This window comes from Schistocerca americana, chromosome 7, assembly GCF_021461395.2.
Source record: "Schistocerca americana isolate TAMUIC-IGC-003095 chromosome 7, iqSchAmer2.1, whole genome shotgun sequence".
Lineage (NCBI taxonomy): Eukaryota > Metazoa > Arthropoda > Insecta > Orthoptera > Acrididae > Schistocerca > Schistocerca americana.
In genome coordinates, this window is record NC_060125.1 from 19,832,603 (window position 1) to 19,976,781 (window position 144,179).

Below are 144,179 nucleotides of genomic sequence, written 5' to 3' on the forward strand. Positions count from 1 at the left end.
ATTAGTTTCCGATACACCACTGCAGGTTCAATGTATTCCTTGGACCTTCACATTGACGATGAAACACAGAAATCGCATCGGAATTAAATACAAAAGGCACAATGCCGCCCTAAGTACAACAATAGAGACTGTTCTTACAGTCGGATCTTTGAGCATTCCCTGTGAGACCAGTATTAGTTTCCGATACACCACTGCAGGTTCAATGTATTCCTTGGAACTTCACATTGACGATGAAACACAGAAATCGCATCGGAATCAAATACAAAAGGCACAATGCCGCCTTAAGTACAAGAATAGAGACTCTTCTTACAGTCGGTGCTTTGAGCATTCCCTGTGAGACCAGTATTAGTTTCCGATACACCTCTGCAGGTTCAGTTTATTCCTTGGACCTTCACATTGACGATGAAATACAGAAATGGCATCGGAATTAAATACAAAACGCACAATGCCGCCTTAAGTACAAGAATAGAGCCTCTTCTTACATTCGGTGCTTTGAGCATTCCCTGTGAGACCAGTATTAGTTTCTGATACACCTCTGCAGGTTTATTTTATTCCTTGGACCTTCACATTGACGATGAAACACAGAAATCGCATCGGAATTAAATACAAAAGGCACAATGCCGCCTTAAGTACAAGAATAGAGACACTTCTTACAGTCGGTGCTTTGAGCATTCCCTGTGAGACCAGTATTAGTTTCCGATACACCACTGCAGGTTCAATGTATTCCTTGGACCTTCACATTGACGATGAAACACAGAAATCGCATCGGAATTAAATACAAAACGCACAATGCCGCCTTAAGTACAAGAATAGAGACTCTTCTTACAGTCGGTGATTTGAGCATTCCCTGTGAGTCCAGTATTAGTTTCCGCTACACCTCTGCAGGTTCAATGTATTCCTTGGACCTTCACATTGAAGATGATACACAGAAATCGCATCGGAATTAAATACAAAAGGCACAATGCCGCCTTAAGTACAAGAATAGAGACTCTTCTTACAGTCGGTGCTTTGAACCTTCCCTGTGAGACCAGTATTAGTTTCCGCTACACCTCTGCAGGTGCAGTTTATTCCTTGGACCTTCACATTGACGATGAAACACAGAAATCGCATCGGAATTAAATGCAAAAAGCACAATGCCGCCTTAAGTACAAGAATAGATACTCTTGTTACAGTCGGTGCTTTGAGCATACCCTGTGAGACCAGTATTAGTTTCTGATACACCACTGCAGGTTCAATGTATTCCTTGGAACTTCACATTGACGATGGAACACAGAAATCACATCGGAAACAAATACAAAAGGCACAATGCCGCCTTAAGTACAAGAATAGAGACTCTTCTTACAGTCGGTGCTTTGAGCATTCCCTGTGAGACCAGTATTTGTTTCCGATACACCTCTGCAGGTTCAGTTTATTCCTTGGACCTTCACATTGACGATGAAACACAGGAATGGCATCGGAATTAAATACAAATGGCACAATGCCGCCTTAAGTACAAGAATAGAGACTCTTCTTACAGTCGGTGCTTTGAGCATTGCCTGTGAGACCAGTATTAGTTTCCGATACACCTCTGCAGGTTCAGTTTATTCCTTGGACCTTCACATTGACGATGAAACACAGAAATGGCATCGGAATTAAATACAAACGCACAATGCGGCCTTAAGTACAAGAATAGAGCCTCTTCTTACAGTCGGTGCTTTGAGCATTTCCTGTGAGACCAGTATTAGTTTCCGCTACACCTCTGCAGGTTCAGATTATTCCTTGGACATTCACATTGACGATGAAACACAGAAATGGCATCGGAAGTAAATACAAAAGGCACAATGCCGCCTTAAGTACAAGAATAGAGACTCTTGTTACAGTCGGTGCTTTGAGCATTCCCTGTGAGACCAGTATTAGTTTCCGATACACCACTGCAGGTTCAATGTATTCCTTGGACCTTCACATTGACGATGAAACACAGGAATGGCATCGGAATTATATACAAATGGCACAATGCCGCCTTAAGTACTAGAATAGAGACTCTTCTTACAGTCGGTGCTTTGAGCATTCCCTGTGAGACCAGTATTAGTTTCCGATGCACCACTGCAGGTTCAATGTATTCCTTGGAACTTCACATTGACGATGAAAGACAGAAATCGCTTCGGAATCAAACACAAAAGGCACAATGCCGCCTTAAGTACAAGTATAGAGACTCTTCTTACAGTCGGTGCTTTGAGCATTCCCTGTGAGACCAGTATTAGTTTCCGATACACCTCTGCAGGTTCAGTTTATTCCTTGGACCTTCACATTGATGATGAAACACAGAAATGGCATCGGAATTAAATACAAACGCACAATGCCGCCTTAAGTACAAGAATAGAGCCTCTTCTTACAGTCAGTGCTTTGAGCATTCCCTGTGAGACCAGTATTAGTTTCCGATACACCAGTGCAGGTTCAATGTATTCCTTGCACCTTCACATTGATGATGAAACACAGAAATCGCATCGGAATTAAATCCAAAAGGCACAATGCCGCCTTAAGTACAAGAATAGAGACTCCTCTTACAGTCGGTGCTTTGAGCATTCCCTGTGAGACCAGTTTTAGTTTCCGATACACCACTGCAGGTTCAATGTATTCCTTGGACCTTCACATTGACGATGAAACACAGAAATCGCATCGGAATTAAATACAAAAGGCACAATGCCGCCTTAAGTACAAGAATAGGGACTCTTCTTACAGTCGGTGCTTTGAGCATTCCCTGTGAGACCAGTATTAGTTTCCGCTACACCTCTGCAGGTTCAGTTTATTCCTTGGACCTTCACATTGACGATGAAACACAGATATCGCATCGGAATTAAATACAAAAGGCACAATGCCGCCTTAAGTACAAGAATAGAGACTCTTCTTACAGTCGGTGCTTTGAGCATACCCTGTGAGACCAGTATTAGTTTCTGATACACCACTGCAGGTTCAATGTATTCCTTGGAACTTCACATTGACGATGGAACACAGAAATCGCATCGGAAACAAATACAAAAGGCACAATGCCGCCTTAAGTACAAGAATAGAGACTCTTCTTACAGTCGGTGCTTTGAGCATTCCCTGTGAGACCAGTATTTGTTTCCGATACACCTCTGCAGGTTCAGTTTATTCCTTGGACCTTCACATTGACGATGAAACACAGGAATGGCATCGGAATTAAATACAAATGGCACAATGCCGCCTTAAGTACAAGAATAGAGACTCTTCTTACAGTCGGTGCTTTGAGCATTCCCTGTGAGACCAGTATTAGTTTCCGATACACCACTGCAGGTTCAATGTATTCCTTGGACCTTCACATTGACGATGAAACACAGGAATGGCATCGGAATTAAATACAAATGGCACAATGCCGCCTTAAGTACAAGAATAGAGACTCTTCTTACAGTCGGTGCTTTGAGCATTGCCTGTGAGACCAGTATTAGTTTCCGATACACCTCTGCAGGTTCAGTTTATTCCTTGGACCTTCACATTGACGATGAAACACAGAAATGGCTTCGGAATTAAATACAAACGCACAATGCGGCCTTAAGTACAAGAATAGAGCCTCTTCTTACAGTCGGTGCTTTGAGCATTTCCTGTGAGACCAGTATTAGTTTCCGCTACACCTCTGCAGGTTCAGATTATTCCTTGGACATTCACATTGACGATGAAACACAGAAATGGCATCGGAAGTAAATACAAAAGGCACAATGCCGCCTTAAGTACAAGAATAGAGACTCTTCTTACAGTCGGTGCTTTGAGCATTCCCTGTGAGACCAGTATTTGTTTCCGATACACCACTGCAGGTTCAATGTATTCCTTGGACCTTCACATTGACGATGAAACACAGGAATGGCATCGGAATTAAATACAAATGGCACAATGCCGCCTTAAGTACTAGAATAGAGACTCTTCTTACAGTCGGTGCTTTGAGCATTCCCTGTGAGACCAGTATTTGTTTCCGATACACCACTGCAGGTTCAATGTATTCCTTGGACCGTCACATTGACGATGAAACACAGGAATGGCATCGGAATTATATACAAATGGCACAATGCCGCCTTAAGTACTAGAATAGAGACTCTTCTTACAGTCGGTGCTTTGAGCATTCCCTGTGAGGCCAGTATTAGTTTCCGATGCACCACTGCAGGTTCAATGTATTCCTTGGAACTTTACATTGACGATGAAAGACAGAAATCGCTTCGGAATCAAATACAAAAGGCACAATGCCGCCTTAAGTACAAGTATAGAGACTCTTCTTACAGTCGGTGCTTTGAGCATTCCCTGTGAGACCAGTATTAGTTTCCGATACACCTCTGCAGGTTCAGTTTATTCCTTGGACCTTCACATTGACGATGAAACACAGAAATGGCATCGGAATTAAACACAAACGCACAATGCCGCCTTAAGTACAAGAATAGAGACTCTTCTTACAGTCGGTGCTTTGAGCATACCCTGTGAGACCAGTATTAGTTTCCGATACACCTCTGCAGTTTCAGTTTATTCCTTGGACCTTCACATTGACGATGAAACACAGAAATGGCATCGGAATTAAATACAAAACGCACATTGCCGCCTTAAGTACAAGAATAGAGCCTCTTCTTTCAGTCGGTGCTTTGAGCATTCCCTGTGAGACCAGTATTAGTTTCCGATACTCCACTGCAGGTTCAATGTATTCCTTGGACCTTCACATTGACGATGGAACACAGAAATGGCATCGGAATTAAATACAAAAGGCACAATGCCGCCTAAAGTACAAGAATAGAGACTCTTCTTACAGTCGGTGCTTTGAGCATTCCCTGTGAGACCAGTATTAGTTTCCGATACACCTCTGCAGGTTCTGCTTATTCCTTGGACCTTCACATTCACGATGAAACACAGAATTCGCATCGGAATTAAATACTAAAGGCACAATGCCGCCTTAAGTACAAGAATAGAGACTCTTCTTACAGTCGGATCTTTCAGCATTCCCTGTGAGACCAGTATTAGTTTCCGATACACCACTGCAGGCTCAATGTATTCCTTGGAACTTCGCATTGACGATGAAACACAGAAATCGCATCGGAATTAAATACAAAAGGCACAATGCCGCCTTAATTACAAGAATAGAGACTCTTCTTACAGTCGGTGCTTTGAGCATTTGCTGTGAGACCAGTATTAGTTTCCGCTACACCTCTGCAGGTTCAGTTTTTTCCTTGGACCTTCACATTGAAGATGAAACACAGGAATGGCATCGGAATTGAATACAAAAGGCACAATGCCGCCTTAAGTACACGAATAGAGACTCTTCTTACAGTCGGTGCTTTGAGCATTCCCTGTGAGACCAGTATTAGCTTCCGATGCACCACTGCAGGTTCAATGTATTCCTTGGACCTTTACATTGACGATGAAACACAGAAATCGCATCGGAATTAAATACAAAAGTCACAATGCCGCCCTATGTACAACAATAGAGACTGTTCTTACAGTCGGATCTTTGAGTAGTCCCTGTGAGACCAGTATTAGTTTCCGATACACCTCTGCATGTTCAGTTTATTCCTTGGACCTTCACATTGACGATGAAACACAGGAATGGCATCGGAATTGAATACAAAAGGCACAATGCCGCCTTAAGTACAAGAATAGAGACTCTTCTTACAGTCGGTGCTTTGAGCATTCCCTGTGAGACCAGTATTAGTTTCCGCTACACCTCTGCAGTTTCAATGTATTCCTTGGACATTCCCATTGACGATGATACACAGAAATCGCATCGGAATTAAATACAAAAGGGACAATGCCGCCTTAAGTACAAGAATTGAGACTCTTCTTGCAGTCGGTGCTTTGAGCATTCCCTGTGAGACCAGTATTAGTTTCCGCTACACCTCTGCAGGTTCAGTTTATTCCTTGGACCTTCACATTGACGATGAAACACAGATATCGCATCGGAATTAAATACAAAAGGCACAATGCCGCCTTAAGTACAAGAATAGAGACTCTTCTTACAGTCGTTGCTTTGAGCATACCCTGTGAGACCAGTATTAGTTTCTGATACACCACTGCAGGTTCAATGTATTCCTTGGAACTTAACATTGACGATGGAACACAGAAATCGCATCGGAAACAAATACAAAAGGCACAATGCCGCCTTAAGTACAAGAATAGAGACTCTTCTTACAGTCGGTGCTTTGAGCATTCCCTGTGAGACCAGTATTTGTTTCCGATACACCTCTGCAGGTTCAGTTTATTCCTTGGACCTTCACATTGACGATGAAACACAGGAATGGCATCGGATATAAATACAAATGGCACAATGCCGCCTTAAGTACAAGAATAGAGACTCTTCTTACAGTCGGTGCTTTGAGCATTCCCTGTGAGACCAGTATTAGTTTCCGATGCACCACTGCAGGTTCAATGTATTCCTTGGACCTTCACATTGACGATGAAACACAGAAATGGCATCGGAATTAAATACAAAAGGCACAATGCCGCCTTAAGTACAAGAATAGATACTGTTCTTACAGTCGGATCTTTGAGCATTCCCTGTGAGACCAGTATTAGTTTCCGATACACCACTGCAGGTTCAATGTATTCCTTGGAACTTCACATTGACGATGAAACACAGAAATCGAATCGGAATCAAATACAAAAGGCACAATGCCGTCTTAAGTACAAGAATAGAGACTCTTCTTACAGTCGGTGCTTTGAGCATTCCCTGTGAGACCAGTATTAGTTTCCGATACACCTCTGCAGTTTCAGTTTATTCCTTGGACCTTCACATTGACGATGAAACACAGAAATGGCATCGGAATTAAATACAAAACGCACATTGCCGCCTTAAGTACAAGAATAGAGCCTCTTCTTTCAGTCGGTGCTTTGAGCATTCCCTGTGAGACCAGTATTAGTTTCCGATACTCCACTGCAGGTTCAATGTATTCCTTGGACCTTCACATTGACGATGGAACACAGAAATGGCATCGGAATTAAATACAAAAGGCACAATGCCGCCTTAAGTACAAGAATAGAGACTCTTCTTACAGTCGGTGCTTTGAGCATTCCCTGTGAGACCAGTATTAGTTTCCGATACACCTCTGCAGGTTCTGCTTATTCCTTGGACCTTCACATTCACGATGAAACACAGAATTCGCATCGGAATTAAATACTAAAGGCACAATGCAGCCTTAAGTACAAGAATAGAGACTCTTCTTACAATCGGATCTTTCAGCATTCCCTGTGAGACCAGTATTAGTTTCCGATACACCACTGCAGGCTCAATGTATTCCTTGGAACTTCGCATTGACGATGAAACACAGAAATCGCATCGGAATTAAATACAAAAGGCACAATGCCGCCTTAATTACAAGAATAGAGACTCTTCTTACAGTCGGTGCTTTGAGCATTTCCTGTGAGACCAGTATTAGTTTCCGCTACACCTCTGCAGGTTCAGTTTTTTCCTTGGACCTTCACATTGAAGATGAAACACAGGAATGGCATCGGAATTGAATACAAAAGGCACAATGCCGCCTTAAGTACACGAATAGAGACTCTTCTTACAGTCGGTGCTTTGAGCATTCCCTGTGAGACCAGTATTAGCTTCCGATGCACCACTGCAGGTTCAATGTATTCCTTGGACCTTCACATTGACGATGAAACACAGAAATCGCATCGGAATTAAATACAAAAGTCACAATGCCGCCCTATGTACAACAATAGAGACTGTTCTTACAGTCGGATCTTTGAGTAGTCCCTGTGAGACCAGTATTAGTTTCCGATACACCTCTGCATGTTCAGTTTATTCCTTGGACCTTCACATTGACGATGAAACACAGGAATGGCATCGGAATTGAATACAAAAGGCACAATGCCGCCTTAAGTACAAGAATAGAGACTCTTCTTACAGTCGGTGCTTTGAGCATTCCCTGTGAGACCAGTATTAGTTTCCGCTACACCTCTGCAGTTTCAATGTATTCCTTGGACATTCCCATTGACGATGATACACAGAAATCGCATCGGAATTAAATACAAAAGGGACAATGCCGCCTTAAGTACAAGAATTGAGACTCTTCTTACAGTCGGTGCTTTGAGCATTCCCTGTGAGACCAGTATTAGTTTCCGATACACCACTGCCGGTTCAATGTATTCCTTGGAACTTCACATTGACGATGAAACACGGAAATCGCATCGGAATCAAATACAAAAGGCACAATGCCGCCTTAAGTACAACAATAGAGACTCTTCTTACAGTCGGTGCTTTGAGCATTCCCTGTGAGACCAGTATTAGTTTCCGATACACCTCTGCATGTTCAGTTTATTCCTTGGTCCTTCACATTGACGATGAAACACAGGAATGGCATCGGAATTGAATACAAAAGGCACAATGCCGCCTTAAGTACAAGAATAGAGACTCTTCTTACAGTCGGTGCTTTGAGCATTCCCTGTGAGACCAGTATTAGTTTCCGATGCACCACTGCAGGTTCAATGTATTCCTTGGACCTTCACATTGACGATGAAACACAGAAATGGCATCGGAATTAAATACAAAAGGCACAATGCCGCCCTAAGTACAAGAATAGAGACTGTTCTTACAGTCGGATCTTTCAGCATTCCCTGTGAGACCAGTATTAGTTTCCGATACACCACTGCAGGCTCAATGTATTCCTTGGAACTTCACATTGACGATGAAACACAGAAATCGCATCGGAATTAAATACAAAAGGCACAATGCCGCCTTAAGTACAAGAATAGAGACTCTTCTTACAGTCGGTGCTTTGAGCATTCCCTGTGAGACCAGTATTAGTTTCCGCTACACCTCTGCAGTTTCAATGTATTCCTTGGACATTCCCATTGACGATGATACACAGAAATCGCATCGGAATTAAATACAAAAGGGACAATGCCGCCTTAAGTACAAGAATTGAGACTCTTCTTACAGTCGGTGCTTTGAGCATTCCCTGTGAGACCAGTATTAGTTTCCGCTACACCTCTGCAGGTTCAGTTTATTCCTTGGACCTTCACATTGACGATGAAACACAGATATCGCATCGGAATTAAATACAAAAGGCACAATGCCGCCTTAAGTACAAGAATAGAGACTCTTCTTACAGTCGGTGCTTTGAGCATACCCTGTGAGACCAGTATTAGTTTCTGATACACCACTGCAGGTTCAATGTATTCCTTGGAACTTCACATTGTCGATGGAACACAGAAATCGCATCGGAAACAAATACAAAAGGCACAATGCCGCCTTAAGTACAAGAATAGAGACTCTTCTTACAGTCGGTGCTTTGAGCATTCCCTGTGAGACCAGTATTTGTTTCCGATACACCTCTGCAGGTTCAGTTTATTCCTTGGACCCTCACATTGACGATGAAACACAGGAATGGCATCGGAATTAAATACAAATGGCACAATGCCGCCTTAAGTACAAGAATAGAGACTCTTCTTACAGTCGGTGCTTTGAGCATTTCCTGTGAGACCAGTATTAGTTTCCGATGCACCACTGCAGGTTCAATGTATTCCATGGACCTTCACATTGACGATGAAACACAGAAATGGCATCGGAATTAAATACAAAAGGCACAATGCCGCCTTAAGTACAAGAATAGATACTGTTCTTACAGTCGGATCTTTGAGCATTCCCTGTGAGACCAGTATTAGTTTCCGATACACCACTGCAGGTTCAATGTATTCCTTGGAACTTCACATTGACGATGAAACACAGAAATCGAATCGGAATCAAATACAAAAGGCACAATGCCGTCTTAAGTACAAGAATAGAGACTCTTCTTACGGTCGGTGCTTTGAGCATTCCCTGTGAGACCAGTATTAGTTTCCGATACACCTCTGCAGTTTCAGTTTATTCCTTGGACCTTCACATTGACGATGAAACACAGAAATGGCATCGGAATTAAATACAAAACGCACATTGCCGCCTTAAGTACAAGAATAGAGCCTCTTCTTTCAGTCGGTGCTTTGAGCATTCCCTGTGAGACCAGTATTAGTTTCCGATACTCCACTGCAGGTTCAATGTATTCCTTGGACCTTCACATTGACGATGGAACACAGAAATGGCATCGGAATTAAATACAAAAGGCACAATGCCGCCTTAAGTACAAGAATAGAGACTCTTCTTACAGTCGGTGCTTTGAGCATTCCCTGTGAGACCAGTATTAGTTTCCGATACACCTCTGCAGGTTCTGCTTATTCCTTGGACCTTCACATTCACGATGAAACACAGAATTCGCATCGGAATTAAATACTAAAAGCACAATGCCGCCTTAAGTACAAGAATAGAGACTCTTCTTACAGTCGGATCTTTCAGCATTCCCTGTGAGACCAGTATTAGTTTCCGATACACCACTGCAGGCTCAATGTATTCCTTGGAACTTCTCATTGACGATGAAACACAGAAATCGCATCGGAATTAAATACAAAAGGCACAATGCCGCCTTAATTACAAGAATAGAGACTCTTCTTACAGTCGGTGCTTTGAGCATTTCCTGTGAGACCAGTATTAGTTTCCGCTACACCTCTGCAGGTTCAGTTTTTTCCTTGGACCTTCACATTGAAGATGAAACACAGGAATGGCATCGGAATTGAATACAAAAGGCACAATGCCGCCTTAAGTACACGAATAGAGACTCTTCTTACAGTCGGTGCTTTGAGCATTCCCTGTGAGACCAGTATTAGCTTCCGATGCACCACTGCAGGTTCAATGTATTCCTTGGACCTTCACATTGACGATGAAACACAGAAATCGCATCGGAATTAAATACAAAAGTCACAATGCCGCCCTATGTACAACAATAGAGACTGTTCTTACAGTCGGATCTTTGAGTAGTCCCTGTGAGACCAGTATTAGTTTCCGATACACCTCTGCATGTTCAGTTTATTCCTTGGACCTTCACATTGACGATGAAACACAGGAATGGCATCGGAATTGAATACAAAAGGCACAATGCCGCCTTAAGTACAAGAATAGAGACTCTTCTTACAGTCGGTGCTTTGAGCATTCCCTGTGAGACCAGTATTAGTTTCCGCTACACCTCTGCAGTTTCAATGTATTCCTTGGACATTCCCATTGACGATGATACACAGAAATCGCATCGGAATTAAATACAAAAGGGACAATGCCGCCTTAAGTACAAGAATTGAGACTCTTCTTACAGTCGGTGCTTTGAGCATTCCCTGTGAGACCAGTATTAGTTTCCGATACACCACTGCAGGTTCAATGTATTCCTTGGAACTTCACATTGACGATGAAACACGGAAATCGCATCGGAATCAAATACAAAAGGCACAATGCCGCCTTAAGTACAACAATAGAGACTCTTCTTACAGTCGGTGCTTTGAGCATTCCCTGTGAGACCAGTATTAGTTTCCGATACACCTCTGCATGTGCAGTTTATTCCTTGGTCCTTCACATTGACGATGAAACACAGGAATGGCATCGGAATTGAATACAAAAGGCACAATGCCGCCTTAAGTACAAGAATAGAGACTCTTCTTACAGTCGGTGCTTTGAGCATTCCCTGTGAGACCAGTATTAGTTTCCGATGCACCACTGCAGGTTCAATGTATTCCTTGGACCTTCACATTGACGATGAAACACAGAAATGGCATCGGAATTAAATACAAAAGGCACAATGCCGCCCTAAGTACAAGAATAGAGACTGTTCTTACAGTCGGATCTTTCAGCATTCCCTGTGAGACCAGTATTAGTTTCCGATACACCACTGCAGGCTCAATGTATTCCTTGGAACTTCACATTGACGATGAAACACAGAAATCGCATCGGAATTAAATACAAAAGGCACAATGCCGCCTTAAGTACAAGAATAGAGACTCTTCTTACAGTCGGTGCTTTGAGCATTCCCTGTGAGACCAGTATTAGTTTCCGCTACACCTCTGCAGGTTCAGTTTTTTCCTTGGACCTTCACATTGACGATGAAACACAGAAATCGCATCGGAATTAAATACAAAGGCACAATGCCACCTTAAGTACAAGAATAGAGACTCTTCTCACAGTCGGTGCTTTGAACATTCCCTGTGAGACCAGTATTAGTTTCCGATACACCACTGCAGGTTCAATGTATTCCTTGGACCTTCACATTGACGATGAAACACAGAAATCGCATCGGAATTAAATACGAAAAGCACAATGCCGCCTTAAGTAAAAGAATAGAGGCTCTTCTTACAGTCAGTGCTTTGAGCATACCCTTTGAGACCAGTATTAGTTTCTGATACACCACTGCAGGTTCAATGTATTCCTTGGAACTTCACATTGACGATGAAACACAGAAATCGCATCGGAATCAAATACAAAAGGCACAATGCCGCCTTAAGTACAAGAATAGAGACTCTTCTTACAGTCGGTGCTTTGAGCATTCCCTGTGAGACCAGTATTAGTTTCCGATACACCTCTGCAGGTTCAGTTTATTCCTTGGACCTTCACATTGACGATGAAATACAAAAATGGCATCGGAATTAAATACAAAACGCACAATGCCGCCTTAAGTACAAGAATAGAGCCTCTTCTTACAGTCGGTGCTTTGAGCATTCCCTGTGTGACCAGTATTAGTTTCCGATACTCCACTGCAGGTTCAATGTATTCCTTGGACCTTCACATTGACGATGAAACCTAGAAATCGCATCGGAATTAAATACAAAAAGCACAATGTCGCCTTAAGTACAAGAATAGAGACTCTTCTTACAGTCGGTGCTTTGAGCATTCCATGTGAGACCAGATTTAGTTTCCGCTACACCTCTGCAGGTTCAGATTATTCCTTGGACCTTCACATTGACGATGAAACACAGAAATGGCGTCGGAAGTAAATACAAAAGGCACAATGCCGCCTTAAATACAAGAATAGAGACACTTATTACAGTCGGTGCTTTTAGCATTCCCTGTGAGACCAGTATTAGTTTCCGATACACCACTGCAGGTTCAATGTATTCCTTGGAACTTCACATTGACGATGAAACACGGAAATCGCATCGGAATCAAATACAAAAAGCACAATGCCGCCTTAAGTACATCAATAGAGACTCTTCTTACAGTCGGTGCTTTGAGCATTCCCTGTGAGACCAGTATTAGTTTCCGATACACCTCTGCATGTTCAGTTTATTCCTTGGTCCTTCACATTGACGATTAAACACAGGAATGGCATCGGAATTGAATACAAAAGGCACAATGCCGCCTTAAGTACAAGAATAGAGACTCTTCTTACAGTCGGTGCTTTGAGCATTCCCTGTGAGACCAGTATTAGTTTCCGATGCACCACTGCAGGTTCAATGTATTCCTTGGACCTTCACATTGACGATGAAACACAGAAATGGCATCGGAATTAAATACAAAAGGCACAATGCCGCCCTAAGTACAAGAATAGAGACTGTTCTTACAGTCGGATCTTTCAGCATTCCCTGTGAGACCAGTATTAGTTTCCGATACACCACTGGAGGCTCAATGTATTCCTTGGAACTTCACATTGACGATGAAACACAGAAATCGCATCGGAATTAAATACAAAAGGCACAATGCCGCCTTAAGTACAAGAATAGAGACTCTTCTTACAGTCGGTGCTTTGAGCATTCCCTGTGAGCCCAGTATTAGTTTCCGATGCACCACTGCAGGTTCAATGTATTCCTTGGACCTTCACATTGACGATGAAACACAGAAATGGCATCGGAATTAAATACAAAAGGCACAATGCCGCCCTAAGTACAAGAATAGAGACTGTTCTTACAGTCGGATCTTTCTGCATTCCCTGTGAGACCAGTATTAGTTTCCGATACACCACTGCAGGCTCAATGTATTCCTTGGAACTTCACATTGACGATGAAACACAGAAATCGCATCGGCATTAAATACAAAAGGCACAATGCCGCCTTAAGTACAAGAATATAGGCTCTTCTTACAGTCGGTGCTTTGAGCATTCCCAGTGAGACCAGTATTAGTTTCCGCTACACCTCTGCAGGTTCAGTTTTTTCCTTGGACCTTCACATTGACGATGAAACACAGAAATCGCATCGGAATTAAATACAAAGGCACAATGCCGCCTTAAGTACAAGAATAGAGACTCTTCTTACAGTCGGTGCTTTGAGCATTCCCTGTGAGACCAGTATTAGCTTCCGATGCACCACTGCAGGTTCAATGTATTCCTTGGACCTTCACATTGACGATGAAACACAGAAATCGCATCGGAATTAAATACAAAAGTCACAATGCCGCCCTATGTACAACAATAGAGACTGTTCTTACAGTCGGATCTTTGAGTAGTCCCTGTGAGACCAGTATTAGTTTCCGATACACCTCTGCATGTTCAGTTTATTCCTTGGACCTTCACATTGACGATGAAACACAGGAATGGCATCGGAATTGAATACAAAAGGCACAATGCCGCCTTAAGTACAAGAATAGAGACTCTTCTTACAGTCGGTGCTTTGAGCATTCCCTGTGAGACCAGTATTAGTTTCCGCTACACCTCTGCAGTTTCAATGTATTCCTTGGACATTCCCATTGACGATGATACACAGAAATCGCATCGGAATTAAATACAAAAGGGACAATGCCGCCTTAAGTACAAGAATTGAGACTCTTCTTACAGTCGGTGCTTTGAGCATTCCCTGTGAGACCAGTATTAGTTTCCGATACACCACTGCAGGTTCAATGTATTCCTTGGAACTTCACATTGACGATGAAACACGGAAATCACATCGGAATCAAATACAAAAGGCACAATGCCGCCTTAAGTACAACAATAGAGACTCTTCTTACAGTCGGTGCTTTGAGCATTCCCTGTGAGACCAGTATTAGTTTCCGATACACCTCTGCATGTGCAGTTTATTCCTTGGTCCTTCACATTGACGATGAAACACAGGAATGGCATCGGAATTGAATACAAAAGGCACAATGCCGCCTTAAGTACAAGAATAGAGACTCTTCTTACAGTCGGTGCTTTGAGCATTCCCTGTGAGACCAGTATTAGTTTCCGATGCACCACTGCAGGTTCAATGTATTCCTTGGACCTTCACATTGACGATGAAACACAGAAATGGCATCGGAATTAAATACAAAAGGCACAATGCCGCCCTAAGTACAAGAATAGAGACTGTTCTTACAGTCGGATCTTTCAGCATTCCCTGTGAGACCAGTATTAGTTTCCGATACACCACTGCAGGCTCAATGTATTCCTTGGAACTTCACATTGACGATGAAACACAGAAATCGCATCGGAATTAAATACAAAAGGCACAATGCCGCCTTAAGTACAAGAATAGAGACTCTTCTTACAGTCGGTGCTTTGAGCATTCCCTGTGAGACCAGTATTAGTTTCCGCTACACCTCTGCAGGTTCAGTTTTTTCCTTGGACCTTCACATTAACGATGAAACACAGAAATCGCATCGGAATTAAATACAAAGGCACAATGCCACCTTAAGTACAAGAATAGAGACTCTTCTCACAGTCGGTGCTTTGAACATTCCCTGTGAGACCAGTATTAGTTTCCGATACACCACTGCAGGTTCAATGTATTCCTTGGACCTTCACATTGACGATGAAACACAGAAATCGCATCGGAATTAAATACGAAAAGCACAATGCCGCCTTAAGTACAAGAATAGAGACTCTTCTTACTGTCGGTGCTTTGAGCATTCCCTGTGAGACCAGTATTAGATTCCGCTACACCTCTGCCGGTTCAGTTTATTCCTTGGACCTTCACATTGACGATGAAACACAGAAATCGCATCGGAATTAAATACAAAAGGCACAATGCCGCATTAAGTAAAAGAATAGAGGCTCTTCTTACAGTCAGTGCTTTGAGCATACCCTTTGAGACCAGTATTAGTTTCTGATACACCACTGCAGGTTCAATGTATTCCTTGGAACTTCACATTGACGATGAAACACAGAAATCGCATCGGAATCAAATACAAAAGGCACAATGCCGCCTTAAGTACAAGAATAGAGACTCTTCTTACAGTCGGTGCTTTGAGCATTCCCTGTGAGACCAGTATTAGTTTCCGATACACCTCTGCAGGTTCAGTTTATTCCTTGGACCTTCACATTGACGATGAAATACAAAAATGGCATCGGAATTAAATACAAAACGCACAATGCCGCCTTAAGTACAAGAATAGAGCCTCTTCTTACAGACGGTGCTTTGAGCATTCCCTGTGTGACCAGTATTAGTTTCCGATACTCCACTGCAGGTTCAATGTATTCCTTGGACCTTCACATTGACGATGAAACCTAGAAATCGCATCGGAATTAAATACAAAAAGCACAATGTCGCCTTAAGTACAAGAATAGAGACTCTTCTTACAGTCGGTGCTTTGAGCATTCCATGTGAGACCAGATTTAGTTTCCGCTACACCTCTGCAGGTTCAGATTATTCCTTGGACCTTCACATTGACGATGAAACACAGAAATGGCGTCGGAAGTAAATACAAAAGGCACAATGCCGCCTTAAATACAAGAATAGAGACACTTCTTACAGTCGGTGCTTTTAGCATTCCCTGTGAGACCAGTATTAGTTTCCGATACACCACTGCAGGTTCAATGTATTCCTTGGAACTTCACATTGACGATGAAACACGGAAATCGCATCGGAATCAAATACAAAAAGCACAATGCCGCCTTAAGTACATCAATAGAGACTCTTCTTACAGTCGGTGCTTTGAGCATTCCCTGTGAGACCAGTATTAGTTTCCGATACACCTCTGCATGTTCAGTTTATTCCTTGGTCCTTCACATTGACGATTAAACACAGGAATGGCATCGGAATTGAATACAAAAGGCACAATGCCGCCTTAAGTACAAGAATAGAGACTCTTCTTACAGTCGGTGCTTTGAGCATTCCCTGTGAGACCAGTATTAGTTTCCGATGCACCACTGCAGGTTCAATGTATTCCTTGGACCTTCACATTGACGATGAAACACAGAAATGGCATCGGAATTAAATACAAAAGGCACAATGCCGCCCTAAGTACAAGAATAGAGACTGTTCTTACAGTCGGATCTTTCAGCATTCCCTGTGAGACCAGTATTAGTTTCCGATACACCACTGGAGGCTCAATGTATTCCTTGGAACTTCACATTGACGATGAAACACAGAAATCGCATCGGAATTAAATACAAAAGGCACAATGCCGCCTTAAGTACAAGAATAGAGACTCTTCTTACAGTCGGTGCTTTGAGCATTCCCTGTGAGCCCAGTATTAGTTTCCGATGCACCACTGCAGGTTCAATGTATTCCTTGGACCTTCACATTGACGATGAAACACAGAAATGGCATCGGAATTAAATACAAAAGGCACAATGCCGCCCTAAGTACAAGAATAGAGACTGTTCTTACAGTCGGATCTTTCTGCATTCCCTGTGAGACCAGTATTAGTTTCCGATACACCACTGCAGGCTCAATGTATTCCTTGGAACTTCACATTGACGATGAAACACAGAAATCGCATCGGCATTAAATACAAAAGGCACAATGCCGCCTTAAGTACAAGAATATAGGCTCTTCTTACAGTCGGTGCTTTGAGCATTCCCAGTGAGACCAGTATTAGTTTCCGCTACACCTCTGCAGGTTCAGTTTTTTCCTTGGACCTTCACATTGACGATGAAACACAGAAATCGCATCGGAATTAAATACAAAGGCACAATGCCGCCTTAAGTACAAGAATAGAGACTCTTCTCACAGTCGGTGCTTTGAACATTCCCTGTGAGACCAGTATTAGTTTCCGATACACCACTGCAGGTTCAATGTATTCCTTGGACCTTCACATTGACGATGAAACACAGAAATCGCATCGGAATTAAATACAAAAGGCACAATGCCGCCTTAAGTACAAGAATAGAGACTCTTCTTACAGTCGGTGCTTTGAGCATTCCCTGTGAGACCAGTATTAGTTTCCGCTACACCTCTGCCGGTTCAGTTTATTCCTTGGACCTTCACATTGACGATGAAACACAGAAATCGCATCGGAATTAAATACAAAAGGCACAATGCCGCATTAAGTAAAAGAATAGAGACTCTTCTTACAGTCGGTGCTTTGAGCATACCCTTTGAGACCAGTATTAGTTTCTGATACACCACTGCAGGTTCAATGTATTCCTTGGAACTTCACATTGACGATGAAACACAGAAATCGCATCGGAATCAAATACAAAAGGCACAACGCCGCCTTAAGTACAAGAATAGAGACTCTTCTTACAGTCGGTGCTTTGAGCATTCCCTGTGAGACCTGTATTAGTTTCCGCCACACCTCTGCAGTTTCCATGTATTCCTTGGACCTTCCCATTGACGATGATACACAGAAATCGCATCGGAATTAAATACAAAAGGCACAATGCCGCCTTAAGTACAAGAATAGAGACTCTTCTTACAGTCGGTGCTTTGAGCATTCCCTGTGAGACAGAGTATTAGTTTCCGATACACCACTGCAGGTTCAATGTATTCCTTGGAACTTCACATTGATGATGAAGCACGGAAATCGCATCGGAATCAAATACAAAAGGCACAATGCCGCCTTAAGTACAACAATAGAGACTCTTCTTACAGTCGGTGCTTTGAGCATTCCCTGTGAGACCAGTATTTGTTTCCGATACACCTCTGCATGTTCAGTTTATTCCTTGGACCTTCACATTGACGATGAAACACAGGAATGGCATCGGAATTGAATACAAAAGGCACAATGCCGCCATAAGTACAATAATAGAGACTCTTCTTACAGTCGGTGCTTTGAGCATTCCCTGTGAGACCAGTATTAGTTTCCGATGCACCACTGCAGGTTCAATGTATTCCTTGGACCTTCACATTGACGATGAAACATAGAAATCGCATCGGAATTAAATACAAAAGGCACAATGCCGCCCTAAGTACAACAATAGAGACTGTTCTTACAGTCGGATATTTGAGCATTCCCTGTGAGACCAGTAATAGTTTCCGATACACCACTGCAGGTTCAATGTATTCCTTGGAACTTCACATTGACGATGAAACACAGAAATCGCATCGGAATCAAATACAAAAGGCACAATGCCGCCTTAAGTACAAGAATAGAGACTCTTCTTACAGTCGGTGCTTTGAGCATTCCCTGTGAGACCAGTATTAGTTTCCGATACACCTCTGCAGGTTCAGTTTATTCCTTTTACCTTCACATTGACGATGAAATACAGAAATGGCATCGGAATTAAATACAAAACGCACAATGCCGCCTTAAGTACAAGAATAGAGCCTCTTCTTACAGTCGGCGCTTTGAGCATTCCCTGTGTGACCAGTATTAGTTTCCGATACTCCACTGCAGGTTCAATGTATTCCTTGGACCTTCACATTGACGATGAAACCTAGAAATCGCATCGGAATTAAATACAAAAAGCACAATGCCGCCTTAAGTACAAGAATAGAGACTCTTCTTACAGTCGGTGCTTTGAGCATTCCATGTGAGACCAGATTTAGTTTCCGCTACACCTCTGCAGGTTCAGATTATTCCTTGGACCTTCACATTGACGATGAAACACAGAGATGGCGTCGGAAGTAAATACAAAAGGCACAATGCCGCCTTAAATACAAGAATAGAGACACTTCTTACAGTCGGTGCTTTTAGCATTCCCTGTGAGACCAGTATTAGTTTCCGATACACCACTGCAGGTTCAATGTATTCCTTGAAACCTCACATTGACGATGAAACACGGAAATCGCATCGGAATCAAATACAAAAAGCACAATGCCGCCTTAAGTACAACAATAGAGACTCTTCTTACAGTCATTGCTTTGAGCATTCCCTGTGAGACCAGTATTTGTTTCCGATACACCTCTGCATGTTCAGTTTATTCATTGGACCTTCACATTGACGATGAAACACAGGAATGGCATCGGAATTGAATACAAAAGGCACAATGCCGCCTTAAGTACAAGAATAGAGACTCTTCTTACAGTCGGTGCTTTGAGCATTCCCTGTGAGACCAGTATTAGTTTCCGATGCACCACTGCAGGTTCAATGTATTCCTTGGACCTTCAAATTGTCGATGAAACACAGAAATCGCATCGGAATTAAATACAAAAGGCACAATGCCGCCCTAAGTACAAGAATAGAGACTGTTCTTACAGTCGGATCTTTGAGCATTCCCTGTGAGACCAGTATTAGTTTACGATACACCACTGCAGAATCAATGTATTCGTTGGAACTTCACATTGACGATGAAACACAGAAATCGCATCGGAATCAAATACAAAAGGCACAATGCCGCCTTAAGTACAAGAATAGAGACTCTTCTTACTGTCGTTGCTTTGAGCATTCCCTGTGAGACCAGTATTAGTTTCCGATACACCTCTGCAGGTTCAGTCTATTCCTTGGACCTTCACATTGACGATGAAATACAGAAATGGCATCGGAATTAAATACAAAACGCACAATGCCGCCTTAAGTACAAGAATAGAGCCTCTTCTTACAGTCGGTGCTTCGAGCATTCCCTGTGAGACCAGTATTAGTTTCTGATACACCTCTGCAGGTTTATTTTATTCCTTGGACCTTCACATTGACGATGAAACACAGAAATCGCATCGGAATTAAATACAAAAGGCACAATGCCGCCTTAAGTACAAGAATAGAGACTCTTGTTACAGTCGGTGCTTTGAGCATTCCCTGTGAGACCAGTATTAGTTTCCGATACACCACTGCAGGTTCAATGTATTCCTTGGACCTTCACATTGACGATGAAACACAGAAATCGCATCGGAATTAAATACAAAAGGTACAATGCCGCCTTAAGTACATGAATAGAGACTCTTCCTACAGTCGGTGCTTTGAGCATTCCCTGTGAGACCAGTATTAGTTTCCGCTACACCTCTGCAGGTTCAATATATACCTCGGACCTTCACATTGACGATGATACACAGAAATCGCATCGGAATTAAATACAAAAGGCACAATGCCGCCTTAAGTACAGGAATAGAGACTCTTGTTACAGTCGGTGCTTTGAGCACACCCTGTGAGACCAGTATCAGTTTCTGATACACCACTGCAGGTTCAATGAATTCCTTGGAACTTCACATTGACGATGAAACACAGAAATCGCATCGGAATCAAATACAAAAGGCACAATGCCGCCTTAAGTACAAGAATAGAGACTTTTCTTACGGTCGGTGCTTTGAGCATTCCCTGTGAGACCACTATTACTTTCCGAAACACCTCTGCAGGTTCAGTTTATTCCTTGGACCTTCACATTGACGATGAAATACAGAAATGGCATCGGAATTAAATACAAAACGCACAATGCCGCCTTAAGTACAAGAATAGAGACTCTTCTTACAGTCGGTGCTTTGAGCATTCCCTGTGAGACCAGTATTAGTTTCCGATACTCCACTGCAGGTTCAATGTATTCCTTGGACCTTCACATTGACGATGAAACACAGAAATCGCATCGGAATTAAACACAAAAGGCACAATGCCGCCTTAAGTACAAGAATAGAGACTCTTCTTACAGTCGGTGCTTTGAACATTCCCTGTGAGACCAGTATTAGTTTCCGCTACACCTCTGCAGGTGCAGATTATTCCTTGGACCTTCACATTGACGATGAAACACCGAAATCGCATCGGAATTAAATACAAAAGGCACAATGCCGCCTTAAGTACAAGAATAGAGACTCTTCTTACAGTCGGAGCTTTGAGCATTCCTTGTGAGACCAGTAATAGTTTCCGCTACACCTCTGCAGATTCAATGTATTCCTTGGACCTTCACATTGACGATGAAACACAGAAATGTCATCGGAATTAAATACAAAAGGCACAATGCCGCCTTAAGTACAAGAACAGAGACTCTTCTTACAGTCGGTGCTTTGAGCATTCCCTGTGAGACCAGTATTAGTTTCCGCTACACCTCTGCAGGTTCAAATTATTCCTTGGACCTTCACATTGACGATGAAACACAGAAATGGCATCGGAAGTAAATACAAAAGGCACAATGCCGCCTTAAGTACAAGAATAGAGACTCTTCCTACAGTCGGTGCTTTGAACATTTCCTGTGAGACCAGTATTAGTTTCCGCTAGACCTCTGCAGGTGCAGTTTATTCCTTGGACCTTCACATTGACGATGAAACACAGAAATCGCATCGGAATTAAATACAAAAGGCACAATGCCGCCTTAAGTACATGAATAGAGACTCTTCTTACAGTCGGTGCTTTGAGCATTCCCTGTGAGACCAGTAATAGTTCCGCTACACCTCTGCAGGTTCAATGTATTCCTTGGACCTTCACATTGACGATGAAACACAGAAATGGCATCGGAATTAAATACAAAAGGCACAATGCCGCCTTAAGTACAAGAATAGAGACTCTTGTTACAGTCGGTGCTTTGAGCATTCCCTGTGAGACCAGTATTAGTTTCCGATACACCACTGCAGGTTCAATGTATTCCTTGGACCTTCACATTGACGATGAAACACAGAAATCGCATCGGAATTAAATACAAAAGGCACAATGCCGCCTTAAGTACATGAATAGAGACTCTTCCTACAGTCGGTGCTTTGAGCATTCCCTGTGAGATCAGTATTAGTTTCCGCTATACCTCTGCAGGTTCAATATATTCCTCGGACCTTCACATTGACGATGATACACAAAAATCGCATCGGAATTAAATACAAAAGGCACAATGCCGCCTTAAGTACAAGAATAGAGACTCTTCTTACAGTCGGTGCTTTGAGCATACCCTGTGAGACCAGTATTAGTTTCTGATACACCACTGCAGGTTCAATGTATTCCTTGGAACTTCACATTGACGAAGAACCACAGAAATCGCATCGGAATCAAATACAAAAGGCACAATGCCGCCTTAAGTACAAGAATAGAGACTCTTCTTACAGTCGGTGCTTTGAGCATTCCCTGTGAGACCAGTATTAGTTTCCGCTACACCTCTGCAGTTTCAATGTATTCCTTGGACCTTCCCGCTGACGATGATACACAGAAATCGCATCGGAATTAAATACAAAAGGCACAATGCCGCCTTAAGTACAAGAATAGAGACTCTTCTTACAGTCGGTGCTCTGAGCATTCCCTGTGAGACCAGTATTAGTTTCCGATACACCTCTGCAGGTTTAGTTTATTCCTTGGACCTTCACATTGACGATGAAACACAGAAATCGCATCGGAATAAAATACAAAAGGCACAATGCCGCCTTAAGTATAAGAATAGAGACTCTTCTTACAGTCGGTGCTTTGAGCATTCCCTGTGAGACCAGTATTAGTTTCCGATACACCTCTGCAGGTTCAGTTTATTCCTTGGACCTTCACATTGACGATGAAGTACAGAAATGGCATCGGAATTAAATACAAAACGCACAATGCCGCCTTAAGTACAAGAATAGAGCCTCTTCTTACAGTCGGTGCTTTGAGCATTCCCTGTGAGACCAGTATTAGTTTCTGATACACCTCTGCGGGCTTATTTTATTCCTTGGACCTTCACATTGACGATGAAACACAGAAATCGCATCGGAATTAAATACAAAAGGCACAATGCCGCCTTAAGTACAAGAATAGAGACTCTTCTTACAGTCGGTGCTTTGAGCATTCCCTGTGAGACCAGTATTAGTTTCCGATACACCACTGCAGGTTCAATGTATTCCTTGGACCTTCACATTGACGATGAAACACAGAAATCGCATCGGAATTAAATACAAAACGCACAATGCCGCCTTAAGTACAAGAATAGAGACTCTTCTTACAGTCGGTGATTTGAGCATTCCCTGTGAGTCCAGTATTAGTTTCCGCTACACCTCTGCAGGTTCAATGTATTCCTTGGCCCTTCACATTGAAGATGATACACAGAAGTCGCATCGGAATTAAATACAAAAAGCACAATGCCGCCTTAAGTACAAGAATAGAGACTCTTCTTACAGTCGGTGCTTTGAACATTTCCTGTGAGACCAGTATTAGTTTCCGCTACACCTCTGCAGGTGCAGTTTATTCCTTGGACCTTCACATTGACGATGAAACACAGAAATCGCATCGGAATTAAATACAAAAGGCACAATGCCGCCTTAAGTACAAGAATAGAGACTCTTGTTACAGTCGGTGCTTTGAGCATTCCCTGTGAGACCAGTATTAGTTTCCGATACACCACTGCAGGTTCAATGTATTCCTTGGACCTTCACATTGACGATGAAACACAGAAATCGCATCGGAATTAAATACAAAAGGTACAATGCCGCCTTATGTACATGAATAGAGACTCTTCCTACAGTCGGTGCTTTGAGCATTCCCTGTGAGACCAGTATTAGTTTCCGCTACACCTCTGCAGGTTCAATATATACCTCGGACCTTCACATTGACGATGATACACAGAAATCGCATCGGAATTAAATACAAAAGGCACAATGCCGCCTTAAGTACAGGAATAGAGACTCTTCTTACAGTCGGTGCTTTGAGCATACCCTGTGAGACCAGTATTAGTTTCTGATACACCACTGCAGGTTAAATGTATTCCTTGGAACTTCATATTGACGAAGAACCACAGAAATCGCATCGGAATCAAATACAAAAGGCACAATGCCGCCTTAAGTACAAGAATAGAGACTCTTCTTACAGTCGGTGCTTTGAGCATTCCCTGTGAGACCAGTATTAGTTTCCGTTACACCTCTGCAGGTTCAGTTTATTCCTTGGACCTTCACATTGACGATGAAATCAGAAATGGCATCGGAATTAAATACAAAAGGCACAATGCCGCCCTAAGTACAACTATAGAGACTGTTCTTACAGTCGGATCTTTGACCATTCCCTGTGAGACCAGTATTTGTTTCCGATACGCCTCTGCAGGTTCAGTTTATTCCTTGGACCTTCACATTGACGATGAAACACAGGAATGGCATCGGAATTGAATACAAAAGGCACAATGCAGCCTTAAGTACAAGAATAGAGACTCTTCTTACAGTCGGTGCTTTGAGCATTCCCTGTGAGACCAGTATTAGTTTCCGTTACACCTCTGCAGGTTCAGTTTATTCCTTGGACCTTCACATTGACGATGAAATCAGAAATGGCATCGGAATTAAATACAAAACGCACAATGCCGCCTTAAGTACAAGAATAGAGCCTCTTCTTACAGTCGGTGCTTTGAGCATTCCCTGTGAGACCAGTATTAGTTTCCGATACTCCACTGCAGGTTCAATGTATTCCTTGGACATTCACATTGACGATGAAACACAGAAATCGCATCGGAATTAAATACAAAAGGCACAATGCCGCCTTAAGTACAAGAATAGAGACACTTCTTACAGTCGGTGCTTTGAGCATTCCCTGTGAGACCAGTATTAGTTTCCGCTACACCTCTGCAGGTTCAGTTTATTCCTTGGACCTTCACATTGACGATGAAACACAGAAATAGCATCGGAATTAAATACAAGAGGCACAATGCCGCCTTAAGTAGAAGAATAGAGACTCTTGTTACAGTCGGTGCTTTGAGCACACCCTGTGAGACCAGTATCAGTTTCTGATACACCACTGCAGGTTCAATGAATTCCTTGGAACTTCACATTGAAGATGAAACACAGAAATCGCATCGGAATCAAATACAAAAGGCACAATGCCGCCTTAAGTACAAGAATAGAGACTTTTCTTACGGTCGGTGCTTTGAGCATTCCCTGTGAGACCAGTATTAGTTTCCGCTACACCTCTGCAGTTTCAATGTATTCCTTGGACCTTCCCATTGACGATGATACACAGAAATCGCATCGGAATTAAATACAAAAGGCACAATGCCGCCTTAAGTACAAGAATAGAGACTCTTCTTACAGTCGGTGCTTTGAGCATTCCCTGTGAGACCTGTATTAGTTTCCGATACACCACTGCAGGTTCAATGTAATCCTTGGAACTTCACATTGACGATGAAACACGGAAATCGCATCGGAATCAAATACAAAAGGCACAATGCCGCCTTAAGTACAACAATAGAGACTCTTCTTACAGTCGGTGCTTTGAGCATTCCCTGTGTGACCAGTGATTGTTTCCGATACACCTCTGCACGTTCAGTTTATTCCTTGGACCTTCACATTGACGATGAAACACAGGAATGGCATCGGAATTGATTACAAAAGGCACAATGCCGCCTTAAGTACAAGAATAGAGACTCTTCTTACAGTCGGTGCTTTGAGCGTTCCCTGTGAGACCAGTATTAGTTTCCGATGCACCACTGCAGGTTCAAAGTATTCCTTGGACCTTCACATTGACGATGAAACACAGAAATCGCATCGGAATTAAATACAAAAGGCACAATGCCGCCCTAAGTACAAGAATAGAGACTGTTCTTACAGTCGGATCTTTGAGCATTCCCTGTGGGACCAGTATTAGTTTCCGATACACCACTGCAGTTTCAATGTATTCCTTGGAACTTCACATTGACGATGAAACACAGAAATCGCATCGGAATCAAATACAAAAGGCACAATGCGGCCTTAAGTACAAGAATAGAGACTCTTCTTACAGTCGGTGCTTTGAGAATTCCCTGTGAGACCAGTATTACTTTCCGATACACCTCTGCAGGTTCAGTTTATTCCTTGGACCTTCACATTGACGATGAAATACAGAAATGGCATCGGAATTAAATACAAAACGCACAATGCCGCCTTAAGTACAAGAATAGAGACTCTTCTTACAGTCGGTGCTTTGAGCATTCCCTGTGAGACCAGTATTAGTTTCCGATACTCCACTGCAGGTTCAATGTATTCCTTGGACCTTCACATTGACGATGAAACACAGAAATCGCATCGGAATTAAATACAAAAGGCACAATGCCGCCTTAAGTACAAGAATAGAGACTCTTCTTACAGTCGGTGCTTTGAACATTCCCTGTGAGACCAGTATTAGTTTCCGCTACACCTCTGCAGGTGCAGATTATTAATTGGACCTTCACATTGACGATGAAACACCGAAATCGCATCGGAATTAAATACAAAAGGCACAATGCCGCCTTAAGTACAAGAATAGAGACGCTTCTTACAGTCGGTGCTTTGAGCATTCCTTGTGAGACCAGTAATAGTTTCCGCTACACCTCTGCAGATTCAATGTATTCCTTGGACCTTCACATTGACGATGAAACACAGAAATGGCATCGGAATTAAATACAAAAGGCACAATGCCGCCTTAAGTACAAGAATAGAGACTCTTCTTACAGTCGGTGCTTTGAGCATTCCCTGTGAGACCAGTATTAGTTTCCGCTACACCTCTGCAGGTTCAAATTATTCCTTGGACCTTCACATTGACGATGAAACACAGAAATGGCATCGGAAGTAAATACAAAAGGCACAATGCCGCCTTAAGTACAAGAATAGAGACTCTTCCTACAGTCGGTGCTTTGAACATTTCCTGTGAGACCAGTATTAGTTTCCGCTACACCTCTGCAGGTGCAGTTTATTCCTTGGACCTTCACATTGACGATGAAACACAGAAATCGCATCGGAATTAAATACAAAAGGCACAATGCCGCCTTAAGTACATGAATAGAGACTCTTCTTACAGTCGGTGCTTTGAGCATTCCCTGTGAGACCAGTAATAGTTCCGCTACACCTCTGCAGGTTCAATGTATTCCTTGGACCTTCACATTGACGATGATACACAAAAATCGCATCGGAATTAAATACAAAAGGCACAATGCCGCCTTAAGTACAAGAATAGAGACTCTTCTTACAGTCGGTGCTCTGAGCATACCCTGTGAGACCAGTATTAGTTTCTGATACACCACTGCAGGTTCAATGTATTCCTTGGATCTTCACATTGACGAAGAACCACAGAAATCGCATCGGAATCAAATACAAAAGGCACAATGCCGCCTTAAGTACAAGAATAGAGACTCTTCTTACAGCCGGTGCTTTTAACATTCCCTGTGAGACCAGTATTAGTTTCCGCTACACCTCTGCAGTTTCAATGTATTCCTTGGACCTTCCCGCTGACGATGATACACAGAAATCGCATCGGAATTAAATACAAAAGGCACAATGCCGCCTTAAGTACAAGAATAGAGACTCTTCTTACAGTCGGTGATTTGAGCATTCCCTGTGAGACCAGTATTAGTTTCCGATACACCACTGCAGGTTCAAGGCATTCCTTGGAACTTCACATTGACGATGAAACACAGAAATCGCATCGGAATCAAATACAAAAGGCACAATGCCACCTTAAGTACAAGAATCAAGACTCTTCTTGCAGTCGGTGCTTTGAGCATTCCCTGTGAGACCAGTATTTGTTTCCGATACACCTCTGCAGGTTCAGTTTATTCCTTGGACCTTCACATTGACGATGAAACACAGGAATGGCATCGGAATTGAATACAAAAGGCACAATGCCGCCTTAAGTACAAGAATAGAGACTCTTCTTACAGTCGGTGCTTTGAGCATTCCCTGTGAGACCAGTATTAGTTTCTGATACACCTCTGCAGGTTTATTTTATTCCTTGGACCTTCACATTGACGATGAAACACAGAAATCGCATCGGAATTAAATACAAAACGCACAATGCCGCCTTAAGTACAAGAATAGAGACTCTTCTTACAGTCGGTGCTTTGAGCATTCCCTGTGAGACCAGTATTAGTTTCTGATACACCACTGCAGGTTCAATGTATTCCTTGGACCTTCACATTGAAGATGATACACAGAAATCGCATCGGAATTAAATACAAAAGGCACAATACCGCCTTAAGTACAAGAATAGAGACTCTTCTTACAGTCGGTGCTTTGAACATTCCCTGTGAGACCAGTATTAGTTTCCGCTACACCTCTGCAGGTGCAGTGTATTCCTTGGACCTTCACATTGACGATGAAACACAGAAATCGCATCGGAATTAAATACAAAAGGCACAATGCCGCCTTAAGTACAAGAATAGAGACTCTTCTTACAGTCGGTGCTTTGAGCATTCCCTGTGAGACCAATAATAGTTTCCGCTACACCTCTGCAGGTTCAATGTATTCCTTGGACATTCACATTGACGATGAAACACAGAAATGGCATCGGAATTAAATACAAAAGGCACAATGCCGCCTTAAGTACAAGAATAGAGACTCTTGTTACAGTAGGTGCTTTGAGCATTCCCTGTGAGACCAGTATTAGTTTCCGATACACCACTGCAGGTTCAATGTATTCCTTGGACCTTCACATTGACGATGAAACACAGATATCGCATCGGAATTAAATACAAAAGGCACAATGCCGCCTTAAGTACATGAATAGAGACTCTTCCTACAGTCGGTGCTTTGAGCATACCCTGTGAGACCAGTATTAGTTTCTGATACACCACTGCAGGTTCAATGTATTCCTTGGAACTTCACATTGACGAAGAACCACAGAAATCGCATCGGAATCAAATACAAAAGGCACAATGCCGCCTTAAGTACAAGAATAGAGGCTCTTCCTACAGTCGGTGCTTTGAGCATTCCCTGTGAGACCAGTATTAGTTTCCGATACACCTCTGCAGGTTCAGTTTATTCCTTGGACCTTCACATTGACGATGAAACACAGGAATGGCATCGGAATTGAATACAAAAGGCACAATGCCGCCTTAAGTACAAGAATAGAGACTCTTCTTACAGTCGGTGCTTTGAGCATTCCCTGTGAGACCAGTATTAGTTTCCGATACACCTCTGCAGGTTCAGTTTATTCCTTGGACCTTCACATTGACGATGAAATACAGAAAAGGCATCGGAATTAAATACAAAACGCACAATGCCGCCTTAAGTACAAGAATAGAGCCTCTACTTACAGTCGGTACTTTGAGCATTCCCTGTGAGACAAGTATTAGTTTCCGATACTCCACTGCAGGTTCAATGTATTCCATGGACCCTCACACTGACGATGAAACACAGAAATCGCATCGGAATTAAATACAAAAGGCACAATGCCGCCTTAAGTACAAGAATAGAGACTCTTCTTACAGTCGGTGCTTTGAGCATTCCCTTTGAGACCAGTATTAGTTTCCGCTACATCTCTGCAAGTTCAGATTATTCCTTGGACCTTCACATTGACGATGAAACATAGAGATGGCATCGGAAGTAAATACAAAAGGCACAATGCCGCCTTAAGTACAAGAATAGAGACTCTTCTTACAGTCGGTGCTTTGAGCATTCCCTGTGAGACCAGTATTAGTTTCCGATACACCTCTGCAGGTTCAGTTTATTCCTTGGACCTTCACATTGACGATGAAACACAGAAATAGCATCGGAATTAAATACAAAAGGCACAATGCCGCCTTAAGTAGAAGAATAGAGACTCTTGTTACAGTCGGTGCTTTGAGCATACCCTGTGAGACCAGTTTTAGTATCTGATACACCACTGCAGGTTCAATGTATTCCTTGGAACTTCACATTGACGATGAAACACAGAAATCGCATCGGAATCAAATACAAAAGGCACAATGCCGCCTTAACTACAAGAATAGAGACTCTTCTTACAGTCGGTGCTTTGAGCATTCCCTGTGAGACCAGTATTAGTTTCCGCTACACCTCTGCAGTTTCAATGTATTCCTTGGACCTTCCCATTGACGATGATACACAGAAATCGCATCGGAATTAAATACAAAAGGCACAATGCCGCCTTAAGTACAAGAATAGAGACTCTTATTACAGTCGGTGCTTTGAGCATTCCCTGTGAGACCAGTATTAGTTTCCGATACACCACTGCAGGTTCAATGTAATCCTTGGAACATCACATTGACGATGAAACACGGAAATCGCATCAGAATCAAATACAAAAGGCACAATGCCGCCTTAGGTACAACAATAGAGACTCTTCTTACAGTCGGTGCTTTGAGCATTCCCTGTGAGACCAGTATTTGTTTCCGATACACCTCTGCATGTTCAGTTTATTCCTTGGACCTTCACATTGACGATGAAACACAGGAATGGCATCGGAATTGATTACAAAAGGCACAATGCCGCCTTAAGTACAAGAATAGAGACTCTTCTTACAGTCGGTGCTTTGAGCGTTCCCTGTGAGACCAGTATTAGTTTCCGATGCACCACTGCAGGTTCAATGTATTCCTTGGACCTTCACATTGACGATGAAACACAGAAATCGCATCGGAATTAAATACAAAAGGCACAATGCCGTCCTAAGTACAAGAATAGAGACTGTTGTTACAGTCGGATCTTTGAGCATTCCCTGTGCGACCAGTATTAGTTTCCGATACACCACTGCAGGTTCAATGTATTCCTTGGAACTTCACATTGACGATGAAACACAGAAATCGCATCGGAATCAAATACAAAAGGCACAATGCCGCCTTAAGTACAAGAATAGAGACTCTTCTTACAGTCGGTGCTTTGAGCATTCCCTGTGAGACCAGTATTAGTTTCCGATACACCTCTGCAGGTTCAGTTTATTCCTTGGACCTTCACATTGACGATGAAATACAGAAATGGCATCGGAATTAAATACAAAACGCACAATGCCGCCTTAAGTACAAGAATAGAGCCTCTTCTTACAGTCGGTGCTTTGAGCATTCCCTGTGAGACCAGTATTAGTTTCCGATACTCCACTGCAGGTTCAATGTATTCCTTGGACCTTCACATTGACGATGAAACACAGAAATCGCATCGGAATTAAGTACAATAGGCACAATGCCGCCTTAAGTACAAGAATAGAGACTCTTCTTACAGTCGGTGCTTTGAACATTCCCTGTGAGACCAGTATTAGTTTCCGCTACACCTCTGCAGGTGCAGTTTATTCCTTGGACCTTCACATTGACGATGAAACACAGAAATCGCATCGGAATTAAATACAAAAGGCACAATGCCGCCTTAAGTACAGGAATAGAGACTCTTCTTACAGTCGGTGCTTTGAGCATTCCCTGTGAGACCAGTAATAGTTTCCGCTACACCTCTGCAGATTCCATGTATTCCTTGGACCTTCACATTGACGATGAAACACAGAAATGGCATCGGAATTAAATACAAAAGGCACAATGCCGACTTAAGTACAAGAATAGAGACTCTTCTTACAGTCGGTGCTTTGAGCATTCCCTGTGAGACCAGTATTAGTTTCCGATATACCACTGCAGGTTCAATTTATTCCTTGGACCTTCACATTGACGATGAAACACAGAAATCGCATCGGAATTAAATACAAAAGGCACAATGCCGCCTTAAGTACATGAATAGAGACTCTTCCTACAGTCGGTGCTTTGAGCATTCCCTGTGAGACCAGTATTACTTTCCGCAACACCTCTGCAGGTTCAATGTATTCCTCGGACCTTCACATTGACGATGATACACAGAAATCGCATCGGAATTAAACACAAAAGGCACAATGCCACCTTAAGTACAAGAATAGAGACTCTTCTTACAGTCGGTGATTTGAGCATTCCCTGTGAGACCAGTATTAGTTTCCGCTACACCTCTGCAGGTTCAGTTTATTCCTTGGACCTTCACAATGACGATGAAACACAGAAATGGCATCGGAATTAAATACAAAAGGCACAATGCCGCCTTAAGTACAAGAATAGAGACTCTTCTTACAGTCGGTGCTTTGAGCAATCCCTGTGAGACCAGTATTGGTTTCCGATACCCCAGTGCAGGTTCAATGTATTCCTTAGACCTTCACATTGACGATGAAACACAGAAATCGCATCGGAATTAAATACAAAAGTCGCAATGCCGCCTTAAGTACAAGAATAGACTCTTTTTACAGTCGGTGCTTTGAGCATTCCCTGTGAGACCAGTATTAGTTTCCGCTACACCTCTGCAGGTTCAGTTTATTCCTTGGACCTTCACATTGACGATGAAACACAGAAATCGCATCGGAATTAAATACAAAAGGCACAATGCCGCCTTAAGTACAAGAATAGAGACTCTTCTTACAGTCGGTGCTTTGAGCACACCCTGTGAGACCAGTATTAGTTTCTGATACACCACTGCAGGTTCGATGTATTCCTTGGAACTTCACATTGACGAAGAAACACAGAAATCGCATCGGAATCAAATACAAAAGGCACAATGCCGCCTTAAGTAAAAGAACAGAGACTCTTCTTACAGTCGGTGCTTTGAGCATTCCCTGTGAGACCAGTATTAGTTTCCGCTACACCTCTGCTGTTTCAATGTATTCCTTGGACCTTCCCATTGACGATGATACACAGAAATCGCATCGGAATTAAATACAAAAGGCACAATGCCGCCTTAAGTACAAGAATAGAGACTCTTCTTACAGTCGGTGCTTTGAGCATTCCCTGTGAGACCAGTATTAGTTTCCGATACTCCACTGCAGGTTCAATGTATTCCTTGGACCTTCACATTGACGATGAAAAACAGAAATCGCATTGGAATTAAATACAAAAGGCACAATGCCGCCTTAAGTACAAGAATAGAGACTCTTCTTACAGTCGGTGCTTTGAGCATTCCCTGTGAGACCAGTATTAGTTTCCACTACACCTCTGCAGGTTCAGATTATTCCTTGGACCTTCACATTGACGATGAAACACAGGAATGGCATCGGAATTGATTTCAAAAGGCACAATGCCGCCTTAAGTACAAGAATAGAGACTCTTCTTACAGTCGGTGCTTTGAGCGTTCCCTGTGAGACCAGTATTAGTTTCCGATGCACTACTGCAGGTTCAATGTATTCCTTGGACCTTCACATTGACGATGAAACACAGAAATCGCATCGGAATTAAATACAAAAGGCACAATGCCGTCCTAAGTACAAGAATAGAGACTGTTGTTACAGTCGGATCTTTGAGCATTCCCTGTGCGACCAGTATTAGTTTCCGATACACCACTGCAGGTTCAATGTATTCCTTGGAACTTCACATTGACGATGAAACACAGAAATCGCATCGGAATCAAATACAAAAGGCACAATGCCGCCTTAAGTTCAAGATTAGAGACTCTTCTTACAGTCGGTGCTTTGAGCATTCCCTGTGAGACCAGTATTAGTTTACGATACACCTCTGCAGGTTCAGTTTATTCCTTGGACCTTCACAATGACGATGAAATACAGAAATGGCATCGGAATTAAATACAAAACGCACAATGCCGCCTTAAGTACAAGAATAGAGCCTCTTCTTACAGTCGGTGATTTGAGCATTCCCTGTGAGACCAGTATTAGTTTCCGATACTCCACTGCAGGTTCAATGTATTCCTTGGACCTTCACATTGACGATGAAAGACAGAAATCGCATCGGAATTAAATACAAAAGGCACAATGCCGCCTTAAGTACAAGAATAGAGACTCTTCTTACAGTCGGTGCTTTGAACATTCCCTGTGAGACCAGTATTAGTTTCCGCTACACCTCTGCAGGTGCAGTTTATTCCTTGGACCTTCACATTGACGATGAAACACAGAAATCGCATCGGAATTAAATACAAAAGGCACAATGCCGCCTTAAGTACAAGAATAGAGACTCTTCTTACAGTCGGTGCTTTGAGCAATCCCTGTGAGACCAGTATTGGTTTCCGATACACCAGTGCAGGTTCAATGTATTCCTTAGACCTTCACATTGACGATGAAACACAGAAATCGCATCGGATTTGAATACAAAAGTCACAATGCCGCCTTAAGTACAAGAATAGAGACTCTTTTTGCAGTCGGTGCTTTGAGCATTCCCTGTGAGACCAGTATTAGTTTCCGCTACACCTCTGCAGGTTCAGTTTATTCCTTGGACCATCACATTGACGATGAAACACAGAAATCGCATCGGAATTAAATACAAAAGGCACAATGCCGCCTTAAGTACAAGAATAGAGACTCTTCTTACAGTCGGTGCATTGAGCACACCCTGTGAGACCAGTATTAGTTTCTGATACACCACTGCAGGTTCAATGTATTCCTTGGAACTTCACATTGACGAAGAAACACAGAAATCGCATCCGAATCAAATACAAAAGGCACAATGCCGCCTTAAGTACAAGAACAGAGACTCTTCTTACAGTCGGTGCTTTGAGCATTCCCTGTGAGACCAGTATTAGTTTCCGCTACACCTCTGCTGTTTCAATGTATTCCTTGGACCTTCCCATTGACGATGATACACAGAAATCGCATCGGAATTAAATACAAAAGGCACAATGCCGCCTTAAGTACAAGAATAGAGACTCTTCTTACAGTCGGTGCTTTGAGCATTCCCTGTGAGACCAGTATTAGTTTCCGATACTCCACTGCTGGTTCAATGTATTCCTTGGACCTTCACATTGACGATGAAAGACAGAAATCGCATTGGAATTAAATACAAAAGGCACAATTCCGCCTTAAGTACAAGAATAGAGACTCTTCTTACAGTCGGTGCTTTGAGCATTCCCTGTGAGACCAGTATTAGTTTCCGCTACACCTCTGCAGGTTCAGATTATTCCTTGGACTTTCACATTGACGATGAAACACAGAAATGGCATCGGCAGTAAATACAAAAGGCACAATGCCGCCTTAAGTACAAGAATAGAGACTCTTCTTACAGTCGGTGCTTTGAGCATTCCCTGTGAGACCAGTATTAGTTTCCGATACACCTCTGCAGGTTCAGTTTATTCCTTGGACCTTCACATTGACGATGAAACACAGAAATCGCATCGGAATTAAATACAAGAGGCACAATGCCGCCTTAAGTACAAGAATAGAGACTCTTCTTACAGTCGGTGATTTGAGCATTCCCTGTGAAACCAGTATTACTTTCCGATACACCACTGCAGGTTCAATGTATTCCTTGGACCTTCACATTGACGATGAAAAACAGAAATCGCATCGGAATTAAATACAAAACGCACAATGCCGCCATAAGTACAAGAATAGAGACTCTTCTTACAGTCGGTGATTTGAGCATTCCCTGTGAGACCAGTATTAGTTTCCGCTACACCTCTGCAGGTTCAATGTATTCCTTGGACCTTCACAACGACGATGATACACAGAAATCGCATCGGAAGTAAATACAAAAGGCACAATGCCGCCTTAAGTACAAAAATAGACACTCTTCTTACAGTCGGTGCTTTGAACATTCCCTGTGAGACCAGTATTAGTTTCCGCTACACCTCTGCAGGTGCAGTTTATTCCTTTGACCTTCAGATTGACGATGAAACACAGAAATCGCATCGGAATTAAATACAAAAGGCACAATGCCGCCTTAAGTACAAGAATAGAGACTCTTCTTACAGTCGGTGCTTTGAGCACCCCCTGTGAGACCAGTTTTAGTTTCCGCTACACCTCTGCAGGTTCAATGTAATCCTTGGACCTTCACATTGACGTTGAAACTCAGAAATGGCATCGGACTTAAATACAAAAGGCACAATGCCGCCTTAAGCACACGAATAGAGCCTCTTCTTACAGTCGGTGCTTTGAGCATTCCCTGTGAGACTAGTATTAGTTTCCGATACACCCCTGCAGGTTCATTATATTCCTTGGACCTTCACATTGACGATGAAACACAGAAATGGCATCGGAATTAAATACAAAAGGCACAATGCCGCCTTAAGTACAAGAATAGAAACTCCTCTTACCGTCGGTGCTTTGAGCAATTCCTGTGAGACCAGTATTAGTTTCCGATACACCACTGGAGGTTCAATGAATTCCTTGGACATTGACATAGACGATGAAACACTGAAATTACATCGGAATTAAATACAAAAGGTACAATACCGCCTCAAGTTCAAGAATAGAGACTCTTCTTACCGACGGTGCTTTGAGCATTCCCTGCGAGACCAGTATTAGTTTCCGCTACACCTCTGCAGGTTCAGTTTATTCCGTGGACCTTCACATTGACGATGAAACACAGAAATGGCATCGGAATTAAATACAAAAGGCACAATGCCGCCTTAAGTTCAAGAATAGAGACTCTTCTTACAGTCGGTGCTTTGAGCATTCCCTGTGAGACAAGTATTAGTTTCCGATACACCCCTGCAGGTTCATTGTATTCCTTGGACCTTCACATTGACGAAGAAACACAGAAATGGCATCGGAATTAAATACAAAAGGCACAATGCCGCCTTAAGTACAAGAATAGAGACGTTTCTTACAGTCGGTGCTTTGAGCATTCCCTGTGAGACCAGCATTAGTTTCCGCTACACCTCTGCAGATTCAATGTATTCCTTGGACCTTCACATTGACGATGAAACGCAGAAATCGCATCGGAATTAAATACAAAAGGCACAATGCTGCCTTAAGTACAAGAATAGAGAATCTTCCTACAGTCGGTGCTTTAAACATTCCCTGTGAGACCAGTATTATTTTCCGATACGCCACTGCAGGTTCAATGTATTCCTTGGACCTTCAAATTGACGATGATACACTGAAATCGCATAAGAATTAAATATAAAAGGCACAATGCCGCCTTAAGTACAAGAATAGAGACTCTTCTCACAGTCGGTGCTTTGAGCATCCCTGTGAGACAAGTATTAGTTTCCGATACACCACCGCAGGTTCAATGTATTCCTTGGACCTTCACATTGACGATGAAACACAGAAATGGCATCGCAATTATATACAAAAAGCACAATGCCGCCTTAAGTACAAGAATAGAGACTCTTTTTACGGTCAGTGCTTTGAGGATTCCCTGTGAGACAAGTATTCCTTTCCGATACACCACTGCAGGTTCAATGTATTACTTGGACCTTCACATTGACGATGAAACACAGAAATCGCATCGGAATTAAATCCAAAACGCACAATGCCGCCATAAGTACAAGAATAATGACTCTACTTACAGTCGGTGATTTGAGCATTCCCTGTGAGACCAGTATTAGTTTCCGATACACCACTGCAGGTTCAATGTATTCCTTGGACCTTCCCATTGACGATAAAACGCAGAAATCGCATCGGAATTAAGTACAAAAGGCACAATGCCGCCTTAAGTACAAGAATACAGACTCTACTTACAGTCGGTGATTTGAGCATTCCCTGTGGGATCAGTATTAGTTTCCGATACACCACTGCAGGTTCAATGTATTCCTTGGACCTTCACATTGACGATGAAATACAGAAATCGCATCGGAATCAAATACAAAAGGCACAATGCCGCCTTAAGTACAAGAATAGAGACTCTTCTTACCGTCGGTGCTTTGAGCATTCCCTGTGAGTCCAGTATTAGTTTCCGATACACCACTGGAGGTTGAACGAATTCCTTGGACATTCTCATTGACGATGAAACACTGAAATTACATCGTAATTAAATACAAAAGTTACAATGCCGCCTTAAGTACAAGAATAGAGACTCTTCTTACCGTCGGTGCTTTGAGCATTCCCTGTGAGACTAGTATTAGTTTCCACTACACCTCTGCAGGTTCAGTTTATTCCTTGGACCTTCACATTGACGATGAAACACAGAAATGGCATCGGAATTAAATACAACAGGCACAATGCCGCCATAAGTACAAGAATAGAGACTCTTCTTACAGTCGGTGCTTTGAGCATTCCCTGTGAGACCAGTATTAGTTTCCGATACACCACTGCAGGTTCAATGTATTTTTTGGACCTTCACATTGACGATGAAACACAGGAATCGCATCGGAATTAAATACAAAAGGTACAATGCCGCCTTAAGTACAAGAATACAGACTCTACTTACAGTCGGTGATTTGAGCATTCCCTGTGAGACCAGTATTAGTTTCCGATACACCACTGCAGGTTCAATGTATTCCTTGGACCTTCCCATTGACGATAAAACGCAGAAATCGCATCGGAATTAAGTACAAAAGGCACAATGCCGCCTAAGAATAGAGAATCTTCTTACAGTCGGTGCTTTAAACATTCCCTGTGAGACCAGTATTAGTTTCCGATACGCCACTGCAGGTTCAATGTATTCCTTTGACCTTAAACTTGACGATGATACACAGAAATCGCATCGGAATTAAATACAAAAGGCACAATGCCGCCTTAAGTATAAGAATAGAGACTCATCTTACAGTCGGTGCTTTGAGCATTCCCTGTGAGACCAGCATTAGTTTCCGATACACCACTGCAGGTTCAATGTATTCCATGGACCTTCACATTGACGATGAAACACAGAAATCGCATCGGAATTAAATACAAAAGGCACAATGCCGCCTTAAGTACTAGAATAGAGACTCTTCTTACAGTCGGTGTTTTGAGCATTCCCTGTGGGACCAGTATTCGTTTCCGATACACCAGTGCAGGTTCAATGTATTCCTTGGACCTTAAAATTGACGATGATACACCGAAATCGCATCGCAATTAAATACAGACGGCACAATGCCGCCTTAAGTACAAGAATAGAGACTCTTCTTACAGTCGGTGCTTTGAGCATTTCCAGTGAGACCAGTATTAGTTTCCAAAACACCACTGCAGGTTCAATGTTTCCTTGGACCTTCACATTGACGATGAAACACAGAAATGGCATCGGAATTAAATCCAAAACGCACAATGCCGCCTTAAGTACAAGAATACAGACTCTACTTACAGTCGGTGCTTTGAGCATTTCCTGTGACACCAGTATTAGTGTCCGATACACCACTTCAGGTTCAATGTATTCCTTGGACCTTCACATTGACGATGAAACACAGAAATCGTATCGGAATCAAATACAAAAGGCACAATGCCGCCTTAAGTACAAGAATAGAGACTCTTCATACAGTCGGTGATTTGAGCATTCCCTGTGAGACCAGTAATAGTATCCGATACACCACTGCAGATTCAATCTATTCCTTGGACATACACATTGATAATGAAACACTGAAATTACATCGGAATTAAATACAAAAGGCACAATGCCGCCTTAAGTACAAGAATAGAGACTCTTCTTACCGTCGGTTCTATGAGTATTCCCTGTGAGACCAGTATTAGTTTCCGCTACACCTCTGCAGGTTCAGTTTTTTCCTTGGACCTTCACATTGACGATGAAACACAGAAATGGCATCGGAATTAAATACAAAAGGCACAATGCCGCCTTAAGTACAAGAATAGAGACTCTTCTTACAGTCGGTGCTTTGAGTATTCCCTGTGAGACCAGTAATAGTAACCGATCCACCACAGCAGTTTCAATGTATTCCTTGGACCTTCACATTGACGATGAAACACAGAAATGGCATCGGAATTAAATACAAAAGGCACAATGCCGCCTTACGTACAAGAATAGAGTCTCTTCTTACAGTCGGTGATTTGAGAATTCCCTGTGAGACCAGTATTACTTTCCGCTACACCCCTGCAGGATCAGTTTATTCCTAGGACATTCACATTGACGATGAAACACTGAAATTACATCGGAATTAAATACAAAAGGCACAATGCCGCCTTAAGTACAAGAATAGAGACTCTTCTTACCGTCGGTGCTTTGAGCATTCCCTGTGAGACCAGTATTAGTCTCCGCTACACCTCTGCAGGTTCTGTTTATTCCTTGGACCTTCACATTGACGATGAAACACAGAAATGGCCTCGGAATTAAATACAAAACGCACAATGCCGCCCTAAGTACAAGAATAGAGACTCTTCTTACAGTCGGTGCTTTGAGCATTCCCTGTGAGACCAGTATTAGTTTCCGATACACCACTGCAGGTTCAATGTATTCCTTGGACCTTCACATTGACGATGAAACACAGAAATGGCATCGGAATTAAATCCAAAACGCACAATGCCGCCTTAAGTACAAGAATAGAGACTCTTCTTACAGTCGGTGCTTTGAGCATTCCCTGTGAGACCCGTAATAGTATCCAATACACAACTGCAGGTTCAATCTATTCTTTGGACATACACATTGACGATGAAACACAGAAATTACATCGGAATTAAATACAAAAGGAACAATGCCGCCTTAAGTACAAGAATAGAGACTCTTCCTACAGTCGGTGCTTTGAGCATTCCCTGTGAGACCAGTAATAGTTTCCGCTACACCTCTGCAGGTTCAGGTTATTCCTTGGACCTTCACATTGACGATGAAACACAGAAATGGCATCGGAATTAAATACAAAAGGCACAATGCCGCCTTAAGTACAAGAATAGAGACTCTTCTTACAGTCGGTGCTTTGAGCATTCCCTGTGAGACTAGTAATAGTATCCGATACACCACTGCAGGTTCAATCTATTCCTTGGACATTCCCATAGACGATGAAACACAGAGATTACATCGGAATTAAATACAAAAGGAACAATGCCGCCTTAAGTACAAGAAAGAGACTCTTCTTACAGTCGGTGCTTTGCGCATTCCCTGTGAGACCAGTATGAGTTTCCGCTACACCTCTGCAGGTTCAGTTTATTCCTTGGACCTTCATAATGACGATGAAACACAGAAATGGCACCGGAATTAAATACAAAAGGCACAATGCCGCCTTAAGTACAAGAATAGAGACTCTTCTTACAGTCGGTGCTTTGAGCATTCCCTGTGAGACCAGTATTAGTTTCCGATACACCACTGCAGGTTCAATGTATTCCTTGGACCTTCACATTGACGATGAAACACAGAAATGGCATCGGAATTAAATACAAAAGGCACAATGCCGCCTTAAGTACAAGAATAGAAACTCCTCTTACCGTCGGTGCTTTGAGCATTCCCTGTGAGACCAGTATTAGTTACCGATACACCACTGGAGGTTCAATGAATTCCTTGGACATTGACATAGACGATGAAACACTGAAATTACATCGGAATTAAATACAAAAGGTACAATGCCGCCTTAAGTTCAAGAATAGAGACACTTCTTACCGACGGTGCTTTGAGCATTCCCTGCGAGACCAGTATTAGTTTCCGCTACACCTCTGCAGGTTCAGTTTATTCCGTGGACCTTCACATTGACGATGAAACACAGAAATGGCATCGGAATTAAATACAAAAGGCACAATGCCGCCTTAAGTTCAAGAATAGAGACTCTTCTTACAGTCGGTGCTTTGAGCATTCCCTGTGAGACAAGTATTAGTTTCCGATACACCCCTGCAGGTTCATTGTATTCCTTGGACCTTCACATTGACGATGAAACACAGAAATGGCATCGGAATTAAATACAAAAGGCACAATGCCGCCTTAAGTACAAGAATAGAGACGTTTTTTACAGTCGGTGCTTTGAGCATTCCCTGTGAGACCAGCATTAGTTTCCGCTACACCTCTGCAGATTCAATGTATTCCTTGGACCTTCACATTGACGATGAAACGCAGAAATCGCATCGGAATTAAATACAAAAGGCACAATGCTGCCTTAAGTACAAGAATAGAGAATCTTCCTACAGTCGGTGCTTTAAACATTCCCTGTGAGACCAGTATTAGTTTCCGATACACCACTGCAGGTTCAATGTATTTTTTGGACCTTCACATTGACGATGAAACACAGAAATCGCATCGGAATTAAATACAAAAGGTACAATGCCGCCTTAAGTACAAGAATACAGACTCTACTTACAGTCGGTGATTTGAGCATTCCCTGTGAGACCAGTATTAGTTTCCGCTACACCTCTGCAGGTTCAGTTTATTCCGTGGACCTTCACATTGACGATGAAACACAGAAATGGCATCGGAATTAAATACAAAAGGCACAATGCCGCCTTAAGTTCAAGAATAGAGACTCTTCTCACAGTCGGTGCTTTGAGCATCCCTGTGAGACAAGTATTAGTTTCCGATACACCACCGCAGGTTCAATGTATTCCTTGGACCTTCACATTGACCATGAAACACAGAAATCGCATCGGAATTAAATACAAAAGGCACAATGCCGCCTTAAGTACAAGAATGGAGACTCTTCTTACAGTCGGTGCTTTGAGCCTTCCCTGTGAGACCAGTATTAGTTTCCGCTACACCTCTGCAGGTTCAGGTTATTCCTTGGACCTTCACATTGACGATGAAATACAGAAATGGCATCGCAATTATATACAAAAAGCACAATGCCGCCTTAAGTACAAGAATAGAGACTCTTTTTACGGTCAGTGCTTTGAGGATTCCCTGTGAGACAAGTATTACTTTCCGATACACCACTGCAGGTTCAATGTATTACTTGGACCGTCACATTGACGATGAAACACAGAAATCGCATCGGAATTAAATCCAAAACGCACAATGCCGCCATAAGTACAAGAATACAGACTCTACTTACAGTCGGTGCTTTGAGCATACTCTGTGAGACCAGTGTTAGTTTCCGATACACCTCTGCAGGTTCAGTTTATTCCTTGGACCTTCACATTGACGATGAAACACAGAAATCGCATCGTAATTAAATACAAAAGGCACAATGCCGCCTTAAGTACATGAATAGAGACTCTTCCTACAGTCGGTGCTTTGAGCATTCCCTGTGAGACCAGTATTAGTTTCCGCTACACCTCTGCAGGGTCAATGTATTCCTTGGACCTTCACATTGAAATTGCAACGCAGAAATCGCATCAGAATTAAATTCAAAACGCACAATGCCACCTTAAGTACAAGAATAGAAACTCTTCTTACAGTGGGTGCTTTAAACATTCCCTTGAGACCAGTATTAGTTTCCGATACGCCACTGCAGGTTCAATGTATTCCTTGGTCCTTCAAATTGACGATGATACACAGAAATCGAATAGGAATTAAATACAAAAGGCACAATGCCGCCTTAAGTACAAGAATACAGACTCTACTTACAGTCGGTGATTTGAGCATTCCCTGTGGGATCAGTATTACTTTCCGATACACCACTGCAGGTTCAATGTATTCCTTGGACCTTCACATTGACGATGAAATACAGATATCGCATCGGAATCAAATACAAAAGGCACAATGCCGCCTTAAGTACAAGAATAGAGACTCTTCTTACCGTCGGTGCTTTGAGCATTCCCTGTGAGTCCAGTATTAGTTTCCGATACACCACTGGAGGTTCAACGAATTCCTTGGACATTCTCATTGACGATGAAACACTGAAATTACATCGTAATTAAATACAAAAGGTATAATGCCGCCTTAAGTACAAGAATAGAGACTCTTCTTACTGTCGGTGCTTTGAGCATTCCCTGTGAGACCAGTATTAGTTTCCACTACACCTCTGCAGGTTCAGTTTATTCCTTGGACCTTCACATTGACGATGAAACACAGAAATGGCATCGGAATTAAATACAACAGGCACAATGCCGCCATAAGTACAAGAATAGAGACTCTTCTTACAGTCGGTGCTTTGAGCATTCCCTGTGAGACCAGTATTAGTTTCCGATACACCACTGCAGGTTCAATGTATTTTTTGGACCTTCACATTGACGATGAAACACAGAAATCGCATCGGAATTAAATACAAAAGGTACAATGCCGCCTTAAGTACAAGAATACAGACTCTACTTACAGTCGGTGATTTGAGCATTCCCTGTGAGACCAGTATTAGTTTCCGATACACCACTGCAGGTTCAATGTATTCCTTGGACCTTCCCATTGACGATAAAACGCAGAAATCGCTTCGGAATTAAGTACAAAAGGCACAATGCCGCCTAAGAATAGAGAATCTTCTTACAGTCGGTGCTTTAAACATTCCCTGTGAGACCAGTATTAGTTTCCGATACGCCACTGCAGGTTCAATGTATTCCTTGGACCTTAAACTTGACGATGATACACAGAAATCGCATCGGAATTAAATACAAAAGGCACAATGCCGCCTTAAGTATAAGAATAGAGACTCGTCTTACAGTCGGTGCTTTGAGCATTCCCTGTGAGACCAGTATTAGTTTCCGATACACCACTGCAGGTTCAATGTATTCCATGGACCTTCACATTGACGATGAAACACAGAAATCGCATCGGAATTAAATACAAAAGGCACAATGCCGCCTTAAGTACTAGAATAGAGACTCTTCTTACAGTCGGTGTTTTGAGCATTCCCTGTGGGACCAGTATTAGTTTCCGATACACCAGTGCAGGTTCAATGTATTCCTTGGACCTTAAAATTGACGTTGATACACCGAAATCGCATCGCAATTAAATACAGACGGCACAATGCCGCCTTAAGTACAAGAATAGAGACTCTTCTTACAGTCGGTGCTTTGAGCATTTCCAGTGAGACCAGTATTAGTTTCCAAAACACCACTGCAGGTTCAATGTTTCCTTGGACCTTCACATTGACGATGAAACACAGAAATGGCATCGGAATTAAATCCAAAACGCACAATGCCGCCTTAAGTACAAGAATACAGACTCTACTTACAGTCGGTGCTTTGAGCATTTCCTGTGACACCAGTATTAGTGTCCGATACACCACTTCAGGTTCAATGTATTCCTTGGACCTTCACATTGACGATGAAACACAGAAATCGTATCGGAATCAAATACAAAAGGCACAATGCCGCCTTAAGTACAAGAATAGAGACTCTTCATACAGTCGGTGATTTGAGCATTCCCTGTGAGACCAGTAATAGTATCCGATACACCACTGCAGATTCAATCTATTCCTTGGACATACACATTGATAATGAAACACTGAAATTACATCGGAATTAAATACAAAAGGCACAATGCCGCCTTAAGTACAAGAATAGAGACTCTTCTTACAGTCGGTGCTTTGAGTATTCCCTGTGAGACCAGTAATAGTAACCGATCCACCACAGCAGTTTCAATGTACTCCTTGGACCTTCACATTGACGATGAAACACAGAAATGGCATCGGAATTAAATACAAAAGGCACAATGCCGCCTTACGTACAAGAATAGAGTCTCTTCTTACAGTCGGTGCTTTGAGAATTCCCTGTGAGACCAGTATTACTTTCCGCTACACCCCTGCAGGATCAGTTTATTCCTAGGACATTCACATTGACGATGAAACACTGAAATTACATCGGAATTAAATACAAAAGGCACAATGCCGCCTTAAGTACAAGAATAGAGACTCTTCTTACCGTCGGTGCTTTGAGCATTCCCTGTGAGACCAGTATTAGTCTCCGCTACACCTCTGCAGGTTCTGTTTATTCCTTGGACCTTCACATTGACGATGAAACACAGAAATGGCCTCGGAATTAAATACAAAACGCACAATGCCGCCCTAAGTACAAGAATAGAGACTCTTCTTACAGTCGGTGCTTTGAGCATTCCCTGTGAGACCAGTATTAGCTTCCGATACACCACTGCAGGTTCAATGTATTCCTTGGACCTTCACATTGACGATGAAACACAGAAATGGCATCGGAATTAAATCCAAAACGCACAATGCCGCCTTAAGTACAAGAATGGAGACTCTTCTTACAGTCGGTGCTTTGAGCATTCCCTGTGAGACCAGTAATAGTATCCAATACACAACTGCAGGTTCAATCTATTCCTTGGACATACACATTGACGATGAAACACAGAAATTACATCGGAATTAAATACAAAAGGAACAATGCCGCCTTAAGTACAAGAATAGAGACTCTTCCTACAGTCGGTGCTTTGAGCATTCCCTGTGAGACCAGTATTAGTTTCCGCTACACCTCTGCAGGTTCAGGTTATTCCTTGGACCTTCACATTGACGATGAAACACAGAAATGGCATCGGAATTAAATACAAAAGCACAATGCCGCCTTAAGTACAAGAATAGAGACTCTTCTTACAGTCGGTGCTTTGAGCATTCCCTGTGAGACTAGTAATAGTATCCGATACACCACTGCAGGTTCAATCTATTCCTTGGACATTCCCATAGACGATGAAACACAGAGATTACATCGGAATTAAATACAAAAGGAACAATGCCGCCTTAAGTACAAGAAAGAGACTCTTCTTACAGTCGGTGCTTTGCGCATTCCCTGTGAGACCAGTATCAGTTTCCGCTACACCTCTGCAGGTTCAATGTAATCCTTGGACCTTCACATTGACGATGAAACACTGAAATGGCATCGGAATTAAATACAAAAGGCACAATGCCGCCTTAAGTACAAGAATAGAGACTCTTCTTACAGTTGGTGCTTTGAGCATTCCCTGTGAGACCAGTAATAGTATCCGATAGACCACTGCAGGTTCAATGTATTTCTTGGACCTTCACATTGACGATGAAACACAGAAATCGCATCGGAATTAAATACAGACGGCCGGTGATTTGAGCATTCCCTGTGAGTCCAGTAATAGTATCCGATTCACCACTGCATATTCAATCTATTCCTTCGACATACACATTGACAATGAAACACTGAAATTACATCGGAAATAAATACAAAAGGAACAATGCCGCCTTAGGTACAAGAATAGAGACTCTTCTTACCATCGGTGCTTTGAGCATTCCCTGTGAGACCAGTATTAGTTTCCGATACACCACTGGAGGTTCAATGAATTCCTCGGATATTCACATTGACGATGAAACACTGAAATTATATCGGAATTAAATACAAAAGGCACAATGACGCCTTAAGTACTAGAATAGAGACTCTTCTTACAGTCGGTGCTTTGAGCTTTCCTTGTGAGACCAGTATTAGTTTCCGCTACACCTCTGCAGGTTCAGTTTATTCCTTGGACATTCACATTGATGATGAAACACAGAAATGGCATCGGAATTAAATACAAAAGGCACAATGCCGCCTTATGTACAAGAATAGAGACTCTTCTTACAGTCGGTGCCTTGAGTATTCCCTGTGAGAGCAGTAATAGTAACCGATACACCACTGCAGGTTCAATTTATTCCTTGGACCTTCACATTGACGATGAAGCACAGAAATGGCATCGGAATTAAATACAAAAGGCACAATGCCGTCTTTAGTACAAGTAAAGAGACTCTTCTTACAGTCGGTGCTTTGAGAATTCCCTGTGAGACCAGTATTAGTTTCCGCTACACCCCTGCAGGATCAGTTCGTTCCTTGGACATTCACATTGACGATGAAACACTGAAATTACATCGGAATTAAATACAAAAGGCACAATGCCGCCTTAAGTACAAGAATAGAGACTCTTCTTACCGTCGGTGCTTTGAGCATTCCCTGTTAGACCAGTATTAGTTTCCGATACACCACTAAGCTTCAATGTATTCCTTGGACCTTCACATTGACGATGAAACACAAAACTGGCATAGGAATTAGATACAAAAGGCACAATGCCGCCTTAAGTACAAGAATAGAGTCTCTTCTTACAGTCGGTGCTTTGAGCATTCCCTGTGAGACCAGTATTAGTTTCCGCTACACCTCTGCAGGTTCAGTTTATTCCGTGGACCTTCACATTGACGATGAAACACAGAAATGGGATCGGAATTAAATACAAAAGGCAATGTGCCGCCTTAAGTACAAGAATAGAGACTCTTCTTACAGTCGGTGCTTTGAGCATTCCCTGTGAGACCAGTAATAGTATCCGATACACCACTGCGGGTTCAGTGTATTCCTTGGACCTTCACATTGACGATGAAACACAGAAATCGCATCGGAAATAAATACAAAAGGCACAATGCCGCCTTAAGTACAAGAATAGAGACTCTTCTTGCAGTCGGTGCTTTGAGCATTCCCTGTGAGACCAGTAATAGTAACCGATACACCACTGCAGGTTCAATGTATTCCTTGGACCTTCACATTGACGATGAAACACAGAAATGGCATCGGCATTAAATACAAAAGGCACAATGCCGCCTTAAGTACAAGTATAGAGACTCTTCTTACAGTCGGTGTTTTGGGAATTCCCTGTGAGACCAGTATTAGTTTCCGCTACACCCCTGCAGGATCAGTTTATTCCTTGGACATTCACATTGACGATGAAACACTGAAATTACATCGGAATTAAATACAAAAGGCACAATGCCGCCTTAAGTACAAGAATAGAGACTCTTCTTACCGTCGGTGCTTTGAGCATTCCCTGTGAGACCAGTATTAGTCTCCGCTACACCTCTGCAGGGTCACTTTATTCCTTGGACCTTCACATTGACGACGAAACACAGAAATGGCCTCGGAATTAAATACAAAAGGCACAATACCGCCTTAAGTACAAGAATACAGACTCTTCTTACAGTCGGTGCTTTGAGCATTCCCTGTGAGACCAGTATTAGTTTCCGATACACCACTGCAGGTTCAATGTCTTCCTTGGACCTTCACATTGACGAAGAAACACAGAAATGGCATCGGAATTAAATCCAAAACTGCACAATGCCGCCTTAAGTACAAGAATAGAGACTCTTCTTACAGTCGGTGCTTTGAGCATTCCCTGTGAGACCAGTAATAGTATCCGATACACAACTGCAGGTTCAATCTATTCCTTGGACATACACATTGACGATGAAACACAGAAATTACATCGGAATTAAATACAAAAGGAACAATGCCGCCTTAAGTACAAGAATAGAGACTCTTCTTACAGTCGGTGCTTTGAGCATTCCCTGTGAGACCAGTATTAGTTTCCGCTACACCTCTGCAGGTTCAGTTTATTCCTTGGACCTTCACATTGACGATGAAACACAGAATTGGCATCGGATTTAAATACAAAAGGCACAATGCCGCCTTAAGTACAAGAATAGAGACTCTTCTTACAGTCGGTGCTTTGAGCATTCCCTGTGAGACTAGTAATAGTATCCGATACACCACTGCAGGTTCAATCTATTCCTTGGACATACACATTGACGATGAAACACAGATATTACATCGGAATTAAATACAAACGGAACAATGCCGCCTTAAGTACAAGAAAGAGACTCTTCTTACAGTCGGTGCTTTGAGCATTCCCTGTGAGACCAGTATTAGTTTCCGATACACCACTGGACGTTTAATGAATTCCTTGGACCTTCACATTGACGATGAAACACTGAAATTACATCGGAATTAAATACAAAAGGCACAATGCCGCCTTAAGTACAGGAACAGAGACTCTTCTCACAATCGGTGCTTTGAGCATTCCCTGTGAGACCAGTATTAGTTTCCGATACACCACTGCAGGTTCAATGTATTCCTTGGACCTTCACATTGACGATGAAACACTGAAATTACATCGAAATTAAATACAAAAGGCACAATGCCGCCTTAAGTACAAGAATAGAGACTCTTCTTACAGTCGGTGCTTTGAGCATTCCCTCTGAGACCAGTATTAGTTTCCGCTACACCCCTGCAGGATCAGTTTATTCCTTGGACATTCACATTGACGATGAAACACTGAAATTACATCGGAATTAAATACAATAGGCACAATGCCGCCTTAAGTACAAGAATAGAGACTCTTCTTACCGTCGGTGCTTTGAGCATTCCCTGTGAGACCAGTATTAGTCTCCGCTACACCTCTGCAGGGTCAGTTTATTCCTTGGACCTTCACATTGACGACGAAACACAGAAATGGCCTCGGAATTAAATACAAAATGCACAATGCCGCCTTAAGTACAAGAATACAGACTCTTCTTACAGTCGGTGCTTTGAGCATTCCCTGTGACACCAGTATTAGTTTCCGATACACCACTGCAGGTTCAATGTCTTCCTTGGACCTTCACATTGACGAAGAAACACAGAAATGGCATCGGAATTAAATCCAAAACTGCACAATGCCGCCTTAAGTACAAGAATAGAGACTCTTCTTACAGTCGGTGCTTTGAGCATTCCCTGTGAGACCAGTAATAGTATCCGATACACAACTGCAGGTTCAATCTATTCCTTGGACATACCCATTGACGATGAAACACAGAAATTACATCGGAATTAAATACAAAAGGAACAATGCCGCCTTAAGTACAAGAATAGAGACTCTTCTTACAGTCGGTGCTTTGAGCATTCCCTGTGAGACCAGTATTAGTTTCCGCTACACCTCTGCAGGTTCAGTTTATTCCTTGGACCTTCACATTGACGATGAAACACAGAATTGGCATCGGAATTAAATACAAAAGGCACAATGCCGCCTTAAGTACAAGAATAGAGACTCTTCTTACAGTCGGTGCTTTGAGCATTCCCTGTGAGACTAGTAATAGTATCCGATACACCACTGCAGGTTCAATCTATTCCTTGGACATACACATTGACGATGAAACACAGATATTACATCGGAATTAAATACAAACGGAACAATGCCGCCTTAAGTACAAGAAAGAGACTCTTCTTACAGTCGGTGCTTTGAGCATTCCCTGTGAGACCAGTATTAGTTTCCGATACACCACTGGACGTTTAATGAATTCCTTGGACCTTCACATTGACGATGAAACACTGAAATTACATCGGAATTAAATACAAAAGGCACAATGCCGCCTTAAGTACAGGAACAGAGACTCTTCTCACAGTCGGTGCTTTGAGCATTCCCTGTGAGACCAGTATTAGTTTCCGATACACCACTGCAGGTTCAATGTATTCCTTGGACCTTCACATTGACGATGAAACACAGAAATCGCATCGGAATTAAATACAAAAGGCACAATGCCGCCATAAGTACAAGAATAGAGACTCTTCTTAAAGTCGGTGCTTTGAACATTCCCTGTGAGACCAGTATTAGTTTCAGATACAACACTGCAGGTTCACTGTATTCCTTGGACCTTCACATTGACCATGAAACACAGAAATGGCATCGGAATTAAATCCAAAACGCACAATGCCGCCTTAAGTACAAGAATAGAGACTCTTCTTACCGTCGGTGCTTTGAGCATTCCCTGTGAGACCAGTATTAGTTTCCGATACACCACTGGAGGTTCAATGAATTCCTTGGACATTCACATTGACGATGAAACACTGAAATTACATCGAAATTAAATACAAAAGGCACAATGCCGCCTTAAGTACAAGAATAGAGACTCTTCTTACAGTCGGTGCTTTGAGCATTCCCTGTGAGACCAGTATTAGTTTCCGCTACACCTCTGCAAGTTCAGTTTATTACTTGGACCTTCACATTGACGATGAAACACAGAAATCGCAACGGAATTAAATACAAAAGCCACAATGCCGCCTTAAGTACAAGAATAGAGACTCTTCTTACAGTCGGTGCTTTGAGCATTCCCTCTGAGACCAGTATTAGTTTCCGCTACACCTCTGCAGGTTCAGTTAATTCCTTGGACCTTCACATTGACGATGAAACACAGAAATGGCATCGAAATTAAATACAAAACGCACAATGCCGCTTTAGTACAAGAATAGAGACTCTTCTTACAGTCGGTGCTTTGAGCATTCCCTGTGAGGCCAGTATTAGTTTCCTATACGCCACTGCCGGTTCAATGTATTCCTTGGACCTTCACATTGACGATGAAAGATAGATATCGCATCGGAATTAAATACAAAAGGCACAATGCCGCCTTAAGTTCAAGAATAGAGACTCTTCTTACAGTCGGTGCTTTGAGCATTCCCTGTGAGACCAGTATTAGTTTCAGATACACCACTGCAGGTTCAATGTATTCCTTGGACCTTCACATTGACGATGAATCACTGAAATCGCATCGGAATTAAATACAAAAGGCACAATGCCGCCTTAAGTACAAGAATAGAGACTCTTCTTACAGTCGGTGCTTTGCGCATTCTCTGTGAGACCAGTAATAGTTTGCGCTACACCTCTGCAGGTTCGGTTTATTCCTTGGACCTTCACATTGACGGTGAAACATAGAAATGGCATCGGAATTAAATACAAAAGGCACAATGCCGCCTTAAGTACAAGAATAGAGACTCTTCTTACAGTCGGTGCTTTGAGCATTCCCGGTGAGACCAGTATTAGTTTCCGATGCACCACTGCAGGTTCAATGTATTCCTTGTACCTTCACATTGTCGATGAAACACAGAAATCGCATCGGAATTAAATCCAAAACGCACAATGCCGCCTTAAGTACAAGAATAGAGACTCTTCTTACCGTCGGTGCGTTAAGCATTCCCTGTGAGACCAGTTTTAGTTTCCGATACACCACTGGAGGTTCAATGAATTCCTTGGACATTCACATTGACGATGAAACACTGAAATTACATCGGAATTAAATACAAAAGGTACAATGCCGCCTTAAGTACAAGTACTCTTCATACCTTCGGTGCTTTGAGCATTCCCTGTGAGACCAGTATTAGTTTCCGCTACACCTCTTCAGGTTCAGTTTATTCCTTGGACCTTCACATTGACGGTGAAACATAGAAATGGCATCGGAATTAAATACAAAAGGCACAATGCCGCCTTAAGTACAAGAATAGAGACTCTTCTTACAGTCGGTGCTTTGAGCATTCCCGGTGAGACCAGTATTAGTTTCCGATGCACCACTGCAGGTTCAATGTATTCCATGGACCTTCACATTGACGATGAAACACAGAAATCGCATCGGAATTAAATACAAAAGGCACAATGCCGCCTTAAGTACTAGAATAGAGACTCTTCTTACAGTCGGTGTTTTGAGCATTCCCTGTGGGACCAGTATTAGTTTCCGATACACCAGTGCAGGTTCAATGTATTCCTTGGACCTTAAAATTGACGATGATACACCGAAATCGCATCGCAATTAAATACAGACGGCACAATGCCGCCTTAAGTACAAGAATAGAGACTCTTCTTACAGTCGGTGCTTTGAGCATTTCCAGTGAGACCAGTATTAGTTTCCAAAACACCACTGCAGGTTAAATGTTTCCTTGGACCTTCACATTGACGATGAAACACAGAAATGGCATCGGAATTAAATCCAAAACGCACAATGCCGCCTTAAGTACAAGAATACAGACTCTACTTACAGTCGGTGCTTTGAGCATTTCCTGTGACACCAGTATTAGTGTCCGATACACCACTTCAGGTTCAATGTATTCCTTGGACCTTCACATTGACGATGAAACACAGAAATCGTACCGGAATCAAATACAAAAGGCACAATGCCGCCTTAAGTACAAGAATAGAGACTCTTCATACAGTCGGTGATTTGAGCATTCCCTGTGAGACCAGTATTAGTTTCCGATACACCACTGCATGTTCAATGTATTCCTTGGACCTTCACATTAACGATGAAACACAGAAATCGCATCGGAATTTAATACAAAAGGCACAATGCCGCCATAAGTACAAGAACAGAGACTTTTCTTACAGTCGGTGCTTTGAGCATTCCCTGTGAGACCAGTATTAGTTTCAGATACAACACTGCAGGTTCAATGTATTCCTTGGACCTTCACATTGACGATGAAACACAGAAATGGCATCGGAATTAAATCCAAAACGCACAATGCCGCCTTAAGTACAAAAATAGAGACTCTTCTTACCGTCAGTGCTTTGAGCATTTCCTGTGAGACCAGTATTAGTTTCCGATACACCACTGGAGGTTCAATGAATTCCTTGGACATTCACATTGACGATGAAACACTGAAATTACATCGAAATTAAATACAAAAGGCACAATGCCGCCTTAAGTACAAGAATAGAGACTCTTCTTACACTCGGTGCTTTGAGCATTCCCTGTGAGACCAGTATTAGTTTCCGCTACACCTCTGCAAGTTCCGTTTATTCCTTGGACCTTCACATTGACGATGAAACACAGAAATCGCATCGGAATTAAATACAAAAGGCACAATGCCGCCTTAAGTACAAGAATAGAGACTCTTCTTACAGTCGGTGCTTTGAGCATTCCTTGTGATACCAGTATTAGTTTCCGATACGCCACTGCAGGTTCAATGTATTCCTAGGACCTTCAAAGTGACGATGATACACAGAAATCGTATCGGAATTAAATACAGACGGCCGGTGATTTGAGCATTCCCTGTGAGTCCAGTAATAGTATCCGATTCACCACTGCATATTCAATCTATTCCTTCGACATACACATTGACAATGAAACACTGAAATTACATCGGAAATAAATACAAAAGGAACAATGCCGCCTTAGGTACAAGAATAGAGACTCTTCTTACCATCGGTGCTTTGAGCATTCCCTGTGAGACCAGTATTAGTTTCCGATACACCACTGGAGGTTCAATGAATTCCTTGGACATTCACATTGACGATGAAACACTGAAATTATATCGGAATTAAATACAAAAGGCACAATGACGCCTTAAGTACTAGAATAGAGACTCTTCTTACAGTCGGTGCTTTGAGCTTTCCTTGTGAGACCAGTATTAGTTTCTGCTACACCTCTGCAGGTTCAGTTTATTCCTTGGACATTCACATTGACGATGAAACACAGAAATGGCATCGGAATTAAATACAAAAGGCACAATGCCGCCTTAAGTACAAGAATAGAGACTCTTCTTACAGTCGGTGCTTTGAGTATTCCCTGTGAGAGCAGTAATAGTAACCGATACACCACTGCAGGTTCCATTTATTCCTTGGACCTTCACATTGACGATGAAGCACAGAAATGGCATCGGAATTAAATACAAAAGGCACAATGCCGCCTTTAGTACAAGTAAAGAGACTCTTCTTACAGTCGGTGCTTTGAGAATTCCCTGTGAGACCAGTATTAGTTTCCGCTACACCCCTGCAGGATCAGTTTATTCCTTGGACATTCACATTGACGATGAAACACTGAAATTACATCGGAATTAAATACAAAAGGCACAATGCCGCCTTAAGTACAAGAATAGAGACTCTTCTTACCGTCGGTGCTTTGAGCATTCCCTGTGAGACCAGTATTAGTCTCCGCTACACCTCTGCAGGTTCAGGTTATTCCTTGGACCTTTACGTTGACGATGAAACACAGAAATGGCCTCGGAATTAAATACAAAACGCACAATGCCGCCCTAAGTACAAGAATAGAGACTCTTCTTACAGTCGGTGCTTTGAGCATTCCCTGTGAGACCACTATTAGTTTCCGCTACACCTCTGCAAGTTCAGTTTATTCCTTGGACCTTCACATTGACGATGAAACACAGAAATCGCATCAGAATTAAATACAAAAGGCACAATGCCGCCTTAAGTACAAGAATAGAGACTCTTCTTACAGTCGGTGCTTTGAGCATTCCTTGTGATACCAGTATTAGTTTCCCATACGCCACTGCAGGTTCAATGTATTCCTAGGACCTTCAAAGTGACGATGATACACAGAAATCGCATCGGAATTAAATACAGACGGCACAATGCCGCCTTAAGTACAAGAATAGAGACTCTTCTTACAGTCGGTGCTTTGAGCATTCCCTGTGAGACCAGTATTAGTTTCCGCTACACCACTGGAGGTTCAATGAATTCCTTGGACATTCACATTGACGATGAAACACAGAAATCGCATCAGAATTAAATACAAAAGGCACAATGCCGCCTTAAGTACAAGAATAGAGACTCTTCTTACCGTCAGTGCTTTGAGCATTTCCTGTGAGACCAGTATTAGTTTCCGATACACCACTGGAGGTTCAATGAATTCCTTGGACCTTTACATTGACGATGAAACACAGAAATGGCCTCGGAATTAAATACAAAACGCACAATGCCGCCCTAAGTACAAGAATAGAGACTCTTCTTACAGTCGGTGCTTTGAGCATTCCCTGTGAGACCAGTATTAGTTTCCGCTACACCTCTGCAAGTTCAGTTTATTCCTTGGACCTTCACATTGACGATGAAACACAGAAATCGCATCGGAATTAAATACAAAAGGCAGAATGCCGCCTTAAGTACAAGAGTAGAGACTCTTCTTACAGTCGGTGCTTTGAGCATTCCTTGTGATACCAGTATTAGTTTCCCATACGCCACTGCAGGTTCAATGTATTCCTAGGACCTTCAAAGTGACGATGATACACAGAAATCGTATCGGAATTAAATACAGACGGCCGGTGATTTGAGCATTCCCTGTGAGTCCAGTAATAGTATCCGATTCACCACTGCATATTCAATCTATTCCTTCGACATACACATTGACAATGAAACACTGAAATTACATCGGAAATAAATACAAAAGGAACAATGCCGCCTTAGGTACAAGAATAGAGACTCTTCTTACCATCGGTGCTTTGAGCATTCCCTGTGAGACCAGTATTAGTTTCCGATACACCACTGGAGGTTCAATGAATTCCTTGGACATTCACATTGACGATGAAACACTGAAATTATATCGGAATCAAATACAAAAGGCACAATGACGCCTTAAGTACTAGAATAGAGACTCTTCTTACAGTCGGTGCTTTGAGCTTTCCTTGTGAGACCAAGATTAGTTTCCGCTACACCTCTGCAGGTTCAGTTTATTCCTTGGACATTCACATTGACGATGAAACACAGAAATGGCATCGGAATTAAATACAAAAGGCACAATGCCGCCTTAAGTACAAGAATAGAGACTCTTCTTACAGTCGGTGCTTTGAGTATTCCCTGTGAGAGCAGTAATAGTAACCGATACACCACTGCAGGTTCAATTTATTCCTTGGACCTTCACATTGACGATGAAGCACAGAAATGGCATCGGAATTAAATACAAAAGGTACAATGCCGCCTTTAGTACAAGTAAAGAGACTCTTCTTACAGTCGGTGCTTTGAGAATTCCCTGTGAGACCAGTATTAGTTTCCGCTACACCCCTGCAGGATCGGTTTATTCCTTGGACATTCACATTGACGATGAAACACTGAAATTACATCGGAATTAAATACAAAAGGCACAATGCCGCCTTAAGTACAAGAATAGAGACTCTTCTTACCGTCGGTGCTTTGAGCATTCCCTGTGAGACCAGTATTAGTCTCCGCTACACCTCTGCAGGTTCAGGTTATTCCTTGGACCTTTACATTGACGATGAAACACAGAAATGGCCTCGGAATTAAATACAAAACGCACAATGCCGCCCTAAGTACAAGAATAGAGACTCTTCTTACAGTCGGTGCTTTGAGCATTCCCTGTGAGACCAGTATTAGTTTCCGCTACACCTCTGCAAGTTCAGTTTATTCCTTGGACCTTCACATTGACTATGAAACACAGAAATCGCATCAGAATTAAATACAAAAGGCACAATGTCGCCTTAAGTACAAGAATAGAGACTCTTCTTACAGTCGGTGCTTTGAGCATTCCTTGTGATACCAGTATTAGTTTCCCATACGCCACTGCAGGTTCAATGTATTCCTAGGACCTTCAAAGTGACGATGATACACAGAAATCGCATCGGAATTAAATACAGACGGCACAATGCCGCCTTAAGTACAAGAATAGGGACTCTTCTTACAGTCGGTGGTTTGAGCATTTCCAGTGAGACCAGTATTAGTTTCCAAAACACCACTGCAGGTTCAATGTTTCCTTGGACCTTCACATTGACGATGAAACACAGAAATCGCATCGGAATTAAATCCAAAACGCACAATGCCGCCTTAAGTACAAGAATACAGACTCTACTTACAGTCGGTGCTTTGAGCATTTCCTGTGACACCAGTATTAGTGTCCGATACACCACTCCAGGTTCAATGTATTCCTTGGACCTTCACATTGACGATGAAACACAGAACTGGCATAGGAATTAGATACAAAAGGCACTGTGCCGCCTTAAGTACAAGAATAGAGTCTCTTCTTACAGTCGGTGCTTTGAGCATTCCCTGTGAGACCAGTATTAGTTTCCGCTACACCTCTGCAGGTTCAGTTTATTCCGTGGACCTTCACATTGACGATGAAACACAGAAATGGGATCGGAATTAAATACAAAAGGCAATGTGCCGCCTTAAGTACAAGAATAGAGACTCTTCTTACAGTCGGTGCTTTGAGCATTCCCTGTGAGACCAGTAATAGTATCCGATACACCACTGCAGGTTCAATGTATTCCGTGGACCTTCACATTGACGATGAAACACAGAAATCGCATCGGAAATAAATACAAAAGGCACAATGCCGCCTTAAGTACAAGAATTGAGACTCTTCTTGCAGTCGGTGCTTTGAGCATTCCCTGTGAGACCAGTAATAGTAACCGATACACCACTGCAGGTTCAATGTATTCCTTGGACCTTCACATTGACGATGAAACACAGAAATGGCATCGGCATTAAATACAAAAGGCACAATGCCGCCTTAAGTACAAGTATAGAGACTCTTCTTACAGTCGGTGCTTTGAGAATTCCCTGTGAGACCAGTATTAGTTTCCGCTACACCCCTGCAGGATCAGTTTATTCCTTGGACATTCACATTGACGATGAAACACTGAAATTACATCGGAATTAAATACAAAAGGCACAATGCCGCCTTAAGTACAAGAATAGAGACTCTTCTTACCGTCGGTGCTTTGAGCATTCCCTGTGAGACCAGTATTAGTCTCCGCTACACCTCTGCAGGGTCAGTTTATTCCTAGGACCTTCACATTGACGACGAAACACAGAAATGGCCTCGGAATTAAATACAAAAGGCATAATGCCGCCTTGAGTACAAGAATAGAGACTCTTCTTACAGTCGGTGCTTTTAGCATTCCCTGTGAGAACAGTATTAGTTTCCGATACACCACTGCAGGTTCAATGTCTTCCTTGGACCTTCACATTGTTGAAGAAACACAGAAATGGCATCGGAATTAAATCCAAAACTGCACAATGCCGCCTTAAGTACAGGAATAGAGACTCTTCTTACAGTCGGTGCTTTGAGCATTCCCTGTGAGACCAGTAATAGTATCCGATACACAACTGCAGGTTCAATCTATTCCTTGGACATACGCATTGACGATGAAACACAGAAATTACATCGGAATTAAATACAAAAGGAACAATGCCGCCTTAAGTACAAGAATAGAGACTCTTCTTACAGTCGGTGCTTTGAGCATTCCCTGTGAGACCAGTATTAGTTTCCGCTACACCTCTGCAGGTTCAGTTTATTCCTTGGACCTTCACATTGACGATGAAACACAGAATTGGCATCGGAATTAAATACAAAAGGCACAATGCCGCCTTAAGTACAAGAATAGAGAGTCTTCTTACAGTCGGTGCTTTGAGCATTCCCAGTGAGACTAGTAATAGTATCCGATACACCACTGCAGGTTCAATCTATTCCTTGGACATACACATTGACGATGAAACACAGATATTACATCGGAATTAAATACAAACGGAACAATGCCGCCTTAAGTACAAGAAAGAGACTCTTCTTACAGTCGGTGCTTTGAGCATTCCCTGTGAGACCAGTATTAGTTTCCGATACACCACTGGACGTTTAATGAATTCCTTGGACCTTCACATTGACGATGAAACACTGAAATTACATCGGAATTAAATACAAAAGGCACAATGCCGCCTTAAGTACAGGAACAGAGACTCTTCTCACAGTCGGTGCTTTGAGCATTCCCTGTGAGACCAGTATTAGTTTCCGATACACCACTGCAGGTTCAATGTATTCCTTGGACCTTCACATTAACGATGAAACACAGAAATCGCATCGGAATTAAATACAAAAGGCACAATGCCGCCATAAGTACAAGAATAGAGACTCTTCTTAAAGTCGGTACTTTGAACATTCCCTGTGAGACCAGTATTAGTTTCAGATACAACACTGCAGGTTCAATGTATTCCTTGGACCTTCACATTGACCATGAAACACAGAAATGGCATCGGAATTAAATCCAAAAGGCACAATGCCGCCTTAAGTACAAGAATAGAGACTCTTCTTACAGTCGGTGCTTTGAGCTTTCCCTCTGAGACCAGTATTAGTTTCCGCTACACCTCTGCAGGTTCAGTTAATTCCTTGGACCTTCACATTGACGATGAAACACAGAAATGGCATCGAAACTAAATACAAAACGCACAATGCCGCCTTTAGTACAAGAATAGAGACTCTTCTTACAGTCGGTGCTTTGAGCATTCCCTGTGAGGCCAGTATTAGATTCCGATACGCCACTGCCGGTTCAATGTATTCCTTGGACCTTCACATTGACGATGAAAGATAGAAATCGCATCGGAATTAAATACAAAAGGCACAATGCCGCCTTAAGTTCAAGAACAGAGACTCTTCTTACAGTCGGTGCTTTGAGCATTCCCTGTGAGACCAGTATTAGTTTCCGATACACCACTGCAGGTTCAATGTATTCCTTGGACCTTCACATTGACGATGAATCACAGAAATCGCATCGGAATTAAATACAAAAGGCACAATGCCGCCTTAAGTACAAGAATAGAGACTCTTCTTACAGTCGGTGCTTTGAGCATTCTCTGTGAGACCAGTTATAGTTTGCGCTACACCTCTGCAGGTTCGGTTTATTCCTTGGACCTTCACATTGACGGTGAAACATAGAAATGGCATCGGAATTAAATACAAAAGGCACAATGCCGCCTTAAGTACAAGAATAGAGACTCTTCTTACAGTCGGTGCTTTGAGCATTCCCGGTGAGACCAGTATTAGTTTCCGATGCACCACTGCAGGTTCAATGTATTCCTTGTACCTTCACATTGTCGATGAAACACAGAAATCGCATCGGAATTAAATCCAAAACGCACAATGCCGCCTTAAGTACAAGAATAGAGACTCTTCTTACCGTCGGTGCGTTAAGCATTCCCTGTGAGACCAGTATTAGTTTCCGATACACCACTGGAGGTTCAATGAATTCCTTGGACATTCACATTGACGATGAAACACTGAAATTAAATCGGAATTAAATACAAAAGGTACAATGCCGCCTTAAGTACAAGTACTGTTCATACCGTCGGTGCTTTGAGCATTCCCTGTGAGACCAGTATTAGTTTCCGCTACACCTCTTCAGGTTCAGTTTATTCCTTGGACCTTCACATTGACGATGAAACGCAGAAATCGCATCGGAATTAAATACAAAAGGCACAATGCCGCCTTAAGGACAAGAATAGAGACTCTTCTTACAGTCGGTGCTTTGAGCATTCCATGTGAGACCAGTATTAGTTTCCGATACGCCACTGCAGGTTCAATGTATCCCTTGGACCTTCAAATTGACGATGATACTCAGAAATCGCATCGGAATTAAATACAAAAGCACAATGCCGCCTTAAGTACAAGAATAGAGACTCAACTTACAGTCGGTGCTTTGAGCATTCCCTGTGAGACCAGTATTAGTTTCCGATACACCACTGCAAGTTCAATGTATACCTTTGACCTTCACATTGACGATGAAACACAGAAATCGCATCGGAATTAAATACAAAGGGCACAATGCCGCCCTAAGTACAAGAATAGAGACTCTTCTTACAGTCGGTGCTTTGAGCATTCCCTGTGAGACTAATAATAGTATCCGATACACCACTGCAGGTTCAATCTATTCCTTGGACACACACATTGACGATGAAACACAGATATTACATCGGAATTAAATACAAAAGGAACAATGCCGCCTTAAGTACAAGAAAGAGACTCTTCTTACAGTCGGTGCTTTGAGCAATCCCTGTGAGACCAGTATTAGTTTCCGATACACCACTGGACGTTCAATGAATTCCTTGGACCTTCACATTGACGATGAAACACTAAAATTACATCGGAATTAAATACAAAAGGCACAATGCCGCCTTAAGTACAAGAATAGAGACTCTTCTTACAGTCGGTGCTTTGAGCATTCCCTGTGAGACCAGAAATAGTAACCGATAGACCACTGCAGGTTCAATGTATTTCTTGGACCTTCACATTGACGATGAAACACAGAAATCGCATCGGATTTAAATACAAAAGGCACAATGCCGCCTTAAGTACAAGAATAGAGACTCTTCTTACAGTCGGTGCTTTGAGCATTACCTGTGAGACCAGTATTAGTTTCCGATACACCACTGCAGGTTCAATGTATTCCTTGGACCTTCACATTGACGATGAAACACAAAAATCGCATCGGAATTAAATACAAAAGGCACAATGCCGCCATAAGTACAAGAATAGAGACTCTTCTTACAGTCGGTGCTTTGAGCATTCCCTGTGAGACCAGTATTAGTTTCAGATACAACACTGCAGGTTCAATGTATTCCTTGGACCTTCACATTGACGATGAAACACAGAAATGGCATCGGAATTAAATCCAAAACGCACAATGCCGCCTTAAGTACAAGAATAGAGCCTCTTCTTACCGTCGGTGCTTTGAGCATTCCCTGTGAGACCAGTAATAGTATCCGATACACCACTTCAGGTTCAATCAATTCCTTGGACATAAACATTGGTGATGAAACACTGAAATTACATCGGAATTTAATACAAAAGGAACAATGCCGCCTTAAGTACAAGAATAGAGACTCTTCTTACCGTCGGTGCTTTACGCATTCCCTGTGAGACCAGTATTAGTTTCCGATACACCACTGGAAGTCCAATGAATTCCTTGGACATTCACATTGACGATGAAACACTGAAATTACATCGGAATTAAATAGAAAAGGTACAATGCCGCCTTAAGTACAAGAATATAGACTCTTCATACCGTCGGTGCTTTGAAAATTCCCTGTGAGGCCAGTATTAGTTTCCGCTACACCTCTGCAGGTTCAGTTTATTCCTTGGACCTTCACATTGACGATAAAACGCAGAAATCGCATCGGAATTAAATACAAAAGGCACAATGCCGCCTTAAGTACAAGAATAGAGACTCTTCTTACAGTCGGTGCTTTGAGCATTCCCTGTGAGACCAGTATTAGTTTCCGATACGCCACTGCAGGTTCAGTGTATCCCTTGGACCTTCAAATTGACGATGATACACAGAAATTGCATCGAAATTAAATACAAAAGCACAATGCCGCCTTAAGTACAAGAATAGAGACTCAACTTACAGTCGGTGCTTTGAGCATTCCCTGTGAGACCAGTATTAGTTTCCGATACACCACTGCAGGTTCAATGTATACCTTGGACCTTCACATTGACGATGAAACACAGAAGTCGCATCGGAATTAAATACAAAAGGCACAATGCCGCCTTAAGTACAAGAATAGAGTCTCTTCTTACAGTCGGTGCATTGAGCATTCCCTGTGAGACCAGTATTAGTTTCCGCTACACCTCTGCAGGTTCAGTTTATTCCTTGGACCTTCACATTGACGATGATACACAGAAGTGGCATCGGAATTAAATACCAAAAGCACAATGCCGCCTTAAGTACAAGAATAGAGACTCTTCTTACAGTCGGTGCTTTGAGCATTCATTGTGAGACCAGTATTAGTTTCCGATACACCACTGCAGGTTCAATGTATTCCTTGGACCTTCAAATTGACGATGATACACGGAAATCGCATGGGAATAAATACAAAAGGCACAATGCCGCCTTAAGTACAAGAATAGAGACTCTTCTTACAGTCGGTGCTTTGAGCATTCCCTGTGAGACCAGTATTAGTATCCGATACGCCACTGCAGGTTCAATGTTTTCCTTGGACCTTCAAATTGACGATCATACACAGAAATCGCATCGGAATTAAATACAAAAGGCACAATGCCGCCTTAAGTACAAGAATAGAGACTCTTCTTACAGTCGGTGCCTTGAGCATTCCCTGTGAGTCCAGTATTAGTTTCCGATACACCACTGCAGGTTCAATGTATCCCTTGGACCTTCACGTTGACGATAAAAAACACGGAAATCGCATCGCAATTAAATACAAAAGGCACAATGCCGCCTTAAGTACAAGAATAGAGACTCTTCTTACAGTCGGTGCTTTGAGCATTTCTTGTGAGACCAGTATTAGTTTCCGCTACACCTCTGCAGGTTCAGATTATTCCTTGGACCTTCACATTGACGATGAAACACAGAAATCGCATCGGAATTAAATACAAAAGGCACAATGCCGCCTTAAGTACAAGAATAGAGACTCTTCTTACAGTCGGTGCTTTGAGCATTCCCTGTGAGACCAGTATTAGTTTCCGCCACACCTCTGCAGGTTCAATGTATTCCTTGGACCTTCTCATTGTCGATGAAACGGAGAAATCGCATCAGAATTAAATACAAAATGCACAATGCCCCCTTAAGTACAAGAATAGAGACTCTTCTTACAGTGGGTGCTTTAAACATTCCCTGTGAGACCAGTGTTAGTTTCCGATACGCCACTGCAGGTTCAATGTATTCCTTGGACCTTCAAATTGACGATGATACACCGAAATCGAATAGGAATTAAATACAAAAGGCACAATGCCGCCTTAAGTACAAGAATAGAGACTCTTCTTACAGTCGGTGCTTTAAGCATTCCCTGTGAGACCAGTATTAGTTTCCGCTACACCTCTGCAGGTTCAGTTTATTCCTTGGACCTTCACATTGACGATGAAACACAGAAATGGCATCGGAATTAAATACAAAAAGTACAATGCCGCCTTAAGTACAAGAATAGAGACTCCTCTTACAGTCGGTGCTTTGAGCATTCCCTGTGGGACCAGTATTAGTTTCCGATACACCACTGGAGGTTCAACGAATTCCTTGGACATTCTCATTGACGATAAAACACTGAAATTTCATCGGAATTAAATACAAAAGGTACAATGCCGCCTTACGTACAAGAATAGAGACTCCTCTTACCGTCGGTGCTTTGAGCATTCCCTGTGAGACCAGTATTAGTTTCCGCTACACCTCTGCAGGTCCAGTTTATTCCTTGGACCTTCACATTGACGATGAAACACAGAAATGGCATCGGAATTAAGTACAAAAGGCACAATGCCGCCTTAAGTACAAGAATAGAGACTCTTCTTACAGTCGGTGCTTTGAGCATTCCCTGTGAGACCAGTATTAGTTTCCGATACACCACTGCAGGTTCAATGTATTCCTTGGACCTTCACATTGACGATGAAACACAGAAATCGCATCGGAATTAAATACAAAAGGCACAGTGCCGCCTTAAGTACAAGAATAGAAACTCTTCTTACAGTCGGTGCTTTGAGCATTCTCTGTGAGACCAGTATTAGTTTGCGCTACACCTCTGCAGGTTCGGTTTATTCCTTGGACCTTCACATTCACAATGAAACATAGAAATGGCATCGGAATTAAATACAAAAGGCACAATGCCGCCTTAAGTACAAGAATAGAGACTCTTCTTACAGTCGGTGCTTTGAGCATTATCGGTGAGACCAGTATTTGTTTCCGATACACCACAGCAGGTTCAATGTATTCCTTGTACCATCACATTGACGATGAAACACAGAAATCGCATCGGAATTAAATCCAAAACGCACAATGCCGCCTTAAGTACAAGAATACAGACTCTACTTACAGTCGGTGCTTTGAGCATTCCCTGTGAGACCAGTAATAGTATCCGATACACCACTGCAGGTTCACTCAATTCTTGGACATAAACATTGATCATGAAACACTGAAATTACATCGGAATTAAATACAAAAGGAACAACGCCGCCTTAAGTACAAGAATAGAGTCTCTTCTTACCGTCGGTGCGTTAAGCATTCCCTGTGAGACCAGTATTAGTTTCCGATACACCACTGGAGGTTCAATGAATTCCTTGGACCTTCACATTGACGATGAAACACAGAAAACGCATCGGAATTAAATACAAAAGGCACAATGCCGCCATAAGTACAAGAATAGAGACTCTTCTTAAAGTCGGTACTTTGAACATTCCCTGTGAGACCAGTATTAGTTTCAGATACAACACTGCAGGTTCAATGTATTCCTTGGACCTTCACATTGTCCATGAAACACAGAAATGGCATCGGAATTAAATCCAAAACGCACAATGCCGCCTTAAGTACAAGAATAGAGACTCTTCTTACCGTCGGTGCTTTGAGCATTCCCTGTGAGACCAGTATTAGTTTCCGATACACCACTGGAGGTTCAATGAATTCCTTGGACATTCACATTGACGATGAAACACTGAAATTACATCGAAATTAAATACAAAAGGCACAATGCCGCCTTAAGTACAAGAATAGAGACTCTTCTTACAGTCGGTGCTTTGAGCATTCCCTGTGAGACCAGTATTAGTTTCCGCTACACCTCTGCAAGTTCAGTTTATTACTTGGACCTTCACATTGACGATGAAACACAGAAATCGCATCGGAATTAAATACAAAAGGCACAATGCCGCCTTAAGTACAAGAATAGAGACTCTTCTTACGGTCGGTGCTTTGAGCTTTCCCTCTGAGACCAGTATTAGTTTCCGCTACACCTCTGCAAGTTCAGTTTATTACTTGGACCTTCACATTGACGATGAAACACAGAAATCGCATCGGAATTAAACCCAAAACGCACAATGCCGCCTTAAGTACAAGAATAGAGACTCTTCTTACCGTCGGTGCGTTAAGCATTCCCTGTGAGACCAGTATTAGTTTCCGATACACCACTGGAGGTTCAATGAATTCCTTGGACATTCACATTGACGATGAAACACTGAAATTACATCGGAATTAAATACAAAAGGTACAATGCCGCCTTAAGTACAAGTACTGTTCATACCGTCGGTGCTTTGAGCATTCCCTGTGAGACCAGTATTAGTTTCCGCTACACCTCTTCAGGTTCATTTTATTCCTTGGACCTTCACATTGACGATGAAACGCAGAAATCGCATCGGAATTAAATACAAAAGGCACAATGCCGCCTTAAGAACAAGAATAGAGACTCTTCTTACAGTCGGTGCTTTGAGCATTCCATGTGAGACCAGTATTAGTTTCCGATACGCCACTGCACGTTCAATGTATCCCTTGGACCTTCAAATTGACGATGATACTCAGAAATCGCATCGGAATTAAATACAAAAGCACAATGCCGCCTTAAGTACAAGAATAGAGACTCAACTTACAGTCGGTGCTTTGAGCATTCCCTGTGAGACCAGTATTAGTTTCCGATACACCACTGGAAGTTCAATGTATACCTTTGACCTTCACATTGACGATGAAACACAGAAATCGCATCGGAATTAAATACAAAGGGCACAATGCCGCCCTAAGTACAAGAATAGAGACTCTTCTTACAGTCGGTGCTTTGAGCATTCCCTGTGAGACTAATAATAGTATCCGATACACCACTGCAGGTTCAATCTATTCCTTGGACACACACATTGACGATGAAACACAGATATTACATCGGAATTAAATACAAAAGGAACAATGCCGCCTTAAGTACAAGAAAGAGACTCTTCTTACAGTCGGTGCTTTGAGCAATCCCTGTGAGACCAGTATTAGTTTCCGATACACCACTGGACGTTCAATGAATTCCTTGGACCTTCACATTGACGATGAAACACTAAAATTACATCGGAATTAAATACAAAAGGCACAATGCCGCCTTAAGTACAAGAATAGAGACTCTTCTTACAGTCGGTGCTTTGAGCATTCCCTGTGAGACCAGAAATAGTAACCGATAGACCACTGCAGGTTCAATGTATTTCTTGGACCTTCACATTGACGATGAAACACAGAAATCGCATCGGATTTAAATACAAAAGGCACAATGCCGCCTTAAGTACAAGAATAGAGACTCTTCTTACAGTCGGTGCTTTGAGCATTACCTGTGAGACCAGTATTAGTTTCCGATACACCACTGCAGGTTCAATGTATTCCTTGGACCTTCACATTGACGATGAAACACAAAAATCGCATCGGAATTAAATACAAAAGGCACAATGCCGCCATAAGTACAAGAATAGAGACTCTTCTTACAGTCGGTGCTTTGAGCATTCCCTGTGAGACCAGTATTAGTTTCAGATACAACACTGCAGGTTCAATGTATTCCTTGGACCTTCACATTGACGATGAAACACAGAAATGTCATCGGAATTAAATCCAAAACGCACAATGCCGCCTTAAGTACAAGAATAGAGCCTCTTCTTACCGTCGGTGCTTTGAGCATTCCCTGTGAGACCAGTAATAGTATCCGATACACCACTTCAGGTTCAATCAATTCCTTGGACATAAACATTGGTGATGAAACACTGAAATTACATCGGAATTTAATACAAAAGGAACAATGCCGCCTTAAGTACAAGAATAGAGACTCTTCTTACCGTCGGTGCTTTACGCATTCCCTGTGAGACCAGTATTAGTTTCCGATACACCACTGGAAGTCCAATGAATTCCTTGGACATTCACATTGACGATGAAACACTGAAATTACATCGGAATTAAATACAAAAGGTACAATGCCGCCTTAAGTACAAGAATATAGACTCTTCATACCGTCGGTGCTTTGAAAATTCCCTGTGAGACCAGTATTAGTTTCCGCTACACCTCTGCAGGTTCAGTTTATTCCTTGGACCTTCACATTGACGATAAAACGCAGAAATCGCATCGGAATTAAATACAAAAGGCACAATGCCGCCTTAAGAACAAGAATAGAGACTCTTCTTACAGTCGGTGCTTTGAGCATTCCCTGTGAGACCAGTATTAGTTTCCGATACGCCACTGCAGGTTCAGTGTATCCCTTGGACCTTCAAATTGACGATGATACACAGAAATTGCATCGAAATTAAATACAAAAGCACAATGCCGCCTTAAGTACAAGAATAGAGACTCAACTTACAGTCGGTGCTTTGAGCATTCCCTGTGAGACCAGCATTAGTTTCCGATACACCACTGCAGGTTCAATGTATACCTTGGACCTTGACATTGACGATGAAACACAGAAGTCGCATCGGAATTAAATACAAAAGGCACAATGCCGCCTTAAAAACAAGAATAGAGTCTCTTCTTACAGTCGGTGCATTGAGCATTCCCTGTGAGACCAGTATTAGTTTCCGCTACACCTCTGCAGGTTCAGTTTATTCCTTGGACCTTCACATTGACGATGATACACAGAAGTGGCATCGGAATTAAATACCAAAAGCACAATGCCGCCTTAAGTACAAGAATAGAGACTCTTCTTACAGTCGGTGCTTTGAGCATTCCCTGTGAGACCAGTATTAGTTTCCGATACACCACTGCAGGTTCAATGTATTCCTTGGACCTTCAAATTGACGATGATACACGGAAATCGCATGGGAATGAATACAAAAGGCACAATGCCGCCTTAAGTACAAGAATAGAGACTCTTCTTACAGTCGGTGCTTTGAGCATTCCCTGTGAGACCAGTATTAGTATCCGATACGCCACTGCAGGTTCAATGTTTTCCTTGGACCTTCAAATTGACGATCATACACAGAAATCGCATCGGAATTAAATACAAAAGGCACAATGCCGCCTTAAGTACAAGAATAGAGACTCTTCTTACAGTCGGTGCCTTGAGCATTCCCTGTGAGTCCAGTATTAGTTTCCGATACACCACTGCAGGTTCAATGTATCCCTTGGACCTTCACGTTGACGATAAAAAACACGGAAATCGCATCGCAATTAAATACAAAAGGCACAATGCCGCCTTAAGTACAAGAATAGAGACTCTTCTTACAGTCGGTGCTTTGAGCATTCCTTGTGAGACCAGTATTAGTTTCCGCTACACCTCTGCAGGTTCAGATTATTCCTTGGACCTTCACATTGACGATGAAACACAGAAATCGCATCGGAATTAAATACAAAAGGCACAATGCCGCCTTAAGTACAAGAATAGAGACTCTTCTTACAGTCGGTGCTTTGAGCATTCCCTGTGAGACCAGTATTAGTTTCCGCCACACCTCTGCAGGTTCAATGTATTCCTTGGACCTTCTCATTGTCGATGAAACGCAGAAATCGCATCAGAATTAAATACAAAATGCACAATGCCCCCTTAAGTACAAGAATAGAGACTCTTCTTACAGTGGGTGCTTTAAACATTCCCTGTGAGACCAGTGTTAGTTTCCGATACGCCACTGCAGGTTCAATGTATTCCTTGGACCTTCAAATTGACGATGATACACCGAAATCGAATAGGAATTAAATACAAAAGGCACAATGCCGCCTTAAGTACAAGAATAGAGACTCTTCTTACAGTCGGTGCTTTGAGCATTCCCTGTGAGACCAGTATTAGTTTCCGCTACACCTCTGCAGGTTCAGTTTATTCCTTGGACCTTCACATTGACGATGAAACACAGAAATGGCATCGGAATTAAATACAAAAGGTACAATGCCGCCTTAAGTACAAGAATAGAGACTCCTCTTACAGTCGGTGCTTTGAGCATTCCCTGTGGGACCAGTATTAGTTTCCGATACACCACTGGAGGTTCAACGAATTCCTTGGACATTCTCATTGACGATAAAACACTGAAATTACATCGGAATTAAATACAAAAGGTACAATGCCGCCTTAAGTACAAGAATAGAGACTCCTCTTACCGTCGGTGCTTTGAGCATTCCCTGTGAGACCAGTATTAGTTTCCGCTACACCTCTGCAGGTCCAGTTTATTCCTTGGACCTTCACATTGACGATGAAACACAGAAATGGCATCGGAATTAAATACAAAAGGCACAATGCCGCCTTAAGTACAAGAATAGAGACTCTTCTTACAGTCGGTGCTTTGAGCATTCCCTGTGAGACCAGTATTAGTTTCCGATACACCACTGCAGGTTCAATGTATTCCTTGGACCTTCACATTGACGATGAAACACAGAAATCGCATCGGAATTAAATACAAAAGGCACAGTGCCGCCTTAAGTACAAGAATAGAAACTCTTCTTACAGTCGGTGCTTTGAGCATTCTCTGTGAGACCAGTATTAGTTTGCGCTACACCTCTGCAGGTTCGGTTTATTCCTTGGACCTTCACATTCACAATGAAACATAGAAATGGCATCGGAATTAAATACAAAAGGCACAATGCCGCCTTAAGTACAAGAATAGAGACTTTTCTTACAGTCGGTGCTTTGAGCATTATCGGTGAGACCAGTATTTGTTTCCGATACACCACAGCAGGTTCAATGTATTCCTTGTACCATCACATTGACGATGAAACACAGAAATCGCATCGGAATTAAATCCAAAACGCACAATGCCGCCTTAAGTACAAGAATACAGACTCTACTTACAGTCGGTGCTTTGAGCATTCCCTGTGAGACCAGTAATAGTATCCGATACACCACTGCAGGTTCACTCAATTCCTTGGACATAAACATTGATCATGAAACACTGAAATTACATCGGAATTAAATACAAAAGGAACAACGCCGCCTTAAGTACAAGAATAGAGTCTCTTCTTACCGTCGGTGCTTTAAGCATTCCCTGTGCGACCAGTATTAGTTTCCGATACACCACTGGAGGTTCAATGAATTCCTTGGACATTCACATTGACGATGAAACACTGAAATTACATCGGAATTAAATACAAAATGTACAATGCCGCCTTAAGTACAAGAATAGAGACTCATCATACCGCTGGTGCTTTGAGCATTCCCTGTGACACCAGTATTATTTTCCGATACACCACTGCAGGTTCAATGTATACCTTGGACCTTCACATTGACGATGAAACACAGAAATCGCATCGGAATTAAATACAAAATGCACAATGCCGCCTTAAGTACAAGAATAGAGACTCTTCTTACAGTCGGTGCTTTGAGCATTCCCTGTGAGGCCAGTTTTAGTTTCCGATACACCACTGCAGGTTCAATGCATTCCTTGGACCTTCAAATTGACGATGATACACAGAAGTGGCATCGGAATTAAATACCAAAAGCACAATGCCGCGTTAAGTACAAGAATAGAGACTCTTCTTACAGTCGGTGCTTTGAGCGTTCCCTGTGAGACCAGTATTAGTTTCCGATACACCACTGCAGGTTCAATGTATTCCTTGGACCTTCAAATTGACGATGATACACGGAAATCGCATGGGAATAAATACAAAAGGCACAATGCCGCCTTAAGTACAAGAATAGAGACTCTTCTTACAGTCGGTGCTTTGAGCATTCCCTGTGAGACCAGTATTTGTATCCGATACGCCACTGCAGGTTCAATGTTTTCCTTGGACCTTCAAATTGACGATCATACACAGAAATCGCATCGGAATTAAATACAAAAGGCACAATGCCGCCTTAAGTACAAGAATAGAGACTCTTCTTACAGTCGGTGCTTTGAGCATTCCCTGTGAGTCCAGTATTAGTTTCCGATACACCACTGCAGGTTCAATGTATCCCTTGGACCTTCAAATTGACGATGAAACACAGAAATCGCATCGCAATTAAATACAAAAGGCACAATGCCGCCTTAAGTACAAGAATAGAGACTCTTCTTACAGTCGGTGCTTTGAGCATTCCTTGTGAGACCAGTATTAGTTTCCGCTACACCTCTGCAGGTTCAGTTTATTCCTTGGACCTTCACATTGACGATGAAACACAGAAATCGCATCGGAATTAAATACAAAAGGCACAATGCCGCCTTAAGTACAAGAATAGAGACTCTTCTTACAGTCGGTGCTTTGAGCATTCCCTGTGGGACCAGTATTAGTTTCCGATACACCACTGCAGGTTCAATGTATTCCTTGGACCTTCACATTGACGATGAAACACAGAAATCGCATCTGAATTAAATATAAAAGGCACAATGCCGCCTTCAGTACAAGAATAGAGACTCTTCTTACAGTCGCTGCTTTCAACATTCCCTGTGAGACCAGTATTAGTTTCCGCTACACCTCGGCAGGTTCAGTTTATTCCTTGGACCTTCACATTGACGATGAAACACAGAAATGGAATCGGAATTAAATACAAAAGGTACAATGCCGCCTTAAGTACAAGAATAGAGACTCTTCTTACAGTCGGTGCTTTGAGCATTCCCTGTGAGACCAGTATTAGTTTCCGATACACCACTGCAGGTTCAATGTATTCCTTGGTCCTTCACATTGACGATGAAACACAGAAATCGCATCGGAATTAAATCCAAAACGCACAATGCCGCCTTAAGTACAAGAATACAGACTCTACTTACAGTCGGTGATTTGAGCATTCACTGTGAGACCAGTATTAGTTTCCGATACACCACTGCAGGTTCAATGAATTCCTTGGACCTTCACATTGACGATGAAATACAGAAATCGCATCGGAATCAAATACAAAAGGCACAATGCCGCCTTAAGTACAAGAATAGAGACTCTTCCATACAGTCGGTGCTTTGAGCATTCCCTGTGAAAACAGTAATAGTATCCGATACACCACTTCAGGTTCAATCTATTCCTTGGACAGACACATTGACGATGAAACACTGAAATTACATGGGAATTAAATACAAAAGGAACAATGCCGCCTTAAGTACAAGAATAGAGACTCTTCTTACCGTCGGTGCATTGAGCATTCCCTGTGAGACCAGTATTAGTTTCCGATACACCACTGGAGGTTCAACGAATTCCTTGGACATTCTCATTGACGATAAAACACTGATATTACATCGGAATTAAATACAAAAGGTACAATGCCGCCTTAAGTACAAGAATAGAGACTCTTCTTACCGTCGGTGCTTTGAGCATTCCCTGTGAGACCAGTATTAGTTTCCGCTACACGTCTGCAGGTTCAGATTATTCCTTGGACCTTCACATTGACGATGAAACACAGAAATGGCATCGGAATTAAATACAAAAGGCACAATGCCGCCTTAAGTACAAGAATAGAGACTCTTCTTACAGTCGGTGCTATGAGCATTCCCTGTGAGACCAGTATTAGTTTCTGGTACACCACTGCAGGTTCAATGTATTCCTTGGACCTTCAAATTGACGATGATACACAGAAATCGCATCGGAATTAAATACAAAAGGCACAATGCCGCCTTAAATACAAGAATAGAGACTCTTCTTACAGTCGGTGCTTTGAGCATTCCCTGTGAGACCTGTATTAGTTTCCGATACACCACTGCCGGTTCGATATATTCCTTGGACCTTCAAATTGACGATGATACACAGAAATCGCTTCGGAATTAAATACAAAAGGCACAATGCCGCCTTAAGTACAAGAATAGGGCCTCTTCTTACAGTCGGTGCTTTGAGCATTCCCTGTGAGACCAGTATTAGTTTCCGATACGCCACTGCAGGTTCAATCTATTCCTTGGACATACACATTGACGATGAAACACTGAAATTACATCGGAATTAAATACAAAAGGAAAAATGACGCCTTAAGTACAAGAATAGAGACTCTTCTTACCGTCGGTGCTTTGAGCATTCCCTGTGAGACCAGTATTAGTTTCCGATACACCACTGGAGGTTCAATGAATTCCTTGGACAGTCACATTGACGATGAAACACTGAAATTTCATCGGAATTAAATACAAAAGGTACAATCCCGCCTTAAGTACAAGAATAGAGACTCTTCTTACCGTCGGTGCTTTGAGCATTCCCTGTGAGACCAGTATTAGTTTCCGATACACCACTGCAGGTTCAATGTATTCCTTGGACCTTCCATTGACGATGAAACACAGAAATGGCTTCGGAATTAAATACAAAAGGCCCAATGCTGCCTTAAGTACAACAATAGAAACTCTTCTTACAGTCGGTGCTTTGAGCATTCCCTGTGAGACCAGTATTAGTTTCCGATACACCACTGCAGGTTCAATGGATCCCTTGGACCTTCACATTGACGATGAAACACAGAAATCGCATCGGAACTAAATACAAAAGGCACAATGCCGTCTTAAGTACGAGATACAGACTCTACTTACAGTCGGTGCGTTGAGCATTCCCTGTGAGACCAGTATTAGTTTCCGATACACCACTGCAGGTTCAATGTATTCCTTGGACCTTCACATTGACGATGAAACGCAGAAATCGCATCGTAATTAAATACAAACGGCACAATGCCGCCTTAAGTACAAGAATAGAGACTCTTCTTTTAGTCGGTGCTTTGAGTATTCCCTGTGAGACCAGTATTAGTTTCCGATACGCCACTGCAGGTTCAATGCATTCCTTGGACCTTCAACTTGACGATGATACACAGAAATCGCATCGGAATTAAATACAAAATTCACAATGCCGCCTTAAGTACAAGAATAGAGCCTCATCTTACAGTCGGTGCTTTGAGCATTCCCTGTGAGACCAGTATTAGTTTCTGACACACCACTGCACGTTCAATGAATTCCTTGGACCTTCACATTGACGATGAAACACAGAAATGGCATCGGAATTAAATGCAAAAGGCACAATTCCACCTTAAGTACAAGAATAGAGACTCTTCTTACAGTCGGTGCTTTGAGCATTCCCTGTGAGACCAGTATTAGTTTCCGATACACCACTGCAGGTTCAATGTCTTCCTTGGACCTTCGAAATGACGATGAAACACAGAAATGGCATCGGAATTAAATACAAAAGGCACAATACCGCCTTAATTACAAGAATAGAGACTCTACTTACAGTCGGTGCTTTGAGCATTCCTGTGAGACCAGTAATAGTATCCGATACATCACTGCAGATTCAATCTATTCCTTGGACATACACATTGACCATGAAACACAGAAATTACATCGGAATTAAATACAAAAGGAAAAATGCCGCCTTAAGTACAAGAATAGAGACTCTTCTTACAGTCGGTGCTTTGAGCATTCCCTGTGAGACCAGAATAATTTTCCGCTACACCTCTGCAGGTTCAGTTTATTCCTTGCACCTTCACCTTGACGATGAAACACAGAAATGGCATCGGAATTAAAAACAATAGGCACAATGCCGCCTTAAGTACAAGAATAGAAACTCTTCTTACAGTCGGTGCTTTGAGCATTCCCTGTGAGACCAGTAATAGTATCCGATACACCACTGCAGGTTCAATGTATTCCTTAGACCTTCACATTGACGATGAAACACAGAAATCGCATCGGAATTAAATACAAAAGCCACAACGCCGCCTTGAGTGCAAAAAGAGTGAGATTTCTTAGAGTCTGGGCTATGATCCTTTCCTGTGAGACCAGTATTAGTTTCCGATGCACCACTGCAGGTTCAATGTATTCCTAGGACATACGCATTGACGATGAAACACAGAAATCGTAACGGAATTAAATACAAAAGGCACAATGCCGTCTTAAGTACAGGAATAGAGACTCTTCCTACAGTCGGTGCTTAGAGCATTCCCTGTGAGACCAATAGTAGCTTCCGATACACCACTGCAGGTTCAATGTTTTCCTTGGACATACACATTGACGATGAAACACAGAAATCGCATCGGAATTAAATACAATACGCTCAATGCCGCATTATGTGTAAGGAGAGTGAGACTTCTTAGAGTCTGTGCTTTGATCCTTTCCTGTGAGACCAGTATTAGTTTCCGATACACCACTGCAGGTTCAATGTATTCCTTGGAACTTCGCATTGACGATGAAACACAGAAATCGCATCGGAATTAAAAACAAATGGCACAATGCCGCCTTAAGTACAAGAATAGAGACTCTCCTTACGGTCGGTGCTTTGAGCATTACCTGTGAGACCAGTATTAGTTTCCGATACACAACTGCAGCTTCAATGTATTCCTTGGACCTTCAGATTGACGATGATACACAGAAATCGCATCGGAATTAAATACAAAATGCACGATGCCGCCTTAAGGACAAGAATAGATACTCATCTTACAGTCGGTGATTTGAGCATTCCCTGTGAGACCAGTACTAGTTTCCGATACACCACTGCAGGTTCAATGTATTCCTTGGACATACACATTGACGATGAAACACAGAAGTCGCATCGGAATTAAATACAAAAGGCACAATGCCGCCTTAAGTACAAGAATAGAGATTCTTCTTACAGTCGGTGCTTTGAGCATTCCCTGTGAGACCAGTATTAGTTTCCGATACGCCACTGCAGGTCCAATGTATTCCTTTGACCTTCAAATTGACGATGATACACAGAAATCGCATCGGAATTAAATACAAAGGCACAATGCAGCCTTAAGTACAAGAATAGAGACTCTTCTTACAGTCGGTGCTTTGAGCATTCCCTGTAAGACCAGTATTAGTTTCCGATACACCACTGCAGGTTCAATGTATTCCTTGGACCTTCACATTGACGATGAAACACAGAAATCGCATCGGAATTAAATCCAAAACGCACAATGCGCCTTAAGTACAAGAATACAGACTCTACTTACAGTCGGTGATTTGAGCATTCACTGTGAGACCAGTATTAGTTTCCGATACACCACTGCAGGTTCAATGAATTCCTTGGACCTTCACATTGACGATGAAATACAGAAATCGCATCGGAATCAAATACAAAAGGCACAATGCCGCCTTAAGTACAAGAATAGAGACTCTTCATACAGTCGGTGATTTGAGCATTCCCTGTGAAAACAGTAATAGTATCCGATACACCACTGCAGGTTCAATCTATTCCTTGGACATACACATTGACGATGAAACACTGAAATTACATCGGAATTAAATACAAAAGGAACAATGCCGCCTTAGGTACAAGAATAGAGACCCTTCTTACCGTCGGTGCTTTGAGCATTCCCTGTGAGACCAGTATTAGTTTCCGATACACCACTGGAGGTTCAACGAATTCCTTGGACATTCTCATTGACGATAAAACACTGAAATTACATCGGAATTAAATACAAAAGGAACAATGCCGCCTTAGGTACAAGAATAGAGACTCTTCCATACAGTCGGTGATTTGAGCATTCCCTGTGAAAACAGTAATAGTATCCGATACACCACTGCAGGTTCAATCTATTCCTTGTACCTTCAAATTGACGATGATACACAGAAATCGCATCGGAATTAAATACAAAGGCACAATGCAGCCTTAAGTACAAGAATAGAGACTCTTCTTACATTCGGTGCTTTGAGCATTCCCTGTGAGACCAGTATTAGTTTCCGATACGCCACTGCAGGTCCAATGTATTCCTTGGACCTTCAAATTGACGATGATACACAGAAGTGGCATCGGAATTAAATACCAAAAGCACAATGCCGCCTCAAGTACAAGAATAGAGACTCTTCTTACAGTCGGTGCTTTGAGCATTCCCTGTGAGACCAGTATTAGTTTCCGATACACCACTGCAGGTTCAATGTATTCCTTGGACCTTCAAATTGGCGATGATACACGGAAATCGCATGGGAATAAATACAAAAGGCACAATGCCGCCTTAAGTACAAGAATAGAGACTCTTCTTACAGTCGGTGTTTGAGCATTCCCTGTGAGACCAGTATTAGTATCCGATACGCCACTGCAGGTTCAATGTTTTCCTTGGACCTTCAAATTGACGATCATACACAGAAATCACATCGGAATTAAATACAAAAGGCACAATGCCGCCTTAAGTACAAGAATTGAGACTCTTCTTACAGTCGGTGCTTTGAGCATTCCCTGTGAGTCCAGTATTAGTTTCCGATACACCACTGCAGGTTCAATGTATCCCTTGGACCTTCACATTGACGATAAAAAACACAGAAATCGCATCGCAATTAAATACAAAAGGCACAATGCCGCCTTAAGTACAAGAATAGAGACTCTTCTTACGGTCGGTGCTTTGAGCATTCTTTGTGAGACCAGTATTAGTTTCCGCTACACCTCTGCAGGTTCAGTTTATTCCTTGGACCTTCACCTTGACGATGAAACACAGAAATCGCATCAGAATTAAATACAAAATGCACAATGCCCCCTTAAGTACAAGAATAGAGACTCTTCTTACAGTGGGTGCTTTAAACATTCCCTGTGAGACCAGTATTAGTTTCCGATACGCCACTGCAGGTTCAATGTATTCCTTGGACCTTCAAATTGACGATGATACACCGAAATCGAATAGGAATTAAATACAAAAGGCACAATGCCGCCTTAAGTACAAGAATAGTGACTCTTCTTACAGTCGGTGCTTTGAGCATTCCCTGTGAGACCAGTATTAGTTTCCGATACACCACTGCAGGTTCAATGTATTCCTTGGACCTTCACATTGACGATGAAACACAGAAATCGCATCTGAATTAAATATAAAAGGCACAATGCCGCCTTCAGTACAAGAATAGAGACTCTTCTTACAGTCGCTGCTTTCAACATTCCCTGTGAGACCAGTATTAGTTTCCGCTACACCTCTGCAGGTTCCTTTTTATTCCTTGGACCTTCACATTGACGATAAAACACAGAAATGGCATCGGAATTAAATACAAAAGGTACAATGCCGCCTTAAGTACAAGAATAGAGACTCCTCTTACAACGGTGCTTTGAGCATTCCCTGTGAGACCAGTATTAGTTTCCGATACACCACTGCAGGTTCAATGTATTCCTTGGTCCTTCACATTGACGATGAGACACAGAAATCGCATCGGAATTAAATCCAAAACGCACAATGCCGCCTTAAGTACAAGAATACAGACTCTACTTACAGTCGTTGATTTGAGCATTCACTGTGAGACCAGTATTAGTTTCCGATACACCACTGCAGGTTCAATGAATTCCTTGGATATTCACATTGACGATGAAATACAGAAATCGCATCGGAATCAAATACAAAAGGCACAATGCCGCCTGAAGTACAAGAATAGGGACTCTTCCATACAGTCGGTGCTTTGAGCATTCCCTGTGAGAACAGTAATAGTATCCGATACACCACTGTAGGTTCAATCTATTCCTTGGACATACACATTGACGATGAAACACTGAAATTACATCGGAATTAAATACAAAAGGAACAATGCCGCCTTAAGTACTAGAATAGAGACTCTTCTTACCGTCGGTGCATTGAGCATTCCCTGTGAGACCAGTATTAGTTTCCGATACACCACTGGAGGTTCAACGAATTCCTTGGACATTCTCATTGACGATAAAACACTGAAATTACATCGGAATTAAATACAAAAGGTACAATGCCGCCTTAAGTACAAGAATAGAGACTCCTCTTACCGTCGGTGCTTTGAGCATTCCCTGTGAGACCAGTATTAGTTTCCGCTACACCTCTGCAGGTTCAGTTTATTCCTTGGACCTTCACATTGACGATGAAACACAGAAATCGCATCGGAATTAAATCCAAAACGCACAATGCCGCCTTAAGTACAAGAATACAGACTCTACTTACAGTCGGTGCTTTGAGCATTCCCTGTGGGACCAGTAATAGTATCCGTTACACCACTGCAGGTTCACTCAATTCCTTGGACATAAACATTGATGATGAAACACTGGATTACATCGGAATTAAATACAAAAGGAACAACGCCGCCTTAAGTACAAGAATAGAGACTCTTCTTACGGTCGGTGCTTTAAGCATTCCCTGTGAGACCAGTATTAGTTTCCGATACACCACTGGAGGTTCAATGAATTCCTTGGACATTCACATTGACGATGAAACACTGAAATTACATCGGAATTAAATACAAAAGGTACAATGCCGCCTTAAGTACAAGAATAGAGACTCATCATACCGCTGGTGCTTTGAGCATTCCCTGTGAGACCAGTATTATTTTCCTATACACCACTGCAGGTTCAATGTATACCTTGGACCTTCACATTGACGATGAAACACAGAAATCGCATCGTAATTAAATACAAAATGCACAATGCCGCCTTAAGTACAAGAATAGAGACTCTTCTTACAGTCGGTGCTTTGAGCATTCCCTGTGAGACCAGTTTTAGTTTCCGATACACCACTGCAGGTTCAATGTATTCCTTGGACCTTCAAATTGACGATGATACACAGAAGTGGCATCGGAATTAAATACCAAAAGCACAATGCCGCCTTAAGTACAAGAATAGAGACTCTTCTTACAGTCGGTGCTTTGAGCATTCCCTGTGAGACCAGTATTAGTTTCCGATACACCACTGCAGGTTCAATGTATTCCTTGGACCTTCAAATTGACGATGATACACGGAAATCGCATGGGAATAAATACAAAAGGCACAATGCCGCCTTAAGTACAAGAATAGAGACTCTTCTTACAGTCGGTGCTTTGAGCATTCCCTGTGAGACCAGTATTAGTTTCCGATACACCACTGCAGGTTCAATGTATACCTTGGACCTTCACATTGACGATGAAACACAGAAGTCGCATCGGAATTAAATACAAAAGGCACAATGCCGCCTTAAGTACAAGAATAGAGACTCTTCTTACAGTCGGTGCTTTGAGCATTCCCTGTGAGACCAGTATTAGTATCCGATACGCCACTGCAGGTCCAATGTTTTCCTTGGACCTTCAACTTGACGATCATACACAGAAATCGCATCGGAATTAAATACAAAAGGCACAATGCCGTCTTAAGTACAAGAATAGAGACTCTTCTTACAGTCGGTGCTTTGAGCATTCCCTGTGAGTCCAGTATTAGTTTCCGATACACCACTGCAGGTTCAATGTGTCCCTTGGACCTTCACATTGACGATGAAACACAGAAATCGCATCGCAATTAAATACAAAAGGCACAGTGCCGCCTTAAGTACAAGAATAGAGACTCTTCTTACAGTCGGTGCTTTGAGCATTCCTTGTGAGACCAGTATTAGTTTCCGCTACACCTCTGCAGGTTCAATTTATTCCTTGGACCTTCACATTGACGATGAAACACAGAAATCGCATCGGAATTAAATACAAAAGGCACAATGCCGCCTTAAGTACAAGAATGGAGACTCTTCTTACAGTTGGTGCTTTGAGCATTCCCTGTGAGACCAGTATTAGTTTCCGATACACCACTGCAGGTTCAATGTATTCCTTGGTCCTTCACATTGACGATGAAACACAGAAATCGCATCGGAATTAAATCCAAAACGCACAATGCCGCCTTAAGTACAAGAATACAGACTCTACTTACAGTCGGTGATTTGAGCATTCACTGTGAGACCAGTATTAGTTTCCGATACACCACTGCAGGTTCAATGAATTCCTTGGACCTTCACATTGACGATGAAATAAAGAAATCGCATCGGAATCAAGTACAAACGGCACAATGCCGCCTTAAGTACAAGAATAGAGACTCTTCCATACAGTCGGTGCTTTGAGCATTCCCTGTGAAAACAGTAATAGTATCCGATACACCACTGCAGGTTCAATCTATTCCTTGGACATACACATTGACGATGAAACACTGAAATTACATCGGAATTAAATACAAAAGGAACAATGCCGCCTTAAGTACAAGAATAGAGACTCTTCTTACCGTCGGTGCATTGAGCATTCCCTGTGAGACCAGTATTAGTTTCCGATACACCACTGGAGGTTCAACGAATTCCTTGGACATTCTCATTGACGATAAAACACTGAAATTACATCGGAATTAAATACAAAAGGTACAATGCCGCCTTAAGTACAAGAATAGAGACTCTTCTTACCGTCGGTGCTTTGAGCATTCCCTGTGAGACCAGTATTAGTTTCCGCTACACGTCTGCAGGTTCAGTTTATTCCTTGGACCCTCACATTGACGATGAAACACAGAAATGGCATCGGAATTAAATACAAAAGGCACAATGCCGCCTTAAGTACAAGAATAGAGACTCTTCTTACAGTCGGTGCTTTGAGCATTCCCTGTGAGACCAGTATTAGTTTCTGGTACACCACTGCAGGTTCAATGCATTCCTTGGACCTTCAAATTGACGATGATACGCAGAAATCGCATCGGAATTAAATACAAAAGGCACAATGCCGCCTTAAATACAAGAATAGAGACTCTTCTTACAGTCGGTGCTTTGAGCATTCCCTGTGAGATCTGTATTAGTTTCCGATACACCACTGCAGGTTCAATGTATTCCTTGGACCTTCAAATTGACGATGATACACAGAAATCGCTTCGGAATTAAATACAAAAGGCACAATGCCGCCTTAAGTACAAGAATAGGGCCTCTTCTTACAGTCGGTGCTTTGAGCATTCCCTGTGAGACCAGTATTAGTTTCCGATACGCCACTGCAGGTTCAATGTATTCCTAGGACCTCCAAAGTGACGATGATACACAGAAATCGCATCGGAAACAAATACAGAAGGCACAATGCCGCCTTAAGTACAAGAATAGAGATTCTGCTTACAGTCGGTGCTTTGAGCATTCCCAGTGAGAGCAGTATTAGCTTCCAAAACACCACTGCAGGTTCAATGTTTCCTTGGACCTTCACATTGACGATGAAACACAGAAATCGCATCGGAATTAAATCCAAAACACACAATGCCGCCTTAAGCACAAAAATAGAGACTCTTATTACAGTCGGTGCTTTGAGCATTCCCTGTGAGACCAGTAATAGTATCCGATACCCCACTGCAGCTTCAATCTATTCCTTGGACATACACATTGACGATGAAACACTGAAATTACATCGGAATTAAATACAAAAGGAAAAATGCCGCCTTAAGTACAAGAATAGAGACTCTTCTTACCGTCGGTGCTTTGAGCATTCCCTGTGAGACCAGTATTAGTTTCCGATACACCACTGCAGGTTCAATGTATTCCTTGGACCTTCAAATTGGCGATGATACACGGAAATCGCATGGGAATAAATACAAAAGGCACAATGCCGCCTTAAGTAAAAGAATAGAGACTCTTCTTACAGTCGGTGTTTGAGCATTCCCTGTGAGACCAGTATTAGTATCCGATACGCCACTGCAGGTTCAATGTTTTCCTTGGACCTTCAAATTGACGATCATACACAGAAATCACATCGGAATTAAATACAAAAGGCACAATGCCGCCTTAAGTACAAGAAATGAGACTCTTCTTACAGACGGTGCTTTGAGCATTCCCTGTGAGTCCAGTATTAGTTTCCGATACACCACTGCAGGTTCAATGTATCCCTTGGACCTTCACATTGACGATAAAAAACACAGAAATCGCATCGAAATTAAATACAAAAGGCACAATGCCGCCTTAAGTACAAGAATAGAGACTCTTCTTACAGTCGGTGCTTTGAGCATTCTTTGTGAGACCAGTATTAGTTTCCGCTACACCTCTGCAGGTTCAGTTTATTCCTTGGACCTTCACCTTGACGATGAAACACAGAAATCGCATCAGAATTAAATACAAAATGCACAATGCCCCCTTAAGTACAAGAATAGAGACTCTTCTTACAGTGGGTGCTTTAAACATTCCCTGTGAGACCAGTATTAGTTTCCGATACGCCACTGCAGGTTCAATGTATTCCTTGGACCTTCAAATTGACGATGATACACCGAAATCGAATAGGAATTAAATACAAAAGGCACAATGCCGCCTTAAGTACAAGAATAGTGACTCTTCTTACAGTCGGTGCTTTGAGCATTCCCTGTGAGACCAGTATTAGTTTCCGATACACCACTGCAGGTTCAATGTATTCCTTGGACCTTCACATTGACGATGAAACACAGAAATCGCATCTGAATTAAATATAAAAGGCACAATGCCGCCTTCAGTACAAGAATAGAGACTCTTCTTACAGTCGCTGCTTTCAACATTCCCTGTGAGACCAGTATTAGTTTCCGCTACACCTCTGCAGGTTCAGTTTATTCCTTGGACCTTCACATTGACGATAAAACACAGAAATGGCATCGGAATTAAATACAAAAGGTACAATGCCGCCTTAAGTACAAGAATAGAGACTCCTCTTACAGTCGGTGCTTTGAGCATTCCCTGTGAGACCAGTATTAGTTTCCGATACACCACTGCAGGTTCAATGTATTCCTTGGTCCTTCACATTGACGATGAAACACAGAAATCGCATCGGAATTAAATCCAAAACGCACAATGCCGCCTTAAGTACAAGAATACAGACTCTACTTACAGTCGTTGATTTGAGCATTCACTGTGAGACCAGTATTAGTTTCCGATACACCACTGCAGGTTCAATGAATTCCTTGGATATTCACATTGACGATGAAATACAGAAATCGCATCGGAATCAAATACAAAAGGCACAATGCCGCCTGAAGTACAAGAATAGGGACTCTTCCATACAGTCGGTGCTTTGAGCATTCCCTGTGAGAACAGTAATAGTATCCGATACACCACTGCAGGTTCAATCTATTCCTTGGACATACACATTGACGATGAAACACTGAAATCACATCGGAATTAAATACAAAAGGAACAATGCCGCCTTAAGTACTAGAATAGAGACTCTTCTTACCGTCGGTGCATTGAGCATTCCCTGTGAGACCAGTATTAGTTTCCGATACACCACTGGAGGTTCAACGAATTCCTTGGACATTCTCATTGACGATAAAACACTGAAATTACATCGGAATTAAATACAAAAGGTACAATGCCGCCTTAAGTACAAGAATAGAGACTCTTCTTACCGTCGGTGCTTTGAGCATTCCCTGTGAGACCAGTATTAGTTTCCGCTACACGTCTGCAGGTTCAGTTTATTCCTTGGACCTTCACATTGACGATGAAACACAGAAATGGCATCGGAATTAAATACAAAAGGCACAATGCCGCCTTAAGTACAAGAATAGAGACTCTTCTTACAGTCGGTGCTTTGAGCATTCCCTGTGAGACCAGTATTAGTTTCTGGTACACCACTGCAGGTTCAATGCATTCCTTGGACCTTCAAATTGACGATGATACACAGAAATCGCATCGGAATTAAATACAAAAGGCACAACGCCGCCTTAAATACAAGAATAGAGACTCTTCTTACAGTCGGTGCTTTGAGCATTCCCTGTGAGACCTGTATTAGTTTCCGATACACCACTGCAGGTTCAATGTATTCCTTGGACCTTCAAATTGACGATGATACACAGAAATCGCTTCGGAATTAAATACAAAAGGCACAATGCCGCCTTAAGTACAAGAATAGGGCCTCTTCTTACAGTCGGTGCTTTGAGCATTCCCTGTGAGACCAGTATTAGTTTCCGATACGCCACTGCAGGTTCAATGTATTCCTAGGACCTCCAAAGTGACGATGATACACAGAAATCGCATCGGAAACAAATACAGAAGGCACAATGCCGCCTTAAGTACAAGAATAGAGATTCTGCTTACAGTCGGTGCTTTGAGCATTCCCAGTGAGAGCAGTATTAGCTTCCAAAACACCACTGCAGGTTCAATGTTTCCTTGGACCTTCACATTGACGATGAAACACAGAAATCGCATCGGAATTAAATCCAAAACACACAATGCCGCCTTAAGCACAAAAATAGAGACTCTTATTACAGTCGGTGCTTTGAGCATTCCCTGTGAGACCAGTAATAGTATCCGATACCCCACTGCAGCTTCAATCTATTCCTTGGACATACACATTGACGATGAAACACTGAAATTACATCGGAATTAAATACAAAAGGAAAAATGCCGCCTTAAGTACAAGAATAGAGACTCTTCTTACCGTCGGTGCTTTGAGCATTCCCTGTGAGACCAGTATTAGTTTCCGATACACCACTGCAGGTTCAATGTATTCCTTGGACCTTCAAATTGGCGATGATACACGGAAATCGCATGGGAATAAATACAAAAGGCACAATGCCGCCTTAAGTACAAGAATAGAGACTCTTCTTACAGTCGGTGTTTGAGCATTCCCTGTGAGACCAGTATTAGTATCCGATACGCCACTGCAGGTTCAATGTTTTCCTTGGACCTTCAAATTGACGATCATACACAGAAATCACATCGGAATTAAATACAAAAGGCACAATGCCGCCTTAAGTACAAGAATTGAGACTCTTCTTACAGTCGGTGCTTTGAGCATTCCCTGTGAGTCCAGTATTAGTTTCCGATACACCACTGCAGGTTCAATGTATCCCTTGGACCTTCACATTGACGATAAAAAACACAGAAATCGCATCGCAATTAAATACAAAAGGCACAATGCCGCCTTAAGTACAAGAATAGAGACTCTTCTTACAGTCGGTGCTTTGAGCATTCTTTGAGAGACCAGTATTAGTTTCCGCTACACCTCTGCAGGTTCAGTTTATTCCTTGGACCTTCACCTTGACGATGAAACACAGAAATCGCATCAGAATTAAATACAAAATGCACAATGCCCCCTTAAGTACAAGAATAGAGACTTTTCTTACAGTGGGTGCTTTAAACATTCCCTGTGAGACCAGTATTAGTTTCCGATACGCCACTGCAGGTTCAATGTATTCCTTGGACCTTCAAATTGACGATGATACACCGAAATCGAATAGGAATTAAATACAAAAGGCACAATGCCGCCTTAAGTACAAGAATAGTGACTCTTCTTACAGTCGGTGCTTTGAGCATTCCCTGTGAGACCAGTATTAGTTTCCGATACACCACTGCAGGTTCAATGTATTCCTTGGACCTTCACATTGACGATGAAACACAGAAATCGCATCTGACTTAAATATAAAAGGCACAATGCCGCCTTCAGTACAAGAATAGAGACTCTTCTTACAGTCGCTGCTTTCAACATTCCCTGTGAGACCAGTATTAGTTTCCGCTACACCTCTGCAGGTTCAATGTATTCCTTGGTCCTTCACATTGACGATGAAACACAGAGATCGCATCGGAATTAAATCCAAAACGCACAATGCCGCCTTAAGTACAAGAATACAGACTCTACTTACAGTCGTTGATTTGAGCATTCACTGTGAGACCAGTATTAGTTTCCGATACACCACTGCAGGTTCAATGAATTCCTTGGATATTCACATTGACGATGAAATACAGAAATCGCATCGGAATCAAATACAAAAGGCACAATGCCGCCTGAAGTACAAGAATAGGGACTCTTCCATACAGTCGGTGCTTTGAGCATTCCCTGTGAGAACAGTAATAGTATCCGATACACCACTGCAGGTTCAATCTATTCCTTGGACATACACATTGACGATGAAACACTGAAATTACATCGGAATTAAATACAAAAGGAACAATGCCGCCTTAAGTACTAGAATAGAGACTCTTCTTACCGTCGGTGCATTGAGCATTCCCTGTGAGACCAGTATTAGTTTCCGATACACCACTGGAGGTTCAACGAATTCCTTGGACATTCTCATTGACGATAAAACACTGAAATTACATCGGAATTAAATACAAAAGGTACAATGCCGAAATAGTACAAGAATAGAGACTCTTCTTACCGTCGGTGCTTTGAGCATTCCCTGTGAGACCAGTATTAGTTTCCGCTACACGTCTGCAGGTTCAGTTTATTCCTTGGACCTTCACATTGACGATGAAACACAGAAATGGCATCGGAATTAAATACAAAAGGCACAATGCCGCCTTAAGTACAAGAATAGAGACTCTTCTTACAGTCGGTGCTTTGAGCATTCCCTGTGAGACCAGTATTAGTTTCTGGTACACCACTGCAGGTTCAATGCATTCCTTGGACCTTCAAATTGACGATGATACACAGAAATCGCATCGGAATTAAATACAAAAGGCACAATGCCGCCTTAAATACAAGAATAGAGACTCTTCTTACAGTCGGTGCTTTGAGCATTCCCTGTGAGACCTGTATTAGTTTCCGATACACCACTGCAGGTTCAATGTATTCCTTGGACCTTCAAATTGACGATGATACACAGAAATCGCTTCGGAATTAAATACAAAAGGCACAATGCCGCCTTAAGTACAAGAATAGGGCCTCTTCTTACAGTCGGTGCTTTGAGCATTCCCTGTGAGACCAGTATTAGTTTCCGATACGCCACTGCAGGTTCAATGTATTCCTAGGACCTCCAAAGTGACGATGATACACAGAAATCGCATCGGAAACAAATACAGAAGGCACAATGCCGCCTTAAGTACAAGAATAGAGATTCTGCTTACAGTCGGTGCTTTGAGCATTCCCAGTGAGAGCAGTATTAGTTTCCGATTCACCACTGCAGGTTCAATGTATTCCTTGGACCTTCACATTGACGATGAAACACAGAAATCGCATCGGAGTTAAATACAAAATTCACAATGCCGCCATAAGTACAAGAATTGAGACTCCTCTTACTGTCGGTGCTTTGAGCATTCCCTGTGAGACCAGTAATAGTATCCGATACCCCACTGCAGCTTCAATCCATTCCTTGGACATACACATTGACGATGAAACACTGAAATTACATCGGAATTAAATACAAAAGGAAAAATGCCGCCTTAAGTACAAGAATAGAGACTCTTCTTACCGTCGGTGCTTTGAGCATTCCCTGTGAGACCAGTATTAGTTTCCGATACACCACTGGAGGTTCAATGTATTCCTTGGACCTTCACCTTGACGATGAAACACAGAAATCACATCGGAATTAAATACAAAAGGCACAATGCCGCCTTAAGTACAAGAATTGAGACTCTTCTTACAGTCGGTGCTTTGAGCATTCCCTGTGAGTCCAGTATTAGTTTCCGATACACCACTGCAGGTTCAATGTATCCCTTGGACCTTCACATTGACGATAAAAAACACAGAAATCGCATCGCAATTAAATACAAAAGGCACAATGCCGCCTTAAGTACAAGAATAGAGACTCTTCTTACAGTCGGTGCTTTGAGCATTCTTTGTGAGACCAGTATTAGTTTCCGCTACACCTCTGCAGGTTCAGTTTATTCCTTGGACCTTCACCTTGACGATGAAACACAGAAATCGCATCAGAATTAAATACAAAATGCACAATGCCCCCTTAAGTACAAGAATAGAGACTTTTCTTACAGTGGGTGCTTTAAACATTCCCTGTGAGACCAGTATTAGTTTCCGATACGCCACTGCAGGTTCAATGTATTCCTTGGACCTTCAAATTGACGATGATACACCGAAATCGAATAGGAATTAAATACAAAAGGCACAATGCCGCCTTAAGTACAAGAATAGTGACTCTTCTTACAGTCGGTGCTTTGAGCATTCCCTGTGAGACCAGTATTAGTTTCCGATACACCACTGCAGGTTCAATGTATTCCTTGGACCTTCACATTGACGATGAAACACAGAAATCGCATCTGACTTAAATATAAAAGGCACAATGCCGCCTTCAGTACAAGAATAGAGACTCTTCTTACAGTCGCTGCTTTCAACATTCCCTGTGCGACCAGTATTAGTTTCCGCTACACCTCTGCAGGTTCAGTTTATTCCTTGGACCTTCACATTGACGATAAAACACAGAAATGGCATCGGAATTAAATACAAAAGGTACAATGCCGCCTTAAGTACAAGAATAGAGACTCCTCTTACAGTCGGTGCTTTGAGCATTCCCTGTGAGACCAGTATTAGTTTCCGATACACCACTGCAGGTTCAATGTATTCCTTGGTCCTTCACATTGACGATGAAACACAGAAATCGCATCGGAATTAAATCCAAAACGCACAATGCCGCCTTAAGTACAAGAATACAGACTCTACTTACAGTCGTTGATTTGAGCATTCACTGTGAGACCAGTATTAGTTTCCGATACACCACTGCAGGTTCAATGAATTCCTTGGATATTCACATTGACGATGAATTACAGAAATCGCACCGGAATCAAATACAAAAGGCACAATGCCGCCTGAAGTACAAGAATAGGGACTCTTCCATACAGTCGGTGCTTTGAGCATTCCCTGTGAGAACAGTAATAGTATCCGATACACCACTGCAGGTTCAATCTATTCCTTGGACATACACATTGACGATGAAACACTGAAATTACATCGGAATTAAATACAAAAGGAACAATGCCGCCTTAAGTACAAGAATAGAGACTCTTCTTACCGTCGGTGCATTGAGCATTCCCTGTGAGACCAGTATTAGTTTCCGATACACCACTGGAGGTTCAACGAATTCCTTGGACATTCTCATTGACGATAAAACACTGAAATTACATCGGAATTAAATACAAAAGGTACAATGCCGCCTTAAGTACAAGAATAGAGACTCCTCTTACCGTCGGTGCTTTGAGCATTCCCTGTGAGACCAGTATTAGTTTCCGCTACACCTCTGCAGGTTCAGTTTATTCCTTGGACCTTCACATTGACGATGAAACACAGAAATGGCATCGGAATTAAATACAAAAGGCACAATGCCGCCTTAAGTACAAGAATAGAGACTCTTCTTACAGTCGGTGCTTTGAGCATTCCCTGTGAGACCAGTATTTGTTTCCGATACACCACTGCAAGTTCAATGTATTCCTTGTACCATCACATTGACGATGAAACACAGAAATCGCATCGGAATTAAATCCAAAACGCACAATGCCGCCTTAAGTACAAGAATACAGACTCTACTTACAGTCGGTGCTTTGAGCATTCCCTGTGGGACCAGTAATAGTATCCGATACACCACTGCAGGTTCACTCAATTCCTTGGACATAAACATTGATGATGAAACACTGGATTACATCGGAATTAAATACAAAAGGAACTACGCCGCCTTAAGTACACGAATAGAGACTCTTCTTACGGTCGGTGCTTTAAGCATTCCCTGTGAGACCAGTATTAATTTCCGATACACCACTGGAGGTTCAATGAATTCCTTAGACATTCACATTGACGATGAAACACTGAAATTACATCGGAATTAAATACAAAAGGTACAATGCCGCCTTAAGTACAAGAATAGAGACTCATCATACCGCTGGTGCTTTGAGCATTCCCTGTGAGACCAGTATTATTTTCCTATACACCACTGCAGGTTCAATGTATACCTTGGACCTTCACATTGACGGTGAAACACAGAAATCGCATCGTAATAAAATACAAAATGCACAATGCCGCCTTAAGTACAAGAATAGAGACTCTTCTTACAGTCGGTGCTTTGAACATTCCCTGTGAGACCAGTTTTAGTTTCCGATACACCACTGCAGGTTCAATGTATTCCTTGGACCTTCAAATTGACGATGATACACAGAAGTGGCATCGGAATTAAATACCAAAAGCACAATGCCGCCTTAAGTACAAGAATAGAGACTCTTCTTACAGTCGGTGCTTTGAGCATTCCCTGTGAGACCAGTATTAGTTTCCGATACACCACTGCAGGTTCAATGTATTCCTTGGACCTTCAAATTGACGATGATACACGGAAATCGCATGGGAATAAATACAATAGGCACAATGCCGCCTTAAGTACAAGAATAGAGACTCTTCTTACAGTCGGTGCTTTGAGCATTCCCTGTGAGACCAGTATTAGTTTCCGATACACCACTGCAGGTTCAATGAATTCCTTGGACCTTCACATTGACGATGAAACACAGAAGTCGCATCGGAATTAAATACAAAAGGCACAATGCCGCCTTAAGTACAAGAATAGAGACTCTTCTTACAGTCGGTGCTTTGAGCATTCCCTGTGAGACCAGTATTAGTATCCGATACGCCACTGCAGGTTCAATGTTTTCCTTGGACCTTCAACTTGACGATCATACACAGAAATCGCATCGGAATTAAATACAAAAGGCACAATGCCGCCTTAAGTACAAGAATAGAGACTCTTCTTACAGTCGGTGCTTTGAGCATTCCCTGTGAGTCCAGTATTAGTTTCCGATACACCACTGCAGGTTCAATGTATCCCTTGGACCTTCACATTGACGATGAAACACAGAAATCGCATCGCAATTAAATACAAAAGGCACAGTGCCGCCTTAAGTACAAGAATAGAGACTCTTCTTACAGTCGGTGCTTTGAGCATTCCTTGTGAGACCAGTATTAGTTTCCGCTACACCTCTGCAGGTTCAATTTATTCCTTGGACCTTCACATTGACGATGAAACACAGAAATCGCATCGGAATTAAATACAAAAGGCACAATGCCGCCTTAAGTACAAGAATGGAGACTCTTCTTACAGTCGGTGCTTTGAGCATTCCCTGTGAGACCAGTATTAGTTTCCGATACACCACTGCAGGTTCAATGTATTCCTTGGTCCTTCACATTGACGATGAAACACAGAAATCGCATCGGAATTAAATCCAAAACGCACAATGCCGCCTTAAGTACAAGAATACAGACTCTACTTACAATCGGTGATTTGAGCATTCACTGTGAGACCAGTATTAGTTTCCGATACATCACTGCAGGTTCAATGAATTCCTTGGACCTTCACATTGACGATGAAATAAAGAAATCGCATCGGAATCAAATACAAACGGCACAATGCCGCCTTAAGTACAAGAATAGAGACTCTTCCATACAGTCGGTGCTTTGAGCATTCCCTGTGAAAACAGTAATAGTATCCGATACACCACTGCAGGTTCAATCTATTCCTTTGACATACACATTGACGATGAAACACTGAAATTACATCGGAATTAAATACAAAAGGAACAATGCCGCCTTAAGTACAAGAATAGAGACTCTTCTTACCGTCGGTGCATTGAGCATTCCCTGTGAGACCAGTATTAGTTTCCGATACACCACTGGAGGTTCAACGAATTCCTTGGACATTCTCATTGACGATAAAACACTGAAATTACATCGGAATTAAATACAAAAGGTACAATGCCGCCTTAAGTACAAGAATAGAGACTCTTCTTACCGTCGGTGCTTTGAGCATTCCCTGTGAGACCAGTATTAGTTTCCGCTACACGTCTGCAGGTTCAGTTTATTCCTTAGACCTTCACATTGACGATGAAACACAGAAATGGCATCGGAATTAAATACAAAAGGCACAATGCCGCCTTAAGTACAAGAATAGAAACTCTTCTTACAGTCGGTGCTTTGAGCATTCCCTGTGAGACCAGTATTAGTTTCTGGTACACCACTGCAGGTTCAATGCATTCCTTGGACCTTCAAATTGACGATGATACACAGAAATCGCTTCGGAATTAAATACAAAAGGCACAATGCCGCCTTAAGTACAAGAATAGGGCCTCTTCTTACAGTCGGTGCTTTGAGCATTCCCTGTGAGACCAGTATTAGTTTCCGATACGCCACTGCAGGTTCAATGTATTCCTAGGACCTTCAAAGTGACGATGATACACAGAAATCGCATCGGAAACAAATACAGAAGGCACAATGCCGCCAAAAGTACAAGAATAGAGATTCTGCTTACAGTCGGTGCTTTGAGCATTCCCAGTGAGAGCAGCATTAGCTTCCAAAACACCACTGCAGGTTCAATGTTTCCTTGGACCTTCACATTGACGATGAAACACAGAAATCGCATCGGAATTAAATCCAAAACACACAATGCCGCCTTAAGCACAAAAATAGAGACTCTTATTACAGTCGGTGCTTTGAGCATTCCCTGTGAGACCAGTAATAGTATCCGATACCCCACTGCAGCTTCAATCTATTCCTTGGACATACACATTGACGATGAAACACTGAAATTACATCGGAATTAAATACAAAAGGAAAAATGCCGCCTTAAGTACAAGAATAGAGACTCTTCTTACCGTCGGTGCTTTGAGCATTCCCTGTGAGACCAGTATTAGTTTCCGATACACCACTGGAGGTTCAATGAATTCCTTGGACAGTCACATTGACGATGAAACACTGATATTTCATCGGAATTAAATACAAAAGGTACAATCCCGCCTTAAGTACAAGAATAGAGACTCTTCTTACCGTCGGTGCTTTGAGCATTCCCTGTGAGACCAGTATTAGTTTCCGATACACCACTGCAGGTTCAATGTATTCCTTGGTCCTTCACATTGACGATGAAACACAGAAATCGCATCGGAATTAAATACAAAAGGCACAATGCCGCCTTAAGTACAAGAATAGAGATTCTTCTTACAGTCGGTGCTTTGAGCATTCCCTGTGAGACCAGTATTAGTTTCCGATACGCCACTGCAGGTCCAATGTATTCCTTGAACCTTCAAATTGACGATGATACACAGAAATCGCATCGGAATTAAATCCAAAACGAACAATGCCGACTTAAGTACAAGAATACAGACTCTACTTACAGTCGGTGCTTTGAGCATTCCCTGTGAGACCTGTATTAGTTTCCGATACACCACTGCAGGTTCAATGTATTCCCTGGTCCTTCACATTGACGATGAAACACAGAAATCGCATCGGAATTAAATCCAAAACGAACAATGCCGCCTTAAGTACAAGAATACAGACTCTACTTACAGTCGGTGATTTGAGCATTCACTGTGAGACCAGTATTAGTTTCCGATACACCACTGCAGGTTCAATGAATTCCTTGGACCTTCACATTGACGATGATACACAGAAATCGCATCGGAATTAAATACAAAAGGCACAATGCCGCCTTAAGTACAATAATAGAGACTCTTCTTACTGTCGGTGCTATGAGCATTCCCTGTGAGACCAGTATTAGTTTCCAAAACACCACTGCAGGTTCAATGTATTCCTTGGACCTTCAAATTGACGATGATACACAGAAATCGCATCGGAATTAAATACAAAAGGCACATTGCCGCCTTAAGTACAAGAATAGAGATTCTTCTAACAGTCGGTGCTTTGAGCATTCCCTGTGAAACCAGTATTAGTTTCCGATACGCCACTGCAGGTCCAATGTATTCCTTGGACCTTCATATTGACGATGATACACAGAAATCGCATCGGAATTAAATACAAAGGCACAATGCAGCCTTAAGTACAAGAATAGAGACTCTTCTTACAGTCGGTGCTTTGAGCATTCCCTGTAAGACCAGTATTAGTTTCCGATACACCACTGCAGGTTCAATGTATTCCTTGGACCTTCACATTGACGATGAAACACAGAAATCGCATCGGAATTAAATCCAAAACGAACAATGCCGCCTTAAGTACAAGAATACAGACTCTACTTACAGTCGGTGATTTGAGCATTCACTGTGAGACCAGTATTAGTTTCCGATACACCACTGCAGGTTCAATGAATTCCTTGGACCTTCACATTCACGATGAAATACAGAAATCGCATCGGAATCAAATACAAAAGGCACAATGCCGCCTTAAGTACAAGAATAGAGACTCTTCCATACAGTCGGTGATTTGAGCATTCCCTGTGAAAACAGTAATAGCATCCGATACACCACTGCAGGTTCAATCTATTCCTTGGACATACACATTGACGATGAAACACTGAAATTACATCGGAATTAAATACAAAAGGAACAATGCCGCCTTAGGTACAAGAATAGAGACCCTTCTTACCGTCGATGCTTTGAGCATTCCCTGTGAGACCAGTATTAGTTTCCGATACACCACTGGAGGTTCAACGAATTCCTTGGACATTCTCATTGACGAAAAAACTCTGAAATTACATCGGAATTAAATACAAAAGGTACAATGCCGCCTTAAGTACAAGAATAGAGACTCTTCTTACCGTCGGTGCTTTGAGCATTCCCTGTGAGTCCAGTATTAGTTTCCGATACACCACTGGAGGTTCAATGAATTCCTTGGACAGTCACATTGACGATGAAACACTGAAATTTCATCGGAATTAAATACAAAAGGTACAATCCCGCCTTAAGTACAAGAATAGAGACTCTTCTTACCGTCGGTGCTTTGAGCATTCCCTGTGAGACCAGTATTAGTTTCCGATACACCACTGCAGGTTCAATGTATTCCTTGGACCTTCCATTGACGATGAAACACAGAAATGGCTTCGGAATTAAATACAAAAGGCCCAATGCCGCCTTAAGTACAACAATAGAAACTCTTCTTACAGTCGGTGCTTTGAGCATTCCCTGTGAGACCAGTATTAGTTTCCGATACACCACTGCAGGTTCAATGGATTCCTTGGACCTTCACATTGACGATGAAACACAGAAATCGCATCGGAATTAAATACAAAAGGCACAATGCCGCCATAAGTACGAGGTACAGACTCTACTTACAGTCGGTGCGTTGAGCATTCCCTGTGAGACCTGTATTAGTTTCCGATACACCACTGCAGGTTCAATGTATTCCTTGGACCTTCATATTGACGATGAAACGCTGAAATCGCATCGTAATTAAATACAAAAGGCACAATGCCGCCTTAAGTACAAGAATAGAGACTCTTCTTTTAGTCGGTGCTTTGAGCATTCCCTGTGAGACCAGTATTAGTTTCCGATACGCCACTGCAGGTTCAATGTATTCCTTGGACCTTCAACTTGACGATGATACACAGAAATCGCATCGGAATTAAATACAAAATTCACAATGCCGCCTTAAGTACAAGAATAGAGCCTCATCTTACAGTCGGTGCTTTGAGCATTCCCTGTGAGACCAGTATTAGTTTCTGATACACCACTGCAGGTTCAATGAATTCCTTGGACCTTCACATTGACGATGAAACACAGAAATGGCATCGGAATTAAATACAAAAGGCACAATTCCACCTTAAGTACAAGAATAGAGACTCTTCTTACAGTCGGTGCTTTGAGCATTCCCTGTGAGACCAGTATTAGTTTCCGATACACCCCTGGAGGTTCAATGAATTCTTTGGACATTCACATTGACGATTAAACACTGAAATTAAAAGGGAAAAAATACAAAAGGCACAATGCCGCCTTAAGTACAAGAATAGAGACTCTTCTTACCGTCGGTGCTTTGAGCATTCCCTGTGAGACCAGTAATAGTATCCGATACACAACTGCAGGTTAAATGTATTCCTTGGACATACACATTGACGATGAAACACAGAAATCGCATCGGAATTAAATACAAAAGGCACAATGCCGCCTTAAGTACAAGAATAGAGACTCTTCTTACAGTCGGTACTTTGAACATTCCCTGTGGGACCAGTAGTAGTATCCGATACACCACTGCAGGTTCAATGTCTTCCTTGGACCTTCACAATGACGATGAAACACAGAAATGGCATCGGAATTAAATACAAAAGGCACAATGCCGCCTTAATTACAAGAATAGAGACTCTACTTACAGTCGGTGCTTTGAGCATTCCTGTGAGACCAGTAATAGTATCCGATACATCACTGCAGATTCAATCTATTCCTTGGACATACACATTGACCATGAAACACAGAAATTACGTCGGAATTAAATACAAAAGGCACAATGCCGCCATAAGTACAAGAATAGAGACTCTTCTTACAGTCGGTGCTTTGAGCATTCCCTGTGAGACCAGTAATAGTTTCTGATACACCACTGCAGGTTCAATGTATTCCTTGGACCTTCAAATTGACGATGATACACAGAAATCGCATCGGAATTAAATACAAAAGGCACAATGCCGCCATAAGTACAATAATAGAGACTCTTCTTACTGTCGGTGATATGAGCATTCCCTGTGAGACCAGTATTAGTTTCCGATACACCACTGCAGAATCAATGTATTCCTTGGACCTTCAAATTGACGATGATACACAGAAATCGCATCGGAATTAAATACAAAAGGCACAATGCCGCCTTAAGTACAAGAATAGCGATTCTTCTTACAGTCGGTGCTTTGAGCATCCCCTGTGAGACCAGTATTAGTTTCCGATACGCCACTGCAGGTCCAATGTATTCCTTGGACCTTCAAATTGACGATGATACACAGAAATCGCATCGGAATTAAATACAAAGGCACAATGCAGCCTTAAGTACAAGAATAGAGACTCTTCTTACAGTCGGTGCTTTGAGCATTCCCTGTAAGACCAGTATTAGTTTCCGATACACCACTGCAGGTTCAATGTATTCCTTGGACCTTCACATTGACGATGAAACACAGAAATCGCATCGGAATTAAATCCAAAACGAACAATGCCGCCTTAAGTACAAGAATACAGACTCTACTTACAGTCGGTGATTTGAGCATTCACTGTGAGACCAGTATTAGTTTCCGATACACCACTGCAGGTTCAATGAATTCCTTGGACCTTCACATTGACGATGAAATACAGAAATCGCATCGGAATCAAATACAAAAGGCACAATGCCGCCTTAAGTACAAGAATAAAGACTCTTCCATACAGTCGGTGATTTGAGCATTCCCTGTGAAAACAGTAATAGTATCCGATACACCACTGCAGGTTCAATCTATTCCTTGGACGTACACATTGACGATGAAACACTGAAATTACATCGGAATTAAATACAAAAGGAACAATGCCGCCTTAGGTACAAGAATAGAGACCCTTCTTAGCGTCGGTGCTTTGAGCATTCCCTGTGAGACCAGTATTAGTTTCCGATACACCACTAGAGGTTCAACGAATTCCTTGGACAATCTCATTGACGAAAAAACTCTGAAATTACATCGGAATTAAATACAAAAGGTACAATGCCGCCTTAAGTACAAGAATAGAGACTCTTCTTACCGTCGGTGCTTTGAGCATTCCCTGTGAGACCAGTATTAGTTTCCGCTACACCTCTGCAGGTTCAGTTTATTCCTTGGACCTTCACATTGACGATGAAACACAGAAATGGCATCGGAATTAAATACAAAAAGCACAATGCCGCCTTAAATACAAGAATAGAGACTCTTCTTACAGTCGGTACTTTGGGCATTCCCTGTGAGGCCAGTATTAGTTTCCGATACGCCACTGCAGGTTCAATGTATTCCTTGGACCTTCACATTGACGATGAAACGCAGACATCGCATCGGAATTAAATACAAAATGCACAATGCCGCCTTAAATACAAAAATAGAGACTCTTCTTACAGTCGGTGATTTAAACATTCCCTGTGACACCAGTATTAAATTCCGATACGCCACTTCAGGTTCAATGTATTCCTTTGACCTTCAAATTTACGATGATACACAGAAATCGCTTCGGAATTAAATACAAAAGGCACAATGCCGCCATAAGTACAAGAATAGAGACTCTTCTTACAGTCGGTGCTTTGAGCATTCCCTGTGAGACCAGTAATAGTTTCTGATACACCACTGCAGGTTCAATGTATTCCTTGGACCTTCAAATTGACGATGATACACAGAAATCGCATCGGAATTAAATACAAAAGGCACAATGCCGCCTTAAGTACAATAATAGAGACTGTTCTTACTGTCGGTGCTATGAGCATTCCCTGTGAGACCAGTATTAGTTTCCGATACACCACTGCAGGTTCAATGTATTCCTTGGACCTTCAAATTGACGATGATACACAGAAATCGCATCGGAATTAAATACAAAAGGCACAATGCCGCCTTAAGTACAAGAATAGAGATTCTTCTTACAGTCGGTGCTTTGAGCATTCCCTGTGAGACCAGTATTAGTTTCCGATACGCCACTGCAGGTCCAATGTATTCCTTGGACCTTCAAATTGACGATGATACACAGAAATCGCATCGGAATTAAATACAAAGGCACAATGCAGCCTTAAGTACAAGAATAGAGACTCTTCTTACCGTCGGTGCTTTGAGCATTCCCTGTGAGACCAGTATTAGTTTCCGCTACACCTCTGCAAGTTCAGTTTATTCCTTGGACCTTCACATTGACGATGAAACACAGAAATGGCATCGTAATTAAATACAAAGGCACAATGCAGCCTTAAGTACAAGAATAGAGACTCTTCTTACCGTCGGTGCTTTGAGCATTCCCTGTGACACCAGTATTAGTTTCCGCTACACCTCTGCAAGTTCAGTTTATTCCTTGGACCTTCACATTGACGATGAAACACAGAAATGGCATCGGAATTGACGATGAAACACTGATATTACATCGGAATTAAATACAAAAGTAACAATGCCGCATTAAGTACAAGAATAGAGACTCTTCTTACCGTCGGTGTTTTGAGCATTCCCTGTGAGACCAGTATTAGTTTCCGATACTCCAGTGGAGGTTCAATGAATAACTTGGACATTCACATTGACGATGACACACTGAAATTACACCGGAATTAAATACAAAAGGCACAATGCCGCCTTAAGTACAAGACTAGGGACTCTTCTTACCGTCGGTGCTTTGAGCATTCCCTGTGACTGCAGGTTCAATGTATTCCTTGGACCTTCAAATTGACGATGATACACAGAAATCGCATCGGAATTAAATACAAAAGGCACAATGCCGCCTTAAGTACAATAATAGAGACTGTTCTTACTGTCGGTGCTATGAGCATTCCCTGTGAGACCAGTATTAGTTTCCGATACACCACTGCAGTTTCAATGTATTCCTTGGACCTTCAAATTGACGATGATACACAGAAATCGCATCGGAATTAAATACAAAAGGCACAATGCCGCCTTAAGTACAAGAATAGAGATTCTTCTTACAGTCGGTGCTTTGAGCATTACCTGTGAGACCAGTATTAGTTTCCGATACGCCACTGCAGGTCCAATGTATTCCTTGGACCTTCAAATTGACGATGATACACAGAAATCGCATCGGAATTAAATACAAAGGCACAATGCAGCCTTAAGTACAAGAATAGAGACTCTTCTTACCGTCGGTGCTTTGAGCATTCCCTGTGAGACCAGTATTAGTTTCCGATACGCCACTGCAGGTCCAATGTATTCCTTGGACCTTCAAATTGACGATGATACACAGAAATCGCATCGGAATTAAATACAAAGGCACAATGCAGCCTTAAGTACAAGAATAGAGACTCTTCTTACCGTCGGTGCTTTGAGCATTCCCTGTGAGACCAGTATTAGTTTCCGCTACACCTCTGCAAGTTCAGTTTATTCCTTGGACCTTCACATTGACGATGAAACACAGAAATGGCATCGGAATTGACGATGAAACACTGATATTACATCGGAATTAAATACAAAAGTAACAATGCCGCATTAAGTACAAGAATAGAGACCCTTCTTACCGTCGGTGTTTTGAGCATTCCCTGTGAGACCAGTATTAGTTTCCGATACTCCAGTGGAGGTTCAATGAATAACTTGGACATTCACATTGACGATTAAACACTGAAATTAAAAGGGAAAAAATACAAAAGGCACAATGCCGCCTTAAGTACAAGAATAGAGACTCTTCTTACCGTCGGTGCTTTGAGCATTCCCTGTGAGACCAGTAATAGTATCCGATACACCACTGCAGGTTCAATGTATTCCTTGGACATACACATTGACGATGAAACACAGAAATCGCATCGGAATTAAATACAAAAGGCACAATGCCGCCTTAAGTACAGGAATAGAGACTCTTCTTACAGTCGGTACTTTGAACATTCCCTGTGGGACCAGTAGTAGTATCCGATACACCACTGCAGGTTCAATGTCTTCCTTGGACCTTCACAATGACGATGAAACACAGAAATGGCATCGGAATTAAATACAAAAGGCACAATGCCGCCTTAATTACAAGAATAGAGACTCTACTTACAGTCGGTGCTTTGAGCATTCCTGTGAGACCAGTAATAGTATCCGATACATCACTGCAGATTCAATCTATTCCTTGGACATACACATTGACCATGAAACACAGAAATTACGTCGGAATTAAATACAAAAGGCACAATGCCGCCATAAGTACAATAATAGAGACTCTTCTTACTGTCGGTGATATGAGCATTCCCTGTGAGACCAGTATTAGTTTCCGATACACCACTGCAGAATCAATGTATTCCTTGGACCTTCAAATTGACGATGATACACAGAAATCGCATCGGAATTAAATACAAAAGGCACAATGCCGCCTTAAGTACAAGAATAGAGATTCTTCTTACAGTCGGTGCTTTGAGCATCCCCTGTGAGACCAGTATTAGTTTCCGATACGCCACTGCAGGTCCAATGTATTCCTTGGACCTTCAAATTGACGATGATACACAGAAATCGCATCGGAATTAAATACAAAGGCACAATGCAGCCTTAAGTACAAGAATAGAGACTCTTCTTACAGTCGGTGCTTTGAGCATTCCCTGTAAGACCAGTATTAGTTTCCGATACACCACTGCAGGTTCAATGTATTCCTTGGACCTTCACATTGACGATGAAACACAGAAATCGCATCGGAATTAAATCCAAAACGAACAATGCCGCCTTAAGTACAAGAATACAGACTCTACTTACAGTCGGTGATTTGAGCATTCACTGTGAGACCAGTATTAGTTTCCGATACACCACTGCAGGTTCAATGAATTCCTTGGACCTTCACATTGACGATGAAATACAGAAATCGCATCGGAATCAAATACAAAAGGCACAATGCCGCCTTAAGTACAAGAATAGAGACTCTTCCATACAGTCGGTGATTTGAGCATTCCCTGTGAAAACAGTAATAGTATCCGATACACCACTGCAGGTTCAATCTATTCCTTAGACGTACACATTGACGATGAAACACTGAAATTACATCGGAATTAAATACAAAAGGAACAATGACGCCTTAGGTACAAGAATAGAGACCCTTCTTAGCGTCGGTGCTTTGAGCATTCCCTGTGAGACCAGTATTAGTTTCCGATACACCACTAGAGGTTCAACGAATTCCTTGGACAATCTCATTGACGAAAAAACTCTGAAATTACATCGGAATTAAATACAAAAGGTACAATGCCGCCTTAAGTACAAGAATAGAGACTCTTCTTACCGTCGGTGCTTTGAGCATTCCCTGTGAGACCAGTATTAGTTTCCGCTACACCTCTGCAGGTTCAGTTTATTCCTTGGACTTTCACATTGACGATGAAACACAGAAATGGCATCGGAATTAAATACAAAAAGCACAATGCCGCCTTAAATACAAGAATAGAGACTCTTCTTACAGTCGGTGCTTTGGGCATTCCCTGTGAGGCCAGTATTAGTTTCCGATACGCCACTGCAGGTTCAATGTATTCCTTGGACCTTCACATTGACGATGAAACGCAGACATCGCATCGGAATTAAATACAAAATGCACAATGCCGCCTTAAATACAAAAATAGAGACTCTTCTTACAGTCGGTGATTTAAACATTCCCTGTGACACCAGTATTAAATTCCGATACGCCACTTCAGGTTCAATGTATTCCTTTGACCTTCAAATTTACGATGATACACAGAAATCGCTTCGGAATTAAATACAAAAGGCACAATGCCGCCATAAGTACAAGAATAGAGACTCTTCTTACAGTCGGTGCTTTGAGCATTCCCTGTGAGACCAGTAATAGTTTCTGATACACCACTGCAGGTTCAATGTATTCCTTGGACCTTCAAATTGACGATGATACACAGAAATCGCATCGGAATTAAATACAAAAGGCACAATGCCGCCTTAAGTACAATAATAGAGACTGTTCTTACTGTCGGTGCTATGAGCATTCCCTGTGAGACCAGTATTAGTTTCCGATACACCACTGCAGGTTCAATGTATTCCTTGGACCTTCAAATTGACGATGATACACAGAAATCGCATCGGAATTAAATACAAAAGGCACAAAGCCGCCTTAAGTACAATAATAGAGATTCTTCTTACAGTCGGTGCTCTGAGCATTCCCTGTGAGACCAGTATTAGTTTCCGATACGCCACTGCAGGTCCAATGTATTCCTTGGACCTTCAAATTGACGATGATACACAGAAATCGCATCGGAATTAAATACAAAGGCACAATGCAGCCTTAAGTACAAGAATAGAGACTCTTCTTACCGTCGGTGCTTTGAGCATTCCCTGTGAGACCAGTATTAGTTTCCGCTACACCTCTGCAAGTTCAGTTTATTCCTTGGACCTTCACATTGACGATGAAACACAGAAATGGCATCGGAATTAAATACAAAGGCACAATGCAGCCTTAAGTACAAGAATAGAGACTCTTCTTACCGTCGGTGCTTTGAGCATTCCCTGTGAGACCAGTATTAGTTTCCGCTACACCTCTGCAAGTTCAATTTATTCCTTGGACCTTCACATTGACGATGAAACACAGAAATGGCATCGGAATTGACGATGAAACACTGATATTACATCGGAATTAAATACAAAAGTAACAATGCCGCATTAAGTACAAGAATAGAGACTCTTCTTACCGTCGGTGTTTTGAGCATTCCCTGTGAGACCAGTATTAGTTTCCGATACTCCAGTGGAGGTTCAATGAATAACTTGGACATTCACATTGACGATGACACACTGAAATTACACCGGAATTAAATACAAAAGGCACAATGCCGCCTTAAGTACAAGACTAGGGACTCTTCTTACCGTCGGTGCTTTGAGCATTCCCTGTGACTGCAGGTTCAATGTATTCCTTGGACCATCAAATTGACGATGATACACAGAAATCGCATCGGAATTAAATACAAAAGGCACAATGCCGCCTTAAGTACAATAATAGAGACTGTTCTTACTGTCGGTGCTATGAGCATTCCCTGTGAGACCAGTATTAGTTTCCGATACACCACTGCAGGTTCAATGTATTCCTTAGACCTTCAAATTGACGATGATACACAGAAATCGCATCGGAATTAAATACAAAAGGCACAATGCCGCCTTAAGTACAAGAATAGAGATTCTTCTTACAGTCGGTGCTTTGAGCATTCCCTGTGAGACCAGTATTAGTTTCCGATACGCCACTGCAGGTCCAATGTATTCCTTGGACCTTCAAATTGACGATGATACACAGAAATCGCATCGGAATTAAATACAAAGGCACAATGCAGCCTTAAGTACAAGAATAGAGACTCTTCTTACCGTCGGTGCTTTGAGCATTCCCTGTGAGACCAGTATTAGTTTCCGATACGCCACTGCAGGTCCAATGTATTCCTTGGACCTTCAAATTGACGATGATACACAGAAATCGCATCGGAATTAAATACAAAGGCACAATGCAGCCTTAAGTACAAGAATAGAGACTCTTCTTACCGTCGGTGCTTTGAGCATTCCCTGTGAGACCAGTATTAGTTTCCGCTACACCTCTGCAAGTTCAGTTTATTCCTTGGACCTTCACATTGACGATGAAACACAGAAATGGCATCGGAATTGACGATGAAACACTGATATTACATCGGAATTAAATACAAAAGTAACAATGCCGCATTAAGTACAAGAATAGAGACTCTTCTTACCGTCGGTGTTTTGAGCATTCCCTGTGAGACCAGTATTAGTTTCCGATACTCCAGTGGAGGTTCAATGAATAACTTGGACTTTCACATTGACGATGACACACTGAAATTACACCGGAATTAAATACAAAAGGCACAATGCCGCCTTAAGTACAAGACTAGGGACTCTTCTTACCGTCGGTGCTTTGAGCATTCCCTGTGAGACCAGTATTATTTACCGCTACACCTCTGCAGGTTCAGTTTATTCCTTGGACCTTCACATTGACGATGAAGCACAGAAATGGCATCGGAATTAAATACAAAAGGCACAATTCCGCCTTAAGTACAAGAATAGAGACTCTTCTTACAGTCGGTGTTTTGAGCATTCCCTGTGAGACCATTATTAGTTTCCGCTATACCTCTGCAGGTTCAGTTTATTCCTTGGACCTTCACATTGACGATGAAACACAGAAATGGCATCGGAATTAAATACAAAAGGCACAATGCCACCTTAAGTACAAGAATAGAGACTCTTCTTACAGTCGGTGCTTTGAGCATTCACTGTGAGACCAGTAATAGTATCCGATACACCACCGCTGGTTCAATGTATTCCTTGGACCTTCACAATGACAATGAATCACAGAAATGGCATCGGAATTAAATACAAAAGGCACAATGCCGCCTTAAGTACAAGAATAGAGACTCTTCCTACAGTTGGTGCTTTGAGCATTCCCTGTGAGACCAGTATTAGTTTCCGCTACAACTCTGCAGGTTCAGTTTATTCCTTGGACCTTCACATTGACGATGAAACACAGAAATGGCATCGGAATTAAATACAAAAGGCGCAATGCCGCCTTAAGTACAAGAATAGAGACTCTTCTTACAGTCGGTGCTTTGAGCATTCCCTGTGAGACCAGTAATAGTATCCGATACACCACTGCAGGTTCAATGTATTCCTTGGCCATACACATTGACGATGAAACACAGAAGTGGCATCGGAATTAAATACAAAAAGCACAATGCCGCCTTAAGTACAAGAATAGGGACTCTTCTTACCGTCGGTGCTTTGAGTATTCCCTGTGAGAGCAGTAATAGTATCCGATACACCACCGCTGGTTCAATCTATTCCTTGGACATACACATTGACGATGAAACACTGAAATTACATCGGAATTAAATACAAAAGGAACAATGCCGCCTTAAGTACAAGAATAGAGACTCTTCTTACAGTCGGTGCTTTGAGCATTACCTGTGAGACCAGTATTAGTTTCCGCTACACCTCTGCATGTTCAGTTTATTCCTTGGATCTTCACATTGAAGATGAAACGCAGAAATGGCATCGGAATTAAATACAAAAGCCACAATGCCGCCTTAAGTACAAGAATAGAGACTCTTCTTACAGTCGGTGCTTTGAGCATTCCCTGTGAGACCAGTAATAGTATCCGATACACCACTGCAGGTTCAATCTATTCCTTGGACATTCACATTGACGATGAAACACAGAAATTACATCGGAATTAAATTCAAAAGGAAAAATGCCGCCTTAAGTACAAGAATAGAGACACTTCTTACAGTCTGTGCTATGAGCATTCCCTGTGAGACCAGTATTAGCTTCCGCTACAACTCTGCAGGTTCAGTTTATTCCTTGGACCTTCACATTGATGATGAAACACAGAAATGGCATCGGAATTAAATACAAAAGGCACAATGCCGCCTTAAGTACAAAAATAGAGACTCTTCTTACAGTCGGTGCTTTGAGCATTCCCTGTGAGTTCAGTAATAGTATCCGATACACCACTGCAGGTTCAATGTATTCCTTGGACCTTCACATTGACGATGAAACACAGAAATGGCATCGGAATCAAATACAAAAGGCACAATGCCGCCTTAAGTACAAGAATTAAGACTCTTCTTACAGTCGGTGCTTTGAGCATTCCCTGTCAGACCAGTAATAGTATCCGATACACCACTGCAGGTTCAATGTATTCCTTGGACCTTCACATTGACGATGAAACACAGAAATCGCATCGGAATTAAATCCAAAACGAACAATGCCGCCTTAAGTACAAGAATACAGACTCTACTTACAGTCGGTGATTTGAGCATTCACTGTGAGACCAGTATTAGTTTCCGATACACCACTGCAGGTTCAATGAATTCCTTGGACCTTCACATTGACGATGAAATACAGAAATCGCATCGGAATCAAATACAAAAGGCACAATGCCGCCTTAAGTACAAGAATAGAGACTCTTCCATACAGTCGGTGATTTGAGCATTCCCTCTGAAAACAGTAATAGTATCCGATACACCACTGCAGGTTCAATCTATTCCTTGGACATACACATTGACGATGAAACACTGATATTACATCGGAATTAAATACAAAAGTAACAATGCCGCATTAAGTACAAGAATAGAGACTCTTCTTACCGTCGGTGTTTTGAGCATTCCCTGTGAGACCAGTATTAGTTTCCGATACTCCAGTGGAGGTTCAATGAATAACTTGGACATTCACATTGACGATGACACACTGAAATTACACCGGAATTAAATACAAAAGGCACAATGCCGCCTTAAGTACAAGACTAGGGACTCTTCTTACAGTCGGTGCTTTGAGCATTCCCTGTGAGACCATTATTAGTTTCCGCTATACCTCTGTAGGTTCAGTTTATTCCTTGGACCTTCACATTGACGATGAAACACAGAAATGGCATCGGAATTAAATACAAAAGGCACAATGCCACCTTAAGTACAAGAATAGAGACTCTTCTCACAGTCGGTGCTTTGAGCATTCACTGTGAGACCAGTAATAGTATCCGATACACCACCGCTGGTTCAATGTATTCCTTGGACCTTCACAATGACGATGAATCACAGAAATGGCATCGGAATTAAATACAAAAGGCACAATGCCGCCTTAAGTACAAGAATAGAGACTCTTCCTACAGTTGGTGCTTTGAGCATTCCCTGTGAGACCAGTATTAGTTTCCGCTACAACTCTGCAGGTTCAGTTAATTCCTTGGACCTTCACATTGACGATGAAACACAGAAATGGCATCGGAATTAAATACAAAAGGCGCAATGCAGCCTTAAGTACAAGAATAGAGACTCTTCTTACAGTCGGTGCTTTGAGCATTCCCTGTGAGACCAGTAATAGTATCCGATACACCACTGCAGGTTCAATGTATTCCTTGGCCATACACATTGACGATGAAACACAGAAGTGGCATCGGAATTAAATACAAAAGGCACAATGCCGCCTTAAGTACAAGAATAGGGACTCTTCTTACCGTCGGTGCTTTGAGTATTCCCTGTGAGAGCAGTAATAGTATCCGATACACCACTGCAGGTTCAATCTATTCCTTGGACATACACATTGACGATGAAACACTGAAAATACATCGGAATTAAATACAAAAGGAACAATGCCGCCTTAAGTACAAGAATAGAGACTCTTCTTACAGTCGGTGCTTTGAGCATTACCTGTGAGACCAGTATTAGTTTCCGCTACACCTCTGCATGTTCAGTTTATTCCTTGGACCTTCACATTGAAGATGAAACACAGAAATGGCATCGGAATTAAATACAAAAGCCACAATGCCGCCTTAAGTACAAGAATAGAGACTCTTCTTACAGTCGGTGCTTTGAGCATTCCCTGTGAGACCAGTAATAGTATCCCTTACACCACTGCAGGTTCAATCTATTCCTTGGACATTCACATTGACGATGAAACACAGAAATTACATCGGAATTAAATTCAAAAGGAAAAATGCCGCCTTAAGTACAAGAATAGAGACTCTTCTTACAGTCTGTGCTATGAGCATTCCCTGTGAGACCAGTATTAGCTTCCGCTACAACTCTGCAGGTTCAGTTTATTCCTTGGACCTTCACATTGATGATGAAACACAGAAATGACATCGGAATTAAATACAAAAGGCACAATGCCGCCTTAAGTACAAAAATAGAGACTCTTCTTACAGTCGGTGCTTTGAGCATTCCCTGTGAGTTCAGTAATAGTATCCGATACACCACTGCAGGTTCAATGTATTCCTTGGACCTTCACATTGACGATGAAACACAGAAATGGCATCGGAATCAAATACAAAAGGCACAATGCCGCCTTAAGTACAAGAATAAGGACTCATCTTACAGTCGGTGCTTTGAGCATTCCCTGTGATACCAGTAATAGTATCCGATACACCACTGCAGGTTCAATCTATTCCCTGGACATACACATTGACGATGAAACACAGAAATTACATCGGAATTAAATACAAAAGGAACAATGCCGCCTTAAGTACAAGAATAGAGACTCTTCTTACCGTCGGTGTTTTGAGCATTCCCTGTGAGACCAGTATTAGTTCCCGATACACCAGTGGAGGTTCAATGAATTCCTTGGACATTCACATTGACGATGAAGCACTGAAATTACATCGGAATTAAATACAAAAGGCACAATGCCGCCTTAAGTACAAGAATAGAGACTTTTCTTACACTCGGTGCTATGAGCATTCCCTGTGAGACCAGTATTAGTTTCCGATACACCACTGCAGGTTCAATGTTTCCTTGGACCTTCACATTGACGATGAAACACAGAAATCGCATCGGAATTAAATCCAAAACGCACAATGCCGCCTTAAGTACAAGAATACAGACTCTACTTACAGTCGGTGCTTTGAGCATTCCCTGTGAGACCAGTATTAGTTTCCGATACACCACTGCAGGTTCAATGTATTCCTTGGCCCTTCACATTGACGATGAAACACAGAAATCGCTTCGGAATCAAATACAAAAGGCACAATGCCGCCTCAAGTACAAGAATAGAGACTCTTCTTACAGTTGGTGCTTTGAGTATTCCCTGTGACGCCAGTAATAGTATCCGATACACCACTGCAGGTTCAATCTATTTCTTGGACATACACATTGACGATGAAACACTGAAATTACATCGGAATTAAATACAAAAGGCACAATGCCGCCTTAAGTACAAGAATAGGGACTCTTCTTACCGTCGGTGTTTTGAGCATTCCCTGTGAGACCAGTATTAGTTCCCGATACACCAGTGGAGGTTCAATGAATTCCTTGGACATTCACATTGACGATGAAACACTGAAATTACATCGGAATTAAATACAAAAGCCACAATGCCGCCTTAAGTACAAGAATAGGGACTCTTCTTACCGTCGATGCTTTGAGCATTCCCTGTGAGACCACTATTAGTTTCCGCTATACCTCTGCAGGTTCAGTTTATTCCTTGGACCTTCACATTGACGATGAAACACAGAAATGGCATCGGAATTAAATACAAAAGGCACAATGCCGCCTTAAGTACAAGAATAGAGACTCTTCTTACAGTCGGTGCTTTGAGCATTCCCTGTGAGACCAGTAATAGTATCCGGTACACCACTGCAGGTTCAATGTATTCCTTGGACATACACATTGACGATGAAACACAGAAGTGGCATCGGAATTAAATACAAAAGGCACAATGCCTCCTTAAGTACAAGAATAGGGCCTCTTCTTACCGTCGGTGATTTGAAAATTCCCGGTGAGAGCAGTAATAGTATCCGATACACCACTGCAGGTTCAATCTATTCCTTGGACATACACATTGACGATGAAACGCTGAAATTACATCGGAATTAAATACAAAAGTAACAATGCCGCCTTAATTACAAGAATAGAGACTCTTCTTACCGTCGGTGTTTTGAGCATTCCCTGTGAGACCAGTATTAGTTTCCGATACACCAGTGGAGGTTCAATGAATTCCTTGGACACTCAAATTGACGATGAAACACTGAAATTACATCGGAATTAAATACAAAAGGCACAATGCCGCCTTAAGTACAAGAATAGGGACTCTTCTTACCGTCAGTGCTTTGAGCATTCCCTGTGAGACCAGTATTATTTTCCGCTACACCTCAGCAGGTTCAGTTTATTCCTTGGACCTTCACATTGACGATGAAACACAGAAATGGCATCGGAATTAAATACAAAAGGCACAATGCCGCCTTAAGTACAAGAATAGAGACTCTTCTTACACTCGGTGCTTTAAGCATTCCCTGTGAGACCAGTAATAGTATCCGATACACCACTGCAGGTTCAATCTATTCCTTGGACATTCACATTGACGATGAAACACAGAAATTACATCGGAATTAAATTCAAAAGGAAAAATGCCGCCTTAAGTACAAGAATAGAGACTCTTCTTACAGTCTGTGCTATGAGCATTCCCTGTGAGACCAGTATTAGTTTCCGCTACAACCCTGCAGGTTCAGTTTATTCCTTGGACCTTCACATTGATGATGAAACACAGAAATGGCATCGGAATTAAATACAAAAGGCACAATGCCGCCTTAAGTACAAGAATAGAGACTCTTCTTACAGTCGGTGCTTTGAGCATTCCCTGTGAGTTCTGTAATAGTATCCGATACACCACTGCAGGTTCAATGTATTCCTTGGACCTTCACATTGACGATGAAACACAGAAATGGCATCGGAATCAAATACAAAAGGCACAATGCCGCCGTAAGTACAAGAATAAGGACTCTTCTTACAGTCGGTGCTTTGAGCATTCCCTGTGATACCAGTAATAGTATCCGATACACCACTGCAGGTTCAATCAATTACCTGGACATACACATTGACGATGAAACACAGAAATTACATCGGAATTAAATACAAAAGGAACAATGCCGCCTTAAGTACAAGAATAGAGACTTTTCTTACCGTCGGTGCTTTGAGCATTCCCTGTGAGACCAGTATTAGTTTCCGATACACCACTGGAGGTTCAATGAATTCCTTGGACATTCACATTGACGATGAAACACTGAAATTACATCGGAATTAAATACAAAAGGCACAATGCCGCCTTAAGTACAAGAATAGAGACTCTTCTTACCGCCGGTGCTTTGAGCATTCCCTGTGAGACCAGTATTAGTTTCCGCTACACCTCTGCAGGTTCAGTTTATTCCTTGAACCTTCACATTGACGATGAAACACAGAAATGGCATCGGAATTAAATACAAAACGCACAATGCCGCCTTAAGTACAAGAAAAGAGACTCTTCTTTCAGTCGGTGCATTGAGCATTCCCTGTGAGACCAGTATTAGTTTCCGATACACCACTGCAGGTTCAATGTATTCCTTGGACCTTCACATGACGATGAAACACAGAAATTGCATCGGAATTAAATCCAAAACGCACAATGCCGCCTTAAGTACAAGAATAGAGACTCTTCTTACAGTCGGTGCTTTGAGCATTCCCTGTGAGACCAGTAATAGTATCCGATACATCACTGCAGGTTCAATGTATTCCTTGGCCGTTCACATTGACGATGAAACACAGAAATCGCTTCGGAATCAAATACAAAAGGCACAATGCCGCCTCAAGTACAAGAATAGAGACTCTTCTTACAGTTGGTGCTTTGAGTATTCCCTGTGAGGCCAGTAATAGTATCCGATACACCACTGCAGGTTCAATCTATTCCTTGGACATACACATTGACGATGAAACACTGAAATTACATCGGAATTAAATACAAAAGGAACAATGCCGCGATAAGTACAAGAATAGAGACTCTTCTTACCGTCGGTGTTTTGAGCATTCCCTGTGAGACCAGTATTAGTTCCCGATACACCAGTGGAGGTTCAATGAATTCCTTGGACATTTACATTGACGATGAAACACTGAAATTACATCGGAATTAAATACAAAAGGCACAATGCCGCCTTAAGTACAAGAATAGGGACACTTCTTACCGTCGATGCTTTGAGCATTCCCTGTGAGACCACTATTAGTTTCCGCTATACCTCTGCAGGTTCAGTTTATTCCTTGGACATTCACATTGACGATGAAACACAGAAATGGCATCGGAATTAAATACAAAAGGCACAATGCCGCCTTAAGTACAAGAATAGAGACTCTTCTTACAGTCGGTGCTTTGAGCATTCCCTGTGAGACCAGTAATAGTATCCGATACACCACTGCAGGTTCAATGTATTCCTTGGACATACACATTGACGATGAAACACAGAAGTGGCATCGGAATTAAATACAAAAGGCACAATGCCTCCTTAAGTACAAGAATAGGGACTCTTCTTACCGTCGGTGCTTTGAAAATTCCCTGTGAGAGCAGTAATAGTATCCGATACACCACTGCAGGTTCAATCTATTCCTTGGACATACACATTGACGATGAAACACTGAAATTACATCGGAATTAAATACAAAAGTAACAATGAAGCCTTAAGTACAAGAATAGAGACTCTTCTTACCGTCGGTGTTTTGAGCATTCCCTGTGAGACCAGTATTAGTTTCCGATACACCAGTGGAGGTTCAATGAATTCCTTGGACACTCACATTGACGATGAAACACTGAAATTACATCGGAATTAAATACAAAAGGCACAATGCCGCCTTAAGTACAAGAATAGGGACTCTTCTTACCGTCGGTGCTTAGAGCATTCCCTGTGAGACCAGTATTATTTTCCGCTACACCTCTGCAGGTTCAGTTTATTCCTTGGACCTTCACATTGACGATGAAATACAGAAATGGCATCGGAATTAAACACAAAAGGCACAATGCCGCCTTAAGTACAAGAATAGAGACTCTTCTTACAGTCGGTGCTTTGAGCATTCCCTGTGAGACCAGTAATAGTATCCGATACACCACTGCAGGTTCAATGTATTCCTTGGACATACACATTGTCGATGAAACACAGAAATCGCATCGGAATTAAATACAAAAGCCACAATGCCGCCTTAAGTACAAGAATAGAGAGTCTTCTTACAGTCGGTGCTTTGAGCATTCCCTGTGAGACCAGTAATAGTATCCGATACACCACTGCAGGTTCAATGTATTCCTTGGACATACACATTGACGATGAAACACAGAAGTGGCATCGGAATTAAATACAAAAGGCACAATGCCGCCTTAAGTACAAGAATAGGGACTCTTCTTACCGTCGGTGCTTTGAAAAGTCCCTGTGAGAGCAGTAATAGTATGCAATACACCACTGCAGGTTCAATCTATTCCTTGGACATACACATTGACGATGAAACACTGAAATTACATCGGAATTAAATACAAAAGTAACAATGCCGCCATAAGTACAAGAATAGACACTCTTCTTACCGTCGGTGTTTTGAGCATTCCCTGTGAGACCAGTATTAGTTTCCGATACTCCAGTGGAGGTTCAATGAATTCCTTGGACATTCACATTGACGATGAAACACTGAAATTACATCGGAATTAAATACAAAAGGCACAATGCCGCCTAAAGTACAAGAATAGGGACTCTTCTTACCGTCGGTGCTTTGAGCATTCCCTGTGAGACCAGTATTATTTTCCGCTACACCTCAGCAGGTTCAGTTTATTCCTTGGACCTTCACATTGACGATGAAACACAGAAATGGCATCGGAATTAAATACAAAAGGCACATTGCCGCCTTAAGTACAAGAATAGAGACTCTTCTTACACTCGGTGCTTTAAGCATTCCCTGTGAGACCAGTAATAGTATCCGATACACCACTGCAGGTTCAATCTATTCCTTGGACATTCACATTGACGATGAAACACAGAAATTACATCGGAATTAAATTCAAAAAGAAAAATGCCGCCTTAAGTACAAGAATAGAGACTCTTCTTACAGTCTGTGCTATGAGCATTCCCTGTGAGACCAGTATTAGTTTCCGCTACAACTCTGCAGGTTCAGTTTATTCCTTGGACCTTCACATTGATGATGAAACACAAAATGGCATCGGAATTAAATGCAAAAGGCACAATGCCGCGTTAAGTACAAGAATAGAGACTCTTCTTACAGTCGGTGCTTTGAGCATTCCCTGTGAGTTCAGTAATAGTATCCAATACACCACTGCAGGTTCAATGTATTCCTTGGACATTCAGATTGACGATGAAACACAGAAATGGCATCGGAATCAAATACAAAAGGCACAATGCCGCCTTAAGTACAAGAATAAGGACTCTTCTTACAGTCGGTGCTTTGAGCATTCCCTGTGATACCAGTAATAGTATCCGATACACCACTGCAGGTTCAATCTATTCCCTGGACATACACATTGACGATGAAACACAGAAATTACATCGGAATTAAATACAAAAGGAACAATGCCGCCTTAAGTACAAGAATAGAGACTCTTCTTACCGTCGGTGCTTTGAGCATTCCCTGTGAGACCAGTATTAGTTTCCGATACACCACTGGAGGTTCAATGAATTCCTTGGACATTCACATTGACGATGAAACACTGAAATTACATCGGAATTAAATACAAAAGGCACAATGCCGCCTTAAGTACAAGAATAGAGACTCTTCTTACCGCCGGTGTTTGAGCATTCCCTGTGAGACCAGTATTAGTTTCCGCTACACCTCTGCAGGTTCAGTTTATTCCTTGAACCTTCACATTGACGATGAAACACAGAAATGGCATCGGAATTAAATACAAAACGCACAATGCCGCCTTAAGTACAAGAAAAGAGACTCTTCTTACAGTCGGTGCATTGAGCATTCCCTGTGAGACCAGTATTACTTTCCGATTCACCACTGCAGGTTCAATGAATTCCTTGGACCTTCACATTGACGATGAAACACAGAAATTGCATCGGATTTAAATCCAAAACGCACAATGCCGCCTTAAGTACAAGAATAGAGACTCTTCTTACAGTCGGTGCTTTGAGCATTCCCTGTGAGACCAGTAATAGTATCCGATACACCACTGCAAGTTCAATGTATTCCTTGGACCTTCGCATTGACGATGAAACACAGAAATGGCATCGGAATTAAATACAAAAGGCACAATGCCGCCTTAAGTACAAGAATAGAGACTCTTCTTACAGTCGGTGCTTTGAGCATTCCCTGTGAGACCAGTATAAGTTTCCGCTACACATCTGCAGGTTCAGTTTATTCCTTGGACCTTCACATTGACGATGAAACACAGAAATGGCATCGGAATTAAATACAAAAGGCACAATGCCGCCTTAAGTACAAGAATAGAGACTCTTCTTACAGTCGGTGCTTTGAGCATTCCCTGTGAGACCAGTAATAGTATCCGATACACCACTGCAGGTTCAATGTATTCCTTGGACCTTCACATTGACGATGAAACACAGAAATGGCATCGGAATTAAATCCAAAACGCACAATGCCGCCTTAAGTACAAGAATAGAGACTCTTCTTACCGCCGGTGCTTTGAGCATTCCCTGTGAGACCAGTATTAGTTTCCGCTACACCTCTGCAGGTTCAGTTTATTCCTTGAACCTTCACATTGACGATGAAACACAGAAATGGCATCGGAATTAAATACAAAACGCACAATGCTGCCTTAAGTACAAGAAAAGAGACTCTTCTTACAGTCGGTGCATGGAGCATTCCCTGTGAGACCAGTATTAGTTTCCGCTACAACTCTGCAGGTTCAGTTTATTCCTTGGACCTTCACATTGACGATGAAACACAGAAATTGCATCGTAATTAAATCCAAAACGCACAATGCCGCCTTAAGTACAAGAATAGAGACTCTTCTTACAGTCGGTGCTTTGAGCATTCCCTGTGAGACCAGTAATAGTATCCGATACACCACTGCAGGTTCAATGTATTCCTTGGACATTCACATTGACGATGAAACACTGAAATTACATCGGAATTAAATACAAAAGGCACAATGCCGCCTTAAGTACAAGAATAGAGACTCTTCTTACCGCCGGTGTTTGAGCATTCCCTGTGAGACCAGTATTAGTTTCCGCTACACCTCTGCAGGTTCAGTTTATTCCTTGAACCTTCACATTGACGATGAAACACAGAAATGGCATCGGAATTAAATACAAAACGCACAATGCCGCCTTAAGTACAAGAAAAGAGACTCTTCTTACAGTCGGTGCATTGAGCATTCCCTGTGAGACCAGTATTACTTTCCGATTCACCACTGCAGGTTCAATGAATTCCTTGGACCTTCACATTGACGATGAAACACAGAAATTGCATCGGAATTAAATCCAAAACGCACAATGCCGCCTTAAGTACAAGAATAGAGACTCTTCTTACAGTCGGTGCTTTGAGCATTCCCTGTGAGACCAGTAATAGTATCCGATACACCACTGCAAGTTCAATGTATTCCTTGGACCTTCGCATTGACGATGAAACACAGAAATGGCATCGGAATTAAATACAAAAGGCACAATGCCGCCTTAAGTACAAGAATAGAGACTCTTCTTACAGTCGGTGCTTTGAGCATTCCCTGTGAGACCAGTATTAGTTTCCGCTACACCTCTGCAGGTTCAGTTTCTTCCTTGGAGCTTCACATTGACGATGAAACACAGAAATGGCATCGGAATTAAATACAAAAGCCACAATGCCGCCTTAAGTACAAGAATAGAGACTCTTCTTACAGTCGGTGCTTTGAGCATTCCCTGTGAGACCAGTAATAGTATCCGATACACCACTGCAGGTTCAATGTATTCCTTGGACCTTCACATTGACGATGAAACACAGAAATGGCATCGGAATTAAATCCAAAACGCACAATGCCGCCTTAAGTACAAGAATAGAGACTCTTCTTACCGCCGGTGCTTTGAGCATTCCCTGTGAGACCAGTATTAGTTTCCGCTACACCTCTGCAGGTTCAGTTTATTCCTTGAACCTTCACATTGACGATGAAACACAGAAATGGCATCGGAATTAAATACAAAACGCACAATGCTGCCTTAAGTACAAGAAAAGAGACTCTTCTTACAGTCGGTGCATGGAGCATTCCCTGTGAGACCAGTATTAGTTTCCGCTACAACTCTGCAGGTTCAGTTTATTCCTTGGACCTTCACATTGACGATGAAACACAGAAATTGCATCGTAATTAAATCCAAAACGCACAATGCCGCCTTAAGTACAAGAATAGAGACTCTTCTTACAGTCGGTGCTTTGAGCATTCCCTGTGAGACCAGTAATAGTATCCGATACACCACTGCAGGTTCAATGTATTCCTTGGCCCTACACATTGACGATGAAACACAGAAATCGCTTCGGAATCAAATACAAAAGGCACAATGCCGCCTCAAGTACAAGAATAGAGACTCTTCTTACAGTTGGTGCTTTGAGTATTCCCTGTGAGGCCAGTAATAGTATCCGATACACCACTGCAGGTTCAATCTATTCCTTGGACATACACATTGACGATGAAACACTGAAATTACATCGGAATTAAATACAAAAGCAACAATGCCGCCTTAAGTACAAGAATAGAGACTCTTCTTACCGTCGGTGTTTTGAGCATTCCCTGTGAGACCAGTATTAGTTCCCGATACACCAGTGGAGGTTTAATGAATTCCTTGGACTTTCACATTGACGATGAAACACTGAAATTACATCGGAATTAAATACAAAAGGCACAATGCCGCCTTAAGTACATGAATAGGGACTCTTCTTACCGTCGATGCTTTGAGCATTCCCTGTGAGACCACTATTAGTTTCCGCTATACCTCTGCAGGTTCAGTTTATTCCTTGGACCTTCACATTGACGATGAAACACAGAAATGGCATCGGAATTAAATACAAAAGGCACAATGCCGATTTAAGTACAAGAATAGAGACTCTTCATACAGTCGGTGCTTTGAGCATTCCCTGTGAGACCAGTAATAGTATCCGATACACCACTGCAGGTTCAATGTATTCCTTGGACATACACATTGACGATGAAACACAGAAGTGGCATCGGAATTAAATACAAAAGGCACAATGCCCCCTTAAGTACAAGAATAGGGACTCTTCTTACCGTCGGTGCTTTGAAAATTCCCTGTGAGAGCAGTAATAGTATCCAATACACCACTGCAGGTTCAATCTATTCCTTGGACATACACATTGACGATGAAACACTGAAATTACATCGGAATTAAATACAAAAGTAACAATGCCGCCATAAGTACAAGAATAGACACTCTTCTTACCGTCGGTGTTTTGAGCATTCCCTGTGAGACCAGTATTAGTTTCCGATACTCCAGTGGAGGTTCAATGAATTCCTTGGACATTCACATTGACGATGAAACACTGAAATTACATCGGAATTAAATACAAAAGGCACAATGCCGCCTTAAGTACAAGAATAGGGACTCTTCTTACCGTCGGTGCTTTGAGCATTCCCTGTGAGACCAGTATTATTTTCCGCTACACCTCAGCAGGTTCAGTTTATTCCTTGGAACTTCACATTGACGATGAAACACAGAAATGGCATCGGAATTAAATACAAAAGGCACAATGCCGCCTTAAGTACAAGAATAGAGACTCTTCTTACACTCGGTGCTTTAAGCATTCCCTGTGAGACCAGTAATAGTATCCGATACACCACTGCAGGTTCAATCTATTCCTTGGACATTCACATTGACGATGAAACACAGAAATTACATCGGAATTAAATTCAAAAGGAAAAATGCCGCCTTAAGTACAAGAATAGAGACTCTTCTTACAGTCTGTGCTATGAGCATTCCCTGTGAGACCAGTATTAGTTTCCGCTACAACTCTGCTGGTTCAGTTTATTCCTTGGACCTTCACATTGATGATGAAACACAGAAATGGCATCGGAATTAAATACAAAAAGCACATTGCCGCCTTAAGTACAAGAATAGAGACTCTTCTTACAGTCGGTGCTTTGAGCATTCCCTGTGAGTTCAGTAATAGTATCCGATACACTACTGCAGGTTCAATGTATTCCTTGGACCTTCACATTGACGATGAAACACAGAAATGGCATCGGAATCAAATACAAAAGGCACAATGCCGCCTTAAGTACAAGAATAAGGACTCTTCTTACAGTCGGTGCTTTGAGCATTCCCTGTGATACCAGTAATAGTATCCTATACACCACTGCAGGTTCAATCTATTCCCTGGACATACACATTGACGATGAAACACAGAAATTACATCGGAATTAAATACAAAAGGCACAATGCCGCCTTAAGTACAAGAATAGAGACTCTTCTTACCGCCGGTGCTTTGAGCATTCCCTGTGAGACCAGTATTAGTTTCCGCTACACCTCTGCAGGTTCAGTTTATTCCTTGAACCTTCACATTGACGATGAAACACAGAAATGGCATCGGAATTAAATACAAAACGCACAATGCCGCATTAAGTACAAGAAAAGAGACTCTTCTTACAGTCGGTGCATTGAGCATTCCCTGTGAGACCAGTATTAGTTTCCGATACACCACTGCAGGTTCAATGTATACCTTGGACCTTCACATTGACGATGAAACACAGAAATTGCATCGGAATTAAATCCAAAACGCACATTGCCGCCTTAAGTACAAGAATAGAGACTCTTCTTACAGTCGGTGCTTTGAGCATTCCCTGTGAGACCAGTAATAGTATCCGATACACCACTGCAGGTTCAATCTATTCCTTGGACATACACATTGACGATGAAACACAGAAATTACATCGGAATTAAATACAAAAGGCACAATGCCGCCTTAAGTACAAGAATAGAGACTCTTCTTACAGTCGGTGGTTTGAGCATTCCCTGTGAGACTAGTATTAGTTTCCGATACACCACTGCAATTTCAATGTATTCCTTGGACCTTCACATTGACGATGAAACACAGAAATGGCATCGGAATTAAATCCAAAACGCACAATGCCTAATTAACTACAAGAATAGAGACACTTCTTACAGTCGGTGCTTCGAGCATTCCCTGTGAGACCAGTAATAGTATCCGATACCCCACTGCAAGTTCAATGTATTCCTTGGACCTTCGCATTGACGATGAAACACAGAAAATCATCGGAATTAAATACAAAAGGCACAATGCCGCCTTAAGTACAAGAATAGAGCCTCTTCTTACAGTCGGTGCTTTGAGCATTCCCTGTGAGACCAGTAATAGTATCCGATAGACCACTGCAGGTTCAATGTATACCTTGGACCTTCACATTGACGATGAAACACAGAAATCGCATCGGAATTAAATACAAAAGGCACAATGCCGCCTTAAGTACAAGAAAAGAGACTCTTCTTACAGTCGGTGCTTTGAGCATTCCCTGTAAGACCAGTAATAGTATCCGATACACCACTGCAGGTTCAATGTATTCCTTGGACCTTCACAATGACGATGAAACACGGAAATGGAATCGGAATTAAATACAAAAGGCACAATGCCGCCTTAAGTACAAGAATAGAGACTCTTCTTACAGTCGGTGCTTTGAGCATTCCCTGTGAGACCAGTATTAGTTTCCGCTACACCTCTGCAGGTTCAGTTTATTCCTTGGACCTTCACATTGACGATGAATCACAGAAATGGCATCGGAATTAAATACAAAGGGCACAATGCCGCCTTAAGTACAAGATTAGAGACTCTTCTTACAGTCGGTGCTTTGAGCATTCCCTGTGGGACTAGTAATAGTATCCGATACACCAGTGCAGCTTCAATCTATTCCTTGGACATACACATTGACGATGAATCGCAGAAATTACATCGGAATTAAATACAAAAGGAAAAATGCCGCCTTAAGTGCAAGAATAGAGACTCTTCTTACCGTCGGTGCTTTGAGCATTCCCTGTGAGACCAGTATTAGTTTCCGATACACCACTGCAGGTTCAATGAATTCCTTGGCCATTCACATTGACGATGAAACACTGAAATTACATCGGAATTAAATACAAAAAGCACAATGCCGCCTTAAGTACAAGAATAGTGACTCTTCTTACCGTCGGTGCTTTGAGCATTCCCTGTGAGACCAGTATTAGTTTCAGCTACACCTCTGCAGGTTCAGTTTATTCCTTGGACCTTCACATTGACGATGAAACACGGAAATGGCATCGGAATTAAATCCAAAACGCACAATGCCGCCTTAAGTACAAGATTAGAGACTCTTCTTACAGTCGGTGCTTTGAGCATTCCCTGTGAGACCAGTATTAGTTTCCGCTATACCTCTGCAGGTTCAGTTTATTCTATGGACATACACATTGACGATGAAACACCGAAATTACATCGGAATTAAATACTAAAGGAACAATGCCGCCTTAAGTACATGAATAGAGACTCTTCGTACATTCGGTGCTTTGAGCATTCCCTGTGAGACCAGTATTAGTTTTCGATACACCACTGCAGGTTCAATGTATTCCTTGGACCTTCACATTGACGATGAAACACAGAAATGGCATCGGAATTAAATCCAAAACGCACAATGCCGCCTTCAGTACAAGATTAGAGACTCTTCTTACAGTCGGTGCTTTGAGCATTCCCTGTGAGACCAGTATTAGTTTCCGCTACACCTCTGCAGGTTCAGTTTATTCCTTGGACCTTCACATTGACGATGAAACACAGAAATGGCATCGGAATTAAATACAAATGGCACAATGCCACCTTAAGTACAAGAATAGAGACTCTTCTTACAGTCGGTGCTTTGAGCATTCCCTGTGAGTTCAGAAATAGTATCCGATACGCCACTGCAGGTTCAATGTATTCCTTGGACCTTCACATTGACGATGAAACACAGAAATGCCATCGGAATCAAATACAAAAGGCACAATGCTGCCTTAAGTACAAGAATAAGGACTCTTCTTACAGTCGGTGCTTTGAGCACTCCCTGTGAGACTAGTAATAGTATCCGATACACCACTGCAGTTTCAATCTATTCCTTGGACATACAAATTGACGATGAAACACAGAAATTACATCGGAATTAAATACAAAAGGCACAATGCCGCCTTAAGTACAAGAATAGAGACTCTTCTTACGGTCGGTGCTTTGAGCATTCCCTGTGAGACCAGTAATAGTATCCGATACACCACTGCAGGTTCAATGTATTCCTTGGACCTTCACATTGACGATGAAACACAGAAATGGCATCGGAATTAAATACAAAGGGCACAATGCCGCCTTAAGTACAAGAATAGAGACTCTCCTTACCGTCGGTGCTTTGAGCATTCCCTGTGAGACCAGTATTAGTTTCCGCTACACCTCTGCAGGTTCAGTTTATTCCTTGGACCTTCACATTGACTATGAAACACAGAAATGGCATCGGAATTAAATACAAAACGCACAATGCCGCCTTAAGTACAAGAATAGAGACTCTTCTTACAGTCGGTGCTTTGAGCATTCCCTGTGAGACCAGTATTAGTTTACGATACACCACTGCAGGTTCAATGTATTCCTTGGACCTTCACATTGACGATGAAACACAGAAATGGCATCGGAATTAAATCCAAAACGCACAATGCCGCCTTCACTACAAGAATAGAGACTTTTCTTACAGTCGGTGGTTTGAGCATTCCCTGTGAGACCAGTAATAGTATCCGATACACCACTGCAGGTTCAATCTATTCCTTGGACATACACATTGACGATGAAACACAGAAATTACATCGGAATTAAATACAAAAGGCACAATGCCGCCTTAAGTACAAGAATAGAGACTCTTCTTACAGTCGGTGCTTTGAGCATTCCCTGTGAGACCAGTAATAGTATCCGATACATCACTGCAGGTTCAATGTATTCCTTGGACCTTCACATTGACGATGAAACACAGAAATGGCATCGGAAATAATACAAAAGGCACAATGCCGCCTTAAGTACAAGAATAGAGCCTCTTCTTACAGTCGGTGCTTTGAGCATTCCCTGTGAGACCAGTATTAGTTTACGCTACACCTCTGCAGGTTCAGTTAATTCCTTGGACCTTCACATTGACGATGAAACACAGAAATGGCATCGGAATTAAATAAAAAAGGCACAATGCCGCCTCAAGTACAAGAATAGGGACTCATCTTACAGTCGGTGCTTTGAGCATTCCCTGTGAGACCAGTAATAGTATCCGATACACCACTGCAGGTTCAATGTATTCCGTGGACCTTCACATTGACGATGAAACACAGTATCGCATCGGAATGAAATACAAAAGGCACAATGCCGCCTTAAGTACAAGAAAAGAGACTCTTCTTACAGTCGGTGCTTTGAGCATTCCCTGTAAGACCAGTAATAGTATCCGATACACCACTGCAGGTTCAATGTATTCCTTGGACCTTCACAATGACGATGAAACACAGAAATGGAATCGGAATTAAATACAAAAGGCACAATGCCGCCTTAAGTACAAGAATAGAGACTCTTCTTACAGTCGGTGCCTTGAGCATTCCCTGTGAGACCAGTATTAGTTTCCGCTACACCTCTGCAGGTTCAGTTTATTCCTTGGACCTTCACATTGACGATGAATCACAGAAATGGCATCGGAATTAAATACAAAGGGCACAATGCCGCCTTAAGTACAAGAATAGAGACTCTTCTTACAGTCGGTGCTTTGAGCATTCCCTGTGGGACTAGTAATAGTATCCGATACACCAGTGCAGGTTCAATCTATTCCTTGGACATACACATTGACGATGAATCGCAGAAATTACATCGGAATTAAATACAAAAGGAAAAATGCCGCCTTAAGTGCAAGAATAGAGACTCTTCTTACCGTCGGTGCTTTGAGCATTCCCTGTGAGACCAGTATTAGTTTCCGATACACCACTGCAGGTTCAATGAATTCCTTGGACATTCACATTGACGATGAAACACTGAAATTACATCGGAATTAAATACAAAAAGCACAATGCCGCCTTAAGTACAAGAATAGTGACTCTTCTTACCGTCGGTGCTTTGAGCATTCCCTGTGAGACCAGTATTAGTTTCAGCTACACCTCTGCAGGTTCAGTTTATTCCTTGGACCTTCACATTGACGATGAAACACGGAAATGGCATCGGAATTAAATCCAAAACGCACAATGCCGCCTTAAGTACAAGATTAGAGACTCTTCTTACAGTCGGTGCTTTGAGCATTCCCTGTGAGACCAGTATTAGTTTCCGCTACACCTCTGCAGGTTCAGTTTATTCTATGGACATACACATTGACGATGAAACACCGAAATTACATCGGAATTAAATACAAAAGCCACAATGCCGCCTTAAGTACATGAATAGAGACTCTTCTTACAGTCGGTGCTTTGAGCATTCCCTGTGAGACCAGTATTAGTTTTCGATACACCACTGCAGGTTCAATGTATTCCTTGGACCTTCACATTGACGATGAAACACAGAAATGGCATCGGAATTAAATCCAAAACGCACAATGCCGCCTTAAGTACAAGATTAGAGACTCTTCTTACAGTCGGTGCTTTGAGCATTCCCTGTGAGACCAGTATTAGTTTCCGCTACACCTCTGCAGGTTCAGTTTATTCCTTGGACCTTCACATTGACGATGAAACACAGAAATGGCATCGGAATTAAATACAAATGGCACAATGCCACCTTAAGTACAAGAATAGAGACTCTTCTTACAGTCGGTGCTTTGAGCATTCCCTGTGAGTTCAGAAATAGTATCCGATACGCCACTGCAGGTTCAATGTATTCCTTGGACCTTCACATTGACGATGAAACACAGAAATGGCATCGGAATCAAATACAAAAGGCACAATGCTGCCTTAAGTACAAGAATAAGGACTCTTCTTACAGTCGGTGCTTTGAGCACTCCCTGTGAGACTAGTAATAGTATCCGATACACCACTGCAGTTTCAATCTATTCCTTGGACATACAAATTGACGATGAAACACAGAAATTACATCGGAATTAAATACAAAAGGCACAATGCCGCCTTAAGTACAAGAATAGAGACTCTTCTTACAGTCGGTGCTTTGAGCATTCCCTGTGAGAAAAGTAATAGTATCCGATACACCACTGCAGGTTCAATGTATTCCTTGGACCTTCACATTGACGATGAAACACAGAAATGGCATCGGAATTAAATACAAAGGGCACAATGCCGCCTTAAGTACAAGAATAGAGACTCTCCTTACCGTCGGTGCTTTGAGCATTCCCTGTGAGACCAGTATTAGTTTCCGCTACACCTCTGCAGGTTCAGTTTATTCCTTGGACCTTCACATTGACTATGAAACACAGAAATGGCATCGGAATTAAATACAAAACGCACAATGCCGCCTTAAGTACAAGAATAGAGACTCTTCTTACAGTCGGTGCTTTGAGCATTCCCTGTGAGACCAGTATTAGTTTACGATACACCACTGCAGGTTCAATGTATTCCTTGGACCTTCACATTGACGATGAAACACAGAAATGGCATCGGAATTAAATCCAAAACGCACAATCCCGCCTTCACTACAAGAATAGAGACTTTTCTTACAGTCGGTGGTTTGAGCATTCCCTGTGAGACCAGTAATAGTATCCGATACACCACTGCAGGTTCAATCTATTCCTTGGACATACACATTGACGATGAAACACAGAAAATACATCGGAATTAAATACAAAAGGCACAATGCTGCCTTAAGTACAAGAATAGAGACTCTTCTTACAGTCGGTGCTTTGAGCATTCCCTGTGAGACCAGTAATAGTATCCGATACATCACTGCAGGTTCAATGTATTCCTTGGACCTTCACATTGACGATGAAACACAGAAATGGCATCGGAAATAATACAAAAGGCACAATGCCGCCTTAAGTACAAGAATAGAGCCTCTTCTTACAGTCGGTGCTTTGAGCATTCCCTGTGAGACCAGTATTAGTTTACGCTACACCTCTGCAGGTTCAGTTAATTCCTTGGACCTTCACATTGACGATGAAACACAGAAATGGCATCGGAATTAAATAAAAAAGGCACAATGCCGCCTTAAGTACAAGAATAGGGACTCATCTTACAGTCGGTGCTTTGAGCATTCCCTGTGAGACCAGTAATAGTATCCGATACACCACTGCAGGTTCAATGTATTCCGTGGACCTTCACATTGACGATGAAACACAGTATCGCATCGGAATGAAATACAAAAGGCACAATGCCGCCTTAAGTACAAGAATAGAGACTCTTCTTGCAGTCGGTGCTTTGAGCATTCCCTGTGAGACCAGTAATAGTATCCGAAACACCACTGCAGGTTCAATGTATTCCTTCGACCTTCACAATGACGATGAAACACAGAAATGGAATCGGAATTAAATACAAATGGCACAATGCCGCCTTAAGTACAAGAATAGAGACTCTTCTTACAGTCGGTGCTTTGAGCATTCCCTGTGATACCAGTATTAGTTTCCGCTACACCTCTGCAGGTACAGTTTATTCCTTGGACCTTCGTATTGACGATGAAACACAGAAATGGCATCGGAATTAAATACAAAAGGCACAATGCCGCCTTAAGAACAAGAATAGAGACTCTTCTTACAGTCGGTGCTTTGAGCAATCCCTGTGAGACCAGTAATAGTATCCGATACACCACTGCAAGTTCTATGTATTCCTTGGACATACACATTGACGATGAAACACAGAAATCGCATCGGAATTAAATACAAAAGGCACAATGCCGCCTTAAGTACAAGAATAGAGAATCTCCTTACAGTCGGTGCTTTGATCATTCCCTGTGAGACCAGTAATAGTAACCGATACACCACTGCAGGTTCAATGTATTCCTTGGACGTACACATTGACGATGAAACACAGAAGTGGCATCGGAATTAAATACAAAGGGCACAATGCCGCCTTAAGTACAAGAATAGAGACTCTTCTTACCGTCGGTGCTTTGAGTATTCCCTGTGAGAGCAGTAATAGTATCCGATACACACTGCAGGTTCAATCTATTCCATGGACATACACATTGACGATGAAACACTGAAATTACATCGGAATTAAATACAAAAGGAACAATGCCGCCTTAAGTACAAGAATAGAGACTCTTCTTACAGTCGGTGCTTTGAGCATTCCCTGTGAGACCAGTAATAGTATCCGATACACCACTGCAGGTTCAATGTATTCCTTGGACATACACATTGACGATGAAACACAGAAGTGGCATCGGAATTAAATACAAAAGGCACAATGCCGCCTTAAGTACAAGAATAGAGACTCTTCTTACGGTCGGTGCTTTGAGCATTATCTGTGAGACCAGTATTAATTTCCGCTACACCTCTGCAGGTTCAGTTTATTCCTTGGACCTTCACATTGAAGATGAAACACAGAAATGGCATCGGAATAAAATACAAAAGGCACAACGCCGCCTTAAGTACAAGAATAGAGACTCTTCTTACAGTCGGTGCTTTGAGCATTCCCTGTGAGACCAGTATTAGTTTCCGCTACACCTCTGCAGGTTCAGTTTATTCCGTGGACCTTCACATTGACGATGAATCACAGAAATGGCATCGGAATTAAATACAAAGGGCACAATGCCGCCTTAAGTACAAGAATAGAGACTCTTCTTACAGTCGGTGCTTTGAGCATTCCCTGTGGGACCAGTAATAGTATCCGATACACCACTGCAGGTTCAATCTATTCCTTGGACATACACATTGACGATGAATCACAGAAATTACATCGGAATTAAATACAAAAGGAAAAATGCCGCCTTCAGTGCAAGAATAGAGACTCTTCTTACCGTCGGTGCTTTGAGCATTCCCTGTGAGACCAGCATTGGTTTGCGATACACCACTGCAGGTTCAATGAATTCCTTGGACATTCACATTGACGATGAAACACTGAAATTACATCGGAATTAAATACAAAAGGCACAATGCCGCCTTAAGTACAAGAATAGAGACTCTTCTTACAGTCGGTGCTTTGAGCATTCCCTGTGAGACCAGTATTAGTTTCCGATACACCACTGCAGGTTCAATGTATTCCTTGGACCTTCACATTGACGATGAAGCACAGAAATGGCATCGGAATTAAATCCATAACGCACAATGCCGCCTTAAGTACAAGATTAGAGACTCTTCTTACAGTCGGTGCTTTGAGCATTCCCTGTGAGACCAGTATTAGTTTCCGCTACACCTCTGCAGGTTCAGTTTATTTCTTGGACATACACATTGACGATGAAACACCGAAATTACATCGGAATTAAATACAAAAGCAACAATGCCGCCTTAAGTACAAGAATAGAGACTCTTCTTACCGTCGGTGCTTTGAGCTTTCCCTGTGAGACCAGTATTAGTTTCCGCTACATCTCTGCAGGTTCAGTTTATTCCTTGGACCTTCACATTGACGATGAAACACAGAAATGGCATCGGAATTAAATACAAAACGCACAATGCCGCCTTAAGTACAAGAATAGAGACTCTTCTTACAGTCGGTGCTTTGAGCATTCCCTGTGAGACCAGTATTAGTTTCCGATACACCACTGCAGGTTCAATGTATTCCTTGGACCTTCACATTGACGATGAAACACAGAAATGCCATCGGAATTAAATCCAAAACGCACAATGCCGCCTTAAGTACAAGATTAGAGACTCTTCTTACAGTCGGTGCTTTGAGCATTCCCTGTGAGACCAGTATTAGTTTCCGCTACACCTCTGCAGGTTCAGTTTATTCCTTGGACCTTCACATTGACGATGAAACACAGAAATGGCATCGGAATTAAATACAAATGGCACAATGCCACCTTAAGTACAAGAATAGAGACTCTTCTTACAGTCGGTGATTTGAGCATTCCCTGTGAGTTCAGAAATAGTATCCGATTCGCCACTGCAGGTTCAATGTATTCCTTGGACCTTCACATTGACGATGAAACACAGAAAATGCATCGGAATCAAATACAAAAGGCACAATGCCGCCTTACGTACAAGAATAAGGACTCTTCTTACAGTCGGTGCTTTGAGCATTCCCTGTGAGACTAGTAATAGTATCCGATACACCACTGCAGTTTCAATCTATTCCTTGGACATACACATTGACGATGAAACACAGAAATTACATCGGAATTAAATACAAAAGGAACAATGCCGCCTTGAGTACAAGAATAGAGACTCTTCTTACAGTCGGTGCTTTGAGCATTCCCTGTGAGACCAGTAATTGTATCCGATACACCACTGCAGGTTCAATGTATTCCTTGGACATACACATTGACGATGAAACACAGAAGTGGCATCGGAATTAAATACAAAAGGCACAATGCCGCCTTAAGTACAAGAATAGAGACTCTTCTTACAGTCGGTGCTTTGAGCATTATCTGTGAGACCAGTATTAGTTTCCGCTACACCTCTGCAGGTTCAGTTTATTCCTTGGACCTTCACATTGAAGATGAAACACAGAAATGGCATCGAAATTAAATACAAAAGGCACAATGCCGCCTTAAGTACAAGAATAGAGACTCTTCTTACAGTCGGTGCTTTGAGCATTCCCTGTGAGACCAGTAATAGTATCCGATACACCAGTGCAGGTTCAATCTATTCCCTGGACATTCACATTGACGATGAAACACAGAAATTACATCGGAATTAAATACAAAAGAAAAATGCCGCCTTAAGTACAAGAATAGAGACTCTTCTTACAGTCTGTGCTATGAGCATTCCCTGTGAGACCAGTATTAGTTTCCGCTACAACTCTGCAGGTTCAGTTTATTCCTTGGACCTTCACTTTGACGATGAAGCACAGAAATGGCATCGGAATTAAATACAAAGAGTACAATGCCGCCTTAAGTACAAGAATAGAGACTCTTCTTACAGTCGGTGCTTTGAGCATTCCCTGTGAGTTCAGTAATAGTATCCGATACACCACTGCAGGTTCAATGTATTCCTTGGACCTTCACATTGACGATGAAACACAGAAATGGCATCGGAATCAAATACAAAAGGCACAATGCCGCCTTAAGTCCAAGAATAAGGACTCTTCTTACAGTCGGTGCTTTGAGCATTCCCTGTGAGACCAGTAATAGTATCGGATACACCACTGCAGGTTCAATCTATTCACTGGACATACACATTGACGATGAAACACAGAAATTACATCGGAATCAAATACAAAAGGAACAATGCCGCCTTAAGTACAAGAATAGAGACTCTTCTTACCGTCGGTGCTTTCAGCATTCTCTGTGAGACCAGTATTAGTTTCCGATACACCACTGGAGGTTCAATGAATTCCTTGGACATTCACATTGACGATGAAACACTGAAATTACATCGGAATTAAATACAAAAGGCACAATGCCGCCTTAAGTACAAGAATAGAGACTCTTCTTACCGCCGGTGCTTTGAGCATTCCCTGTGAGACCTGTATTAGTTTCCGATACACCACTGCAGGTTCAATGTATTCCTTGGACCTTCACATTGACGATGAAACACAGAAATTGATCGGAATTAAATCCAAAACGCACAATGCCGCCTTAACTACAAGAATAGGGACACTTCTTACAGTCGGTGCTTTGACCATTCCCTGTGAGACCAGTAATAGTATCCGATACACCACTGCAGGTTCAATCTATTCCTTGGACATACACATTGACGATGAAACACAGAAATTACATCGGAATTAAATACAAAAAGCACAATGCCGCCTTAAGTACAAGAATAGAGACTCTTCTTACAGTCGGTGCTTTGAGCATTCCCTGTGAGACCAGTAATAGTATCCGATACACCACTACAGGTTCAATGTATTCCTTGGACCTTTACATTGACGATGAAACACAGAAATGGCATCGGAATTAAATACAAAAGGCACAATGCCGCCTTAAGTACAAGAATAGAGACTCTTCTTACCGTCGGTGCTTTGAGCATTCCCTGTGAGACCAGTATTAGTTTCCGCTACACCTTTGCAGGTTCAGTTTATTCCTTGGACCTTCACATTGACGATGAAACACAGAAATGGCATCGGAATTAAATACAAAAAGCACAATGCCGCCTTAAGTACAAGAATAGAGACTCTTCTTACAGTCGGTGCTTTGAGCATTCCCTGTTAGACCAGTATTAGTTTCCGATACACCACTGCAATTTCAATGTATTCCTTGGACCTTCACATTGACGATGAAACACAGAAATGGCATCGGAATTAAATACAAAACACACAATGCCGCCTTAACTACAAGAATAGAGACTCTTCTTACAGGCGGTGCTTTGAGCATTCCCTGTGAGACCAGTAACAGTATCCGATACACCACTGCAGGTTCAATCTATTCCTTGGACATACACATTGACGATGAAACACAGAAATTACATCGGAATTAAATAAAAATGGCACAAAGCCGCCTTAAGTACAAGAATAGAGACTCTTCTTACAGTCGGTGCTTTGAGCATTCCCTGTGAGACCAGTAATAGTATCCGATACACCACTGCAGGTTCAATGTATTCCCTATACCTTCACATTGACGATGAAACACAGAAATGGCATCGGAATTAAATACAAAAGGCACAATGCCGCCTTAAGTACAAGAATAGAGACTCTTCTTACAGTCGGTGCTTAGAGCATTCCCTGTGGGACCAGTATTAGTTTCCGCTACACCTCTGCAGGTTCAGTTTATTCCTTGGACCTTCACATTGACGATGAAACACAGAAATGGCATCGGAATTAAATACAAAAGGCACAATGCCGCCTTAAGTACATGAATAGAGACTCTTCTTACAGTCGGTGCTTTGAGCATTCCCTGTGAGACCAGTAATAGTATCCGATAGACCACTGCAGGTTCAATGTATTCCTTGGACCTTCACATTGACGATGAAACACAAAAATTACATCGGAATTAAATACAAAAGGAAAAATGCCGCCTTAAGTGCAAGAATAGAGACTCTTCTTACAGTCGGTGCTTTGAGCATTCCCTGTGAGACCAGTATTAGTTTCCGCTACACCTCTGCAGGTTCAGTTTATTCCTTGGACATACACATTGACGATGAAACACCGAAATTACATCGGAATTAAATACAAAAGGAACAATGCCGCCTTAAGTACAAGAATAGAGACTCTTCTTACCGTCGGTGCTTTGAGCATTCCCTGTGAGACCAGGATTAGTTTCCGCTACACCTCTGCAGGTTCAGTTTATTCCTTGGACCTTCACATTGACGATGAAACACAGAAATGGCATCGGAATTAAATACAAAACGCACAGTGCCGCCTTAAGTACAAGAATAGAGACTCTTCTTACAGTCGGTGCTTTGAGCATTCCCTGTGAGACCAGTATTAGTTTCCGATACACCACTGCAGGTTCAATGTATTCCTTGGACCTTCACATTGACGATGAAACACAGAAATATTATCGGAATTAAATCCAAAACGCACAATGCCGCCTTAAGTACAAGATTAGAGACTCTTCTTACAGTCGGTGCTTTGAGCATTCCCTGTGGGTTCAGAAATAGTATCCGATACGCCACTGCAGGTTCAATGTATTCTTTGGACCTTCACATTGACGATGAAACACAGAAATGGCATCGGAATCAAATACAAAAGGCACAATGCCGCCTTAAGTACAAGAACAAGGACTCTTCTTACAGTCGGTGCTTTGAGCATTCCCTGTGAGACCAGTAATAGTATCCGATACACCACTGCAGGTTCAATCTATTCCTTGGACATACACATTGGCGATGAAACACAGAAATTACATCGGAATTGAATACAAAAGGAACAATGCCGCCGTAAGTACAAGAATAGAGACTCTTCTTACCGTCGGTGCTTTGAGCATTCCCTGTGAGACCAGTTCTAGTTTCCGATACACCACTGGAGGTTCAATGAATTCCTTGGACATTCACATTGACGATGAAACACTGGAATTACACCGGAATTAAATACAAAAGGCACAATGCCGCCTTAAGTACAAGAATAGAGACTCTTCTTACCGCCGGTGCTTTGAGCATTCCCTGTGAGACCAGAATTAGTTTCCGCTACACCTCTGCAGGTTCAGTTTATTCCTTGGACCTTCTCATTGACGATGAAACACAGAAATGGCATCGGAATTTAATACAAAACGCACAATGCCGCCTTAAGTACAAGAAAAGAGACTCTTCTTACAGTCGGTGCTTTGAGCATTCCCTGTGAGACCAGTATTAGTTTCCGATACACCACTGCAGGTTCAATGTATTCCTTGGACCTTCACATTGACTATGAAACACAGAAATGGCATCGGAATTAAATCCAAAACGCACAATGCCGCCTTCACTACAAGAATAGAGACTCTTCTTACAGTCGGTGCTTTGAGCATTCCCTGTGAGACCAGTAACAGTATCCGATACACCACTGCAGGTTCAATCTATTCCTTGGACATACACATTGACGATGAAACACAGAAATTACATCGGAATTAAATACAAAAGGAACAATGCCGCCTTAAGTACAAGAATAGAGACTCTTCTTACCGTCGGTGCTTTGAGCATTCCCTGTGAGACCAGTACTAGTTTCCGATACACCACTGGAGGTTCAATGAATTCCTTGGACATTCACATTGACGATGAAACACTGAAATTACACCGGAATTAAATACAAAAGGCACAATGCCGCCTTAAGTACAAGAATAGAGACTCTTCTTACAGTCGGTGCTTTGAGCATTCGCTGTGATACCAGTAATAGTATCCGAAACACCACTGCAGGGTCAATGTATTCCTTGGACCTTCCCAATGACGATGAAACACAGATAGGGTATCGGAATTAAATACAAATGGCACAATGCCGCCTTAAGTACAAGAATAGAGACCCTTCCTACAGTCGGTGCTTTGAGCATTCCCTGTGAGACCAGTATTAGTTTCCGCTACACCTCTGCAGGTTCAGTTTATTACTTGGACCTTCACATTGACGATGAAACACAGAAATGGCGTCGGAATTAAATACAAAAGGCACAATGCCGCCTTAAGTACAAGAATAGAGACTCTTCTTACAGTCGGTGTTTTGAGCATTCCCTGTGAGACCAGTAATAGTATCCGATACACCACTACAGGTTCAATCTATTCCTTGGACTTACACATTGACGATGAAACACAGAAATTACATCGGAATTAAATACAAAAGGAAAAATGCCGCCTTAAGTACAAGAATAGAGACTCTTCTTACCGTCGGTGCTTTGAGCATTCCCTGTGAGACCAGTATTAGTTTCCGATACACCACTGCAGGTTCAATGAATTCCTTGGACATTCACATTGACGATGAAGCACTGAAATTACATCGGAATTAAATACAAAAGGCACAATGCCGCCTTAAGTACAAGAATAGAGACTCTTCTTACCGTCGGTGCTTTGAGCATTCCCTGTGAGACCAGTATTAGTTTCCGCTACACCTCTGCAGGTTCAGTTTATTCCTGGGAGCTTCACATTGACGATGAAACACAGAAATGGCATCGGAATGAAGTACAAAACGCACAATGTCGCCTTAAGTACAAGAATAGAGACTCTTCTTGCCGTCGGTGCTTTGAGCATTCCCTGTGAGGCCAGTATTAGTTTCCGATACACCACTGCAGGTTCAATGTATTCCTTGGACCTTCACGTTGACGATGAAACACAGAAATGGCATCGGAATTAAATACAAAAGGCACAATGCCGCCTTAAGTACAAGAATAGAGACTCTTCTTACCTTCGGTGCTTTGAGCATTCCCTGTGAGACCAGTATTAGTTTCCGCTACACCTCCGCAGGTTCAGTTTATCCCTTGGAACTTCAAATTGACGATGAAACACAGAAACGGCATCGGAATTAAATACAAAAAGCACAATGCCGCCTTAAGTACAAGAATGGAGACTCTTCTTACAGTCGGTGCTTTGAGCATACCCTGTGAGACTAGTATTAGCTTCCGATACTCCACTGCGGGTTCAATGTATTCCTTGGACCTTCACATTGACGAAATGGCATCGGAATTAAATCCAAAACGCACAATGCCGCCTTCACTACAAGAATTGAGACTCATCTTACAGTCGGTGCTTTGAGCATTCCCTGTGAGACCAGTAATAGTATCCGATACACCACTGCAGGTTCAATCTATTCCTTGGACATACACATTGACGATGAAACACAGAAATTACATCGGAATTAAATACAAAAGGCACAATGCCGCCTTAAGTACAAGAATAGAGACTCTTCTTACAGTCGGTGCTTTGAGCATTCCCTGTGAGACCAGTATTAGTTTCCGCTACACCTCTGCAGGTTCAGTTTATTCCTTGGACCTTCACATTGACGATGAAACACAGAAATGGCATCGGAATTAAATACAAAAGGCACAATGCCGCCTTAAGTACAAGAATAGAGACTCTTCTTACCGTCGGTGCTTTGAACATTCCCTGTGAGACCAGTAATAGTATCCGATACACCACTGCAGGTTCAATGCATTCCTTGGACCTTCACATTGACGTTGAAACACAGAAATCGCATCGGAATTAAATACAAAAGGAAAAATGCCGCCTTAAGTACAAGAATAGAGACTTTTCTTACCGTCGGTGCTTTGAGCATTCCCTGTGAGACCAGTATTAGTTTCCGATACACCACTGCAGGTTCAATGAATTCCTTGGACGTTCACATTGACGATGAATCACTGAAATTACATCGGAATTAAATACAAAAGGCACAATGTCGCCTTAAGTACAAGAATAGAGACTCTTCTTGCCGTCGGTGCTTTGAGCATTCCCTGTGAGACCAGTATTAGTTTCCGCTACACCTCTGTAGGTTCAGTTTATTCCTTGGACATTCACATTGACGATGAAACACAGAAATGGCATCGGAATTAAAAACAAAACGCACAATGTCGCCTTAAGTACAAGAATAGAGGCTCTTCTTACCGTCGGTGCTTTGAGCATTCCCTGTGAGACCAGTATAAGTTTCCGATACAACACTGAGGGTTCAATGAATTCCTTGGACCTTCACATGGACGATGAAACACTGAAATTACATCTTAATTGAATACAAAAGGCACAATGCCGCCTTAAGTACAAGAATAGAGACTCTTCTTACCGTCGGTGCTTTGAGCATTCCCTGTGAGACCAGTACTAGTTTCCGATACACCACTGGAGGTTCAATGAATTCCTTGGACATTCACATTGACGATGAAACACTGAAATTACACCGGAAGTAAATACAAAAGGCACAATGCCGCCTTAAGTACAAGAATGGAGACTCTTCTTACAGTCGGTGCTTTGAGCATTCGCTGTGATACCAGTAATAGTATCCGAAACACCACTGCAGGGTCAATGTATTCCTTGGACCTTCCCAATGACGATGAAACACAGATAGGGTATCGGAATTAAATACAAATGGCACAATGCCGCCTTAAGTACAAGAATAGAGACCCTTCCTACAGTCGGTGCTTTGAGCATTCCCTGTGAGACCAGTATTAGTTTCCGCTACACCTCTGCAGGTTCAGTTTATTACTTGGACCTTCACATTGACGATGAAACACAGAAATGGCGTCGGAATTAAATACAAAAGGCACAATGCCGCCTTAAGTACAAGAATAGAGACTCTTCTTACAGTCGGTGCTTTGAGCATTCCCTGTGAGACCAGTAATAGTATCCGATACACCACTACAGGTTCAATCTATTCCTTGGACATACACATTGACGATGAATCACAGAAATTACATCGGAATTAAATACAAAAGGAAAAATGCCGCCTTAAGTACAAGAATAGAGACTCTTCTTACCGTCGGTGCTTTGAGCATTCCCTGTGAGACCAGTATTAGTTTCCGATACACCACTGCAGGTTCAATGAATTCCTTGGACATTCACATTGACGATGAAACACTGAAATTACATCGGAATTAAATACAAAACGCACAATGCCGCCTTAAGTACAAGAATAGAGACTCTTCTTACCGTCGGTGCTTTGAGCATTCCCTGTGAGACCAGTATTAGTTTCCGCTACACCTCTGCAGGTTCAGTTTATTCCTTGGAGCTTCACATTGACGATGAAACACAGAAATGGCATCGGAATTAAGTACAAAACGCACAATGTCGCCTTAAGTACAAGAATAGAGACTCTTCTTGCCGTCGGTGCTTTGAGCATTCCCTGTGAGACCAGTATTAGTTTCCGATACACCACTGCAGGTTCAATGTATTCCTTGGACCTTCACGTTGACGATGAAACACAAAAATTACATCGGAATTAAATACAAAAGGAAAAATGCCGCCTTAAGTGCAAGAATAGAGACTCTTCTTACAGTCGGTGCTTTGAGCATTCCCTGTGAGACCAGTATTAGTTTCCGCTACACCTCTGCAGGTTCAGTTTATTCCTTGGACATACACATTGACGATGAAACACCGAAATTACATCGGAATTAAATACAAAAGGAACAATGCCGCCTTAAGTACAAGAATAGAGACTCTTCTTACCGTCGGTGCTTTGAGCATTCCCTGTGAGACCAGGATTAGTTTCCGCTACACCTCTGCAGGTTCAGTTTATTCCTTGGACCTTCACATTGACGATGAAACACAGAAATGGCATCGGAATTAAATACAAAACGCACAGTGCCGCCTTAAGTACAAGAATAGAGACTCTTCTTACAGTCGGTGCTTTGAGCATTCCCTGTGAGACCAGTATTAGTTTCCGATACACCACTGCAGGTTCAATGTATTCCTTGGACCTTCACATTGACGATGAAACACAGAAATATTATCGGAATTAAATCCAAAACGCACAATGCCGCCTTAAGTACAAGATTAGAGACTCTTCTTACAGTCGGTGCTTTGAGCATTCCCTGTGGGTTCAGAAATAGTATCCGATACGCCACTGCAGGTTCAATGTATTCTTTGGACCTTCACATTGACGATGAAACACAGAAATGGCATCGGAATCAAATACAAAAGGCACAATGCCGCCTTAAGTACAAGAACAAGGACTCTTCTTACAGTCGGTGCTTTGAGCATTCCCTGTGAGACCAGTAATAGTATCCGATACACCACTGCAGGTTCAATCTATTCCTTGGACATACACATTGGCGATGAAACACAGAAATTACATCGGAATTGAATACAAAAGGAACAATGCCGCCGTAAGTACAAGAATAGAGACTCTTCTTACCGTCGGTGCTTTGAGCATTCCCTGTGAGACCAGTTCTAGTTTCCGATACACCACTGGAGGTTCAATGAATTCCTTGGACATTCACATTGACGATGAAACACTGGAATTACACCGGAATTAAATACAAAAGGCACAATGCCGCCTTAAGTACAAGAATAGAGACTCTTCTTACCGCCGGTGCTTTGAGCATTCCCTGTGAGACCAGAATTAGTTTCCGCTACACCTCTGCAGGTTCAGTTTATTCCTTGGACCTTCTCATTGACGATGAAACACAGAAATGGCATCGGAATTTAATACAAAACGCACAATGCCGCCTTAAGTACAAGAAAAGAGACTCTTCTTACAGTCGGTGCTTTGAGCATTCCCTGTGAGACCAGTATTAGTTTCCGATACACCACTGCAGGTTCAATGTATTCCTTGGACCTTCACATTGACTATGAAACACAGAAATGGCATCGGAATTAAATCCAAAACGCACAATGCCGCCTTCACTACAAGAATAGAGACTCTTCTTACAGTCGGTGCTTTGAGCATTCCCTGTGAGACCAGTAACAGTATCCGATACACCACTGCAGGTTCAATCTATTCCTTGGACATACACATTGACGATGAAACACAGAAATTACATCGGAATTAAATACAAAAGGAACAATGCCGCCTTAAGTACAAGAATAGAGACTCTTCTTACCGTCGGTGCTTTGAGCATTCCCTGTGAGACCAGTACTAGTTTCCGATACACCACTGGAGGTTCAATGAATTCCTTGGACATTCACATTGACGATGAAACACTGAAATTACACCGGAATTAAATACAAAAGGCACAATGCCGCCTTAAGTACAAGAATAGAGACTCTTCTTACAGTCGGTGCTTTGAGCATTCGCTGTGATACCAGTAATAGTATCCGAAACACCACTGCAGGGTCAATGTATTCCTTGGACCTTCCCAATGACGATGAAACACAGATAGGGTATCGGAATTAAATACAAATGGCACAATGCCGCCTTAAGTACAAGAATAGAGACCCTTCCTACAGTCGGTGCTTTGAGCATTCCCTGTGAGACCAGTATTAGTTTCCGCTACACCTCTGCAGGTTCAGTTTATTACTTGGACCTTCACATTGACGATGAAACACAGAAATGGCGTCGGAATTAAATACAAAAGGCACAATGCCGCCTTAAGTACAAGAATAGAGACTCTTCTTACAGTCGGTGTTTTGAGCATTCCCTGTGAGACCAGTAATAGTATCCGATACACCACTACAGGTTCAATCTATTCCTTGGACTTACACATTGACGATGAAACACAGAAATTACATCGGAATTAAATACAAAAGGAAAAATGCCGCCTTAAGTACAAGAATAGAGACTCTTCTTACCGTCGGTGCTTTGAGCATTCCCTGTGAGACCAGTATTAGTTTCCGATACACCACTGCAGGTTCAATGAATTCCTTGGACATTCACATTGACGATGAAGCACTGAAATTACATCGGAATTAAATACAAAAGGCACAATGCCGCCTTAAGTACAAGAATAGAGACTCTTCTTACCGTCGGTGCTTTGAGCATTCCCTGTGAGACCAGTATTAGTTTCCGCTACACCTCTGCAGGTTCAGTTTATTCCTGGGAGCTTCACATTGACGATGAAACACAGAAATGGCATCGGAATGAAGTACAAAACGCACAATGTCGCCTTAAGTACAAGAATAGAGACTCTTCTTGCCGTCGGTGCTTTGAGCATTCCCTGTGAGGCCAGTATTAGTTTCCGATACACCACTGCAGGTTCAATGTATTCCTTGGACCTTCACGTTGACGATGAAACACAGAAATGGCATCGGAATTAAATACAAAAGGCACAATGCCGCCTTAAGTACAAGAATAGAGACTCTTCTTACCTTCGGTGCTTTGAGCATTCCCTGTGAGACCAGTATTAGTTTCCGCTACACCTCCGCAGGTTCAGTTTATCCCTTGGAACTTCAAATTGACGATGAAACACAGAAACGGCATCGGAATTAAATACAAAAAGCACAATGCCGCCTTAAGTACAAGAATGGAGACTCTTCTTACAGTCGGTGCTTTGAGCATACCCTGTGAGACTAGTATTAGCTTCCGATACTCCACTGCGGGTTCAATGTATTCCTTGGACCTTCACATTGACGAAATGGCATCGGAATTAAATCCAAAACGCACAATGCCGCCTTCACTACAAGAATTGAGACTCATCTTACAGTCGGTGCTTTGAGCATTCCCTGTGAGACCAGTAATAGTATCCGATACACCACTGCAGGTTCAATCTATTCCTTGGACATACACATTGACGATGAAACACAGAAATTACATCGGAATTAAATACAAAAGGCACAATGCCGCCTTAAGTACAAGAATAGAGACTCTTCTTACAGTCGGTGCTTTGAGCATTCCCTGTGAGACCAGTATTAGTTTCCGCTACACCTCTGCAGGTTCAGTTTATTCCTTGGACCTTCACATTGACGATGAAACACAGAAATGGCATCGGAATTAAATACAAAAGGCACAATGCCGCCTTAAGTACAAGAATAGAGACTCTTCTTACCGTCGGTGCTTTGAACATTCCCTGTGAGACCAGTAATAGTATCCGATACACCACTGCAGGTTCAATGCATTCCTTGGACCTTCACATTGACGTTGAAACACAGAAATCGCATCGGAATTAAATACAAAAGGAAAAATGCCGCCTTAAGTACAAGAATAGAGACTTTTCTTACCGTCGGTGCTTTGAGCATTCCCTGTGAGACCAGTATTAGTTTCCGATACACCACTGCAGGTTCAATGAATTCCTTGGACGTTCACATTGACGATGAATCACTGAAATTACATCGGAATTAAATACAAAAGGCACAATGTCGCCTTAAGTACAAGAATAGAGACTCTTCTTGCCGTCGGTGCTTTGAGCATTCCCTGTGAGACCAGTATTAGTTTCCGCTACACCTCTGTAGGTTCAGTTTATTCCTTGGACATTCACATTGACGATGAAACACAGAAATGGCATCGGAATTAAAAACAAAACGCACAATGTCGCCTTAAGTACAAGAATAGAGGCTCTTCTTACCGTCGGTGCTTTGAGCATTCCCTGTGAGACCAGTATAAGTTTCCGATACAACACTGAGGGTTCAATGAATTCCTTGGACCTTCACATGGACGATGAAACACTGAAATTACATCTTAATTGAATACAAAAGGCACAATGCCGCCTTAAGTACAAGAATAGAGACTCTTCTTACCGTCGGTGCTTTGAGCATTCCCTGTGAGACCAGTACTAGTTTCCGATACACCACTGGAGGTTCAATGAATTCCTTGGACATTCACATTGACGATGAAACACTGAAATTACACCGGAAGTAAATACAAAAGGCACAATGCCGCCTTAAGTACAAGAATGGAGACTCTTCTTACAGTCGGTGCTTTGAGCATTCGCTGTGATACCAGTAATAGTATCCGAAACACCACTGCAGGGTCAATGTATTCCTTGGACCTTCCCAATGACGATGAAACACAGATAGGGTATCGGAATTAAATACAAATGGCACAATGCCGCCTTAAGTACAAGAATAGAGACCCTTCCTACAGTCGGTGCTTTGAGCATTCCCTGTGAGACCAGTATTAGTTTCCGCTACACCTCTGCAGGTTCAGTTTATTACTTGGACCTTCACATTGACGATGAAACACAGAAATGGCGTCGGAATTAAATACAAAAGGCACAATGCCGCCTTAAGTACAAGAATAGAGACTCTTCTTACAGTCGGTGCTTTGAGCATTCCCTGTGAGACCAGTAATAGTATCCGATACACCACTACAGGTTCAATCTATTCCTTGGACATACACATTGACGATGAATCACAGAAATTACATCGGAATTAAATACAAAAGGAAAAATGCCGCCTTAAGTACAAGAATAGAGACTCTTCTTACCGTCGGTGCTTTGAGCATTCCCTGTGAGACCAGTATTAGTTTCCGATACACCACTGCAGGTTCAATGAATTCCTTGGACATTCACATTGACGATGAAACACTGAAATTACATCGGAATTAAATACAAAACGCACAATGCCGCCTTAAGTACAAGAATAGAGACTCTTCTTACCGTCGGTGCTTTGAGCATTCCCTGTGAGACCAGTATTAGTTTCCGCTACACCTCTGCAGGTTCAGTTTATTCCTTGGAGCTTCACATTGACGATGAAACACAGAAATGGCATCGGAATTAAGTACAAAACGCACAATGTCGCCTTAAGTACAAGAATAGAGACTCTTCTTGCCGTCGGTGCTTTGAGCATTCCCTGTGAGACCAGTATTAGTTTCCGATACACCACTGCAGGTTCAATGTATTCCTTGGACCTTCACGTTGACGATGAAACACAGAAATGGCATCGGAATTAAATACAAAAGGCACAATGCCGCCCTAAGTACAAGAATAGAGACTCTTCTTACCTTCGGTGCTTTGAGCATTCCCTGTGAGACCAGTATTAGTTTCCGCTACACCTCCGCAGGTTCAGTTTATCCCTTGGAACTTCAAATTGACGATGAAACACAGAAACGGCATCGGAATTAAATACAAAAAGCACAATGCCGCCTTAAGTACAAGAATGGAGACTCTTCTTACAGTCGGTGCTTTGAGCATACCCTGTGAGACTAGTATTAGTTTCCGATACTCCACTGCGGGTTCAATGTATTCCTTGG